This window comes from Pelodiscus sinensis, chromosome 19, assembly GCF_049634645.1.
Source record: "Pelodiscus sinensis isolate JC-2024 chromosome 19, ASM4963464v1, whole genome shotgun sequence".
Classification (NCBI taxonomy): domain Eukaryota; kingdom Metazoa; phylum Chordata; order Testudines; family Trionychidae; genus Pelodiscus; species Pelodiscus sinensis.
Genome location: NC_134729.1, coordinates 14083025 through 14225119, shown reverse-complemented (window position 1 = coordinate 14225119; position 142095 = coordinate 14083025). Strand labels below are relative to the sequence as shown.

Below are 142095 nucleotides of genomic sequence, written 5' to 3'. Positions count from 1 at the left end.
CATCCCTTTTCCAGAAAAGGGGTGCAGTGTAGACACAGCCTAACTGTAAGTATGATGGGTAAATATCTGTCGCTGGAGTTTATTGGCTTCCCAGGGTTTCCTAGCTTATTTTCCTACCTTTTGATCTTGCTAAGGGAACATCCATATCTCATCAAGTCTCCTGTCTCCTGATGACTGAAATGCTTTAGTTCAGGGTGGCCTTTGGTCTACAGGAGGTCAGATGTGGTGATCTGATGATCCCATTTAGCCTTAAGCTTTATGACACTTTATCTACGTTGTTTTACACTGTAATGTTGTCTAATTAGAACATAGGAACTTCAGTGCAGAGTGTTCCCTGACTGTGCAGAATGTTCCCTGACTGCAGCTACTGGACAGATAACATTAATTCAAGGATAATAATAAACCCCTTTGCACATGTAAGACATTGCACTGCAGGGTTGTCCCTCACTGCCTGAAAGTATGCTGATAGAAATGTAGAAAGTATGCTGTAGAAAGTATGCTCTGAGCCCTGTCAGGGATCAAAGACAAGAGTTGGGTATTGCCTACCTTTAAGAGGCTTGGCCTTCATCATGGATCCAATCCTTTTAGGTGCTTAGCACTCCTGTGAAGAAGTGTTTTGTACCCTTAGTCCACACTGGTGTCAATAGAGTTGAAAGCACTGTGCATCTCTCTGGATTGGGTCTCATGAGAGAAGGACGTGCTGCAACTATGTGCATCTAAGAACACTGAAGAAACTAGAAGAGCATCCTGCTTGTATTTAGGGAAGGTGGTGAAGGGTTTCCCTGTTTGTGGAGTTTCCCTTATTTTCCCCTAATAGGTCTGCTTTGGGGGTTATTTTCATTGCTACTGACCTCACCCTCTCTCTTATTTTACTTGTGGAAGAGAGGAGCTGTCTGGATAGTAGTGTTTCATGTTTACTAGACTCAGATATAGGCAATGAGTGTATTCTTCCCTTTTCTGCATCCTGCTACAAAGACCTTTTAAGACTTCACTTCAAAGAGAATCCTCTGAATGGTCATTCATGCTTAAATTCGACACTTTACACGCAAATTTGAATAAAGACGCTAATTATCTTACCCATTACAAAGATAGCTTTCCCAATTATCACCTCTAATATCATTAGCTCACAGACATTTACCTCCCCCCTCTCCATCCCCCTTCTGTTCTAAAATTTGATTTGTCCTTTTCATATGTGTTCATTTTTTTAAATTGTATCCTTTGGTATATATGATTGTTACAATTTTCTTCTACTATTTGATCTGAGGAAGTGGGTCTGGCCCACGAAAGCTCATCACCTATTAAACCATCTTGTTAGCCTTTAAAGTGCTACACAGTCCTGTTTTTTGTTTCAGCTTCCCTTTTCAGTAACTGTTACTGTAGGATCAGTAACACTTGTAGGGAGAAATGTGGTGCTTTGTAATGTAAGTTCTTCTTCGAGTGGTCCCCGTGGGTGCTCCACTCCAGGTGTCGGGTCCCGTCCCGGCGCCGCTGGTCGGAAAGTTTTCCATAGCCGTAGCCGGGCTGGACCGCGCATGCGCGAGCGCAGCGCGCGGCGTTCGCGCCTTTGCAACGGTCCGGCCCCCGCTTGTCAGTTCCTCTCAGCCGCCCGTGGTCGCTGGCGGAACGCCGCTTCTCTCCTCACAGGAACGTCCTAAAAAAAAAAAAAAAAGAGAAAGAAGAAGTAAACAGATAGAAATAGTTAGTCGAATTGGATAATAATACTTAAAAAAAAAAAAAAAGGATAAAAGAAGAAGAAGAAAAATTATGCCTGGGTCACCAGGTTTTAAGCGGTGTCTACACTGCAAGGAAGCCATGCCCGCATCTGACGGGCATGAAGCCTGTGTAAGATGTCTGGGAGAGGCGCATGTACCCCAAAAATGTGCTCACTGCGCAAAATTAACTCCCAGGGCGCGCAGAGAAAGGGATATGCGTTTAAAACTCCTTCTCTGCGATAAGGCACTACAGCCTTCTGAACAGCAGTTCTCAGAAGCTCCCGGAGGGCAAGGTAATAGATCAAGGTCTTCACCGGCAACGGGAACGAAAAAGAAAAGGGCTTCCCCTACGCGCTCCCTCCCGCCTCCTTCAATGTCCCGCGTTCCTCAGGGACATAAGCAAGGGGCCTCCGGGGCCGCAAGACAGCCGGAGAGGTCGCATAAGCCGCAGGCAGCAGCATCAAGCCGCACGTCATCGGCACCAGCTCTGCGCCCCGCTGACAGCGCCAATGACTCGCAGCGCGCGGCACCTCTGCAAGGGCTGGAGCCGCGGCAGTCTGCCTAGCCGCAAACCCGAGCGGCACCGCAAATGGCTGCATTAAGCCAGGGCAAGCCAGCACAGGGTCCGGCACCGGACGCAGCCCTGACAGACGGCACCGGGGAGTTTAGTGAACGGGGCCGGCAGAGCGCCCCCCCACTGTGCTGAGTCGGCACCAGCGAATCAGCCTATTGTTACAGCCGCACCGGAGGAGCAGCTGACCACGGTGCCGGGCAGAGCAGCAGAACAGCATGACGGTGCAGTCTCTCTTATTCCTCCCTCTGCCAATAATGCTTTACCAACACAAGGGAGGGAGGCTCCTCCTACCTCTGCAGTCCCCACTAAGGCTGCTAGGAAGTCATCAATGAGGCATTCAATTTCACCCTCACTTGAGCCTTCAATCTCTCCCTCTCATTCACCAGGGATTAGGCATAACCAACCAATGTCTCCGCGATGGAGATCAAGGTCTCGTTATTCTGATCATCGCGAACGGTATCATCATTATCATCGGGAATCGTCATACAGATCCCGTTCACCAAGTTTTTCCCCCCCGAGATCCTATCATAGGGGGTATGCCAGTAGATACTCCTCGCGGAGGTCATCTCCTGATCACCCTGAATATAGACGCAATCGCTCATCTTGCGAATATGAAAGACCTCACTATCGTTCTCGGCACTGCTGTTGCCATACTTCTCATGAAGCGCGACAATTGTCACCAATTCAAGACTGGAAGGGGGTGTCACCTCGACAGCAGAACCGCTCGCCTTCAGTACAACTATCTGAGCCTGAGGAAGGACAGATATCGGATACGGACGATCAACTGCGGACTGCGTCCCAAAAAGATATGTCGTCATCTTATCCTGACGATGCAGTGTTTGAAGGGGACCCATCTCCCCAGATGACACAAAGGACTTTCAAGAGCTTTTTAAGAGAGTGGCCCAGTCTCAAGATATGCAGATACTAGACACTCCAACGAAACAATTTAAGCTCTGGAGAAACTTAAACCCTAAGCAACAATCTAAAGTTGCCCTTCCTATGGACGAGGCTATTCTCCAATCAGCAGCAGTGATTTGGCATACTCCGGCTTCGACTCCACCAACTTCGAAACCGGCGGAGAAGCGCTACTTTATAGCATCTAAAGACTCAGAATTTCTGTTTACTCATCCGCAGCCAAACTCTTTGGTTGTTGACACAGCTCTCCAAAGGGCTAAGAACCCACAGCTAAAAAATGCGGGGGTTGATAAAGAGGCAAAGAAACTGGATGCCTTTGGCCGGAAGGTTTATACATCGGCCACGCTGCTCCTTCGCATAGCGAATTATACAGCTCTCCTGGCGAATCACAGCTTCGATAGTATAGCGAAGCTTACTGATCTATCCCAGAGATCATCAGAGGCGGACAGGGAACTGCTCCGATTTATCCTCAAGGAGGGCTATGCATGTTCAAAGGCTAACCTCCAGATAGCTATGGACATAGCTGATACGGCAGCGCGGGGAGTAGCAACAGCGGTGTCAATGAGGCGCTCTTCCTGGCTCGCCACGGCGGCGGTGCCTAAGGAGCTGCACTCCAAGGTAGAGGACCTTCCCTTTGATAAGGTAAAGTTGTTTGCAGAAAAAACAGACGAGGTCCTTCATACGGGGAAAGACTCAAGAACAACGCTTCGTACGCTCGGCATGTACGCACCACCATTCCGTCGCCGGCGTTATTTCCCATACCAGAGACAGTATGATTATCAGTCTCGGAGGCAGCAAAATCGCCCTTTCGATCAATCGCGATCAAGACAGCGCCCTCAACGAAGGCGTCCACCACCACCACCTAGAATGTCGGGCACGCCTGCCTCAAAACAGCAAGTTTGACTCCCTGGTCGAGGGCAAGCGCACACTACCAATCACTCTGGCAAAACCCATTTTCCACCACCGCTTACTACCTTATTATCACCAATGGGTCGAAATAACATCGGACAAATGGGTTCTGGAAGTCATAAACAGCGGTTTCACCATTCCCTTCGTCTCCATCCCCCCCACCACCCCACCCTCCCCGTCCCTTTTCAGGGACCCATCTCACGAAAATCTCTTGCAACAGGAAGCTCATCACCTCCTGGATATCGGAGCAATAGAGAAGGTCCCCGATCAGTTCAGGGGAAGAGGGTTCTATTCCAGATACTTTCTAATGGAAAAGAAAACGGGGGGTTGGAGACCCATTCTCGATTTAAGAGGTTTGAATCGTTATCTTCGCAAATAGCGTTTCAAAATGGTGACCCTGAATTCTATAATACCATCCCTCGATCCCAACGATTGGTTCGCTGCCCTCGATTTACAAGATGCGTATTTTCACATCACAATACATCCCGCTCAGACGTTTTCTGCGATTTGTGATAGGCCACGAACATTTCCAGTATCGGGTTCTACCGTTCGGGCTTGCGTCAGCTCCCGGAGCGTTTTCAAAAACCCTGGCTGTTGTAGCGGCGCATCTGCGTCGGTTACAGGTGATAATATACCCGTACCTGGACGACTGCTTGATAAAAGCTGCCACGCAGCGAGAGGCATCACAGATGGTGGCGACAGTCGAGCAAACGTTCGAATCACTCGGCCTCCTTCTCAACAAGCAAAAATCGACACTTGTCCCAACTCAATTCATAAAATTTATAGGGATAAACCTAGATTCGCGCATGGCGAGAGCTTATCTACCTCAAGAAAGGTTCCATGTAATCAAGGATCTGGTTACTATACTCACAAGGAACATGACCGTATCGGTATACAATTGCCTTCGTCTCCTGGGACATATGGCAGCAGCCACTACAGTAGTCCCTCATGCGCGCCTCCACTTGAGGAGTCTCCAACATTGGCTGTCCACGGTTTATGTCCCCGTGAGACACGACATTGAAAAACTAGTGTGGTTACCTCCGCATATTCAGAGATCGCTGCAGTGGTGGACAAAAGAGCAAAACCTCCTGCCGGGAGTTCCATTCCATCGACAACAACCAACGGTACAGATAACATCGGATGCCTCGCTCATAGGCTGGGGGGCCCACATGGACAGCGAACGAATCCAGGGCAAATGGTCGCTCAGCGAGAGGCGTCTGCACATAAATTTGTTGGAACTTCGAGCGATTTTCTACGCATGCAAACATTTTCTTCCTCAGATCAAAGGTCTCACAGTAAGGATATTGACGGACAATGTAGCTGCGATGTATTATGTCAACAGGCAGGGAGGAGCACGATCACGCTCCCTATGCGCCGAAGCAGTACGGTGTTGGAACTGGTGCATACAGAACAGCGTAACCATAACAGCATCATACTTACCTGGCACTGTCAATGTAATTGCAGACTCCCTCAGCAGGCAATTCCCCACGGACCACGAGTGGGAAGTAAGGACAGACATACTATCTGCGATATTTCGAAGATGGGGTACCCCACTGGTAGATCTATTCGCAACATACAGCAACAGGAAGTGTCGCCTATATTGCTCAAGAGCAGGACTCGGCAAAGGCTCTCTAGGTGATGCACTTCTGATCAGATGGAAGAAGGCACTTCTGTACGCGTTTCCTCCCACGCCACTTATCTCCAGGACACTGGAGAAAATCAGATTAGAGGCGGCGACGGTCATTTTGCTAGCGCCAGCATGGCCCAGACAAGCCTGGTATCCATTCTTACACAGGATGTCAATTCAGCCACCTTACCCTCTTCCTCTCCATCAAGATCTCCTTACGCAGGAACGAGGTGCGCTAGTACACCCCAGGCTGCAGCCGTTGCATCTGACGGCGTGGCTTCTCAGTGGTTGAAAGGAGACGAAAATCTGTGCTCTGAAGAGGTCAAGACAGTACTTCTTCACAGTAGGAAGGAGTCTACGCGGAATACGTACCTGGCAAAGTGGCGAAGATTTTCTGACTGGTGCACTCAGAACGACATGCACCCCCTATCATCCCCTCTACAGAATGTTTTGGACTACATCCTTTATTTACGGAACTCAGGTCTTACACTATCATCTCTAAGAGTGCACATGGCAGCCATCAGTGCATTTCACCATCCAGTAGAAGGTTCAGCGCTCTTCTCCCACGTGATTACAAAGAGGTTTTTGAAAGGACTCCAAAACTTATATCCGCCACGAAGCGCACCCTCCCCGTCTTGGAATCTCGATTTAGTGTTGGATACCATTATGTACCCACCTTTCGAACCCTTGATGTCGGTTTTGCTACATTATTTAACGATGAAAATAGTCTTCCTACTTGCGATTACATCGGCAAGACGGGTAGGGGAACTGGGGGCGCTGATGGCAAGCCCTCCCTTTACGATTTTTTCCAAAGACACAGTAACGCTCCGATTACACCCGGACTTTATTCCCAAAGTCTGTTCTTCTTTCCACATTAATGAGCCTATCGTTCTCCCGACTTTTTATCCCAAACCTCATTCCTCCAGTAGAGACGCTCTGTTCCACACACTCGACGTCCGACGTGCGCTGTCTTTCTATATAGACAGAACACGCCAATGGCGACGAACTGACAGGTTATTGGTATCCCTGGCACCTAGATCGAAAGGCAAGGCACTTTCCACTCAGCGCATTGCAAAATTAATTACGCTCTGCATTACGGAATGTCACTCAATTAGAAACAAACCTCTTCCTTCTTTGCCTCGGGCTCACTCCACACGAGCTGTAGCGACTTCCACCGCCTTCACAAGGGGAGTTCCCCTAGCGGATATCTGCCGTGCGGCTACTTGGGCTTCTAGTGTAACTTTCGCACGTCATTATGCCATAACGAAGAGATGGGCTTCAGACGCTGCGGTAACCTCGGCGGTACTGTCCACGGTAGAAAATAATTGACCCGGAGCGCGTTCTAGGTTACTGCTTTGTACTCACCTGGAGTGGAGCACCCACGGGGACCACTCGAAGAAGAAGAAGAAGTTACTCACCCTGTGTAGTAACGATGGTTCTTCGAGATGTGTCCCCGTGGGTGCTCCACGCCCCACCCTCCTCCCCGCTCCGGGTCTCTTTGTTTTGTCTTCCAGGGACCGAGCGGTGAGAGGAACTGACAAGCGGGGCCGGACCGTTGCAAAGGCGCGAACGCCGCGCGCTGCGCTCGCGCATGCGCGGTCCGGCCCGGCTACGGCTATGGAAAACTTTCCGACCAGCGGTGCCGGGACGGGACCCGACACCTGGAGTGGAGCACCCACGGGGACACATCTCGAAGAACCATCGTTACTACACAGGGTGAGTAACTTCTTCTTTGCTGGATTCTTTACTGAATCTCAGAAATCTTGCTTTGTATTGTTCTCTTCTTCCTCACTGTGCAGCTTGCCTCAGGCACCCTGGTTGACACGACCTTTTCTCTAGATTCATCTCCCCAGAAGTGCCTGAATCAGGCAGTTGCCTAATTTCAAGGCAATTTGGAGAAGGGAGAATTAAAATACATGCCCTTCGGGCCTGGCATTCTTCAAAGCTTGGAACTGAGGCTGCCTTTCACCCTCTGCTTTTGTGGGTGATGTTCACTAGCTTCACACATTCTTTTTGTTAGGGCTGTAATGTGGGTTCTGTGCCAACCTTGCCAGTTTACCTTCACCGGTGCCAGCACTAGATCAAAGCAGTCACGTATGCAATCAGCAGATCCCCAATAGGAGAAAAGCTAAAACCTAACTGCACAGAAAACTGATTAAACAGCTGAAGCGAAACTATCATCTGTCTGGCTCGTGTTTCTGTTCTCCAGATCGGCTTTTCTATATCTACACATCTGGCACGACAGGAATGCCAAAGGCTGCCATTGTGGTGCACAGCAGGTAAGAAGCTGAAAGGAAGCCTGTTAATTTAGAGATACTCAGAGCTGTGTTCATTTCCATTCCTCAACCTCCTTTGTGTTCTTACAGATACTACCGCATAGCTGCCTTTGGGTACTATGCCTACAGAATGCGCCCTGAGGACATCCTCTACAACTGCTTGCCACTCTATCACTCAGCAGGTATGCTTCCTTCTCCAAAAGCAAAGGTTCACAGTATTGTTGCCAGTCCTAGTGTCCAGATCACTTAAGGTGCTGTTGAGGACCATCAGATATAGTTGTAAATGAATTTATCCAAAGTGATTGAAGCCAGAGCCAGCAATGATATCCTGTTCCTCTTTGTCTTCCAGGTAACATCATGGGAGTTGGCCAGTGTCTAATCCATGGCCTCACTGTGGTGATCAGGAAGAAGTTCTCAGCTAGTGGCTTTTGGGATGACTGTATAAAATACAAATGCACAGTAAGCAGTGTCTGATTCTGCCACGTCTCTGCAGCCTGGAGTATAGGGATGCAAACTAATTTGGGCATTGGGGTTGTTTCTAGCTTCACCAGGGAATTTCCAGGTATCAGTTCTAACGCTTCCTTCTATCCACCTCAAATATTCAACAGCAAACCCTCGTGCTTGTCCAGGTATCTTCCCTTTCACCATCATGCATAACACATTAGGCTGTAAACCCTCCATTGCCAGATCAGTGATTCTTCCAGGTCCTAAGGACTACAGGAGACAAAGATGAGAAATGGAATCTGGATTTTCCACCTGACTGTAGAGCATGCTCACTAACCCACTTGACTGACAGCAATAATTCTAACATCCTTAGTCAGTCCATTGCTAAATGACCAAAAGAAGAATATCAGGAAATATGGTGCATAGTAATGAAGTGGTACATTCTGCCCTGCACTTCACAGTTCCAATTAGCTTAACTTGCCATGACAGCTTTGTCTACAGTCCTGTTAAAAATACAACATAGAAAAATGAATTTTGAGATTCATAATTTGCATATAGCTTTGTAATCTAGAGGCACAGAGAGGGAGAGGAAATCTACAACCTTAGCTAAGAACTGTTTGACTTTTGGCTCATGTGGCCTTTATCTCCAAGCTCTGAGTTTCAGTCCTGTTCACTAAGGCTATGTCTACACTGGCCCCTTTTCCGAAAGGGGCATGCTAATTTTACAGGTCGTAATAGGGAAATCCATGGGGGATTTAAATATCCCCCGTGGCATTTAAATAAAGATGTCCGCCACTTTTTTCCGGCTTTTAGAAAAGCCGGAAAAGAGCGTCTACACTGGCCCCGATCCTCCGGAAAAAAGCCCTTTTCCGGAGGATCTCTTATTCCTACTTTATTTAAATCCGCCGCGGGGGATATTTAAATTCCCCGCGGATTTCCCTATTACGACCTGTAAAATTAGCATGCCCCTTTCGGAAAAGGGGCCAGTGTAGACATAGCCTATCAGACCCAGATCTGTTGGTGTTACAGATATTAAAACATGAACACTCCGGGAGTCCCTTCCAGCCATAATGCCTCTGACTCTTGCGGTAATGCAGTTAAATAATACACACAGGTAGTGACTTCAGATGTTTTTGGAGATAGTCAGAGAAAGGATTGCTGGCACATCAAGAGGAGTCAGGTGGAATCTCTCAACTCTTAGAGCAGGGGTGAGCAAAAGGGCCTCCACGGGCTGAATCCAGCCCGCCAAGTGAGTTGATGCAGCCTGCAGAGGCCCTGCCATTCCTTCTGCCCCCAGGCCAATCAGCGCCTGCAAGGAGTGTGTGGTGCTTTTAAGCATTGCACACTTCTGGCAGGGCAGAAAGAGACTTCATGTGCTTCCTCCACTCCCAGGACCTGATTGGCTTGGGGGTGGGAGTGCACAAAGTTTCCTCCTGCCCTGCGAGGGGAGCAGGTGGGAGGAGACTTCATGTTCCCCCCACCCACAGGCCAATCAGGGCTTGGGGGTGGAGGGAGCATGCGAAGTCTCCTCCCACCGCCAGGGGTGTGGGTACCTAGAGGAAACCGCCAGCTGTTCAGAACAGCTGGTAGTTCTCTCTGGGGGGGGGGGGCAAAGATTTTGCATGCTCCCCCACCCCCAGACCAATCAGGGTCTATGGGCGGGGAAGCACAGAAGTGTCCTGGGCCTACTACTTCTGGGGTGGCCCGGGGCCACTTCAAAAATTTTTGAAGTGGCCCACCGGTCAAAAATTATTGCCCACCCCGTCTTAGAGGGTTTCTTATTTGATAGCCTGTTCCAGAGCTGTATATTTTGGGTGCTGTGTGGATGCTCAAGAGAAAACATGACTATCTCTCTGTCGTCCAGTAGTGGGCAGATCTGTTGCAGGAGGCTCTGCTGCTTGATATGTAGTATGACAGGCACAATACAAGAAGGACCGGTCTGATCACAAGTCTTTTTTCTCCTCCCCCATTGGCATTGATGTTCTGTGTCTCAGAGGCTAGTATTGAAATATCTGTATATACTGTCCATGGCTCCAGAGGCTTGTTCTGAATCACTTTTAACTGCATTTCAAAAAGCAGCATTTCCATGAGCCCCTGTTCTTAATAGGACCTTATGATTAGGAGCAGCCCATTTTTGGACTGGCATGAGCTTTGCTGGAGTTCAGAGTAACAATAGGTATGTAAAGGGTTAACTGGTTACTTGGTAAGCATTTGCTTTACCAGCATGCTTACTTGGGTAACAGGTTAACTAGCACCTGGCCCGACTGGAGCAACCCCTACCTGCGGCGTAGTGAGGTGGGCACTGGCCGGAGCAACCTGCGGTGTGGCAGGCCCAGCTGGGTTGGAGCAGTCCTCTGCTAATGATGCAGTGTGGTGGACTCGGCCTGGCCTGGCCAGAGTAGCCCACAGTGGGAGCAGCCCATGGCCAGAGCAAACTACTCCTCAGCCCACTGTGCCATGTTGCAAATGAGGGGCTGTCCCATGGCCCTCTGCCTGCAGTGAAATGCAGTGGGCTGGTTAACCAGTTAAACATACACTTCAACCCACCGTTTCTTAAACTTTTTAAGACCGAGGAACACCAAACAATAGGTTTGTTTTTTTTTTTTATATCAGGAACACCAAGGATTTTTTGTTGAGCAAAACAAAACAAAAAAAAAAAAGGTTGGGGGAAAAGGGTCAAGGGGAAGTTATTGGGGGTAGGGGAAGGTTGCCTGCCCCTTTAAGGGCAGCCATTTTGAATTCTGTTCTTCACGGCACACCTCTGACTGCCTCGTGGCACACCGGTGTGCCATGGAACACAGTTTCATAGAATCATAGAATCATAGGACTGGAAGGGACCTCGAGAGGTCATCGAGTCCAGCCCCCCGCCCTCAAGGCAGGACCAAGCTCCGTCTACACCAGGGGTGTCCAAACTTTTTTCAAAGAGGGCCAGATTTGAAGAAGTGAACATGCGTGAGGGCCGTCCCCGCACTCTCAGCCCCAAGGCGGAGGGCCCGCGGGGTCGGAGGCAGGCGGAGAGCGCAGGGCACGCCGGCCTCACGGCGGCCCAGGAGCAGGGCGAACCCGCAGCCGAGCGGGGGAGCGGGGCTGCGGATGTGCCCTACAGGGCAGGCTCTAGGACCGCGGCGGCGCGGCCGGAAGCGGAGCGCTGGGCGCGCCAGTTCAAAAGAGCGCCGGGGAGCCAGGAGAGGGGGAGGAAGCGGGGGCCGTATTAAACCGGAACAGGGGCCGCAATTGGCCCGCGGGCCGGACTTGGGACATGCCTGGTCTACACCATTCCTGACAGATGTCTATCTAACCTGTTCTTAAATATCTCCAGAGAGGGAGATTCCACCACCTCCCTTGGCAATTTATTCCAATATTTGACCACCCTGACAGTTAGGAAATTTTTCCTAATGTCCAATCTAAACCTCCCCTGCTGCACTTTAAGCCCATTACTCCTTGTCCTGTCCTCAGAAACCAAGAGGAACAAATTTTCTCCTTCCTCCTTGTGACACCCTTTTAGATATTTGAAAACCGCTATCATGTCCCCCCTTAATCTTCTTTTTTCCAAACTAAACAAGCCCAGTTCATGAAGCCTGGCTTCATAGGTCATGTTCTCTAAACCTTTAATCATTCTTGTCGCTCTTCTCTGTACCCTTTCCAATTTCTCCACATCTTTCTTGAAATGTGGCGCCCAGAACTGGACACAGTACTCCAGCTGAGGCCTAACTAGTGCAGAGTAGAGCGGCAGAATGACTTCACGAGTTTTGCTTACAACACAGCTGTTGATACAACCTAGAATCATATTTGCTTTTTTTGCAACAGCATCACACTGTTGACTCATATTCAACTTGTGGTCCACTATGACCCCTAGATCCCTTTCCACCATGCTCCTTCCTAGACAGTCGCTTCCCATCTTGTATGTATGGAACTGATTGTTCCTTCCTAACTGGAGCACTTTGCATTTCTCTTTATTAAACCTCATCCTGTTTACCTCTGACCATTTCTCTAACTTGCTAAGGTCATTTTGAATTATGTCCCTATCCTCCAAAGAAGTCGCAACCCCACCCAGTTTGGTATCATCTGCAAACTTAATAAGCGTACTCTCTATCCCAATATCTACATCATTGATGAAGATATTGAACAGTACGGGTCCCAAAACAGACCCTTGCGGAACTCCACTTGCTATCCGTTTCCAGCAGGATTTAGAACCGTTAACAACAACTCTCTGACTACGGTTATCCAGCCAATTATGCACCCACCTTATCGTGGCCCTATCTAAGTTATATTTGCCTAGTTTATCAATAAGAATATCGTGCGAGACCGTATCAAATGCCTTACTAAAGTCTAGGTATATGACATCCACCGCTTCTCCCTTATCCACAAGGCTCGTTATCTTATCAAAGAAAGCTATCAGATTAGTTTGGCATGACTTGTTCTTCACAAATCCATGCTGGCTATTCCCTATCACTTTATTACCTTCCAAGTGTTTGCATATGATTTCCTTAATTACCTGCTCCATTATCTTCCCTGGGACAGACCTTAAACTGACCGGTCTGTAGTTTCCTGGGTTGTTCTTATTCCCCTTTTTATAGATGGGCACAATATTTGCCCTTTTCCAGTCTTCTGGAATCTCCCCTGTCTGCCATGATTTTTCAAAGATCATAGCTAAAGGCTCAGATACCTCCTCTATCAGCTCCTTGAGTATCCTGGGATGCATTTCATCAGGACCTGGTGACTTGCTGACATCTAACTTTCCTAAGTGATTTTTAACTTGTTCTTTGTGTATCCTATCTTCTAAACTTACCCTCTCTCTGCTTGTATTCACTACGTTAGGCACACCTCCAGACTTCTCGGTGAAGACCGAAACAAAGAAGTCATTGAGCATCTCCGCCATTTCCAAGTTCCCTGTTACTGCTTCTCCCTCCTCACTAAGCAGTGGGCCTACCCTGTCCGTGGTCTTCCTCTTCCTTTTAATGTATTTATAAAAGGTCTTCTTGTTTCCCTTTATGCCTGTAGCTAGTTTGATCTCATTTTGTGCCTTTGCCTTTCTAATCTTGCCCCTGCATTCCCGTGTTGCTTGCCTATATTCATCCTTTGTTAGTTGTCCTAGTTTCCATTTTTTATATGACTCCTTTTTATTTTGAGATCATGCAAGATCTCCTTGTTAAGCCAAGCTGGTCTTTTGCCATATTTTCTATCTTTCCTACACAGCGGAATTGTTTGCTTTTGGGCCCTTAACAATGTCCCTTTGAAATACTTCCAACTCTCCTCAGTTGTTTTTCCCTTCAGTCTTGCTTCCCATGGGACCTTACCTACAAGTTCTCTGAGCTTATCAAAATCTGCCTTCCTGAAATCCATTACCTCAATTGTGCTGGTCTCCCTTCTACCTTTCCTTAAGATCATGAACTCTATTATTTCGTGATCACTGTCCCCTATAAAGCAGTTTAAGGAACACTGCTTTAACCTCTTAACATTTTAATTGGGATTTTATATCCCTAAACTATAGGGGAGGAGCAGAGCCGGTTCCTTCAGGGGTGAGGCAAGGGGCTAATCTGAGTTCCTCTCATACAGACTATGGCTAGGGGAAGCAAAACAGGAGCATCTGGGATGGGGCCAGCCAGGACTGCTCAGCTACAGCTGTAAGATGGGTTGGGGGGTGGGGTTGGAATGGGACACCAATCATGTCAGCACACTCCACTTTATTTGAACACAGAGTGTTATTTCCCCTCTGCTAAGTGGTTGTTGGCCTAACCTCCATTCCAGAGGTGGGCAATAATTTTGATAGGGGGCCACTCTAAGATTTTGGAAAGTGGTCAAGGGCCGCACTCATGGTATTAATGGGTGAGATGTGGGGTCTGGGATGGAGGTTGGGTACAGAGGGGAGCTTGGGAGACTGAAGTCTGGGAAGGGAGCTTGGGTGAAGGAGGCCGTTGTGACCTAGGACAGGGAACTGGGGTGCAAGTTTTGGGATGTGACCTAGGGTAGGAGGTAGGGTTTCCAGGTGTCCGGTTCTCTACCGGACAGTCCGGTATTTGCACCGTCTGTCCGGTAGAAAAATTCAGAAAATACCGGACATGCGCAATGTGCAGTGTCCGGTATTTTCTGAATTTCCAGCTGGGTGCCGGACCAAAGCCTGGCGGGGGCAGGGAAGCAACTGGGAGGCGGGGCACGATTGGCGCTGGGAGCCTGTGGTCGCATGCAAAAGCCGGGTGGGGCGGGGACTGGGACTCCCAGCCACTCCGCCCACCCACCTTCTGCTCGCAACTAAAGGGAGCGCCTGCTGGGGGCGCTGCACACACACCCCCGGCCAGGTCTGCTTCCCACCCCCCCCTCCTCCTGGCCAGCGCCGCGGCCCTTGATCTCCCTCAGTTCTGCTCCCCCCCCTTTTCTCTTGGCCAGCCCTGTGCCCCCTGATCCCCCCAGCTCTGCTTCCCACCTCCCATTCTCCCCCCTTCCTCCCGGCTGGCCTCCAGACCCCGCCTCTGCCAGCTCTGCTTTCTGCCCCGCCCCGCCCTCCCCCGCTCAAGTGTGTCCGTTTTTTTGGCAGAGTCTACCTGATAACCCTAGTAGGGAGGGGATTGTGATCTCGGGCAGGAGATTGGAGTGCCAGATCTGGGAGATGGTATGGATACATGAGGAGTAGCAGGGCAGGAGTGGGGAGCAGAGGATTGGGGAAGAGAGGCGCTGGAGTGCCAGAGGTAGGTTCTGGCCAGGAGACTTACCAGTTAGCAGCCAAACCAGCCTGCTTGCAGAGCTTAAAATGTTTCTACCTGCTCGGCCATGTGCCTGAGCAAGTGAGCAGGAAGGTGGCTGCCTGTTATTCAAACAGGCAGCTCCTATTGGCCAGTTTCTGTCCAGTAACTGGCCAATAGGATTGTACTGGGGGTGGGAGCAGCATCTTAATCTTCCCCTCTCTCCTCTGGACTGGAAGAGAAAGTGCCCTGCAGCTGCATTTCTGAGTGGCATGTGGGGGCAAGCAGAGGAGCCTGCCTGGGATTCCCCCAGAGGTGTAGCGAAGCGGGGGAAAGAAAGGGGTAGTTGCCTCTGGGCGCCATGCTAGGGGGGCGCCGGGCTGGGCTGGCAGCGAAGCGCACTGTGCTCTGGCTCACGTGATGCTTTTGAACAGAGACCGGGAATTGGCTAAGTGCTCCCGGCTCTCTACATGCTGCGAGCTGAGGCAGCAGGGCTGGGTGGCAGCAGCAGCCACTTTAAAGGTTAGATTCCCTTATCCGGCCATTCCGTTCCTCTGGTGCCTGGCTCTGAGGAGGGGGAGAGGAAATGGCCCTTGGGTGCCACACTAGTGAGATGCTAGTATAGTCCCCTTACAATCCCCCTGTCATCCCTCTGCTCCTCCTCTGCCCACTGCCACCGCTTGGAGCTACCTCCTCCCAGCCTCTCTGCCCCCAGCCTGACACCCTCCACCTCTGACAAAGGGTTAGTGCATGCGGGACCCAGCCCCAAACTGGAGGGGGTTGGGTAAGACACGGTACAAGCTCTCCCCACTCCTCCCAGGGTCAGGCTCAGCTGTGCGCGAGGTTCAGAGCCCCACCCTTTGGCGGTGGGGGGTGCCAATTTTGCCTTCGCCCCTGGGCGCATATCACCCTTGCTGCGCCTCTGGGCTCCCCACTGCCTCTGTGGGACAGATCCGAGGGCTTGGTGGGCCGAATGCAGCCCGTGGGCCATATTTTGCCCAGACCTGCTTGATTCCCTACCCCTAGCAGTCCCTCTATTGCCAGGCTTGCTACTTCCTCACCCTCTGTGCTCTTCTCCATTGTTCCCTCCCTGCTACACTTTATCCCCTTTCTTCTATCTTGGCGTGGCTTTAGTCAATGTTCCCTCTAACTTTTTCCATGTGTGTGCAGGATAAATGTTGTTATATGCACTAAGGCATGTATGGATGTGCACCACCCATAGAAAACACATGCTGCTGGCTGTGGGCAACTGTGGGTGCTCTCCTAATTAGCTAGGCAATACCTGAATCTCTCCTGGGTGGCTGCCCAAGCACTCAGCTTACAGGGAACACAGGCCTTAGTCATATTAACTCCTAGTCCATCATCAATATTAAAAAGCTGGCACTAGCATTGTGCCCCCATCTCTCTAGTCGTTTTGCTTGCGTGCAGTAATCCTCTCCTCACCCCACATTGTCTTCTGTCTGTTTAGAGCAGCAGTTCCCAACCTTTTCCAGATGGGGACCCATTTTGACAATTCACGGAGACTTGGTGACCCGAGGCAATTCAAAAACGGGGGGAGTAGGGGGGACAGAGCCACCTGGGGAGACACTTGGCAACCCGTTTGAAATGTAATGGCGACCCATATTTGGGTCGTGACCCATAGGTTGGGAAACCCTGGTTTAGAGTGTAAGGTCCTTGGGGCAAGGACTCTTAATTTATATTTGTGCAGTACCCAGCAGAGGGAGACCCCAGCTGTGATTAAAGCTTCTGGGCATTACTACAATAAATGTAGGTGCATTATTTATGGGATTACCTTTCTACAGCCACGTTTCAGCTTTTCCCAGGGCATCATGAGGTCTCCTGGGGTACGTCTAGACTACAGATACTGTTGACAAAGCTTCTGTTGACAAAGAGCATCTAGACTACAGCCAGTTCTGTCAACAAAGCAAGCTGCTTTTTTGACAGAGAGTCTAGACGCTCTCTTTTGAAAAAGCACAGTGTGGATGCAGTAGCGCCTTTTGTCGACAGAACGCTTTTGACAAAAGGCATTATTCCTCGTAAAATGAGGTTTACAACCATCGACAAAACTGCCGTGTTCTGTCAACTTATTGTTGACAGAACTTGGCAGTAGTGTAGATGCAGGTATAGTTTTGTCGACAAAAGTCCACTTTTGTCCACAAAACCCTGTAGTCTAGACACGCCCCTGGAGACTGATCTTTATTGGTGTTTGCTTCCTCAGATTATTCAGTATATTGGGGAGATTTGTCGGTATCTTCTGAACCAGCCAGTACGAGAGGCAGAAGCACAACATCAAGTGCGACTAGCAGTGGGAAATGGATTAAGACCCACCATATGGGAAGATTTTACCAGGCGTTTCCGAATTAAACAGATTGGGGAGTTCTACGGAGCCACAGAGTGTAATTGCAGCATTGCTAACTTGGATGGAAAGGTGAGTTGCTGTAGTGCAAGAGGAAAAATACATACTAAGAGGAATAAGGTACAGAGGGAGATAACCTTTCTTTTTCTTGGATGCTCTGAATAGTGTCTTTTGGGACTCTATCACTGGGGTGCAGAAAGCTGAATTGTAGAATCATAGGACTGAAAGGGCCCTTGAGAGGTCATCAAGTCCAGTTCCCTGCACTTATGACAGACTCAAGCACCATCTAGATTAGTGGTAACCAACCACTAGATTGGGATCTACTGGTAGTTCTTTTAGCCTCTGACAGGTGATCCTGACTGGTTTGGCCAGGAAGCTATCAAGCGCCCGCACTTCAGTGGCCCCTCCACCCACTGGGAGGGAGATGAAGAGGGGCACTGATGTCAGGGTAGCCTTCCTCCCCCCACTTCTGTACCCTATCTCCACACAGAGAGAAAGGGATGGAGGGAGCTTGGCAATGCAAATCTCCCACTCTCACATATTGTGTGTCTCTGTCATTGTCCCAAACACACATTGCCCTTCACTCGCGTTTCCTAACACATACATGGAGGGTCGTTGTTACTTCTTTTGCTGCTTGCAAAGTGTGTTATTTTTGGTTTTTGGCTGGTCTGGGCATTTCATAATTTTCATTTATCTCTTATGCTTAAATTTTATTCTTTGAGTAGTGAGTTCTAAAATGCTTAAGCTGTCATGGCTGGAGTAATTATCCCTATGGTAATTGCTTCTCCTAAAAGTGACTGACATGTCCCTGCAGCCCTTGAGAAAGACAGAGCAGGGGGTCTCCACATGCTTTCCTTGCCTGCAGACACCACTCCTGCAGCTCCCATTGATAAATAACAGGAAACTGTGGCCAGTAGAAGCTGTGGGCTCAGCGCCTGTAGATGAGGGGTAGCACATGGCACCATTGAAGTACATGCCAGCTGCTTTCAGGAGTGGTACTAGGCTGGGGCAGGAGTGAGCCTGCCTTACCTCCATTGCTCCACCACCCAGAAGTCATTTCAGTTAAACGGTGCCCAGCCAGAGCCTGCTTCCTGAATTCCTGTCCCAGCCCTGAAACTCTTCCTACATCCAAACTCCTGCCCCAGATGTGAGTCCCATAGCACCCAAACTCCTTCCCAGAGCTTGCACCCTGAAACCCCTCCTGGACCCCAATTCCCCACCCTGGGCTAAGCCCGGAGCCCCTCTCACACTCCAAACTCCTTGGCCCAAGACCAGAGTCTGCACCCCAACCCTCTACCCCAGCCTGGTGAAAGTGAGTGAGGATAGAGAGGAAAGGGGATGGAGTGAGCAGGGTGAGGCCTTGGAGAAAGGGTGGAACAGGGGCAGGACCTCAAAGAAGGGGCAGGAAGGAAATGGGGCAAGGGTATTTGGGTTTGAGGTAGATCTTACATTGCACTTAAATTGAAAAAGTGATCTTGTGGTTAAAAAGGTTGGAGACCACTGGTCTAGATCATCCCTGACAGGAGTTTGTCTAACCTGCCTTTAAAAATCTCCAATGATGGAGATTCTACAGCCTCCTTAGACAATTTATTCCAGTGGTTAATGTCCAATCTAAACCTCCCTTGCTGCAATTTAAGACTCTTGCTTCTTGTCCTATCATCAGAGATTAAAGAGAATAATTTTTCTTGTTCCTCCTTTTAATAGTTATATTGGTACTTGAAAACTGTCAAGTCCCCTCTTCAGTCTTTTGTTGCTGTTCTCTGGACTTTTTCCAGGTTAGCCACATCTTTCCTGAAATGTGGTGCCTGGAACTGGACAGAATACTCATTTGAAGATTAGTCAGCCCAGAGTGGAGCAGAAGAATTACTTCTTGTTTCTTACTTACATCACTCCTGCTAATACATCTCAGAATGTTTGCTTTTTTTGCAGCAGTATCACACTGTTGCCTCATACTTTGTTTGTGGTTAATGTTCTGTGATTGTTTTTGGGTGTCTCGCTTTTACAGGACAAATTCTCCTCTTGGTGGTGGAGATGATTTCCTTATCAATAGGGAATGAATAGTCGTGGTGAAGCACTGAAGTTACCTAGGAAGGTGGTAGAATCTCCATCCCTAAGGGTTTTTGAGTCCTGGTTTGACAAAGTCTGTCTCTTGATAGGTTGGTGCCTGTGGTTTCAATAGCCGGATTTTGCCCAATATTTATCCCATTTGCTTGGTGAAGGTAAATGAAGACACGATGGAGCTGTTCCGTGACTCCAATGGGCTCTGTGTCCCCTGCTGCCCAGGTAAATGTTGTGTACACCAAGTGCTCAAAGGTTTCACTGTTCCACAAGAATACCAAATGGGCACTAGCTGGCTCAAGAAACTAGCAGTGGAGAGTGAAGCCTTTCACCTCCAGGTCTCTGTTTCAGAAATAGTCCCTCTCAACGAAATACATCATACAGCAATTTGGTAACCTGCATTAAGTGTGTCTGTGTTGCAAAAACTGCCAGCACAATGGCCAACCTTGTTAGCAGTTGTGGTCTCATATGATCTTGTCCTGTTTTTTTCTAGGGGAGCCAGGTCTTCTTGTTGGTAGAATAAACCAGCAGGACCCCTTACGCAGGTTCGATGGCTATGTCAACAAGAGTGCCACCAATAAGAAGATAGCATGCAATGTGTTCCAAAGAGGGGACCAGGCATATCTTTCCGGTACTGTTGGACCAAGTGCTGGCTTCACCAGTGACTGACACAAATATCTTTCAATCATTGGGCAGGGGAAATGGCTCTTCGAGTTCCCAGGGTTTAATCAGCTTTTTGGAGAGGCTGACAAGAAATCTTATCTTAGGGTTTTGTTCTTCTGCCAACTGTGCAGTGTTCTAGATTCCATATAGAATGTATGGACGACAAGCAGAAACTCACAGGGACTGATTCGCTCTACCGCACCTCTTAGTGTTTTAGTGTTTCTCTCTTGTTTCTTTTCCCTCCTCCAGTTCCTGCGTAAGATCCTGTGAGCATTGGGGAAATGGCTATTGATTTAACTCCACCCTCAGTGTACCACCCAGGAAGATTGGAATAGTCTTCTCTTTAACTGCATGTGCTGGACCTCGATGGTATATTTGGGTGCTGAAATGCAGGGTTTCTTGATGCTAAGCCAGGTATTGAGATTGTTTGTGGCTTCTCTCCCCCTCAGGAGACGTCTTAGTGATGGATGAACTTGGTTACATGTATTTCAAAGACCGCAGTGGGGACACATTCCGGTGGCGAGGGGAAAATGTCTCCACCACAGAAGTAGAGGGGATCCTGAGTCACATCCTCAATCAAACAGATGTTGCAGTGTATGGAGTGGAAGTACCAGGTAACTGGAGACCCAGAATTCGTAAGCCTCAAAGGGGAGACAAGTCATGCAGATATACAAATTTGTTTCTCATTCCCTAGGACAATTTGAAATGACCATCTCTGCTGGAGTAGGGTGCCCCAAAATGGGCAGAGGTAGGTGGGGTAGCAGAGGGGTGCTGATTGGGCCAGCACTCAGCCTGAGCAGAGAAGTGAAGGCCCCAGGAATAATTCACAAATGAGTATGTGTAAATTATAGGACTGTCAATTAACATGTGTTAATGCCTGCGATTAATGCAGAGCACAATTAATGTATTCATTTTTTTAACGCATTAATCACGGTTGTTTCTGCAATGCTGCCCTTTTGAAATGCTGCCAGGGCATTTCAAAGGGGCAGCACAGTAGGAGCCTGGGATCAGCTGGAGCCCCAAGCTGACTCTGTGTAGCGCTGCCCCTTTGAAACACCGCTGCTGCATTTCAAAGGGGCAGCACCTGGGGTCAGCTGTGCAGCACTGCCTCTTTGAAGCACTGCCCTGTTGTTTCAAAGGGGCAGTGAAACTCAGCCTAGGATGAGCTGGGGACTCGAGCTGATCCCGGGCTCCTGCGGTGCTGTCCCTGAGGTGGTGTTTCAAAAAGGCAGCTGCACTGAGCCTGGAGTCAGCGTTTCAAAAGGGCCGTGCATGCAATTAATTGTGCGATTGTGATTAAATGTTTTAATCGCTTGATAGCTCTAGTAAATTATGCTGTTGGTGAGATCCATACATGTAGGGAAAGACGTGATTGTTAGTGGTTGAATCTAATGAAGAAGCAATCTTTCTGGGTGCCCAGAGATCTCTGATCTGAATATAATCCAGCGCAGTGCTCAGCATTTAGTATGTGCTTTCCACCTTGGTTTATAATGACTTACTCATTTAAAAAAAGGGCTTATTTGAGGAGATACAAATGTTTGATGTCTTAGCTTGTTTATAGTTTGCATTCAGGAGAAATCTTGATGAAAATTATCTTCAGGATTTCATGGAGACTCCTGTTTGACTGGAACAGGCATTTTGGGATAATCCCAGAGCAATAGGAATAGGATTGGAGAGATACTAGTTACTGTGTTCACTTTGGGAGCTGCCACTCAAATGCCAAAAGATTTGTCTCCTGTCCCTCTCAGTAGTTCTCAGTCATGAAGGTCTCTGGTGTGGGGAATTTATACAGAACAAAATGAGCCTTTATAAAAAATGGCTCTTAAATTCTCTGGGCACAAACCAAGGGTATGGAGATAGCTACGCTGAGCAAAAGGAAAAGTCTCTTTATGAAAAGGGAAACTGTTTCAAGCAAGTGTCTAGTTGGAAAAGTTCCCATTAAATGCCTGTTCAGTCTCCTTTGTTTTATTGCAAACTGAGTCTGGGTGGAGGAGATGCTTGATAAGATAGAGTTGGATTAGCTTTCTGAGATGAGGACATTGTGACCTTTCCTTTGACTGAGGAAGACTGGAAATGGTTAAGTGGTTTCCTTCAGAGTCCATTAGAATTCAAGGAATATCCTACCGCAGCAGTGAAAGCATGGTGTCTCTGCCAGGCTAGCCTCACTTGCAGCTAGAGGGAGCAAAGGCTGAGGTGCAGGAGGCGATCTGTATTTACACTGTACCCAGTGTCAAGCCCCATTCTCGCTGTCCTGTACACTCTGAGTTCTGTTGTTTTATTTCAGGAGTTGAAGGGAAAGCTGGAATGGCAGCAATAGCTGATCCAAAAGCTAACCTGAGTCCTAATGCTTTGTATCAGAATCTACAGACGGTGCTTCCTCCCTATGCACGGCCCATCTTTCTTCGTCTCCTGCCTCAAGTTGACACTACAGGTACTGATGGGTGACTTGCAAGTTCTTTTCTTATGAGCAGTGAATGCGTCAGTAGCTTTCAGAACTCAGCTCAAACTTGGAAGGTGTCAAAGTTGCCTCTCACTTAATTGTGCTGTTGTTACCTGCACAAAATACTCTGTTTAAACACACGGTATGCACCTATCCTTACCTGTTCCTGGAGCTCAGCTGTAGTCTTACACTCTGCAGGTTTGTGGGCCCTTTTACAAGTGAAAGGGCCTTACACAATAATGTCCTACTTAACATCTATTTATTATCAAGCACCAAAACCAGAATGCACACACTAACAGTGCTCACCATGACCAATAAGACAGATGAAATTTTCTTGATTGGCAGTCAGGATCAGGGCCATCTGGGGGACTCCACATATTGTCGCTGGCAGAGTGTTAAGGTCTGGCAGCTCTGATCTTGGAGCTTTGTCCTGGATTTGGTTCCCAAAGAACTTCTGTTTGGACTTTACTATAAGTGAAATAATGTCTGTAGTTTAGTGTTATACAGGAGAATATTTGGAACAAGGAGAGACTCTTGCATAGAGGAAAATACTTCTGTGCTTTCTGATACTTGTTCCGAGTTCAGTGCTGTGGTGTAAGCTAGCTCTATATATTGGTCTGTGGGAACCTTTTGCCAACAGTACTGTGCTTGGAATATACAGCCGCTCCCCGAGTTACGACCACCTCCACTTACGACCATCCGCACTTATGACCAAAGCAGTCGTAAATGCAGATCCAAGTTACGAATGGCGATCGGCGCTTACTAACAGTGCGGTCGCCATGTAACTCTATGGGATCCAAGTTACGAACACTTCGAGTTACGGACCAGGTGTTGGTCTGTAACTTGTTCGTAACTCGGAGAGCGGCTGTAAATATAACTATCTATGAAACAGACTAGAGCAGTGGTTCCCAACCTTTTTGATACCAGGAACTGGCAAACCCATTCACAAACTTTTGGAGGACTGACAATATTTCATTTGTATATTTGCATTTTCATTATGCAGTTAACAAATATGCGAATAAAATGTAGCTGGTCTGCCAAAAACCCTGGTCTCCAGAATCCCCAAGTGCCAGCCCTAATCCCTAGAGCTACCCACCCCTCCACTACCCCCCAGCACTAACCATTGACCCCAGACTCCCCTGCACCCATCCCTCCAGGGCCAGCCTTACACCCTCAGCCTCCCAGTGCCAGCTCTCTACCCCCTTAGAGCTCCCCCCATGCCAGCCTCCTGTTTCCAGAACCCCACTGCACCCAACCCCCCCAGAACCTTCCCCAGTGCCAGCCCACAGTCCCCAATATGAATCCTGTCCCAGAGCCCCAACATGCCAGCCCTATCTCCACAGCCCCCTATTACTAGTCCCACCCACAGAGCTCCCCACGATAGCCCTGCTCTTGGAGCCTGCAGTGCCTGCCCTGCCCTGCCTCCCGGCTGAGCGCTGCTGCCCAGGTTGCTGCTGCTCTAAGGCTACCGTACTGGATTTGACAGACCGGGCCAGGTCTGGGCACAGCTGAGGGCGTCTGCTTAGGGAGAATTGCTCAAACTTGGGGCTCCTTACAGTCCCAGACTGGAGACCTTCCCAAATAGGCCACAAACCAGTCCCACAGAGCGCTTCAGCTGCCAGCCTGGCCAGCCAGAAGCCTCACAAGCAAACCCCTCTGACATCCCAGCTCTCTCCGTGCCCCAAACAGCCCCAGGCCTAACACACAGGTGAGGGGTTTTAGAACCCAGTTTCATCTTCCCCGAACAGGTTCTGTCCGGTCCCAAGAAACCAGCCACAGGTCCCAATCAATTTACACTCTGAATCTTACCCACAAATCGTGCTGAGCCAATCCTTTAGAATCTAAAACCTAAAGGTTTATTACTAAAAGAAAGAAAAGCATGAGAGTAAGGTTATTAAAGTATCATACATTACATGCATCGAATCTCGATGCAGGCTTGCAGCAGAGATGTTATAACTGCTGGCTTACAAGTCCTTGGGGTACATCCTATGTCAGGATGGGTCCACAGTTCTTTCCGGTTCGTGGTTCCTTGCAAAGCTGCCTCTAGGATCAAGAGCTGAGCTGAAGATGAAAATGGAGGATGCCACATGGCATAGTTATATTCCTTCCTGGTCTCTTCCAAGCTGGAGACAGTCACATGGTCAGTGGCCAGGCACCTAGATTCCTTCCCAGGTAGGTCTCTGGTACTTAGGAGACCTATTGTCCCTGGAGCCTTGCTAATTAGCATGTCCATAGGCTGAGCCCATTGCTCAACCACATATAGAGAAACTTCCAGTATTCATACAGAGTACATGTTTATAGCTCCACACACAGATATTATACAATTACATGAATAGAATATACAGACTCAGTAGAAGGTAAGCTTTTGTTTGATACTTCACATGGCCCCCTTTGTACCCACTTTTGGGGCAAACACCCTCGCCCCCCCCCCCCCCCCATGGGTGCAGCAGTGATCTGGCTGCTTCCCTTAAAATCTGGTAACGTGACACTGGGCTCCATGTGACCCTCCCACCACGCAACAAAGCACTCTTCCAAGGCCAGGAAGTGACCCCACCACTGCCCTGCCAGACCTGGCAACAGCCAAACCCCCACCACATGCACAGGATCAGCGGTGTCTGCGGCACAAGCAGCGGGTGGGTGCACGTTTTTGGTGACTCGAGAGTTCCTCCCCAGTCTGTTAACAGTCAGGGTCTAGAGGCACCCATGCGCATCTTGGGCTTGCAGCACCCACCTGACAGCTGGGGGATACTAGCCACCCTGACAGCTGCTGGCTTGAGTCCAAGAGCCCAGCTTCCTCTGCACAATTCCAACCAGTGCTGCCAGCTGCAGCGCCCTGGAACATTGGGAAATGGCCAAACGTGGTGCAGGCTGGTGCCGGCAGGAGAGATCCCACAGGGGAAGCCGGGCCTTGCCAGAGAAGAGGCAGAAATCATGGATACCCAGGGTGGCTCCTCGAGGCCACTAACCTGATCCTCTTTGATAATATCGATAAAGGCCGGGATGCTCATGGCAGAAGTCTCCACTCCCTGATCCTGAACATGCTGCCCGCAATAGAAAGGACATATGGCAGCTGCTCGCCACACAGCCCTGCCGGATGGGCTGCATGGCTGCCTGCCAGAGCTACAATCAGGGCCGTGGTGAGGCTGTTCCAGTAGGGACAGCCTCACCAAGGCCCGGCTCCAGCCACAGCACACTGGGGCAGTCCACAGCACCACGCACTGTGGGTGGGTGGGAATAGACTTTTTAGTGCACATGCAGGCATGCACCTGATAGGGAACAGTGCTCCCCAGCGGTGCTGTGGCCCAGCAGGCAGAGGTTTGTGGTCCACCATCAATCTGTGGACCGGTGGTTGGGAACTGCTAGTCTAAGGGATCCTTGTAATCTGTTGAAGAAATTTTAAACATACATGAATGGGGGCTCTCTCAATCTCCTCGCTTACTGATGCTCAGACTGCGGCTCATTAGCTGCAAATGGCTCTTTAAAGTGTCTGCTGCACTCTTTGCAGCACGTGCTATTAAAACACTGTGTGATTTAATTACTAACCAATCTAAGTTATTAACTAGCCAGGATGCTTTTAACATGTTATTAACCCATAAAGTTATCAATTTAAGTTATTAACCTATTTACTGTTAGAATAACAAATATACGTGCACACCATGAAAAAACTTAAAAACAATGAATAGTCTTGTAGCACCTTAAAGACTAACAAAACATAGATGGTACCATGAGCTTTCGTGGGCAAAACCCACTTCCTCAGATGATGAAGTCGGTTTTGCCCATGAAAGCTCACGATACCATCTACATGTTTTGTTAATCTGTAACTGGAAAAACTTAAAAAACAACAAATAGTCTAGTAGCACCTTAAAGACTAACTCGACTATCCCTCTGCAGCTTTTGAACACACACCATGGATGGCCAAACTTCATCAGAAGTTTGAGAGCTGGGCTTCGTCCCTATAGGGCGAACCTGCCAGGGCTAAGGGCTTCAGCTTAATAGGGTGTGCCTGCAAGGGCTCAGGGCAGGGGTGGGCAAACATTTTTGAGGGGGGGGGCACTTCACAAATTTCAGAAGTGGCTGCAGGCCAACCCAGAAGGGGCAGGCCCTTGGGCAAAAGGGGTGGGGTCAAGAGATATACTACTGGGAGCTTTGCTTGGCCTGGGCTCCCTGCCCCCTGACTTCTAGCCAGTGGAAAGGACCTGGAGCAGAGGGGAGGGTGCCGGGGCTAGTCTCCTCCCAGATTTGTCTGGGGGGGAGGCTTAGATTTCATATCACAGGGCTCGCAGCTTCTGGCCCCCACTGCTAACCTGTAGCCTGGCAGATACAAGCCCTTTGAATAGAAGCAGTTGAAAGGGCTTACGCCTCCAGGTAGCTCCCAGGCAACAGCCCAGTGGGGCAGAGCTGTGAGCTCTTTTCACGTGCTTCTGTTTAAAGGGCTTGTGCCTGCCAGGTGGCTGCCAAGCAATGCAGCCACCTAAGCAGGTGAGCTCTTTAAATAGAAGCAGTTGAAAGGGCTCGCATCTCTGGCTCCCTAGCAACGTGCTAGAGGCGCCAGGAGCTGTGAGCCCTTTTAAGTGCTTCTATTTAAAGGACTGGCACCTTCCCTGTGCCTGTCAGCCAACATGTTGCCTAACAGCCACGGGGAACTTGAGAGCCCTTTTAATAGAAACAGCTGAAAGGGCTAGCAGCTCCCCGCATCTCTAGTACATTGCATCTCTAGTACATTGCCGGAGACCACAATCCCTTTCAGCTGTTTCTATTTAAAGGGCTATTGTTTTCCCTGCTGCTGCTAGGCAGTGCTGCTTGACAGGCACAGGAAAGACAATAGAAGCACTTAAAAGGGCTCACAGCTCCCCGCACCTCTAGCACATTCCTAGGGAGAAAGAGATGGGAGCTTTTTTAAGTGCTTCTATTTAAAGGGCTCGTGCCTTCCCCGTGCCTGTCAGGCAGTGTTGCCTAGCAGCCACGTGGAAAATGAGAGCCCTTTAAATAGAAACAGCTGAAAGGGATTGTGCGTCTCCAGCAACACACTAGAGGCACAGGGAACTGCTAGCTCTTTCAGCTGTTTCTATTTAAAGGGCTCGCGTGTTCCCTACAGCTGCTAGGCAATGCGTTGCCTGACAGGCACAGAGAAGGTGCCAGCCCTTTAAATAGAAGCACTTAAAAGGGTTCACAGTACCCCACATCTCTAGCGAGTTGCTAGGAAGCCAGAGACGCAAGCCCTTTCAACTGTTTCTATTTAAAGGGCTGGCGCCTTCCCTGGGGCTGCTAGACAAGATGCGGGGAAGACGTGAGCCCTTTAAATAGAAGCAGTTAGAAGGGCTGTGCCCCTCTCCCACTGCAAGGCAACATGCTAGTGGGAGGGGCCTGGAACTGCCTCGTGGGCCAGATCAAAGCCCTAGGAGGGCTTTGATCTGGCCTGCTGAGAGGCTTTTGCCCACCCCTGGCTTAGGGCTTCAGCCCTGTGCCTGTTGAAACTCCGAGCCCCACCCTAACCCTAACCCTGGGGAGCACCATGAGGCTCTGCCCCACCTCACTCTGGTAGTTGGAGAATGGAAGGAGGGCATAGGGGGCTCCACGAGCTGCACTGTAAAAGAGCTGCATGAGGCTCCCAAGTTGAAGTTTGGCCACCCCTGATATCTACACAAAATAATTCCCGTTATACTGTTTAAATATGGCTAACAAATGAAACCATGAATTTACACCACTGTGCTTCTTATGGGTAATGTTGATCACTAATTTGCTTCCTGAACCACTGAAGTCTGAGTATCAGAGGGGTAGCCGTGTTAGTCTGAATCTGCAAAAGCGACGAGGAGTCCTGTGGCACCTTATAGACTAACCGAAGTGTAGGAGCATAAGCTTTCGTGGGCAAAGACCCACTTCGTCAGATGCATGTCATCATCGACATGCATCTGACGAAGTGGGTCTTTGCCCACGAAAGCTTATGCTCCTACACTTTGGTTAGTCTATAAGGTGCCACAGGACTCCTCGTCGCTTTTGAAGTCTGAGTGTCGTTGCCCTAGTGCCGTGGTTCTCAACTGATGGTTGATGGTGACTTTTTCGGTGATCCATAGGAACATTGTCCAAAGTCACACGGCATGAGCAGGCGCCGCTGCTAGGCTGTTTCACGCCGTGTTCATAAGGATGTGGTGCGTCATCCATAGTGTCAGTTAGGACGCAACTGCGTTGTGTTGCCAGTAACTTCCGTCTGAGGCTCTGAGCATCAGTGTAGCTGCCACCGTCGTGCTGAGCGGTTGCTGTGTCGTTCATCCTGTTCTACATGAGCTGTTTTACAGGTGTGGTGTAGTTTGTTTATAATGGCAACGACAGGAAGAAATGTCAAGCGCAAGTATTCGGAGGACTACATCAAATTCGGCTTCACTTGTCAAGAAAAAGAAGGTGCGGATTTGCCACGATGTATTATTTGTTTCAAAGTCTTGGGGAATGACTCAATGAAGCCAGCTAAGCTGAAACTTCATCTAGAAAAGTGTCACTCCAACTTGTTGCAAAAGGATGAAGATTATTTTGAGCGGTGGTTATCAGGTCTGAGGCAGTGCCTCGAGGCAGTGCCTCGACTCAACAAGTGCATTCTACAATAAGACAAGCAATGCAGTGCGCCCTTCCTACATTGTTGCATACAAACTTGCACAGGCCAAGAAGCCTCATACCATTGTAGAGCAACTTGTGATCCCCTGTGCAAAAGAGATGGTGCGGCTTGTTCTTGGTGAGGAAGCAGCAAGGAAGCTGAATGATATATCTGTCTCTAACGACACAGTATCGAGATGGACAAATGAAATATCACAGAACGTCAGTGAACAAGTTGTGGATGAAATAAAGAAGTCTCCATTGTTTGCCATACAATTGGATGAATCGACCGATGTCACATTGTGCTCTCAGCTATTGGTGTTCGCATGATACATGGTTGAGGGAGACTTCAAAGACAAGTTTCTTTTTTGTAAGACTCTTGATACCACCACAAAGGCTCAGGATGTGAATGAAATTGGCTCAGGATGTGAATGAAATTGTTAACAATTTCTTTTAAGTACATGGTCTGGATTGTGGGTGTCACCACTGATGGTGCACCTGCCATGCTGGGCTCAAGATCGGGCTTCCAAACGCTGGTGAAACAGCGCGCTCCAATAGTAACCGGAGTTCATTGCTTCCTTCATAGGGAAGCTTTGGCGTCAAAAAAATTACCTGATCAACTGAACACAGTTTTCAAAGGGTTGATGAAAGTGGTGAATCACATCAAATCATCGGCTCTGTACACTAGGCTGTTCAGTATCAGAGGGGTAGCCGTGTTAGTCTGAATCTGCAGAAGCGATGAGGAGTCCTGTGGCACCTTATAGACTAACTGAAGTGTAGGAGCATAAGCTTTCGTGGGCAAAGACCCACTTCGTCAGATGCATGTAGTGGAAATTTCCAGAGGCAGGAATAAATATGCAGGCCAGGATCAGGCTGGAGATGACCAGGTGGATCCAATCAAGGAGGATGAGGCCCACTTCTAGCAGCTGATCTGGAGGTGTGAATTCCAAGAGAATAGAAGCTGCTTTTGTAGTTAGCAAGCCATTCACAGTCTTTGTTTAATCCAGAGTTGATTGTGTCAAACTTAAAGATGAACTGTAGCTCAGCAGTTTCTCTTTGAAGTCTGGTCCTGAAGTTTTTTTGCAAAAAAACTTCAGGACCAGACTTCAAAGAGAAACTGCTGAGCTACAGTTCATCTTTAAGTTTGACACAATCAACTCTGGATTAAACAAAGACTGTGAATGGCTTGCTAACTACAAAAGCAGCTTCTATTCTCTTGGAATTCACACCTCCAGATCAGCTGCTAGAAGTGGGCCTCATCCTCCTTGATTGGATCCACCTGGTCATCTCCAGCCTGATCCTGGCCTGCATATTTATTCCTGCCTCTGGAAATTTCCACTACATGCATCTGACGAAGTGGGTCTTTGCCCACGAAAGCTTATGCTCCTACACTTCAGTTAGTCTATAAGGTGCCACAGGACTCCTCATCGCTTAGGCTGTTCAAAAGATTTTGCCTGGACATGGGTTCTGACTTAGATGTGTTGCTGTTCTACACTTCTGTACGGTGGTTGTCAGCAAGGAAAGTACTCAATAGAGTATTTCAATTGAGAGAGGAGTTGGATTTATTTCTCCAGGCTCAAGGGAAAGAAGAATTCTAAAATGTGCTGACGCAGTCAAATTTAGAACTTGCGTATCTTGTTGATATTTTTGGAATTTTGAACAAACTGAATCTTCAGCTGCAAGGGAAAGGTGCAAATCTGTTCTCTCACCAAAGCATCATCAAGGCTTTTCTTGACAAATTGGAACTCTGGATCATAAGAGTCGATGGCAATAATTTGGTTCAATTTCCATATGTGGATGCCATGCTGGGGGAAAAGGAAGCCATTCGGACGCAAATTCTCGATCATTTATGGAAGCTATGAGATGAATTCCAACAATACTTTCCGGGGGTGGACAGGACAAGGGATGGATTATCTTTAATCAGGAATCCATTTACAACAGATGTTAATAGTGTTCCAGAGGATCTGCAGGAGGAATTCTTGGATCTGAAAAATGATTTTGCGGCTCAAGACGTGAACCAGCAGTCTACCATAGAGAAATTTTGGGCCAGCGTGACCAGGAGTTACCCAAATCTGTCAGCACATGCAGTCAGATTTATTTTGCCATTTGCATCAACTTATATGTGTGAGACTGGATTTTCGTGTTTGTTGCACATTAAGTCCAAACAGAGGAATCGGCTTGCAGTGGAAAGTGATATTCGTTGTGCATGATCAAGTACCACTCCAAACTTTGAAAAGCTTGTCAGTGAGAAGAGAATCCAAAAATCTGTCAGTAAGAAATAAATTTCAAATCAAAATGTTCTTTGTCTGCTCTTTTTTATCATGTCTCAAAAAGGAGGTGGTCCACAAAATTTTTTTGATTGGCCTGGTGGTCCGTGGACTGAAATGAGTTGAGAACCACTGCCCTAGTGACTCCATCTTGCACATACTATTTACTGTTTAATAATTTGTCCTCATTCATGCTGGAGATTTGCAATCATTCACAATCTCATACTGTGATTAACTGTCTGGTAAGCTAATTAAACAGCTTTAGAGGTGGCTGTTGTTTCGTTTCCAGGCAGATTCTTTTGGAGAAGTAGAAACAAGAAAGTACAAAGCTCACACATAGTAAATTTAAGCCACCTCTAGTTGGCAGAAATGACAGACTAGTATCACACAAGATCTGTAATTGAGACTGGGAAATAGTTACAACTCTGAACAAGAGCCTTTATTAAGTAGTAGACAAAATGTCTGAAACGGCAGACATTAAATGACAGATATTTCACCACTGTGCAGCAACTACCAGTGGCATCAAAAGGCTGATCTTCCTGTTGCCTTAGAATAAAGCTGAGATGCAACGGCTGGATGGATTTTCAACGTGACAGCTAATTAAAGCATCAGTTTCCATCTCCACTCTTTCCACATACCATAATCTGTAATACAGCAAATTGGTTTAACTGAGCCACTGAACTCCTCAAACATTGCCAGTTGGATTCAGTGCTACAGATATCACGTTATTACAACATCTACAATATATTGCACCTTGAAGTCTTTGTACAAAAATGAACTATGCCTCAGTGCACCTGTAATGAAGGTTTGGCCTGTAGCGGTGGTCCCCAAACTGCTCAGGAGAGCTGTCTGGCCCAGAGCAGGAAAACAAGATGGCGGACAGCCACGGGCAACCTGTTAGGGCCAAAAAGCCTCAAAAGCATTTTTTTTAAAGAGGCCACACTGTTTTTTTTTTTTTTAATTATTTATTTATTTGTTTATTTATTTGCTTAACTCTTGGGGTCCTTTTTTTTTTCTTTTTTTTCTCAATAACTTTGGTCTCCCCCTTTTTTTTCTCAACAGAATTTTTTCCCCACTGTTTTTTTTTGGGGGGGGGGAGCAGGGTGTTTGGTATTTTTGGTTAAACCATCTGGCAACCCTATGGCTGGGAGTCATGACTGGACCTACAGCTGGAGCTGGAGCAGGGCCAGTATGGAGCTAGGTGCAGAGCAGAGCTGGGAGACACTCCATTCCCTGGCCCAGGATCCATGCTGCATCCCCAGAAATTCCTCTCCTTCCCTCCCTCCTCCTGCCCCCCAAGGGGCATGCCTCAGTGTTTGGGGCCAACTGGCTTAGATCAAAAATACAATGCACGACTGAAATTACAGAGATCCTGTACTGTCAGAGATTGGTGGAGAAAGGAGAAATAAAACCTGTGGTGTCTGTAGCGCACATACCATAAATTGATTGTCATTTGTCTTTTTACTGATCCCAAGTGACCTAGAGCCTGATCTATCCCATCTCACATCAGCCAGTGGAATTAATTCTGATGTGTGGTGGTAAGAAATGTCTGGTTTCTAGGTTTAACACCAATAACAAGTAGTATGTAGGTTCACATTTATCTTCCTAGCTTTATGTCCATGTTACCAGCTCTGAACATTTTCATGTAAATATTTTCTCTTTTTCAAGGCACATTCAAAATCCAGAAAACCCGTTTACAGAGAGAAGGATTTGACCCTCATCAAACATCAGACCGATTATATTTTCTTGATCTGAAGTTGGGAAAATACGTTCCCTTGGATGAGTGCCTCTTTGAGAAGATCTGTGCCAGAAAGGTCGCTCTGTGATCTTGTCTGGTATGTGCCTTTTGCAGGAAACACTGCTAATGGGTTTAAGAAAGGCCCTGTCTGTGGAACCAAGAGATTCCTGCTAGATAAAGAGTACAAGGTCCCCATGCAGTGCATCAGCAACCATGACAAATTCACTGGGGCATAGGATGTTTTTCTCACATGTGTTAAGTACTTTAATTTGTGACCTGTTCCTATCCTAGGCTTAGATATGCCATTTCTCTAGATATCTCTGTATCTAGAGATATTTTTTCTTTTTATAACCACTATAATCTGAGGGGTTCTGCAATATGAGAGGTGTTTATGGTCTGAATTATTTATTGGAACATCTTGAGGATGTAACTGAGTAGAAATGCATGTGTCCTGAGCAGGTGTTCTGCTTTCTCTCTCTATTTTATGTTGCTCTCTTGCTTCAGGTAGAGCCTTTGATCACCCCACCTCACATTTCTTTCTTGATTGCACATCTAAGATTCACTGTAGTGGGAAATCTTGCTCTGAAGGGTCTATCATATGTTTACCTACGGTATTCTGTTTGCACAATACTTAGCACAATAAGGTTTGCATTACAATAATAAATAATAATAGTACTGAGAATTAATCAGTTTGTTGACCCACTGGGGTGCAGCCTCTGTGAATCTTTACAAACTGTGATCTGCAGAACAAATAGGTTAATTCACGGAAGGGAGTAGATTGTGTGTAAATGGTTAAAAAGCATAATTAGGGGCATAGGACAACTGCCTAGGACAATACGCCAGTAAATAAACAATGTATTTAAATTTGTTACTGGGCTAGGTGATGAGGTAAATGGCAAGTCTTGCCAGAGGAGTCATATGGTAATGTTACACCTTTTAATGCTAAGTTGAGGTTTTAGGAAATATTAATTTTAATACTGCTGTGTAATTTTTTTAAAATTTTATATTTACCGATAGTTCTATCTTCAAATTGTGTTGCCATCTGCAAAAAATGAGTGGCAATTGTTGAACACCAATGTGTAGGCCACATATGACAAGACAAATCGGAACAGAATAAATTTAATGTCTACTCCAACCTCAGTAAGAATTTTATATTCCATTTAATGTGGGCAAGTTTATTAACAGACATTTCTGGATGTATTTGTTTTTCTGGTGCTTTTGCCATAATTAGAACTAAATGTAATTCTTAAAACTGGAAAATTAAAGGGATTGACTTTCACTGGTGTATGTATGCAGTGGTTCCACTTGTCCTAACAAAGGATTATTTTCTCATTTTAATTGCACCATCCTGAGCAGCTTTTGGAGACATTTGAACTTGCCATATCCACTAATGGTGGCTACTGCTGGTGTACCCAGTCTTGTGATGCCTTAAGGAATTTTCAGTGGACTCATACTATTTAAAGCAATTTATACTCCTTAAACTCTGTTCTGTGGCACCCTGTGCTGTTCTAATTATTTTAATATGACATGCAGTGTAAGTAAGGAAAAAATCATTCTGCCCTTTCTCTGATGGAGTTAGTGTTTCATCTAAAATATTTTTATAAAGAGTTTTGCAGATGCTTTTGAAACAGTTTTAATGTTCAATGCACTGTAGAAACTGGACATTGTAAATAGTTTAAATACTAATTTTTTTATGTGGAATGTGCCTTTTATCAGGACAGACAGTAAGCGGAAATTAATTCATGATAAAAATGACCCAAGTTAACTTGAACTATAATATGCTCAGAAGCAAAGTGTGGGAGTCTGCAGCTTGGGAACTAAGTGCATGAGCTAGGAATCGGGATAGCGCTTGAAATATCCTAAAGTTTCTTGTAGTTTGAAGAATCTCATGAATTGACTAATTGAACTTTTAAAACAAAATTGTCTTTCAAACTGATCACTATATTGTCTAACTGTATTTCTTTTATCAAGCTCAGAAATAAAAACAAATTAATTTAAATGAAACAGTGTAGCTTTCATTCATTTCCACGTGGTGAGATAAGCTCTTGTGTACCAGAAACTTCACTGTTTATAAAGGAAGAAGGCAGAGTGGAGGTGAGAAGTAGGAATGTAAACTGGTAACCAGCTACCTGGTAAGCATCACCCTGAGCCTCACTGCTTGATGCTTGCTAGCTGGGCCAGAGCGGCCCTTGCCTGTGGTGCAGTGGGCCGGTTAACTGGTTACGCGTATTCCATATAGTTGAACTGGTTACACCCAGATACGTGACTTTTGACCGCGGTACTCGCGGTAGAGCCAGGGGAGGAGACGACCAGGGAGGTGGGGGACGATCTGTGGCACGAGATGGACCGGGGGGGGGGGGGGGGGGGTTGTTACAGGCCTGGATGGCGAGCCGGAGCATTGAGCCCGCATCCCCCCAGCCTGCTCCTGGGCGGGGCCGGGATTACTCGTAGCGCCGGGGGCTGCCTGGCCCCCCCGGGCCTCCACGAGACAGGCGGGCACGTCTGGGAAACTCGGCCTGTTTTCACACATCACTTCCGGTGTTGGAGACCCACTCTCTCTAGACACGCCCCTTCCGGCTGTACGCGCGCCCCCGTGCTGCGTCCAGCTTCCGGCTGTCTCTCGGTAACGGCGCAAACTTCCGCCCCTGCCCCGCCATGCCCGGCCTCGCGCCCCGCCACATCTCCGTCTTCCCCTCCCCGCAGGAGCTGGGCGCGTCGCTGGCGCAGCTGGTGGCGCAGCGCGCGGCCGAGGCGGGCGGCCGCTTCTCGCTGGGGCTGTCGGGCGGGAGCCTGGTGCGGATCCTGGCCCAGGAGCTGCCCGCGGCCGTCGCCCCCGCCGGCCCCGCCGCGCCCGCCCACTGGCTCGTGGCCTTCTGCGACGAGCGGCTGGTGCCGGTGGGACACGCGGACAGCACCTTCGGCGCCTACCAGGTGAGGGGCGGCTCCGTCTGCCTCGGGTGTAGCCGCGCTCCCTGCCGCCTCAGTGCCTCGGGCTCCGCGAGTCTACACGGGCCCGTCAGTCGCTCAGTCATGGCGCTGCGGGTTGTGCGTTTGCCACTAGCTGGCGATGTCTACACTCCTGCCAGTAATATGCAAACTAGCCTAAGCGTGGAATATCGCCAAGCCTCATTTGCATACCTAATGAGCTGCCATTTTTGCAGAAGAGGCTCTTGCACTGTCTACACTGCCCCTTCTTGCGCAACAAAACCCTCTTGTGCAATGCCGTTACGCTGATTATTTTCCAGGAAGAACGGAATTGCGCAAGAGGGTTTTGTTGCACAATAAGGGGCAGTGTAGACGGTGCAAGAGCCTCGTCTGCAAAAATGGTGGCTCATTAGGTATGTAAATGAGGCTTGACAATATTCCACGTTTAGTCTCATTTACATATTTCTGTTGCAAGAAGCCACGAGTGTAGACATAGCCTAAGTGTAAATGAGACCTTAGGATCAGGGTCTTCTGAGTACTGTTAACCTGATGCCCCTATGCCCAGTGCCAGCTACAGGTAGCCTTTTTAGATATGATTTTTATAATTTTCAGTATAGCACTAATGAAATATTGTAAAGGAAACCTTAAGGTCCTATAGATACAGAAACTGACAGTATTTACCTGGGGTTGTCAAATGTCTGTTAAAGGGCTTCATTACCACATGAATGGCTCTTTCACAGGTTCCATGTTCTGCTCATAGCTCTGGCAGGCTTTTCCACTGTTAACCAGATCCTCTTGGGAGGAAGCCCAGCCACTAGGAAGAGGAAGGTAGGTGGACATTAAGACCCAGTGGTATCCCAAATTTTTGGATGCTTTATGCAGCTGTGTATTCTGCATATGGGTAAGGAGGGCCCTGCTGACCCTGTCAGACTAGCTTTTAAGTGTAGATGAGGCCTTAGGATCTCTATATTTTTGTTGATATTCCCATTCACTGGCAGATGCTGTTGTCTCCAAAAGCTATGAAAGTAAATTTACTCTGATTTTGTTATTGGTTGTAGAGAAATAGCCCAGTACGTAAAACCATGTAGTTCAACTTCTTGGTTGGAATTCTGAGGGTCATCTTTATTTTTTTCAGGCTCATCTTCTCTCCAAGCTCTCCATACCAGAAAGTCAAGTGGTTGTCATTAACTCCTCCTTAACTGTAGAAGAGGCTGCTTCAGACTATGCTGAGAAGTTAAAAGAGGTACTGGAGAAGTTTTGTTTTGCATACCAAACTTCTTCAAATAAAAGTGAAACTTACTGTTTTATTAAATATGTTTGCTATCTGTGTCACCGACAATACTTGCCGGTATTTTAAAATTTTTAAACACTTAATATTTCTCTTACTGCTAATGTTACTTGTTTTCTTACTAGTTTGCTTGGGAAACTAATTCAGGCTATAGTTTTTTTCTGACAATGCTATAGGTATAGTGATCGTATTTTTCTGAACCAAAAATAGGGAAACTTTGGCCACACCCCCTGAAACCACTGGCGACGCCCCTGGTTCCTTATGCCCTGCCCACCTGCCTCAGGAAGTCCCACCCCTGGGGTAGTACTTCTGGGGTCAAGATAAACAGTGACAAGAAGTAAAGGGTGTCATGTGATCCTCTAAGAACTCCTCCCTACCATAGAGATGGGTTAGGGCCCCATAGAAGCCCCCCATGCAACTATACTGCAATTGCATTAACCCAGGGTCCAGACCAAGGGTCCCATGACACTGCTGTACTAGGGGATTAAAACTGCGATTCAAGATTAGATCCAGGATCTAAGACCTGTTACTTTGCAGTGGAGATGTAGTCCCATTTGACTCTGAGCCTGGGAGTCATCCAGAACTATCCCACAATTTCATGAGACAACTTCCATAGTCCTCTTAATGGATGGTGCTTACTGGTTCCAATTAACTGGTAATCAGAAGGGGCTGGAGCACCTCCCCACCTGCTTCAGGAAGGGGGCTGCCCCGGGTCTGCAGGGGGCCTGCTGCAGACAGGGGTTGCTCTCATTCAGATCAGCCCCTATTTCTGGGGAACTCGGGGGCCCCACAGGCAGGGATTGCTCCTGTGTCCAGAGCAGCCTCTCTCTGTGCAGGAGTCCAGTTTGCTATGGACAAGGGCTGCTCCGGAATGGGCTGGGAGCCAGCAGCAGCCCCAGTATAACCTAACATTAACTGGTTAACTGATGAATTGGAATTTACATCCCTAATGAGAGGTACTGGAACTGCATTTTTCAAAGTTACTGCAAAATTATCAAGTGTCCTCTGTTTCCACAAACCAGAATGACAATACTGAACTAACCATGACAATTACAGGGTGGAGAAGACCATATCACTAACCCTTGAAAGGTACATTGCTCATGGAGATCAGTGGGGCTGGGCTATTTTATATGTAAAGCTACTGAGATATGTATATGTCAGTACCATGATGGCAATGCCTTTATGTAAATAATACCTAATAATAACTGCCAAATAAGACCACTTCCCAACCTGCTTACAAAGCGCCTGTGTAGTTATTCAGGAGGGAGGTTGGGATTTACTGCCGAGGTGTCCTCACAGGTCTCTGGCTCCACTGATGATGATAACCAGAAGGCTGCTTGCATGTGTGCTCAGTGATGTGTACCGTGTCGACTTGCGCACTTAGTCTCCACAGCAGACCCCAAAAGATCTCCCAAAGACCACAAACCAGATAAGGATCGAAGGGGCCAGGTTTATTGCTAAGTGAAGTACAGTAATAGTTGTTAGTAGACTCTACTGAACCTCTATGCATATTTACCCCGTAGCAATGGAATGACTCAATCAGTGGGAAATTTCCACTGCCCCCTAGGTCATCCAAAGACGGTCTCCCCTCCTTCTTCCCCCCCGACACCACTTTATATACAGGTACAACAAGTCACACCTCACTGCTGATGTTGTCAGGTGACCACCCTCTGATGCTTCTTAGATAGCACCCATCTCCCGGTACCTCATGGTTTGATTAGATCATCTCTATCCATCATGCTGTCATTTTAGACCCTTTCCTGAACCTGAGTCTGTATCTGTGAGGCATGGGTACAAACATCTTTTTATATGAGCTAATGATACCATGTGCTTTCCACTTATGACCAGTACCAATTATTGTTCTGCAGTCGGTACCTAGTACCAATTAGTGTTTTGCGCTCTCAGCCCTATTCATGCCAAGTTCTGCAAGCTGGGGCCTGCCTTTTAGTCACAGCTTAGTTTAGCTTTATGCTAGTCAAGTTTTGTCCATTGTTAGGTAGGCCTCAGACCAGGCCATTGCTGCACTGGCTTATGTTTTAGGCCTTCATCTTACTACAGCCTGATCCAATTTAATTTTAAGCTAGGATTGGGCCCAAAGCAATCTGTTGATATTACTCAAGAAGATCCAGGTAATATTTAGTCATCCTTCAAAAATATAAGGGATCAGTCAGTCAAAGCCCCACTGCCTGGTAGAGGCGATCTTTGAAGAAATATGGAGAAACTTTGAATTTACTTTGGACAGCAGAGCTTTCTTTCTCTGGATGTGGGATTGTTAGCATAGATTTCACTTTGTGTCAGAATAACTCGGAAATGTGTTGTCACACCTAACTCCATTCGAGTGTAGGCAATGTGCAGCCCAAAGACAGAACAATTCCTTTGAAGCTGTAAGTCAAAACATCTCAATGAGCTCACAAGGGCTTGTTCACCATGACACAATCCTTTCTGCCTCTCTGTGGATGCACCAAGTGTTTTCACTTGGCATCTTAACACATTGTTTAAATCATCAACTGCTTGGATGAGGAAAAATTCATAAGGAGTCTGTCCATTATCCACATCAGAGTGACAGTGTGATTTCACCACTGTGGTAACAGACCCGAAATCTCTGTGAGCAATTCTGGAGCAAGAGGAAGCCTGGGGAGGTTTCTCGGGGGGAGAGGCCAAAGGTACCTCTATTTCAGTGATTCTCAACCTTGTTGAGCCAGGAGGTCCACAGACCAATGTAAACCTTTCCATGGACCACCAGTTGCTAATGGAAACTCACTGTTAATTACATCATTACACCTGAGCCATTTTTCTAATGTTGCAACTAGGGAGAATGGTTTAATTTAAATTATTTAACAGATTAAGCATTTTAACTTTCTCATGTTAATTTATCAAACTTCATCTTATAAATATTTCTGAAAGTTTGTTTGTTTGTTCTGAAAGATCTCAGAAATGATAAGAGCTAGAAGCACCACATTTTGAACGGATACTACTGATTTCCTAACTTAAATAACTGGATTGATTATATCTTGAAATCAGTTCTCCCAGAGCCCCAATTGGACCCACTGATAATTAGCTTTTAGTAGCACCTGATCATAGAAACACAAAATTTTTCATGGGTATTACTGATTTCCTAACTTCAATTACTGGATTGGTTAATCTCAAAATCGGTGCCCCCAGAGCCCCAATTGGGCCACTAATTAGCTTTTAGTAGCGCCTGATCATAGGCATTTGCTGGACTCTTCTGTTAAGTGTGTGACATAAACTGCAACTATGAGATCCTTTCCCTATGATATAAGAAAAAGTATTTCCAATAAAATATGCTATGTTAACGTCATTGACGTAGTTCATTCATCACCCCTTTCACTGTATTTTCCCCGGGCGATGCCGGATATTTCTGCTAGTTTTAAGTAAAATAAAAAAAGATTGTTAATCATAGATTCTGGAAAGCCTTTTTTTTTTTTTTCAAGTGCAAATCCTAAATTCAGTCCTTTTCTCCTAAACTATTTCTCTGTAATAATCCTTGTGTTCCAAAATGATGGACTGCTAATAATCTTCTCAAAAGACTTTTGGAGCAAACCAATTTACCAAAACCACTTTTGAGCTGGCCAAGATATTGAATTCCCAAAAGAAACTGGAAAGACCATCTGGGGAACCCAGAATTGGGTGCACTTGCACAGACAGGAGAGCTGATAAGATTAATGAAATTTAAGTTATTCATTGCAATGTCCTATGTGATATTTTTTTATAAAAATATTTGTGGACAAGATGATGTGTTTATTGGGGTATATATGTGGTGTTTGTACTCAGGGAGGTGAAGATGGTGTCTGTTAGTGGGAAGGCTTTCTAGTGGAATGAGTGTGTTGTTTTTTAAACTAACGATAATGTGTTTGAGTGATGGTTAAACCAAAAGCGTATAACCTAATGATGAAGTTCTGCTATTGTAACCTAGATGCAGTCTCTGACGGTACAGGAATATAATAGTATAGTCGATTAACCAGTAAGCAAAAGCTTATAGGTTAATGCTATAGACTACATGCATTTCCCTCTCCCCGTTTCCCTGCCAGTAAAATTTTTTAGCAGGCTGGCCAGAGCCTGGCTCAGTCCTGGCTCATGTTGGGTACAGGACCTATCTGCGTTTCAGCTCTGCATTTCAAGTGTATTAAGAGCCAGGCTGGCAGGCAGCCCGGCTCAGTTCTGGCTTGTGCTGGGTCTAGGAGCTCAGACCGCCCCCTAGACAGGGACTGCTGCCACCCCACACTGCTGCCTCTTTCTCAGAAGCAGCAGAACAGGGTGACAGGTAGCTGGTCCCACCTGGCACCCCGCACTGCTGCCTCTGGTACAGTGGCTGCTGGCACTGCCCCTGGGAACTATAGACTAGTCAACTAACCGATAAAATTTCATGAGGTTACTCGACTATTCACTTAACCAGTGGTCCCCAACGTTGTGCCCGTGGGCGCCATGGCGCCCACCGGGGCATTTATGTGCACCTGCCTAGTGACCAGGGCCAGCCTGAGCCATTCTTGCGCCCCAGGCGCACGGCGCATGTACGGCCCCGGCCCCGGGCACCCAGCAACCCCAAAAGGTTGGGGACCACTGAAATTTAACCGATATTAAACGTCCCTGTGATAGTAAGGATGTAACCATATAACTGTTTAAATGGTTAACTGATAAGCATGAGCTTATTGGATACCATAATGATGACATGCATGCTCCCAGCTCTGCTTCCTGGGAGCAGGGCTGGGGGACAGGCTCCTGGTACACACTGGCTTCACAGAGCCAGCTGCTGCAAGCTCTGCAATATAAACTTTATACTGCAGATCCTGCAGCATGTAACTGCTGAGGTTTTCAGGGGTTACACAGTTACCTAATTAACCACGTTTTAATCTCCCTATCTGACTGTGTGTTCAATTGTGAGATGCCAGAACACTGAATATGTAATGGAAATTCATTGTCATGAGCATCCTTTGTTATACAGCCTTATTCTTGGGGTGATAGCTCCTTTTTCTGTTTAGTGCCCTCATTTGTGCTCTACTCTCTAATCTCTCTGGGTTTTTGTTCCTTCTTGCAGGCCTTTCAGGGTGAGAACATGCCTGTCTTTGATCTGCTGATTTTGGGAATAGGGCCAGATGGTCACACCTGCTCCCTGTTTCCAGACCATCCACTTCTGCAGGTGATCTTACAGAGCCAGGGAGGGGATATTTGATAATGGGATAAGAATGTGCATTTTGTTCATGACAGTGATAAGACGTTTTCTCCATTATAGTTTGTCCGTAGGTGGTAAGTTTGAATGCATGCATGTGTGTGGATTTTTTTTAAAGAGTTTGATGAACGATTCTGAGGTATGGCATTAGAACTTGGCAGCTGCCAGTATTTGGAATGTGATTTAAAAAAAAAAAAAAAGGAAAATGGGAACAAGAGGAAAAGTGGCTGGAATTTGACTTTCCTCTCTACTTAGCCCTGATTCATATGGGTATAATTCTCTGCCCATGTGGAACCCTGTTGACTTCAGTCAAACTGTACATGAATGCATGAGTCTGCCTAGAATAATTTAGAGTTGGTTAATGCTGAACAGAACCTGAAGTCTGATAATGATCTTTGGTTTCCTTTTACTGGCTGTTTAGTCAGTCAAATAGCACAAGCTTGAGTTTGGTGAGGCTACCTACCCTTTGCTTTGACTCTTGTGTCTACAATGTTCTGATCAGTTTTCACACTTTGGGCTTTGTTTTTCATGACAGGAAAAAGAGAAGATAGTTGCTTCTATTAGTAATTCTCCAAAGCCGCCAGCTGAACGGATAACTCTAACGTTGCCTGTTTTGAATGCAGCACGGACTGTTGTATTTGTTGCTACAGGGGAAAGTAAAGCTGCCATCTTAAAGGTACGGTTTAAAAATGAAGAAAATTGTTGATTGATGAAAACCCAACATTTAACAGTTTTTCTGCCAAAGCATCAATTTAGTTAAATACATTTTCCACAGAAAAAAACATTTTGATGGAAACAATTTTGGCCAGCTGTAGAAAGTATAGGATTGGTGAACACTTCCATGCCTATCTCATTGCTCTATGGGTCCCTGGATTAATGGGACTGGCAGTGCTAATGCTCTGTTTCTTTGGACAGCGCATTTTGGAAGGCGATGAGGAGAACCCTCTCCCTGCTGCTCTTGTCCAGCCTCATACTGGGAAGTTGCACTGGTTTCTGGATGAGTCTGCGGCCAAAGAGCTGACTGTTCCCTTTGAGAAGCATTCTATCTTGTAGAACCAAACACCTGGCTGGGTTTCAGGATGGTGATTCAGGAGGACTGGCTGCAGTTCCTGCATAGAGCCGGCTCTACAACATTCCGGATTGAGGACTCTGGTCATAGTACTTGAGTGTGGCACTAAACTAACACTGTCTATTTCTCTTTTTTTAATCAAGTGGTACTTTGTGGATCACTGTAATAACCTATGGTTGGGGAGGGGAGATATAAGACTCCCAAATCTGATCTCTAGCTGCAAATGGGAATGCTGGTCATGCCGTCTGTCTTGTGAGCGGTTAATGTGGTGTGATGTGAATGCACAATATTAAAGATGTATGTTTCAGGTTTTCGGCTCTTGTTTATTTTATCTTCAGATATTACTTGTTGCTTAAATATCAGCTAAGGTTTTGATCTTCATCCCTTTATCCTTGTGAGGAAAGCTATAAGAGTATGTATACTCCTTTAAGGAGAAGCAGTGCAGATGAAGAGGTGAAGTCCGAGGCCTATTCACAAATATTTGTTTGGAAATGTCCCAAACAACTTTGGAGTTAGGATAACTTTTAGTTTTGAGAGTTTTATGGAGCCTTTTTGGGCTCTTGTTCCGGCTCCACTGTTACCCTTTCATTGTACAATGCACTAGGATGCTGGCTGCTGTGCCGCTGGCTGCCAGGCCACAGTGACTTTGTGGGCTTGAGCAGGGGTGCACTGCCCAGCACCTCCTCTCCCGCTGGGGCTGTTGGGAGAGGTCTGTCCTGTCTTGCCTCTCAGCCAACCAGCGCTGGGCAGGGGCAGGGTCTCTTTCTGGATGTGGAGGAGTACTTCACTGTGCGGCGGGAGGGTCGTGTGGAGCCTGGCAAAGCAGCCTTAGAGCAGCCGTGACCCAGGCAGCAGTACACAGCAGGGAGGCATTTTCAGGGTAGGGGAGGGGTGGGGCAGGCAGACACTGGAAGTTCCAGGGGTGGGGCTAGTGCTGGGGGCTCCAGCCATGGGGGTCTCTAAGAGGCATGGGCTGGCACTGGGAGGCTCTGGGGGTGAAGCTAATACTGGGGAGCTCTGGGGTGCAGGGCTAGTACCAGGGACCTCTAAGGGATGTGAGTCTCTAAGAGGTGGGGGACTGACACTGGGGCATCTGGGGTGGGGAGCTGGCACTGGGGGGCTCTGGTGTGGAGCTAGTAGTGGGGAGGGCTGTGGGGGCAGGGCTGGCACTGGGGAGTTCTGGGAATGGGGCTAATATTGGGGATGGGGGGGCTTGGCACTGGGGAGGGCTCTGGGGGGGTTGGGTGTAGTGGGTCTGGAAACAGGAGGCTGGTACTGATGGAGGCTGGCACGGGGGGTTCTGAGGGTGGGAGGATGGCATGGGGGGGTTGGGTGCAGGGGACTCTGGGATCAGTGGGTGCTGCTGGGGGTAGTGAAGAGGTGGGGGCTCTAGGTGTTAGAGCTGGCATTGGGGGTACTGGGGCTTTTGGTGGAGTGGTAACATTTGCTTATTTGCATAATATGCAAATAAAATGTTACCAGTTTGCCAAAAAATTGTGAATGGGTTTGTTGGTCCATCCATCAAACATGGATATCAGTAGTACTTGCATGTTTTGGCAATTGGTTACTTTGTTTGTGAATGTACTCTGTGGTGAGATTCTCTCAGATTTCTAGAACATAGTGTACGTTGGCTATTGACCAGAGTTACCCTCTTTGATTGTTGTGTTGTTCATAAATATGGATGCTGCAGAGCCATACATTTCAAAAATCCTCATAAGTGCACTTTGTATTACTGAGATATGAGAGAAACTTAATCTTTAGTTTCTTGTCATCTTGCATTTCAGACAGTCATGGCCTTGTGCCCTTCTGTTCATCCGTGACTGTTTCCACTGATGTCACCATTAAGTTATCAAGAATATGTTCCTGTGGCTACAGTCAGTCCCAGAAGAGGAAGATTCTGCCAAAGTGTTAGATTGGCTTGAGAGCTACAAGTCCAGGTTTTTGATCTTTGGAAACAAGGCAAGAAGCTGATGGTAATAATACTACTGCTTCATACTCAGAGCACTCAAGAGTCTCCAAGTGCTTTACAATGGGGAATAAATAATATTATTGTTGCTATTATCAGTTGAAAAAACGGAGGCAACGAGGATAAGTGACTTGCCCTAGGTCTACAGCAAAACTGGCAGAGTAGGGACTAGAACACAGGAGTCAGGACTTCGAAACTGTAGATCTTATATGTTATGTAAATGTGATATGTGGATGCTGACAGAACTTTTTCCACAAAGAATTGAAGCCAGTATTATGATCCAGAATACCTGTCTCCTCTCCTTCCATGGATGTATTCCTTTCAGAGAGTGAGCAAGCACTTCCAAGGTATTAGGATGACAAGTATATATACAGTAAAACTCCAATTGTCTGGCATCCAGTGGTCCGGCACTCCTGATAGGCACCAACTGGAACCCGGAAGTGCTCCGGCCAGCTGGACAATTGGAGCTGCCCAGAGGCAGCGGCAGAGAGTGGACGAAAGACAGGCAGCTGTTTAGGGCAGGCGGGGGAGAGGTGTCGGCAGGGAACAGTGAGGTGAGGGGTGAACCCTCTGCTGTGTTGCGGAGAGGCAGTGAAAGCCCCGCGCAGCCAGCTTGCAAGCAGGGAAACTCAGGCGCCAGCTTGTAAGCGGCAGCGGCAGAGAGGGGGCAAGAGGCAGGCAGCATTCCCTGCCAACCCCCACTCCCACCCCTGCCCGCCCGCCTTAAACAGCTGCCTGCCTCTTGCCCCCTCTCTGCCGCTTACAAGCCGGTGGCTGAGTTTCCCCGCTTGCAGGCTGGCTGCACAGGGCTTAGACCCCCTCCCCGCAACATGACAGAGGGTTCGCCCCTCTCCGTGCCGTTCCCCGCCGACCCCCCCATGCCGTGCGGGTCCCAGCAGACCTCCCAGCACCCCACCGGAGTATCGGGAGATACTCCGGCATATCTGATAATCCTGCACACCCTGGGTCCCAAGGATGCCGGATTATTGGAAGTCTACCGTACCTCCATTAATGGATCAAACCCAATAGTTAACTTTTCCTTCTCATCAACCAGTCCTGTATAAACATGCCAGCTTTTTCCCAAAAGACCTGTATGGTTCTGGGAGTGTCTGTTGCACAATTTCCTGTTTTAGGGCATGAATTCCAGTAGGCTGGGCAGTGTGTAAGACTTGTTAATGAGCTGTGCTCTCTTCCTTACCTTAGGTTGTTAAAGTTAGTTGTACAGAGATATAGATAGATTTTAACACACTGAATACAAAATATTCACATCTTGGGTTCTTACTGCTCTTTGACTCAGACTCTCCTGTCTGAAGGCAGCTGCAGTGCACAAACTGGTACAGGAAACAGATTTACTAGGTCTTGCAAGGAGGAAACGCACCTGCACTTTCCTGCCTTATCTGACTCTGACAGCTGGCTTGGAAGTTTGGAAGCTTTTTTTTTTTTAAAGCCTTTAATATCAATCCTCTTGCTTTATTTCTGCTTTCATCTTTCTCCCACTCAGGCAGTGGGGTCGTTTCATGTTTCTCTCTGTCCCCGTATCTATCAAATGCCTGCCAATTGTTATCATAGAAACATAGAATAATAGGACTGGAAGGGACCTCGAGAGGTCATCGAGTCCAGCCCCCCGCCCTCAAGGCAGGATCAAGCTCCGTCTACACCATCCCTGACAGATGTCTATCTAACCTGTTCTTAAATATCTCCAGAGAGGGAGATTCCACCACCTCCCTTGGCAATTTATTCCAATATTTGACCACCCTGACAGTTAGGAATTTTTTCCTAATGTCCAATCTAAACCTCCCCTGCTGCACTTTAAGCCCATTACTCCTCGTCCTGTCCTCAGAAACCAAGAGGAACAAATTTTCTCCTTCCTCCTTGTGACACCCTTTTAGATATTTGAAAACCGCTATCATGTCCCCCCTTAATCTTCTTTTTTTCAAACTAAACAAGCCCAGTTCATGAAGCCTGGCTTCATAGGTCATGTTCTCTAAACCTTTAATCATTCTTGTCGCTCTTCTCTGTACCCTTTCCAATTTCTCCACATCTTTCTTGAAATGTGGCGCCCAGAACTGGACACAGTACTCAAGCTGAGGCCTAACTAGTGCAGTGTAGAGCGGCAGAATGACTTCACGAGTTTTGCTTACAACACAGCTGTTGATACAACCTAGAATCATATTTGCTTTTTTTGCAACAGCATCACACTGTTGACTCATATTCAACTTGTGGTCCACTATGACCCCTAGATCCCTTTCCGCCATGCTCCTTCCTAGACAGTCGCTTCCCATCTTGTATGTATGGAACTGATTGTTCCTTCCTAACTGGAACACTTTGCATTTCTCTTTATTAAACGTCATCCTGTTTACCTCTGACCATTTCTCTAACTTGCTAAGGTCATTTTGAATTATGTCCCTATCCTCCAAAGAAGTCGCAACCCCACCCAGTTTGGTATCATCTGCAAACTTAATAAGCGTACTCTCTATCCCAATATCTACATCATTGATGAAGATATTGAACAGTACGGGTCCCAAAACAGACCCTTGAGGAACTCCACTTGTTATCCCTTTCCAGCAGGATTTAGAACCGTTAACAACAACTCTCTGACTACGGTTATCCAGCCAATTATGCACCCACCTTATCGTGGCCCTATCTAAGTTATATTTGCCTAGTTTATCAATAAGAATATCATGCGAGACCGTATCAAATGCCTTACTAAAGTCTAGGTATATGACATCCACCGCTTTTCCCTTATCCACAAGGCTCGTTATCCTATCAAAGAAAGCTATCAGATTAGTTTGGCATGACTTGTTCTTCACAAACCCATGCTGGCTATTCCCTATCACTTTATTACCTTCCAAGTGTTTGCATATTATTTCCTTAATTACCTGCTCCATTATCTTCCCTGGGACAGACGTTAAACTGACCGGTCTGTAGTTTCCTGGGTCGTTCTTATTCCCCTTTTTATAGATGGGCACAATATTTGCCCTTTTCCAGTCTTCTGGAATCTCCCCTGTCTGCCATGATTTTTCAGAGATCATAGCTAAAGGCTCAGATACCTCCTCTATCAGCTCCTTGAGTATCCTGGGATGCATTTCATCAGGACCTGGTGACTTGCTGACATCTAACTTTCCTAAGTGATTTTTAACTTGTTCTTTGTGTATCCTATCTTCTAAACTTACCCTCTCTCTGCTTGTATTCACTACGTTAGGCACACCTCCAGACTTCTCGGTGAAGACCGAAACAAAGAAGTCATTGAGCATCTCCGCCATTTCCAAGTTCCCTGTTACTGCTTCTCCCTCCTCACTAAGCAGTGGGCCTACCCTGTCCTTGGTCTTCCTTTTGCTTTTAATGTATTTATAAAAGGTCTTCTTGTTTCCCTTTATGCCTGTAGCTAGTTTGATCTCATTTTGTGCCTTTGCCTTTCTAATCTTGCCCCTGCATTCCCGTGTTGCTTGCCTATATTCATCCTTTGTTAGTTGTCCTAGTTTCCATTTTTTTATATGACTCCTTTTTTATTTTGAGATCATGCAAGATCTCCTTGTTAAGCCAAGCTGGTCTTTTGCCATATTTTCTATCTTTCCTACACAGCGGAATTGTTTGCTTTTGGGCCCTTAACAACGTCCCTTTGAAATTCTTCCAACTCTCCTCAGTTGTTTTTCCCTTCAGTCTTGCTTCCTCTGGGACCTTACCTACAAGTTCTCTGAGCTTATCAAAATCTGCCTTCCTGAAATCCATTACCTCAATTGTGCTGGTCTCCGTTCTACCTTTCCTTAAGATCATGAACTCTATTATTTCGTGGTCACTGTCCCCTATACTGTCTTCCACTTTCAAGTTCTCAACTAGTTCCTCCCTATTTGTTAAAACCAAATCCAGAACAGCTTCTCCTCTGGTAGCTTTTTCAACCTTCTGAAACAGAAAGTTGTCTCCAATGCAGTCCAGAAACTTATTGGATAGCCTGTGTCTCGCTGTGTTAGTTTCCCAACATATGTCTGGATAGTTGAAGTCCCCCATCACCACCAAATCTTGGGCTTTGGATAGTTTTGTTAATTGTTTAAAAAAGGCCTCATCCACCTCTTCCACCTGGCTAGGTGGCCTGTAGTAGACTCCTAGCATGATATCACCCTCGTTTTTTACCCCTTTTAGCTTAATCCAGAGACTCTCTACACAGTTATATCCTACGTTCATCTCCACTTCAGTCCAAGTGTGTACATTTTTAATATACAAGGCAACCCCTCCTCCCTTTTTTCCCTGTCTGTCCTTCCTGAGCAAGCCGTACCCTTCCATACCAATATTCCAATCATGCGTCCCATCCCACCAGGTTTCTGTAATACCAATGATATCATAGTTGTATTTATTGGTTAGCAATTCCAGTTCTTCCTGCTTATTACCCATACTTCTCGCATTTGTATATAGGCATCTAAGATACTGATTTGATCTTGCCTCCCTGTTGTGCCCTGACCCTCCTTTCTCCTTGCCATTATAGGCTGTAGTCCCCCCCCATTTCCAACCCATCTCCCAGTCCCGCACATTCAGCACTTACCTGTGGGCTTTGCTCACCTGCCCCCGACAAACCTAGTTTAAAGCCCTCCTCACAAGGTTAGCCAGTCTGTGTCCAAACAAGGCCTTCCTGCTCCTGGAAAGGTGAACTCCATCTCCGCCAAGCAGTCCTTCCTGGAAGAGCACCCCGTGATCAAGGAAGCCGAATCCCTCCTGGTGACACCATCGTCGCAGCCAGGCATTCACCTCCAGGATGCACCTCTCTCTGCCCGGGCCCCTACCTTTGACAGGAAGGATAGAAGAGAATACCACCTGCGCTCCAAACTCCTTCACCAGTACTCCCAAAGCCCTGTAGTCACACTTGATCCGCTCAGTGTCACACCTGGCAGTATCATTTGTGCCCACGTGGATGAGTAGCATGGGGTAGTAGTCAGAGGGCCGGATAATCCTCGACAATGCCTCCGTAACATCTCGGATACGGGGCCCTGGCAGACAGCATACCTCTCGAGATGAGCTGTCAGGGCGACAGATGGGTGCCTCCGTTCCCCTCAGAAGAGAGTCTCCAACAACCACTACCCTACGTTTCCTCCTCGCAGTGGTGGCAGGAGACTGCTCAACCTTGGTGGTGCAAGGCCTGGTCTCCTCCACTGTGGGGGGTGACTCCTTGTCTCCTGCTGAAAGTAAAGTGTAACGGTTATGTAACAACACAGTGGGAGGGTTAGGAGCAGGGGTGGAACACTGCCTGCTGCCAGAAGTAACCAGCTGCCAGTGCTCACCCTGCACCACTGCCTCCTCCATAAGTGGCTGGTCAACAGTCCCACATCCTAGGACAGTGACCTCCGTGGACTCCACAGGAATACTGTCCAGGAATTCCTCATGGCTTCGAATGCTCCTCAGCCTGGCCACCTCCTCCTGTAGCTCTGCCACCTGCTGCCTGAGAGATTCCACCAGCAGGCACCTTTCACAATGGTTGTCTCCCCCAGCCTGGAGATCACTCAGTGGGACTTGCAAGCCACAAATACAGCAAGACCACACCAGGACCTGGGTAGAGGCATCCATGCTCAGGTTCTCTGTCTGGATACAGGCACAGGTGGAGGAGACAGGAGAAGTACTGGCACAAGCGCTTCGGGGCTTCATCACCATCAGTCACTCCCTCTTCAACTCCCCTGTCTGCAGTCCCCTGTCCGCTTCGCTCCCCTGGTCGCACTGCTCTGGCTTTTTAAAGCCTGCTTGCCTAGGTCAGGCCTGCCCCCTTCTGAGTCACACAGGGGAAGGCTGAGCCTGAGGCTAATCAGAGGCAATCAAGGGAACAATGGCAGGCTCTCAGTCCCAACTGCCACAGAAGCTGAAACTGAAACTGCTAGCACTCACCTGGAATCAGACTCTCAATTCACACTTCAAACTGTAAAATTCAAACAGTCAGGCACAGGCACACACTCACACCACAGCTTGTACTCTCACCGGGTAGCCTCTTCGGCGGTGGGGTCGCTTTGCTCTCCCTCTTCAACTCCCCTATCTGCAGTCCCCTGTCCGCTTCTGTGCTAGATGTTATGCTCTTTTAATTTGTGAAGCATTGAATGCCATTGACTTTTGTTGGACTGAAAAGCACACAGCACCTTCCAGGATTAGGCACGTCAGACAACTGTATTTGTAAAGCACGTGGTTTCTTTAAGCAGCTGTGTAAGTCACTTTTCCAACTCCTTTAATGCTTCACAGAAAATATGCACCCTACCTATTTCAACAAGGATTTATTTAAGCTGCATGATAAAGTGAGGCTCTCCTTGGGATGTGGAGCTGGTTCAATGACTAAAAAAGAGGTGAAGTCATATTTGTGCTTTTCTGATTCTGGAGGAAGTTTGGAAATAAATATACAGCGCATGTGCTGAAGGGGATTTTAAAGCATCTAGGATCTTGGTTCTTGGTAACACAGAGCTTTTTAGACATGAAATGCACATGTCCTCACTCAGGGTTCTTACAAGCTAGATAAAGCAATTTTTTAGTTACTTGAATCCTAAGAAAGTGTCTGAAAACAATTCCTCTAATGGAATGAAGCAACAAGTTTTTCATCTTATCCTCCAATGTTGTGTGTGATGTTTTTATAGAACGTTGGAAGCATGTCTCTCCTGCACACTTGCTGTGTGGTCCTGGATTGCTTTTTTGGTGATTCTCTAGTCTTTTATATTTATTTAATTATCCCTACTTTTGTGCCATGTTTCAAGCACATCTAGCACAGAAGTTAACATAAGTGCTGAATGTTTCAGCTTAAAGAGGGTGGAGAATTTCCTGTTTCTACATATCCTGGAGGAGGCCACTGAAAATTGGTTGCCACATAATGTTAAAAATTGAAGGTTACTGTGTTTATCTTAATCTGGAGAAACAAACTACAGAAAGGAACTGAGAATCGAGAGCAGGTGCTGAGCACTGATCTGTGGCATTTCCATGTGAAATCAGTCTTTAAATAGATGCTGTTTTCAGTTTCAGAAATACTTTAGAAAAGTCTCTGAGGAATTTCTAAATTCAGTCACTACTGCCTAGTTTGCAGATGAACTATCTCTGTTTTTTGGGGCAGCTGGAGGAAGCCCCTGACTTACTGAAATGCTCTGTGTGGATGGTGTACAGAAGGGTATAGAGTGAGAGAACGCCCTAAGTGAGCGTTTGGCATCTGTGGATAAATCACTTTGTCATAGCCTGTTATAGCACATGGCTCTTCAGCATCTGAATTCTGGTGCAATACAACGCTCAGAATTTTTTTTTTGTTTCCTTTGCACAGCATTACTTCATAGTAAGTGGAGACAAAGTGAGGGAGGTGTTTTTTTTTTTTTTTTTGTATAGAACCAACTTCTGATGGTGAAAGAATCAAGCTTACACACAGCTCTTATTCAGGTTTGTAAGCAGAGGTTTTGGTAGGACAGGAATTGCAATTTGTACTTGGTAGTTTATTGACTCAATCTTGGATTTTCATTCTTCATTTATAACAAGGTTCCATCTGGGGATCTTACTGTGTGTTTGTGTACACGATTAACCCATAAGACTGGGGCTCATCAGTTAACCCACATGGTTACATGCACCTTCCCCTACTGCCTTTGTATCAGAGGCAGTGTGGGGGTGGTGGCAGGAGTTGGTACATGTGGGGTGCTGGCTCCCATAAGATAACGAGCCTTGTGGATAAGGGAGAAGCGGTGGATGTCATATACCTAGACTTTAGTAAGGCATTTGATACGGTCTCGCATGATATTCTTATTGATAAACTAGGCAAATATAACTTAGATAGGGCCACGATAAGGTGGGTGCATAATTGGCTGGATAACTGTAGTCAGAGAGTTGTTGTTAACAGTTCTAAATCCTGCTGGAAAGGGATAACAAGTGGAGTTCCTCAAGGGTCTGTTTTGGGACCCGTACTGTTCAATATCTTCATCAATGATGTAGATATTGGGATAGAGAGTACACTTATTAAGTTTGCAGATGATACCAAACTGGGTGGGGTTGCGACTTCTTTGGAGGATAGGGACATAATTCAAAATGACCTTAGCAAGTTAGAGAAATGGTCAGAGGTAAACAGGATGACGTTTAATAAAGAGAAATGCAAAGTGTTCCAGTTAGGAAGGAACAATCAGTTCCATACATACAAGATGGGAAGCGACTGTCTAGGAAGGAGCATGGCGGAAAGGGATCTAGGGGTCATAGTGGACCACAAGTTGAATATGAGTCAACAGAGTGACGCTGTTGCAAAAAAAGCAAATATGATTCTAGGTTGTATCAACAGATGTGTTGGTAAGCAAAACTCGTGAAGTCATTCTGCCGCTCTACTCTGCACTAGTTAGGCCTCAGCTGGAGTACTGTGTCCAGTTCTGGGCGCCACATTTCAAGAAAGTTGTGGAGAAATTGGAAAGGGTACAGAGAAGAGCGACAAGAATGATTAAAGGTCTAGAGAACATGACCTATGAAGCCAGGCTTCATGAACTGGGCTTGTTTAGTTTGGAAAAAAGAAGATTAAGGGGGGACATGATAGCGGTTTTCAAATATCTAAAAGGGTGTCACAAGGAGGAAGGCGAAAATTTGTTCCTCTTGGTTTCTGAGGACAGGACAAGGAGTAATGGGCTTAAAGTGCAGCAGGGGAGGTTTAGATTGGACATTAGGAAAAAATTCCTAACTGTCAGGGTGGTCAAATATTGGAATAAATTGCCAAGGGAGGTGGTGGAATCTCCCTCTCTGGAGATATTTAAGAACAGGTTAGATAGACATCGGTCAGGGATGGTGTAGATGGAGCTTGGTCCTGCCTTGAGGGCGGGGGGCTGGACTCGATGACCTCTCGAGGTCCCTTCCAGTCCTATGATTCTATGGAGCTGCCTGCCCCTCAGTGCTGCCTCTCACAGAGGCGCAGTGGGGTGGGGATGGGGGAGCAGCTGGGAGAGCACCAGCTCCTGCCTGCTCCCTGTGTGTAACCGTTGAAAATTCTGTGGTTACACATTTACAAAAATAAATGTTAATATCTCTAGTTCCATAATGTCCATGTTCTGTGAGCTTGTTCCACTCTTACAAGAGGGAGGCTATATGAGCTTGTCTATATGAGCTTGGGGTTTATCAAGCACAGACACAAAAGACACGAGGTTTACAAAAATAGACCCTTCAAACATCCATAATCCTTTTAACATTAAAAGCTTAGTGATATTTTGAGGCTGTTTCCATGTCAGAATATGGGCAGTGCTGCTTCCCCTTTAAGGCCTGTTTGTGTATAAGGGTGTGGGTGCAGGGACTGCTCTGAGACAGAAACATTATTTGAATATTTATGAGCTGATGATCTGGAGGCGAATGTGACATAAAAGACAATCTTTGCTCCTTTTGGAGCTTAAAAAAATCAGTTTACAATCTCCTCTCTGCCCCGGACTGTGAAAGGAAGCATTGGAAACGGGCAAGATATTAAAGCAGAAGATGGGAGGAAGGTATTCCAGTCCACTGGATGGAAGACAGCGTAGGTACCTGAGAGGTAAGGAAATGCTTTAATTACCATTTCCAGAGTGGTGGTTCCTTTTAAAAATAAAACTATTCAATTATTTCATTGTATAAACTTAATCTAGGTGTCTGCAGGTTGCTTGACATGGGTTATAGTAGATGATAATAAATCTGTCCCGGTATAGGGATGCTGTACAAAGAGGATGGGAGAAGGTGGGTCAAATTGCATCAAGTGAACAACAGCCAGCTGAAACATACATATCCCAAACAAGTTACTGTATGTTATGCATCTTTTGAATATAGTGGTTACTCCTGACTCTGACTTCTGTGAAGGAAAGCTTAGAAAGAATGCTTCCCATCTATTCTCAGAAATGCAACCACAAGAAAGAAAAAAAAAGTCCGAGAGCCATGTTGGGAGTGGTAGTTATAACAGCCTTCCAAAGTGTCTGAACTGATGCCTGCTTGATCAAGACCTTAAGTCTGGAAAGAAATATGGTTTTACAATGTTCTACACAATGGTCAAATCTCACGTAAACCATAGCAGCAAGGAATTCAAAAGTTGGAGTGTGGCCATCAATAAGATAGCAATACTCACATTTATGCCAAGCTATAATATGTGGTGCTGAGAATCCATGCTTGCCAGCAGACCCAATGAGCATTTTATGAACACTGGCACCAATAAAGGTATCACCTCTGACAACATTGCTCCAACTGTACATCACAACTCGGCATCATATGTGAGTATCTACTAAGGTTCCCATCCTGGTATCAGTTTGGCTTCTGTCTGCTTATGAGGACAGCAGGAGAATTTGTGAAAATAGCTTAATCGCAATCTGAGCCAACAGCTTGTTGTGTTTTCAGGACCTTTCTACACTACAAAACTACCATGTCTGAGAATCTGGTTACAGTTCAACTAAGACAAGCTTTCTTTTATAGTGTAGACAGTAACAGGAACCACATTTTTAATAATGCAGTAACTGCTGCAGCTCTATTCTGCCCAAGGTTATTTCTCTAATGCTGGAGACGATCTCGCTCAGGTGTTTGTTTTACAAACTGCGTATAGATAAATCTTTTACCAGTGGACCAGAACAAGCACCTAGGGCTGAAGCAAAGCAAGACTGTGATGATACTTGGCTCTAAAAGTACAGTATTTTGTAAGCATTCATTAAGCCTTGGTAGGCTTGTACAAGTCCCATAATTCCCTTGAAAGGTTGGTATTCTTAATACTAAGGAATTACTTTTATTATTTTACAGATGGGGAAACTGACAATCAGAGTTTAACAGGGCACAGAACCATTAACCACAGTAATGTAGGATAGGAAGAGACGAACTGGCAGGCACCTTAGGGTTTTTGGTTCCCTCTGAAAAGGAGCATCTGTTAGGCCCAGATGGGAGTATCCCATGTGATTGCCTGATTGTAGCAGGGTAGGTGTTGGAGGCTGTTCTTATTTTATATTTGTGACCCTGCCTGAGCGAGTTTGAGCAGACAGGGTGTCATGGTCTAAGCTGCATTTTGGTCAGGACTCTATTGTTAATACCTGGACTCATGCAAACCGCACACAGGACCTCTAGTGACCATACCTGGACAGCACTTTCATTTTTGGTGTCTAATCCAAATGACTGCTAGTTCACTGATTACTTTTAAAAACTTCTGTCTGCTTGTGGAGGGTGAATGAAGTAAACAGCGAGAAAGAGAAAGCTGAAGTGACCAGGGTGATGTTGACCATAATGATTATTTACCTAATGTATAAACATAGATGTTGGAATGTTCCTCAAACATCAAGGGGCAAGATATATCTTTAATGCAATTCCATTAACTCCTTCCTAGATATGCAAGGGGTACCTATAGTTAGTTTGTCTGTCTTGTGGGAGTTATTCTTTCTCTGACATAGGTTTAGCCTCTGTTATTTTAAACATAGTGATCTCCATAAGGGAGGTGATGGAGGAATTGTCTTCCACAGTGGATCACTTTCCCATCTAAGCAATAGCCACCTGTGAGGCTGACAGCAGAATTCCACTGCAGATTAGCTAGCTGAAGTTTCTGTCTTAGGTTCGCCTGTCATAGGGTATGTCCACACTACAGCGTTATTTCAAAATATCTTATTTCAAAATAGTTAATTCACACACAAAATGCATTTCTAAATAGCATTTTGCTATTTTGAAATAGCGCGTCTACACTGAGTGGATGCTGAATCTCATTTAAGGCTGGCAGGTCATCAGGTCAGGAGTTACTTTGTGTGGCTGCTGCCTGAGGCTATCTGAGGCCTGTGCTTAAAGGGACCTCCCCGGACAGCCAGTTCTCAGCTTTCTCTGCTTGCTTGCCTACTTCGATGAGGGACCGCAAAGCATTTTGTCTCTGCATGCTCTGATTGCCCTCACTCGGGATACCATAGTACTCTGCAACATGGAGCCAGAGATGCCCCTGAGCACTGTGGTGCTTCTTGTGGACGTTTTGCCGTGAGCCAGGCTGCCATCCGGGAGGTCCATCAGGGCTGTCAGTATCCAGGAGGCCCTGTGGGAGAGCTTCCACGCTGAGGAGCACTAAGAGCCTCCCTGGTCTGCCCCACTGGGGGCTTGTGCCTCATTCCTCCCTCACATCCTTCCACTTACCCCTTCCTAACCCCGCTTCCTGATGTCAAATAAAATACATGTATTTTCATGAACACAAACTCTCTTTAACAAAACTGGGAGGGCGGGGAATGAAACTCTGGTGAGACTGGTGAAAGGAGGCGGGAGAGGGGAGAAGAGAGGGTGGGTGAGGGGAGGGGGAAACTTGGGAGGAGGGAGCTGGAAGGGGGAAGCAAGGGAAAGAAGAGGGAGGGGAAGCTTAGGGTTGGGGAGTCTCGCCAGACCAACTTGATTTTCATGTGAACCTGTTCCTGGGTTTGCATGTGGTTTTTGGTGGCCAGGCTGGCAGCTATCCTGCCATAGATGGCCATATTCCTCCGTCTAGTGCGGAGATCGTGGATGTTGGGGGCATCCCCCCCAAACCTGAATAAGGTTCATGATCTCCACCCTGGACTGGGAAGGTGCCCGCCTTCTCCGGGCCCTGGCAGGCTCCTAGGAGCTAGCAGACTGCTCCTGGGGAGCAGTGGAGGGGTGGCTGCCGGTGGCTTGCTGGCTCATGTTTTGGGGCCATTGGGTCGGGGCAGTGACTGCTGGTTCTGGGCTGGCAGGCTTAGAGCTGGCACAGGCACTGTGGCCAGAGTCAACCCCTTTAAGGGCTTTGGGGAGGAGGGAGGAAGAGGTATTCTTGGTTGAGAGTTCTTGGTTGAGTGGCCACCAGGGCACCCTGGGAAGGCTAGAGGCCTCCTATTTCGATGTGTCTACACAGCACTTATTTTGAAATAGCTATTTCGAATTTGGTGTTATTCCTCGTGGAATGAGGTTTACCAGACTCAGAATAAGCGCTCTATTTTGATTTAATTTTGAAATAGTGGTTTGGCTGTGTAAACGCTGGTAAAGTTATTTCGAAATAATTTTGCTGTGTAGACATACCCATAGAGTCCTGACTCCTGTTTTTCTGTCAAGCCAGCAACCCTGGTTAGCATGGACTGTAGACTGTATACTTTGCTGCCCTCTCAGTGACTGATTTCCAGTGGAGCTGCAAGTAGCTACAATCTCTGTTCAGAAGCCATTGAGGACATCTAAAACAAAGTACAGGACTATGTAGCACTTTAAAGACTAACCAGATGGTTTATTAGATGATGAGCTTTCGTGGGCCAGACCCACTTCCTCAGATCAAATAGTGGAAGAAAATAGTCACAACCACTATTTCTTCCACTATTTGATCTGAGGAAGTGGGTCTGGCCCATGAAAGCTCATCATCTAAAAACCATCTGGTTAGTCTTTAAAGTGCTACATAGTCCTGTATTTTGTTTCAGCTACACCAGACTAACACGGCTACATTTCTATCACTATGAGGACATCTAAGTTATTTTATTTTGCTGGGAGGTGCTGAGTACCTGCCTTCCCTTTCGGAGCCTTTATCTGGTTTCTTCTGAAATTAGTTAGTTATAGTTTACTTCACAATATTAACCATAATCACAATCAACCTTGTAATAATGATGGAACCACAGGGAAAACAAAATGTAGGTTACTGTATGGCTCAGAGCCATCTTTCAGGGATCTTACAAGGGTTAGAGATCCTAATTCGAACTACCTACTCCGTGCCGCATGTAGCCGCGGGCACGGAGTTCGGACTAAGGGGGATTTAAAAATGGCGGCGCCCGGGAAAATGCAAATGAAGCCCGGGATATTTAAATCCCGGGCTTCATTTGCAACTCCGGTTGCCCTCATTTGCCTACCTAGCTCGAACTAACGAGTTAGTGTAGACATACCCTAAGGTATTATGGTTTCGCTAAACACTAGCACATCATAGATGTGTAGACTGTAATGCCATTATGATAATCTGCCCCCTTCTCTCCTTCCCCCTATAACACAGAGCATAGAACTTCCTCAAAATAATTCTTGGAGTAGATCTCTTAGAAAAAAAATTCTGACCTTGATTTACATATTGTCAGTAGGGAGACTCTACCACAATGTTAGTAAATTGTTCCAATGGTTAATTACTCTCACTGTTAGTTTTGTGCCGTATTTCATAGAATCATAGAATACTAGGACTGGAAGGGACCTTGAGAGGTCATCGAGTCCAGTCCCCTGTCATCATGGCAGGACCCAGTACTGTCTAGACCATCCCTGATAGACATTTATCTAACCTACTCTTAAATATCTCCAGAGATGGAGATTCCACAACCTCCCTAGGCAATTTTTTCCAGTGTTTAGCCACCCTGACAGTTAGGAACTTTTTCCTAATGTCCAACCTAAACCTCCCTTGCTGCAGTTTAAGCCCATTGCTTCTTGTCCTATCCTTGCAGGCCAGGAAGAATATTTTTTCTCCTTCCTCCTTGTGACACCTTTTTAGATTACCTGAAAACTGTTATCATGTTCCCCCTCAATCTTCTCTTTTCCAAACTAAACAGGCCCAATTCTTTCCGTCTTCCTTCACAGGTCTTGTTCTCTAGACCTTTCATCATTCTTGTTGCTCTCCTCTGGACCTTCTCCAATTTCTCCACATCTTTCTTGAAATGTGGTGCCCGGAACTGGACACAATACTCCAACTGAGGCCTAATCAGTGTAGAGTAGAGCGGAAAATGATTTCTTGTGTCTTGCTCACAACTCACCTGTTAATACATGGAACCACAGGGAAAACAAAATGTAGATTACTGTATGGCTCAGAGCCATCTTTCAGGGACCATACAAAGGGAGAAACACCCAGCATAGGCAGGGTATTCAAACAGGAGATGCATTCCAGCCAGAATGTGTTTATCTTCAGCCTCCTACTATTGGATCATGTTGGACTTTTCTTTACTAGACTGAAGAGCCCATTATTAACTATTTGTTCCCCATATTGATGCTTTTAGACTGTGATCATGTCACTACTTAATTTCTAAGTTAAGATAAACAGAGCCCTGCAAATTCATGGATATCTGCTTTATATCAGCAGGTATCAGCATGATATAACATGGATGTGGATATGTATGGCTCATTTTTCGCAGATAGGGATGCACATACAAAATCTGTATCTTGAACCTTGCAAATCTGTGGCTGTCCATGGGATCATTTTTGCAGATACAGATACCCATTTTGTATCCCTGCAGGGGTCTAAAGATAGTGTAGTTTGAGTCTGTCACTGTAAGGCATTTTTTTAATCCTTTAATCATTATCATAACTCTTCTCTGAACTTTGTCCATTATCAATGAGTCACTTTGTTAGAGAGTTCTCAGATAAGTCCTTCTAATGACTGAGACTTCTCCTGTTGCATCATCTCATTGGGTAGGGTGAATGAGACCACAGGAAATTTAAAAAATGAGAAATCCTCCCATAAAATGTTGGAGTTGGGGAGAACTCAATCATAGAATACTAGAACTGGAAAGGACCTCTAGAGGTCATTGGGTCCACTCCCCTGTACTCGTGGCAGGATCAAGCATCATCTAGAAGATTCCTGACAGATGTTTGTCTAACCTTAAAAATCACTAATGGAGATTCCACAACCTCCCTAGGCAATTTATTCCAGTGTTTAACCACCATGACAGGAAGTAATTCCTAACCATTTTTGTTGATATTCTCTGGACCTTCTCTAATTTGTCCACATCTTTCCTGAGATGTGGTGCCCCCTAAACTGGATTTAGTACTTCAGTTGAGGCCTAATCAGTATAGAGTAGAAGAATTACTTATTGTATCTTGCTTACAACACTCCTGTTAATACATCCCAGAATTATGTTTGCTGCCTTTTTGAAACAGGTATTTAGCTTGTGTTCCACTATGACCTCAGATCCCTTTCTGCAATACTCCTTCCTTGACAGTCTCTTCACATTTTGTGTGTGCGCAACTGATTGTTCCTTCCTAAGTGGAGTATTTTACGTTTCTCCTTGCTAAATTTCATCCCGTTGACCTCAGACCAGTGGTGAGCAACTTGCTGCACAAGGGCCGCATGCAGCTCTCCAGCATTCTATGTAGAATGCAGACGACATTTTGTTTACCATTGCCTATGCATAGGGTTGCTAGATTCTACTGGTTTTCATCTGCATAGTTTTTTTTAACTGATATTATAAATGTGACATCCATGTAAAGCAAGAGCACATAAAGTGAGGTACTTGCTGATTACACATGCTATTGTGAGAGCCATGCGCTCACCCTGCATCCAATCAAAGCATTGCAGTTGTTCAATCAGCACCCCCTGCAAATTCTAGGAATATAAGCACAATTGCAAAACTACCCTATCCTGGGAGACCATCTTGATTACAATAATCTTGCGGCCCACTGAGATTCAGAAGAGCCACTCATGCAGCCCACTCACTAGCCTGGGTTGCTTCTCTCTGCCTCAGATCACTTCTCCAGTCTGTCCAGACAATTTTGAATTATAACCCTGTCTTCCAAAAACACTTGCAACCCTTCCCAGCTTGGTGTCATCCTCAAACTTTATGCTGTATGCCCTTATCTAAATCTCAGCTTCTACTTAACTGTGCAATTTGCTGTAATGGTTTGACCTGCTGGAAGTGGTTGCACTATCAAGAGCACCTTCATGAGGCCCATTTTCCTGGCCTCAATGGTTTCAAGTGCTTTCCCTCTGATTTAATGTGCTCACTTTTGTTACACCTTGGTTTGGTGATGTGGTGGGAGCCTCAAGGGTTAAAGCCAACTACCCAGTGAAAACTACTGGAGGATGGTGAAACAAATGATGTTTTTATTAAATGGAATGATTCTTTTATCAAAACCAAATAATTTTCAAATGATTTTAAAAAACAAGCAATTACCTAATGCTTATACAGGGTGGAAAAACCTAAACTTAGCTATACTTAACTAATTACAAACTTCTTTGATTACAATTTAACTATACCAAATGACTGTTTCTAATTCTCTTAAGGCAGCGCAGCATACAAGCAAAAAATACAAAAACAAAGCCAATATAATGATGATAAAAACTTCGTCCACAGCCAGCCCCTCTACGGTTATTTTAGGCAGCTGGTGGAGTTAGTTATTAATCTACCTCTACAACTTAACAACTCCTGGGTTACTATTTTTAACACTTATACTTAGCCTAAATACACCACCACTACCCAACACAAGATTATACAATTTACACAGTATGGTTAATAGAACTCAGTTACACTTTACAGAATTACACAATGAAGTTAACATGATTCAACTGTTAACTAAACCAGTAACTAATATATTTAAGCAATACTTACAAATCCAGCAACGATAACAACATGAAGACACACCAAAAACTCAGGACTCGCGCACCCCTATCTTTGACTCGAAGGGTGAGGAGGCAGCCTCAGGGTGATCAATCCTTCAGCCGGGCAAAAAAAAGACATGTGCCCTCAACACTCGGAACCTCGCTGAACAAGGGGTTGAGGGTCTTTTATAACATAACCTGATATCCGGTACCTTATTAGGATTTGTTCCCTGGCTGGGCCTGATAGGCTGGTAATGTGAAATATTGCCCTATAGGATTTTTCATGATGCCCACCTGACGGCCCCGTGGACAGTGCTGGCTGTGGGCATGGTCAGTGTGCATGGCAGTTGCATCTTATCTCCCTATGCCTTCCTCCGTACCTTCAAGGACCAGTCAAGAGAGTCTTATTTATCTCTTGCAGCTGTGTTCTATCTTTTCATGCTCACCTCCCTATTTTTCAGAGCCTGTAAGTCCCAGGATGCCTGTAAGGTTAAATTCCATTTACAGAAAGCTGCATTGTGCTGCCCATGCTCCTCTGAGTATCTCACGGTCTGGTTTTTCTGTGAGGGGCCTTGTGTGGCAGGATGGGCTATACACGAAGGCCATGATCAGAAAAAACCTGCTTTACAACAACTTTCTAATATTTTTGCGTTTGACTTTGGGATTGGAAGGAGGTGGCTCTGTTTAACCTACGTCAGTTGCATCTGTTGGACCTGATAACTTGTCATTACACCCAGGCAAAATAGTTGTAAAATGCTGCTATTCTGTTTTGGTAGCAGTCTGCATTCATTTTGCAGAGGTGCGTATGACAACACATATGGTGACGGAAAAGAAGGTTCATTAGTTGTCAGCTGTGCTGGATCACAGATGAGATTACTCTAACTAAAGCTGTTTGTGTTGATTTGGCACAGCTACTGTACCAAAGGGGATTTGAAATCTTCACTGCAGTCATTGGCTGTCCTGGATATTCCACTATCAGGTCCATTTAAGCAGCCTTAGTGATACCATCAAATTCAAGGTCTCCATAAAAGCAGTAGTGTAGTTGTCTTCCCCCACCCCCACCCTCCAGCAGCTGGCAAGCTTATTATGAACTTTTGGAAAACTGCTAGTGCTGACTGGGTGCTCACTGAGGTCACGTTTAGGTGGTGGGGGAGACAATCTAATTTAGGATTTGATTACTTTTCTTTTCCATAGTAAATCCATTAGAATATGCAAACACCAAATTAGTCTGACAAGTGAGAATGGCCTCCAAGTACCTTCCTCTGGGCTCCTATATAAATGGTCCCATGTGTGAGAGAGGGTGGGAAAAGTCTTGTTTTTATGCTGTTTTCATTCTTTCCCCTGCTCGCTGCATGAACCACAATTTTCTCTTTGCCTCTTGATGAGTCTCCAGGCTGAAAGGAGTGGGCTGGGGAGTGTACCACAGGAAATCTGCAGAAATTCATACTGTGGCAGCATTGTCAGCTTTGCCTGAGGTCACAATAGAATGCAGCTGTGACCTTTTAACAGCTTCTCAGTTGTTAAGAAATTTGTTCTTATGATTTAATCTCCCCTTCTAGACTGGAGAGAATCCTTTTAGAGAAGCAGTAGTATATATGCAATTAAAAGATAAGATTCCTTAGACCGTCTGAACATTCAGAAGTCATCTTCCTAACACTTCACTGTGTGCCATTTTCATAGGAGGCTTTGGTTCCCTTCTGCTTCCCACAGAAGCAGAGCAGTTCAGGAGTGTGATCCAGTGATTAGAGCAGGGGTGGGCAATAACTTTTGCTCAAGGACCACTTCAAAAACGTTTGAAGTAGCCCTGGGCCACCCCAGAAGGGGCGGAGCCTAAATAGGAAGGGGCGGAGCCTAAACAGGAAGGGGCAGGGCTACCCCACCCCCAGACCATTATTGGTCTGGGGGTGGGGGAACTGCCTTGCCCCCCCCCTCCCACTAGGCACGCATGCCCTGGAAAAGGCTTGGTACACTCCCCCACCCCCAGGCTAATCAGGGCCTGGGGGAGGGGCACAGGAAGCCTCCTCCCACCTTGCAAGGTGCCATGGGAAGGAAGCTTCATGCAGCTCCCCTGTCCCCAGGCCCTGATTGGTCTGGGAGCGGGGGAGCGTGCAAAGCCTCCTCTGCTCTGCCCCCACCTTGCAAGCAGCACGTGGTGCTTTGAAGTGCCACACGCTGCTAGCAGGGCAGACACAGAGCGGAGAAGGCTTCGGGTGCTCCCCAGGCCCTAATTGGGGGAGCAGCAGGATCTCTGCAGGCCAGATCCACCTGCTTGGCAAGCCGGATCCAGCCCGCAGAGGCCCTTTTGCCCATCCCTGGGTTAGAGGGTCCTGGCAGTGGGGAAACCTCGGTTCTCTGAACTGTGGGTGATCATGGAAAGGTTTCTTCACATTTCTCTGCTTCAGTTTCCCCACTGCAAGATTACACTAAGCTACATCACAGGGTGGTATGAAGCTAAACTTCTTGGCAACCTTATTATGATCCTTTGATGAAACAACACTGAAGATGGAAAGAACCTAGTGAGGAAGGCTTTAAACTAGGTTCATTGGGTTTGGTGACCTAAGCTCTGAGGTAAGTGGGGAAGTGGGATACTGGGAAGAAACACAAGGAGGAAGGAACAACAAAGGAGGACCCCTGATTCAAATGGAGAAGGTAGGGAAATCTGCTAGTTATCTAAGGTGTTTGTACATGAATGCAAGAAGTCTGGGAAACAAACAGGAAGAATTAGAAGCCCTGGCCCAGTCAAAGAACTAAGATTTGATTGGAATAACGTAGACATGGTGGGATGACTCTCATGATTGGAGCACTGTCATGGAAGGGTTTAAACTGTTCAGAAAGAACAGATGGGAGAAAAGGAGGAGGAGTAGCACCGTACATAAGAGAGCAGTATGATTGCTCAGAGCTCCAGTGTATGGAGGGAGAAAAGCCTCTTGAGTCTATGGGTTGAGTTTAGAGGTGGAAGCATCAGGGATGTTGTGGTTGGTGTCTGCTATAGACTACCAGATCAAGTGGATGAGGAAGACGAGGCTTTCTTTAGACACCTAAGAGAAGCTTCCAGATCACAGGCCCTGGTTCTCATGGGGAACTTTAATCACCCTGACTTCTGTTAGGAGACCAATACAGCAGTACACAGACAATCCAGGAAGTTTTTGGAGTATGTTGGGGATAACTTCCTGGTACCAGTGCTGAAGGAACCGACCAGGGGCCATGATCAGCTTGACCTGCTACTCACGAACAGGGAGAAACTAGTAGGGGATGTAGATGTGGGTGGCAACCTGGGAAGCAGTGATCATGAGATGGTAGATTTCAGGGTCCTGACCAAAGGAAGAAAGGAGAGCAGCAAAATACACACCCTCGACTTCAGAAAAGCAGACTTTTGACTCCCTCGGAGAACTGATGGGCAGGATCCCCTGGGATGCTTACATGAAGGGGAAAAAAGTCCAGGAGAGCTGGCTGTATTTTAAAGAAGCCTTATTGAAGGCACAGGAACAAACCATCCCGGTGCGCAGTCAGAAAAGCAAATCTGGTAGGCGACCAGATTGGCTTACTGAGGAAATCCTTGGTGAGCTTAAATACAAAAAGGAAGCTTATAAGAAGTGGAAACTTGGGTAGATGACTAGGGAGGGGGTCTAAATATATTACTCAAGAATGCAGGGGAGGAGTAATCAGGAAGGTGAAAGCACAACTGGAATTGAAGCTAGCAAGGGTTGTGAAGGGTAACAAGAAAGGTAGCTACAGGCATGTTAGCAATAAGAGGGTGATCAGAGAGGGTGTTGGGCCCTTACTGGATGACGGAGGTAACGTAGTGACAGATGATGTGGGAAAAGCTGAAGTACTCAATGCTTTTTTTGCCTCTGTCTTCACAGACAAGATCAGTTCCCGGATTACTGCACTAGGCAATTCTGTAAGGGAAGGGAGGTGGATAGTCCTCAGTGGAAAAAAACAGGTTAAGAACTATTTAGAAAAGCTAGACATACACAAATCCATGGGTCCGAATTTAATGCATCCGAGGGCACTGAGGGAGTTGGCAAATGTTATTGCAGAGCCTTTGGCCATTATCTTTGAAAACTCGTGGAGATCAGGAGAGGTCCTGGATGATTGGAAAAAGGCAAATGTAGTGCCCATCTTTAAAAAAGGAAAGCAGGACAATCCAGGGAACTACAGACCAGTCAGCCTTACCTCAATCCCTGGAAAAATCATGGAGGGGATCCTTAAGGAATCCACTCTGAAGCACTTGGAAGAGGGGAATGTGATCAAGAATAGTCAATATGGATTCACCAAGGGCAAGTCATGCCTGACAAATCTGATTAGCTTCTATGATGAGGTAACTGGCACTGTGAACATTGGGGAAGTCAGTGGATGTGATATTCCTTGACTTTAGCAAAGCTTTTGATACAGTCTCCCACAATATTCTTGCAAGCAAGTTAAGGAAATATGAACTGGATAAATGGACCGTAAGGTGGCTAGATTGTCGGGTCTAACAGGTCCTGACATCAATGGCTCGATGTCTGGTTGGCAGTTGATTTCAAGTGGAGTGCCCCAAGGATCAGTTCTAGGGCCGGTTTTATTCAACATCTTCATTAATGACCTGGATGAGGGGATGGATTGCACCCTCAGCAAGTTTGCGGATGACATTAAGCCAGGGGGAAAGGTGGATACATTGGAGGGCAGGGATAGGGTCCAAAGTGACTTAGACAGATTAGAGGATTGGGCCAAAAGAAATCTGATGAGGTTCAACAAGAGCAAGTGCAGAATCCTGCACTTGGGATGGAAGAATCCAAAATGTTGTTACAGGCTGGTGACCGACGGGGTATGTTATGCTTAAACGAAGCGCACAAGATCTTTTATAGAGGAAAAGGCAGTATGCTGCATTTATTGAGAATACAACAGTAGCATATGCTTTTCATGCACTCACACACACAAACACCATACAGACAGTCCCGCCAGATGATGTTATAGTTACCAGTCCAGAGTCTGGATCAGTCTAGTGGCCAGCTAGATCAATCAGAGGGGAAGCAGGGCCCTTGTCGGTCGCCATCCAATGCTCTCCTGGAGTTGGTGGTAAGACGAACCCAAAGTTCCATGGCAAAGCACTCTGCTTTTATAATCCCTTTTCTCTGTTGAAGGCTATGGATTCTGCAGTGTCAGTCTTTGACCGGTGTGTTATCTTTTGATGTCAGTTATTCCCAAAACTTCTCCAAGAGGCTCATCCTGTAATCAATCGTCTCTCAGGGGTGCCAGCTTCACTTTAGGGTCATCAGTCTGCCAATTTGACCAGGTCTTGACCATGGGCACACACTGATGGTCCCTCTGACGCCGATAAGTCTGTCTTCACCCACGCTTCACCCCTCTTTTCTTGGCCATCTGGCTCTGAGGATAACCTTCACACCTTTATCTTGACACAGGAAAGAGACTGAAATCCAGGACATCTATGGTGGCATTCTTGGAAATGCTTCTAGTTCCACGCGCAGGGCCAGGTAGACAGGCAGAGCTTCAGAGTCTCAATGCATGGATGAGACGATGGTGTAGGGAAGAGGAGTTTAGATTTATTAGGGACTGGGGACACTTTTGGGAGAGGTGGAGCCTATATAGGAAGGATGGGCTCCACCTAAACCAGGGTGGAACTAGACTGCTGGCACTAAACATTAAAAAGGCCGTAGAGCAGTTTTTAAACTAAGAGATGGGGAAAGCCGATTGGTGTGGAGAAGCACATAAATCAGATGGAGACTTCTCTTAGAGGAGAATCCATTGATAGAGATTCTCTAAGCTGTAGTCAGAAAGAGAGGAGGGGAGAGGACAATCCATGGGCCAGAGCAGACAAACAACCACATATAAAGGAATCCAATGCATCAGGGAAAGGCAGACAAATAGTGGTAAATTTTTAAAGTGCTTCTACACAAATGCTAGGAGTCTGACTAATAAGATGGGTGAACTAGAGTACCTCGTATTAAAGGAGGAGATTGACATAATAGGCATCATTGAAACCTGGTGGAATGAGGAAAATCTGTGGGACACAATCATACTGGGATATAAAATATATCGGAAGGGTAGAGCAGGCCGTATGGGTGGCGGAGTATGTGAAAGATAATGTAGAATCAAATTAAATAAAAATATTAAATGAATCAACATGTTCAATAGAATCGCTATGGATAGTAATTACATGCTCCAATAATAATCATTTAGCAGTAGGGATATATTATCGACCACCTGACCAGGACAGCGATACTGACATTGAAATGCTGAGGGAGATTAGAGAGGCTACCAACATAAAGAACTCTGTATAACGGGGGATTTTAATTATCCCCATATTGACTGGATACATGTCACCTCAGGAAGAGAAGCAGAGAGAAAATTTCTCAATGGCTTAAATGACTGCTTCTTGCAGCAGCTGGTACAGGAACCCATAAGGGGAGAGGCAATTCTCGATTTAGTCCTGAGTGGAGCGCAGGATCAGGTCCAGGAGATAACCATTACAGGACCACTTGGGAAGAGTGACCATAATATAATATTTAACATTCCTGTGGTGGGAAGAACACCTCAGAAGTCCAGCACTCTGGCATTTAATTTCAAAAAGGGGAATTACACACAAATGAGGAGGTTAGCTAAACAGAAATTAAAAGGCACAGTGACTAGAGCCAAATCCCTGCAAGCTGCATGGAAACTTTTTAAAGACACTATAATAGAGGCCCAACTTAAATGTATACCCCAAATTAAAAAACATAGTAAGAGACCTAAAAAAGAGTCATCATAATGGCTTATCCACCATGTAAAAGAAGAGGTGAGGGACAAAAAGGCATCTTTCAAGAAGTGGAAGTCCAATCCTAGTGAGATAAATAGAAAGGAACATAAACACTGTCAAATTGTAAGGCAGAACTGATATATTCATGAAAAATGTAAACAATATGAATTGATTGAATGCAAATGGAAAACACCTACTATGAGTTTACCCTGTGAATATCTGTACAATGTTTATATATACATCATAGGACTGATGTTATCAATGTTTATTCACTCATTGAAACGCAAATAAATCTAAATATAGGCAAAGTACTGTCATCTCAAAATGGAGTCTAAAACTCCATTTTGAGACAAGAGAATTTTCTCTGGTCATCCATTTCAGATATGGGTTATGTCTCGTCCACAGGTAGCCGTTGAGATTTAGAAATAATAACTAACTTGCCTGTTGCAATTTGAATAAAACATGAATATTCATGAGCCATGTGTCAACCAATGGTTTTGAACCATGCTCAAAGAGCATTTTCCATGAGCCAATCATTTTGAAACGGAACACTCATGCATATGTATGAACCTAGGCTATTTAAGCCTTATTTCTGCAGCAGTTCGTTCTGGTCCCTGGGCTTAACCTTGGGGCTAGCTGCGTCGGGTTCTTTGTTCCGTCGGTATAGGCTTTAGGTTTAGAGAGTGAGTGAGCATATGCAAAAGGTCTTGTAAAGCTTTATCTGGAGAAGCTAGCGGAAGGCTATGTTCCCTCCAGTCTATATAATCTAGTATTTTTCTGTGAGTTAGGCTGACGGAAGGTCAGACCTTCTCACTTAGGTTAGGATTAGTTAGTTTAGTAGTTAGCTAGGTTAGCTCTCGTCGTCGAGTTTGTACGGCAGGTTGTGTCGGTCAACGCGTGTCGGCAGTCATCGTGCTTGTCTGTCGGGCTCGTCACGTTTTAGAATAGGGTTTTATTTTAGGTTAAGGTTAGGATAGGGTTAGGATAGAGTCTAGCTTCCATCGCCTGATCCTGTCACTCCGAAGCGCGAGGAAGAGGATCCGGAGACCAGAGGCTTCACGGAAGGTGAACCGACCATCACCGAACTCAACCTGTACTTCGAGGGATCACCTTGGTTGTTCCTCTCCTGCGGCTTCCAATTAGCCAAAGGATTGTAGGTCGCCAAGTGCCAGGATCATCTGACAAGGGACGCCTGGTAGTTCCTCCCTGAAGGCTTTCAATTAGCCCGAGGGTCGTAGGTCGCCAGCATCACATCAATCGCCCCTACTCGCCACAGACTCTGTAAAGTAGGTATAGGGACCTGGAGGGACTGCCCTTCCTGGTCTATGTAGAATAAGTGGGGACTGCCCCCTTCTATGTTCATTAGAGGTATTGTTGTTAAAATTTCTGTTAAACAATATAGTCCTGTGGTTTTCAGTTTAAATCCATGTCTTAAGTTTTTATTTCACGCGTCCTATTAATCTAAGTTCTGATACTCACCAGTGATCAGATACGGCTGAGGGTCACGCACCTGAAATACCATCCCTAGTGGATGAGCTCAGTTACAAATTAACTGTCGGGAGTAGTGTCCTTAAAGACCTTCTCCATTCTGTTCAAAGAGATACAGCTAACAGAATCAAGTGTAAAAATGTAATAAGAAAAGCAAAAAAAGATTTTGAGGAACAGCTAGCCAAAAACTCAAAAAGAAATAGCAAAATGTTTTTTAAGTACATTAGAAGCAGGAAATCTGCTAAAAAAACAGTGGGCTCCTTAGACAATCGAGATATAAAAGGAGCAATCAAGGACGATAAAGCCATTGCAGAGAAACTAAATGATTTCTTTGCTTCAGTCTTCACGGCTGAGGATGTTAGGGAAATTCCCGAATCTGCACCGTCCTTTGTGGGTGATGAATCTGAGGAGCTGTCCTGGATTGAAGTGTCATTAGAGGAGGTCTTGGAACAAATAGAAAAACTTAATGTTAACAAATCACCGAGACCAGATGGCATTCATTCAAGCATTCTAAAAGAACTCAAATGGGAAATTGCTGAACTATTATCTATGGTTTGTAACCTATCCTTTAAATCGGCTTCCGTACCTAATGACTGGAAAATAGCTAACATGACACCAATATTTAAAAAGGACTCTAGAGGCAATTCTGGCAATTACAGATCAGTAAGTCTAACTTTAGTACCAGGCAAATTAATCGAAACAATAGTAAAGAATAAAATTGTCAGGCACGTATAAGAACATAATTTGTTGGACAAAAGTCAACATGGTTTCTGTAAAGGGAAATCATGTCTTACTAATCTATTGAGTTCTTTGAAGGGGTTAACAAACATGCAGACAAGGTAGATCCAGTAGACATAGTATACTTAGATTTTCAGAAAGCCTTTGACAAGGTCCCTCACCAAAGGCTCTTGTGTAAATTACATGGCCATGGTATAAGAGGGGAGGTCCTTTCATTGATTGAGAACTGGTTAAAAGACAGGAAACAAAGGGTAGGAATAAATGGTAAATTTTCAGAATGGAGAGGGGTAACTAGTGGTGTCCTCCAAGGATCAGTCCTGGGACCAATCCTGTTCAACTAATTCATAAATGATCTGGAGAAAGGGGTAAGCAGTGAAGTGGTAAAGTTTGCGGATGATACTAAATTGTTTAAGATAGTCAAGAAAGAAGCAGATGGTGAAGAATTTCAAAAAGATCTCACCAAACTGAGTGATTGGGCAACAAAATGGCAAATGAAATGTAATGTGGATAAGTGTAAAGTAATGCACATTGGAAAAAATAACCCCAACTATAGGTACAGTATGATGGGGGCTAATTTGGCTATGACAAATCAGGAAAGAGATCTTGGAGTTATTGTGGGTAGTTCTCTGAAAACTTCCACACAGTGTGCAGTGGCAGTCAAAAAGGCAAATAGGATGTTAGGAATTATTAAGAAAGGGATAGAAAATAAGACACAGAATATCTTACTGCTCTTTATAAAACTATGGTACGCCCACATCTTGAATACTATGTACAGATGTGGTCTCCTCACCTCAAAAGAGCTATTTTGGCCTTAGAAAGGGTTCAGAAAAGGGCAACTAAAATGATTAGGGGTTTGGAACGGGTCCCATATGAAGAGAGGTTAAAGCGACTGGGACTTTTCAGTTTAGAAAAGGGGAGACTAAGGGGGAATATGATAGAGGTATTTAAAATCATGAGTGGTGTGGAGAGGGTGAATAAAGAAAAGTTATTTATTAGTTCCCATAATAGAAGAACTAGAGGACACCAAATGAAATTAATGGGTAGCAGGTTTAAACCTAATAAAAGAAAGTTCTTCACACAGCGTGTGGTCAACCTGTGGAACTCCTTGCCAGAGGAGGCTGTAAAGGCTAGGACTATAACAGAGTTTAAAGAGAAGCTAGATAATTTCATGGAGGTTAGGTCCATAAAAGGCTATTAGCCAGGGGATAGAAATGGTGTCCTTGGCCTCTGTTTGTCAGAGGCTGGAGAAGGATGGCAGGAGACAAATTGCTTGATCATTGTCTTCGGTCCACCCCCTCTGGGACACCTGTGCTGGCCACTGTCGGCAGACAGGCTACTGGGCTAGATGGACCTTTGGTCTGACCCAGGATGGCCGTTCTTATGTTCACGTACATACCACTTTCACACACAAACAATCTCTACAAGGACTTTCAAAGAAAATCATAATACAACAGTATCTCATATTGGGCAAAGCAAAAGGCATTGTAAATCAAACAATTAAGACTTCAGCCTTCAACATTCTTCTAGTCTCATTAATATAGACAGAATACCAAACTCTATTTCTTTACTTACTAAACTGACTAAACTTTAAAACAAAGAAATGTATACTTAACAAAAGGGTTTAGTTTAATACAATGCGTATTAAATATGTGGTAGTATGTTACCTTACATTGCTACATTATTAAACATAAAATACAAATATAAAAAGAATAAAACTTTCAACTCCAACAGCTAGGTAGCAGTTCAGCAGAAAAGGACCTGGGGATTACAGTGTATGAGAAGCTGGATATGAGTCAACAGGGTGCCCTTGTAGCCAAGAAGCTAATGGCATATTAGGGTGCATTAGGAGGAGCATTGCCAGCAGATCTAGAGAAGTGATTATTCCCCTTTATTCAGTATTAGCCAATTAGCCCGTCATAAGACAGGATTTTCAGGTCTCTCCTCCATGTTGGTCTTCTCTCCTGAGCCTCCAGTCTCTCACTCCATGTCTCTCTCTCTCTCAGCTCTCCTCCACCTCCTGCCTCTCTCTCTGTCTCTTCTCCTCCCCCTTCCACCTCTCACATGGGGGACCGCGGAGCCCAAACGGTCGCTTGCGCCATTTGCTCCCACACGGCAGCCTGGCTGAGCGGCCCAGAAGTCAGCTGAGCACCATGGCGGGAGGTGAAGGTGGGCGGGGCGGTGACGTACACAGGGCTAGGCCCCGCCTCCGGCTGTGTACATCACCGCCCCGCCCCCCTTCCCCTCTCGCTGTGGCACTCGGCTGAGTTCTGCGCCACTCAGCCAGGCCGCCATGGGGGAGCAAGTGGTGCAAGTGGCTGTTTGGGCCCCACGCTCCCCATGCAGCACCCAAATGGCCGCTTGCTCCCCCGCAACGGCCCAGCTGAGTGTCACAGAAGTCAGCCGAGTGCCATGGCAGGAGGCGAAGGACATGACTCAGGCAACTGCACCGCCCAGAGGGAACAGCCAGGAAGGCAACAATGCCGCCCAGAGGGAACAGCCAGCATTTCAGCGTTAGAGTCACAGACATTGGGCTACTATATACGTGACTAGTGAGGGTACATCTGGAATATTGTGTCCAATACTGGGCCCCCCATCCCCCACTACAGAAAGGATGTGGACACATTGGAGAGGGTCCAGCAGAGGGCAACCAAAATGCTTAGAATCATAGAGCTGGAAGAGATCTCAGGAGGTCAAGTCCAGCCCTCTACCCAAGGCAGGACCAATCCCAACTAAATCAACCCAGCCAGGGCTTTGTCAAGCCAAGACTTAAAAACCTCTAGGGATGGAGATTCCACCACCTCCCTAAGTAACCCATTTCAGTACTTCACCACCCTCCTAGGGAAATAGTTTTTCCTAATATCCAACCTAGACCTCCCCCACTGTAACTTGAGACCATTGCTCCTTGTTCTGCCATCCGTCACTGCTGAGAACAGCCTTTCTCCAGCTTCTTTGGAACCTCCCTTCAGGGAGTTGAAGGCTGCTATCAAATCATCCCTCACACTTCTCATCTGCAGACTAAATAAGCCCAAATCCCTCAGCCTCTCCTCATAGGTCATGTGCTCCAGCCCCCTAATCATTTTGGTTGCCCTCCACTGGACCCTCTCCAATGTGTCCACATCCTTTCTATAGTGGGGGTCCCAGAACTGGATGCAACACTCCAGGTGTGGCCTCCCCAGTGCAGAATAAAGGGGAATAATCACTTCTCTAGATCTGCTGGCAATGTTTCTCCTCATTAGGGGGCTGGAGCTCTTGACCTATGGGGAGAGGCTGAGGGATCTGGGTTTATTTAATCTGCAGAAGAGAAGGGGAAGGAAGGAAAAATCAGTTTCATACATACAGGCTACGTCTAGACTGGCATGATTTTCCGGAAATGCTTTTAATGGAAAAGTTTTCCGTTAAAACATTTTCGGAAAAGAGCGTCTATATCGGCATGGACGCTTTTCCGCAAAAGCACTTCTTGTGGAAAAGCGTCCGTGGCCAATCTAGACACCCTTTCCGCAAAAAAGCCCCGATCGCCATTTTTGCAAACGGGGCTTTTTTTGCGCAAAATAAATCTCAGCTGTCTACACTGGTCCTTTTGTGCAAAAGTTTTGCGCAAAAAGGACTTTTGCCCGAACAGGAGCAGCATAATATTTCCGCAAAAAGCACTGATTTCTTACAGTAGGAAGTCAGTACTTTTGCAGAAATTCAAGCGGCCAGTGTAGACAGCTGGCAAGTTTTTCCGGAAAAGTGGCTGATTTTCCAGAAAAACTGGCCAGTCTAGACACAGCCACAGAATGGGAAGTGATTGTCTAGGAAGGAGTATTGCAGAAAGGGTTTTAGGGGATCATAGTGGACCACAATCTAAATATGAATCAACTGTGTCATACTGTTGCAAAAAAAGCAAACAGGATTCTGGGATGCATTAATAGAGTTGTGAGCAAGACACAAAAACTCATTCTTCACTCTGCTCTGCACTGATAAGGCCTCGGAATATTGTGTCCCGTTCTGAGCACCACATTTCAAGAAAGATGTGGAGAAATTGGAGAGGGCCCAGAGAAGAGCAACAAGAATGATTAAAGGCCTAGAAAACGTGAGCTATGAGGGAAGGCTGAAGGAATTGGGCTTGCTTAGTTTGGACAGGAGAAGACCGAGAGGGGACATGATAGCAGTTGTCAGGTATCTAAAAGGGTGCCATACAGAGGAGGGGGGGAAATTGTTCTCCATAGCTTGTGAAGATAGGACAAGAAGCAATGGCCTTAAACTGCAGCAAAGGAGTTTTAGGTTGGACATTAGAAAAAACTTCCTGACTTGTCAGGGAAGTTAAACACTGGAATAAATTGCCTAGGGAGATTGTGGAATCTCCATCTCTGGAAAAAAACAGCAAGCAAATGGTCTGGTAGTACTTTATAGACTAACAAAACATGAGCAGGCTAGACATACATCTATCAGGGATGATCTGGATGGTGCTTGGTCCTGCCTTGAGGGCAGGGGACTGGACTTGATGATCTCTTGAGGTCCCTTCCAGTTCTAGTAGTCTATGATTGTATGATTCTATTAGCAATGAGAGGGCCATAAAGGCCTTTAGTGTGCACCGCCCAGGCACTTCTTTAGTCAAAGAGTTCAGCAGCATTGGTTCTCTGCATGTTGTTTATTCTGACTCCTCTTCCAATGAGCATTAATTGCTGTCAGAATCTGGCTGTCCTGAGAGTCTGGAACATGTGTAGCAACTGCCCAGAGTAGAACTTCCACATCGCGATACTTATGCACTTTGGAGAGGTTTGGATCTGGATCTGATCCAGTTGGTGATTTCATCCTTGGGGGCCCACACTAGTAATTCACAAGCTATTGGGTATGAGAACAATGCCTGTTAGATACGGAAGCCTGTATCTCCTCCCTTGAGAGAGCACTGAGACACCATGATCCTCTCTGATCTCACTCCTCAGGTCGTACGGATGCCACAGTGAAGAATTTCATGCCCTATTTTCAGCGGCAACTTGCAACCACCTTTCTGAGACGGATCTCGAAGGAGCTGGACGCACAAGGCAAACCTGCTCTACAGCTGCTGCAGAGCAAAGTAAGTATGATATCTCCGGTATATAACATGCTCCTCCCACTACAAAAACCTAATCCCAAGGGCATCAGTGTCCTTTTCACAGCTCCATTTCCCTAGAAACAACTATTCTCTTAGTGGTTGTTGTAATTTGGGGTGTGTCTAAACTACATGGCTCCATCGATGAAGCCATGTAGATTAGGCTGATCGGCAAAGGGAAATGAAGTCACGATTTAAATAATTGCGGCTTCATTTAAATTTAAATGGCTGCCGCGCTGAGCCGACAAACAGCTGCTCAGCTGTTTGTCGGCTCAGCGCGCTAGTCTGGATGCTCCCGCGCCGACCTGAAAGCCCTCTATCAACCTCCCCGTTATGTCTCGTAGGATGAGGTTTATCTGGGAGGTCGATAAAGGGCTTTCATGTCGGCAGGGGAACGTCCAGACTAGTGCGCTGAGCCAACAAACAGCTGATCAGCTGTTTGTCGGCTCAGCACGGCAGCCATTTAAATTAAATCGCGGCTTCATTTCCCTTTGCCGAACAAACAAATCAACATGGCTCCCTCGACGGCGCCATGTAGTTTAGACGTACCCATGGAGTCTACAGCTCGTTCCTAAGAGGGAAGGTCCTTTCTTGGATTGAGAACTGGTTAAAAGACAGGAAACAAAGGGTAGGAATAAATGGTAAATTTTCAGAATGGAGAGGGGTAACTAGTGGGTGTCCGCTAAGGGTCAGTCCTGGAAACAATCCTTTTCAACTTATTCATAAATGATCTGGAGAAAGGGGTAAGCAGTAAGGTGGTAAAGTTTGCGGATGATACCAAACTGTTTAGGATAGTCAAGACAGAAACAGACTGTGAGGGACTCCAAAAAGATCTCACCAAACTAAGTGATTGGGCAACAAAACGGCAAATGAAATCTAATATGGATAAGTGTAAAGTAATGCACATCGGGAAAAATAACCCCAACTATAGGTACAGTATGATGGGGGCTAATTTGGCTACGACAAATCAGGAAAGAGATCTTGGAGTTATTGTGGGTAGTTCTCTGAAAACTTCCACACAGTGAGCAGCGGCTGTCAAAAAGGCAAATAGGATGTTAGGAATTATTAAGAAAGGGATCGAAAATAAGACACAGAATATCTTACTGCCCCTGTATAAAACTATGGTACACCCACATCTTGAATACTGTGTATAGATGTGGTCTCCTCACCTCAAAAAAGATATTTTGGCCTTAGAAAGGGTTCAGAAAAGGGCAACTAAAATGATTAGGGGTTTGGAACGGGTCCCATATGAGGAGTGGTTAAAGCGAGTGGGACTCTTCAGTTTAGAAAAGAGGAGACTGAGGGGGGATATGATAGAGGTATATAAAATCATGAGTGGTGTGGAGAGGGCGGATAAAGAAAAGTTATTTATTAGTTCCCATAATAGAAGAACTAGAGGACACCAAATGAAATTAATGGGTAGCAGGTTTAAACCTAATAAAAGAAAGTTCTTCTTCACACAGCGTGTAGTCAACCTGTGGAACTCCTTGCCAGAGGAGGCTGTGAAGGCTAGGACTATAACAGAGTTTAAAGAGAAGCTAGATAATTTCATGGAGGTTAGGTCCATAAAAGGCTATTAGCCAGGGGATAGAATTGGTGTCCCTGGCCTCTGTTTGTCAGAGGCTGGAGAAGGATGGCAGGAGACAAATTGCTTGATCATTGTCTTTGATCCATCCTCTCAGGGGCACCTGGTGCTGGCCACTGTCGGCAGACAGGCTACTGGGCTAGATGGACCTTTGGTCTGACCCAGTATGGCCGTTCTTATGTTCTAAGCTCTAGCAGTCTCATGTGTAGCCTTGTATTTAAAGTAAATTTTGCTGTGAAACCACCATGGAGTCAGGTCTGATAGCTACAGTTTCAGCCTTAACAGAGTGAAAGATCTCCCATTAATTGCTTCACATTTAGAGTTTCTAGGAACACATAAAAACCAAAGGTGGAGACCACTTATACATTCACCAGTACAAAGTCTAGTCTGTTAGGTTTTATTAGTGTGACACGGGTATGATTACCCAATCATATAGAAATTCCATACAGACCTATGCACAAGTTACAAATATACTCACATCTTTGACAACAGTGTTAGGGTTGGACGAGACCCCAATTTTCTGTAGGCTGGGTAAGTTCTCTTTATTCTCATTAGCACAACCAGTATCCTATATTTAAAACACGTCTGAGACAGATACACCTTTACAGTATGTTTAGCATCTTTTTGGGGCATAGGGTTATTTTTCCTGTCACTCATGTCATGATTTCTTGTCTCAAAGGCCTAAAATAGCTAAGCCAAAGTCCTGAAGGCATCAGCCTACGGGTTCTTGCATTTCAGCTTCTCTGACTCATGTTTAGTGCATAGCTCGGTATTTAGAGGAGCTATCTTTTATACTTTTAGCACCCTACAAATAAACTCTAACATACAACTATATATAACATAATCTTAACATCACCCAATAACTGAATAATCTTCTTATAAATATTTCTGAATGTTTGTTTGTTTGTCCCAAAAGATGTCCGAAATGGTAAGAGCTAGAAACACCAAATTTTGCATGGATACTACAGATTTCCTAACTTCAATAACTGGATTGATTATTTCTCAAAATTGGGTCCCCAACAGCCCCAACTGGGCCACTAATTAGCTTTTAGTAGTGCCTGATCATAGGCTTGTCGAAGCAAAAAAAATGCTCCTCTCTGTTTAAGCAGCTAACAAACAGCTTTATTAATTAATAAAGCACAGCATGAGCCAAACGTGGTCCCAGCAAAGCCAGGCTCAGTAAGGCTGGCTAATACAATCAATCTTAGTATCTTTATACCCTTAGCCAAACAGTCCGACGTCAGGGCATCCAATTACAGAAATCCTCAATTAAACTTGGAAAAACAAAGCTTTATCAGCAAGATGGCGGACAGGAACGAGGGAGTACATCTCCTGACCCAACCAGCCCAATTAACACATACCAATAGCCCATCCTGTAGGCCTCTTCTCACGGGGTGACAGAAAGTTCACTCTGGTCTACGTGCTTGAGAGAAAAGCTGAAATGGTTTCTGTTATACAAAATGGCTTCTAGCTAAATATGAAATGGTTTCTACAGCTTCTACAGGCATTTGCTGGGAAACTCCAAATTTTGAACAGATACTACTGATTTCCTAACTTAAATAACTGGATTGGTTATATCTAGAAATCGGTTCCTCCAGAGCCCCAATTGGGCCCACTGATAATTAGCTTTTAGTAGCACCTGATCATAGAAACACAAAATTTTGCACAGATACTACTGATTTCCTAACTTCAATAACTGGGTTGGTTATATCTTGAAATTGGTTCCCACAGAGCCCCAATTGGGCTACTAATTAGCTTTTAGTAGCGCCTGATCATAGGCATTTGCTGGGAAACACCTAATTTTGAATGGATTCTACTGATTTCCTAACTTAAATAACTAGATTGGTTATATCTGGAAATCGGTTCCTCCAGAGCCCCAATTGGGCCCACTGATAATTAGCTTAGATCTCTGAAACGGTAACAGCTAGAAACACCAAATTTTGAATGGATACTACTGATTTCCTAACTTCAATAACTGGATTGATTATATCTCAAAATTGGGTCCCCCAGAGCCCCAACGGGGCCACTAATTAGCTTTTCGTAGTGCCTCATCATAGGCATTTGCTGGACTCTTCTGTTAAGTGTATCACATAAACTGCAACTACGAGATCCTTTCCCTATGATATAAGAAAAAGTATTTCCAATAAAATACATTATGTTAACGTCATTTACATAGTTCATTCACCACACCTTTTGTTATCAACAAATGAGTTAAATGTAAATGCGTTTTGTAAGCACATCACTAGCTATGTAAATTTCTTAAAGTAATATATGAGAGAAAAGTATTTCCAGTAAAATATACTATGTTCATGTCATTGACATAGTTCATTTATCACACCTTTTACTATACTTTCCCCGGGCGACGCTGGGTATTTTTGCTAGTAACTAATATTGTTGGCTACACATGTAAGTAATTGCTAGCATGTGAATCACTGACCTAACAGTAGGGGCTTTGGCTGCTCATGCCCTGGACATAGTTTTTTAGGAACATATTTAAAAATACAAAAGCAGTTCCTGATTCATACCTCTGTGTGTGTTTGGGGTTTAGGGCAGTTTCTGCATGCTGGAGGCCAGTGATGGCACTACTAAGTTCACATTTCAAATACTGACTAAAGTTTCAGAGAATTCAAAAGGCCACATTTTCATAGAATCATAGAATACTAGGACTGGAAGGGACCTCGAGAGGTCATCAAGTCCAGTCCCCTGCCCTCATGGCAGGACCAAATACTGTCTAGACCATCCCTGGTTTTCTTGCACACCATCCCTCCTTTCCTTCTCCTTCCCTCTCTGATCCTTGCTAACTAATGTAGGAGCTGTGAAAGTGCAATGTATGGCTGTTATTAGTGTTCTAGGAGAGCTTTTTCTTTTTCCCCAAACATCTTGAGCTGCTGCCTTCTCCCTGATCAGAAAACAACTTTGCCTTCATCCTCCATTCTCTCTAGCATCTTGAGATCCTTTAGGGCTCTAGTATGATTAATCTCTGACACACAGTTCTGTGTTGCTGAATGGATCAAGCATGAGGATGTGTATACTCTGGTGGCTTAAGCATGGGAATAGGAGCTGGCAACTCCCAAGTGCTAATCTTCAATGCAGCCCTGCTGCTAGTAGGAAGTTTAAAAACCTGCCATTCACTGTTACTTGCTCATACTTTCATTCACCTGCTTCAATTTGCAAAGAGAGAAACTCACACAGAGTTCTGCTTCAGGTCTGGGAAAGGTACTCAGAGCATCATGAATAAATACAAGGTGTAAGAAATTGTTAAGCATAAGGAGTTAATACATGTTGCAAGAGACCATTCATGGTCTGATGGACTATTAACACTTCTGCCTGTCTCTAATATCCTGGTACAAACACAGCTATATCACTGCAGTTCTATAGTACATGCAGTTTTATAATTTTTTTATATACTGATGGAGCTGATAAATTGTTACCTGTCCTCTGGATTAGATTGAAAGACTTTGTAACCCCCCCCTTAAGAGCTATTTTGACTGAAATTACAGGGGGAGGGAGAGAAATAGAAGTTAATGTAGGTGTTTTATTTGCTGCCAGTGGCCACTAGATGTCGTCATTCACTTGTCTCATTATTTAGACATCTTTATAAAAGGCTATTAGCTAGGGGATAAAATGGTGTCCCTGGCCTCTGTTTGTCCGAGGCTGGAGATGGATGGCACAAGACAAATCGTTTGATCATTGTCTTCGGTCCACCCCCTCTGGGGCACCTGGTGCTGGCCACTGTCGGCAGACAGGCTACTGGGCTAGATGGACCTTTGGTCTGAGCCAGTATGGCCATTCTTATGTTCTTATTATTTATATTGTTTTAGAGTAACAGCCAAAGGCCTGGGTCAGGGTTAGACACAGAAGATGACATGGTCTCTGCTCCAAAGAGTTTACAGTTGCATCTGCACTGTCACTGGGACTTAGGGTTAGCCCTATCCTGTCCTCCTTTATCCATTCACAGCTCCAGATACCACCTGTTGCTCTTCTGCATGAAGGAGTCCTGACACAGTATAATGGGGACACCTGCAAGTGGAAAAAGAGTTATTTCATTTTGCTGGGAAACTGCACCCTGGAGTGGTTTGATAGTAAAGAGGTATATGTGCTGCTTCAGTTGCTTTTATCCCCACTTCCTGGGTTATAAAGTGTATATAGATCTTGCATATTATCACCCCATTCAGATGAGTCTCCTGTAAATACTTGTATGCCCAGACGTCTGAACATGGGTTTGCCTTCTTAAAGGACAATTAGCCGCACAGTTCCGGAAAATTATGTTCTGCCTCCCTAAAATTCCTCCTTCTGGCTTATAGGACTAAATTCTCCTCCTTTGTTTCCTCTCCAAAATGGATGTGTAGAGTTTGTTAAACAGCTACTAAATTCCACACTCAAAAATGGCCGTTACTGTCAATGAGTGACATTTAGAGAGAGCGAGAGAGACTTGATGTCAGTCACTTCAGACCCTAAATCCTAGCAGCCAGGTTTGTGTGAGGAATTCTGCCCTTAAGCCCTCCTGAAGATAGTTCTGTTTGGATTTCTTTTCCAGGCCCAGGGGAAAGACAATAAACCCAGAGGATCCACTAGTTTATCCGGATACTTGCTGGTGACCTCGCTGAGTAAATACACAAGACTGATCAATAGTCTCTGCCAGGGATTAGTATGTAAGTCTGTGATGTGCCCTGTTTGAGAAATGTGTCAGGAAATAGAAAGGGCAAAGAGTCTTACTGCCCCCTCATAGCATTATTCAGGACAGCAACTTCAAGAACTCCTCAGCAACACCAGCTCTAAATAGAAAGAGCTCCATTTCTGAATTCTAAACTTTCTATTTTTTGTTATGTGATGGACTTTGCCATCCTTATAGAAGAACATTGATTATACATATGCAGAGGCCCCATTGCTCAAGGGACTACTGCACTGTTCAAAGCTAGAGATCACAAAATAAACCAAACATACTGATGTGCTTTTTAGGACCTCATGCTGTTTAAACCTGTTTCCTTTTTACCATGCTCTTCTGTCCCCCCTTTTCTCTCTTTAGAATAAATACAGTTAGTACTGTTAGTGGGTTACAGGGTTTTATTCAGCCAGATGAAGAACCCAGGTTTCATGGTGAAGTGACATGAAATTAGAAGCAGATGCAGCAAGATGTTGCCAATCCCTGCACTCCATTTGAGACAGCTGTTCTGTTCTCTTTCTCCACTTGCCAGGTCTGTATAGAAACTGGCAATGTGCCTTAAAAGTTCCATCTAGTTATCATAATATGTAAATAGCTGATCATTTTATTTTATTCAATCCACATTAAAATTGCTAATGAAGCAGGAATCTTTCCTATCTGCTGAAATAGTCCATGAGAAAGGAAGTGAGGCTTCAGCAATCACTTTCTGAACAGATTTTGTTAACGGTGGAATAGGAACATCTTTAGTGTGCTGATTTGACACAATATTTTCTAGTAAATATGAACCAGTAAAATGAAAATACCTTAAAGTGACCGTGCAGGTGTTCAGCCTCACTCAGTGCATTTAGATGTCTCCAATTATAGGCTGAATCTTGGCAAGTACTGATAATATGTAGTTCCCTCTGCTGCCTTAGCTGTAGATAGGCATTCCTTCTGGCAGTAAAATGGCAGCTGTCCTCTGGGTTGGGCACCAGGGAGAGACACCAGGATCATTAAGAGCTGTGGAGACATAACACATTATTTCAAGAAACATTTGATTCTAACAGTCACTGTTGGAAACATGTTCTGTGCTTTCCTTTTCAAGTTGACTACCCACATTGGGACCAAGACCCCTTAAATGAGCCTCCGGAAGAGTTTCTGCTGTTCCTTTACCATCCATTCCGAAAGTCCTTCTGTTTCTGCACAAACTCTGTAGAATCCCAGCACACCTGGAAATCCATGTTTCGAGATGGGATCCGATATTGTAGCACAGGTAACATCTGGAAGTTCCTGCATTATTAGACATGAGGCAACATCTGCATATGAGGCTGAGAGTAGGAGTTCGCTATGACCTGTGTGCATGGTTAACTGATAATCCTGGGTTTATCGGTTAACCAGCACTGTTAAACATACCCTCCCCTCTGCTGCCTCTGTATTAGAGGCAGCAGGGATGGGAGGCGAGAGCCAGTATACGCAGGAAATCAGCTATCAAGCCAGCTCCCTCCAACACTGCTGTCTCTATATCAGAGGAGGCAGCAGCACAGGGGACAGGCTGGAGCTGGTGCTCCAGGGGAGCCTATTTAAAAGCCAGCTTCCCGTGAGTACCAGCTTCTGTGGAGCCATCTGCACCTCCCACGCTGCTGTCTCTGATAGCGAGGCAGCAGCGCAGGAGGGAGGGGGAGAAAGCAGGAGCTGGTACTCATGAGGGCTTGACTTTTAAACTGGCTCTCCCAGAGCACCGGCTCCTGCCTCCCCCTTGCACTGCTGCCTCTGATACAGAGGCAGCAGTGGTGGGGGGAGCAGTCTGCGTGAATTGTAAACCAGTGTTAATTAAGCTAATTAAGTCAGGCTGGATGTGTCTGTTCAGAGCATGTGATGTGAAAATGGGACTATCAAAGGTGGAGAAACTGCCTTTGTAGTGCATTAACCACTTAAGATCTTTATTCAAGCCTAAGTTGATAGTGATGAACTTGTAAATGAACTCCAGTTCAGATGTCTCTCTCTGTAATTAGGGGATAAAATTCTTTTGTAGAAGAATAGTCACTTTTACACCCATTATTGAATGTCCAGGGAGGTTAAATATTCCCCTAGAAGTTTGTGTGTTACCATTCCTGATGTCTGATTTGTGTCCATTTATCCTTTGGCACAGACACTATTATGTTTGGCCAGTATACATGGCAGAGGGTCATCGCTGGCACTTGATAGCATATATTACATCTGGGACACCCGTGAGTATAGGCCAACTCGCCGTTGCCTAGGGCGCCACCTTCAACGGGGCGCCCAATGATGACATCACGCCATTGAGGGCCATGCAGGTGGGGGCACCAATTGCGCATTCCGCCTGGGGCGCCAGCTACCGCAGCCCGCCTTAGGCCACTCCTGTATCACATTGGTGGATGTGCAAGTGTATGAGCCCCTGATGGTGTGACTTATGCACTTAGGTCTTATGCTGGTGTTGCTTGTATAGCTATGTGGATAGAGTTGGCAGGGTTTGTTGCAGAGGTAAGTTCCTGGGTAAGTGTGACTCTGGTGTGGTATGTGATGGCTGATAATAGGTTGTAGATTGTCAGTGATGCACTGGAGGTTTAAGTTCTTGATACCAACAAATGTATTAGCTCTAAGATACCACAGGACTGCTCGTTGTTTTTAAAGTTATAGGCTAACATGGCTACCCCTCTGAGATGTGGTATTGATGTAAGTCCAAAGAAAGTGAATGTTTCCTACGTCCTGGGATTAAAATTATGGTTTTAAATTTGAGCCACTTCAGGTAGTTTGGGTTTCATTTCTTTAAAGGGAGAGGCAGGTGCACTCAGAGCCACAGAGATTTTCAGAGACTCCTACACCACCCTTGTTGGTCGCATAATGTTATTCTCTCTCATAGGTTTTATAGCACTTATCGTTGTGTCATTTAAGCAATGCTCGTCACCAGCAAGCTGTTCTATGCAGCCAGATTTGACTTTGCTGAGAGTGGATCAGGCTTTTCTGATTAACCTCAGTTAAATGTTGCTGGGACTAACTAACTGGTATTTCAATTCAGTTTTACACAGACAGGATTCCTTTGAAGTAGAGGCGTTTTTGGAAGCTGTGCGGTTTTACAGGCAAGAGAAGGGTAGTTACGGAGCAGGGGATTTCTTCCTGGGAACAGAACCTGAGGTTTGTAAAGTGCCAAGCATTCCCAAGCTGTAGTATTTAATGCATGGTCTGTGTTGTTAACTTAGTGAAGATGGTCTTTTTCTTTGGGTTTAGATTCTTAGTAATGTGCTGATGGAGGATTTGCTTCCAGTGCTGCAGTCTCAGATCTCCCCAAATCTCAAAGGATCAGAAAGCAGGAAGAAACAGTCCTGGTGCCAGGTAAGTCCACAGAACAATGCTTACACCTGAAATCCCAAAAGTGATGTTTCAGGAACTAACAAGCAAGATTCAGCTAACTTTTTAGACTATGCATGGGGAGAGCATGTTAGGAATTTGTACTTTATTTGACGTGGTGCAAAGAACATCTCTGCTAGCTATTGCTCTCAATATCCAGCTCACAGACTCTTCATTTCATGTGTCCTATGAAACTGCTGCCTGTTATGCAGTGTGTTGTATAAATTTTTAAACATGGTATTTCTGGGGAGTAAATCGTGTCTGCATGTAGCTGCTAAATGATGCCCGAGGGGTGATTGGATTGGCATTTGTGTTGGGTCACATGGCTCCAGATGAGTCAAGATAGGTTAGTGCGTTTGTATCTGGTTAGTGCACTAACGAGGACTGTACATTCAGCAGCATCACCAGAAACTTCTGGTCTCTGCATATAGCCTGTATGATGCCTTTATTTTCCCCCTGTTTTCTCTTTCCCTTATGCTGATCTGGGCCCTGCTGTGGCTGGTCAGTTCCTGGAGGAGGTTTATACATTGGTCCTCAGCCAGGTCTCCAACGAATTCCTGAATTTTCAGAGGGAAAATGAGAAACTCCATTTGCAGTTGGAAAAGAAGATTCGCCCTGATCTGGATCAGATGCTGACTTTAAAGGATCAGATATCTAGAAAACTCCAAGGTTGAAGGGGGGTGGTATATGGTTTTCTTCTATTAATCCATGGGATTTACTTTGCTTTGGCATTCTAACTCTCTCTGTTGTATTTGAAATTCTGAGATTGTGTGTGCAGCATTAGCTTCCCCTGGAGAGGTTGGGTTGGTAACAAGTTCATTTTCTTACTGTTTTAGATAATGCTGTGTGAACTTTGATTACTGTATTTATGATGAGAAGCTATTGTGATGGGTACCCTAGATAGACAGAAATTGAGGGGATGGGCACATCCGAAATAAAGGATCGGTGGATGGATGAGCATTTCATATTCCAAAACCCTGCAGTCTTCTACTTAAGTCTAATTAGTCCAGGGCAACCTGAGTTCCACTGTGACTCTGTTAGGCTAATTGAGGAGTTTCCATCTTGGCAGTGGTGGTCCAGAGCCCAGCAGAATCCTGCTGTCGCCAAGGAATAGAGCCTCACCTGGACTGTGTGATGGAGGAACTCATACACCCCATCAGCTTAGGGTTTGACATGGTGCATTCACTCTTCACAGACAAAATTGATGAGATAATTAGAAATGTGCAGAGTTTGCCGATCACCAACTTGCAGGAAGAGGTAAGACATAACATTGATAGAGGGACCATTTTATTGTTCCCCTGGAAAACACCTTACATCCCGCTTTCAATATTGAGGATGGCAACTTAATTCCATTTGTCCCCTAGACCCAGGGAACACTAGTGATTCACCTGCTTCAGTACTCTGTAGAACACTTATAATCACCTCCTCATTGCAAAATGCATCTAAATTGTGCAGAACTGCATAATGGGGGAAAACGGCTCCCTGATCCCCAACTAGAAAGGAGATAATTGTGAGGATGGTGAGCTCTTGCAACTTTCACCTCCCACAAGGCAGTTCATTCAGATCAGTGCCATATGCTGTTTGGAGTCTGACTTCACCACAGAGGCAGCTTGATAAAGGGAGGCCACTTTGTTAAATGAGAATATAGTGTCAGCACTTGACTCAGTCTGCTCGGGTATTCTACTGCATGTTCATGAATCACCCATAAACAGGTATTGTGGGATAAACATGGCTCCAAAAACAAGTAGTCAATGTTCTTCTGCAAGGAGATGCCTTCTTTTCAGTTTTACGTTGCTTGGGATGGAGACCCCTTTGCATGTAATATTTATTCTTAGCATTTAGGCAGGCTTTCATTGCCTCTAGGTGCTGTGCAGACTTTCACTAGCTAACTGCTGGTCTGACACAGGTTCTCTCACTTGGGAAAATGCCCTGGAAACCTGGACTCATGGAGCGATGTTACAAGAAGGCTAATCTCTACAAGAACAGTCTGCAAGGACTGAAGGAGAGATTTGGCTTTCATGGTGTGGCATGTTTAATCCTTGAAGCACAAAATCTCATGCAGCAGGTAAGTGGTGATACTTTGAGAAAACAGTCTGGGTGGAGGCAACCTGTTAGTGAAGGTAGAGAGAAGGGACAGTGCATTCATTCCCTATGTGTTCCGCTCTGAGCTGATCTTTTTTTGTCTTTTATAGCTAATGCAGAATTCGGTTCATACATTCCAGCAGCTTTCAGAGCAACATCTGAGCTTGGCCACCAACCACAGCCAAATCACCCAGACTCTGAAAAAAATCAAGGATCGTGTGCTGAAGGTGACGCTCTTAACTTCTGTTTGTGTAAAATCCTGTTTCTGTGGATCTTACTCTGTCTGCACTTGTTGGCGCTCGTGCTCTGCACGCTGCCTTGAAAACTTTGTTCCTCGTGTTTCCCAGTCCCTAACTGCTGTAGATAGATAGATGCCGAAGAGGTCGTGGGGAAGTTTCCTGACTGTTCTGCTGTTTCCTTTTGAAATTTGGTTGTGGTTGGTTTTCAGAAATTGGACTATGACAGCAGTTCCATCCAGAAGCAGTTTGCACAAGAGTGGTTGGTTCAGATCTTCCTTCCTTTTCTGCTGAAGAATCTGGAGCCCATATGTAAACTGGTGAGGTCTGATTCTGAATGATGAAGGGACCCAAACCTCATGTGTGAACTGATGCTCTTCCAAGCTGATTTTATTTTATCAAACTAATACCTTTTATTTTTCAGAAATGCTTTGCTAGCCCAGTCAACTTCAGCGGACTAATGGGAGAATCCTCTTTCCCCTTAATGTCTTTTATAGAATTTAAGACCAGAAGGGGTGATTATATCATTTAGTCTGACCCTTTGTTATAGGTTTCCAGTATGGCAAGATTGAGACTCTGAAGAGAGGAGAGGCCTTAGGCAGTATTACAGGTTCTTCAGTGCCACCAAAATGTAGGGCACTCTTAACAAGCAGTCAGTTTAACTCCCTCCAGAGGCTAATGAATCGACTTCTATTTCACTTTATGACTCTTCCAGCCATGTAAATGATTCCCCAAAATCTCCTCTTCCATTTTGTTGTTTTTCTGCGCTGCTACCAGCCTAACTCAGTACCTTGTACCAGATAATGGTTAAGTTTGACTCCCTTTGAAGGCAGTCCTGGTACATGTCAGTGGTCTGGTGATAGAAGGCACTGTGTCCTGAAGAGATTTAAATTTGGTCTTTAGTCATCAGAAGTCTGGGAAACTTGATCCTGAACTTCATTAATTTTCCCCCAGATTTCTGGGGAGCTTGAACTAATTCCAGTGAATACTTCCCCTTCTGGCTGTTTAACCATAAGAATGGCTGGACTGAGACAAACCAAAGGTCCATCTAACTCAGTATCCTATCTTCTGACAGTGGCTAATGCCACATGCCCTGGAGGGAATAAACAAAACAGACAATCATCAAGCTGTCCATTTCCTGTCACTCATTCCCAGCTTCAGGCAAACAGGGTTTAAACACACCAGCCCTGTGGCTCCACTTTCCTTCTGAACCTATAAATACACACACTACATTGTGCAGGGCCAGCCACTAATGGGTGCTATTGGAATTTCAGATGACCATTTGTTCCAAGATGGAGCAGAACTCCGAATTTTGGTTCACTTTGGTTGCTATGTAATCCAAGGCTGGCCCTGCTTATCTATGTGTGTGAGGTGTATCTATAACTGGTATTGGCTGATTTCCCCTCTCTTTTACCACCTTTGGCAGAAGCTGTCCAAATATGAAAATTATGTGTTTGCCGACTTCAGTGGCATCATCAATGTTGAAAATATTTATGAAGAAATGGTTCTGGCTGTTTTGCAGGAAGCAGTCAGCAAAGGTGAGTAGAAACTGGGTTCCATCCTAAAACAGACCAAAGTCTGCACTGTTTGGTATTTATCCTCTGCTAAAGAGAGGACAGGTTATCCTGGCCAAAAATGTTTACAGTTACCAGGCCTGTAACATTCCTTCTGACTGTTGTCAGGGTTTTTTTTAAAGCATTTTGTGATGTTTTTGTTAGAGAAGAAACAGGCGACCCAGGAGTGGATGGGGGTAAACAGACCTTTTTATTGCAGATACTTGGGCTTTTTTTGGACTCCCCCCCCCCCCATATAATGTTTTGAGTGAGCAATAATTTGGCACTATATATTAAAAAAATGCCTGCTTTGGACAGACCCCATCTATCTACTCTGTATCTATCTTTTCAAACAGAAAAACAAAAAGAATAAACAATTCCTGCTTTGGCTGGACCCCTTACCGCTAATGTATAGCCATTCCAGACCCCTATTAATTTGTACATATCCCAACAATTTTGGTGTTCAGTTCACACCAGTAGGGGGTTATTACCACCTGCCTTCCAACTTTGAGTGCTTTAAATGCTGGGGAGCTGTGGTTCATACCCCTGACACCAACAGCTGGTTTGACAAGCATTTAGGCCATACCTTGCTTGCACCAGCCCGTTAAGAGTTTGTAAAATGATCCCAACATTCCCCCCAGGCCTGAATTTCCCCCAAACAGTCTCCCTGCAATGTCCATCCCCCACATGGACCACTCAGGACTCCTTGAAAGAAACAGACCCAAAAGCTGGTAATCTTGACAATCATTTCAGCCTCAGCACTGGGTTTGGTAAAAAGTGAAGTAAGTGTATTCCATCAAAAAAGAGGTTTTAAGAGGGTTCAGTTACAGGGAAAAAGACAATTACAAACAAATGCAAGACAACTATGCTTTCTAATGACTAAGATCTACCTAAGTGGTCCCCAATGCGGTGCCCCCCGGAGCACAGTGCATGCATGGCCCCATCCCCGGGCACCCGGTGCATGCATGGCCCTGCCCCCGGGCGTGCAGCACCCCCCCCCCGGAGAGCCCGACAGTCACACGCGGCGCCCGCCACCCAAAAAGGTTGGGGACCACTGATCTACCTTAACAAGCTACATTCTTTGTTCAAGGTAGTTTCCTCATCAGTCTTCCTTTTCCTGCAACAGCTGACTAGCTTAGTCAGGATCCCTACAGAGTGCAAAGTGTTGCTTTTCCTTGTCTCCTCAGGGGAAGAATAACTTATGGTTTCTATTCCCCTTGCTGTATAGTCTTGTAAACCTTTGAAAAGTCTCTCTCAAAGTTAATTGTCCCTGCTTCAGGAGGCAGAAAGTCTTTGTGGGGGTGCTGTCTCTAGACCCTGTTGAAATTAAGTGATCATTTTCCCAACTTGTTCTCCTGATGGCTATTTGTCTAGCATACAGATGTGCTTTTCTTTGCTCATACTTTGCTTAATTTACATGGGAGATGCATTCATACAGGTGGAACTGCATTTCTTTGGGGGGAGGAGGGGGGAATTGTTTTTCATCTTCCCAGCTCTGGCACGATAAATGCAGAAGTGGGGGCCAGCAAATGCACCACAAAACCTTATCTACCAGGCTTTGGTATAAAACTTCCCCCCAAAATCTTAAAACCCTAGATTTTGGGGACAGAATCTCCACTGCCACCACCCAAATTAATAGAAGAAACCAGGGGAGAGACCATTTAGGAAAATCTCACCCCTAAAGTAAAAAGCAGGTCACCACCATTAACCAATACCAGGTTAATAATAGGAAAAGAGAAAACTTTTATTATCACCACAATCTTCCTGTTGCAAGCATAATAGCTAGATGGAAAAGTAACCAATAATATACTCATGGAAGAACTCCATAGTCTAGAACTTAGTTATAAAGAAAAGCCAAAACATCTTTTAAAAAGTGCACAGACAGCAGATCCCATACCCAAACCATAAAACAATGAAACCTGATGGATTTATCTAAACTTTACCCTACTTACAGAAAGTGAAGAAACAGTCTTTTCGGAGGGAGACATAGTGTCTGTCCCCCTCAATAGATGGGAGAGAACGGTCCAGAACAAAGGAGGGAAAAACCAAAAATTCCTTTGTCCCAGTTTGAAATTCCTACCTACATTCCTATTGGCCACTCCACCTGGCTAGGTAAGGGACATAGTTAACCTCTTAGTCCCCAGGCTGCTGGCTAACCCTCATGATCATGACACAACCCAACACATTTTAGTCATAATTCCAGCAGCACTGTGGGTTGCCCTTATAAACATCATGCCTATGACATGACACCTTTTAGATACAGATTATAGCAATAGAGTTGGAGCACACCTGAGCTGGTCAGGCCAGCTGAAACTCACTGCTAGATACCAGGAAACCAATTGCTTTCTGGCATGGGAATGCTCTGACAGTCAGACATCTATAGACAGCTTTGTGGTTTCCTATTTTAAAGGACTTTCCATATGTTGTTTGTGGTAAGATCCAGTATTCCAGTGTTGAAATACCTTACTTCTGCCAGTTTCCATCTTTTTTTTCTTCCCACTCTGACTGCTGTCCAAACATTTCCCACGGGATAGTGTGGAGGAAATGCATTTTACAGCCATGTTGTCATTGAAGGGCTGCATAGTGCTGGTTGCTTTTCAAGTGTAAAAAAACAAGAGAGCTTTTATGCTCTGGCTAAATTGTAAATGTGATCATTTGAAAGCCAGGCATCCTGCCCATCTGCTTGCTTGCATAAGCTCCTCTGATCAAACCAATCCCAAAGCCCACTTTTAATTCTCCAAATATGTTTTTGGTGGGGGACAAGCCAGATAAAGCATGTGCCAGTGGAGTTTTCAAAGTCTCAAGAGCAGTCACTACGACTTAACCCTGGCTACCACGCTAGAGCTGGGGGATAACCTGGCTTCCCCTGGGGACACAAAAATATCAAGAAGAGCTCATAAGAATTATGACATGGGACAGATGGAATATTAATGTAGGAGGTGTGTGCTGTGCAGGCACGTGACTATGAATAAGCACAATATGGAAGCAGCAGGGATAGAGAGCAGAATAAGATTTGGTATTTCTTTCTCTCACTTGCTGTTCTTTGTTTCAGCCCTGAAAGAAGCTTCAACTCAGAAGAGATATAATTTTTATAGTGACAGCTTCTCTTGTGGTCTGGATAATGTGGACAACTTACTGCAGCAGGGCAGAGCCCAGGGACACTCTGAAATAAGGACAGGCACTTTAGATGGTAATGCCACATCTGACACCATGAATCTCATCCCGTCACGTGAGCGAGACCACTTCAGACAAGAAAGCATGGAAATATAAAGGAAGTTCAGCTGCAAACACCCCAAAGATAAAGACCAAATCTACCCAGTAATTTCCCATTGCCATAGAGAAGCAGAAAAACCTTTGAGGGTGTTGCTTGATGGTTGTAATTGAAGATACAAGGTGGCCTTGGAACCAGACATGCAAAGTAGCTGTATTAGTGAGCCTACAGATGTGTTGTAGAGAAGACCGCAATTGAGCCTGAAACTGAAAACAATATGTGGGCAGGAGACCTGAATAAAAAAAAAGATAATGACAAGTCATGGAGCTCTTGTGCAAGGAGTAAAGATCCACATGAGCCACAGAACATAATAAATGAACATTCTGCAGATCAAGTTCCTGCTGCGAAGAAACAGCAGGAATGTGGGAGGGCGATGTTGGAGAAAGGTGATGAAGAATTAGAGTTTAATCCATCTTGGATTAAAGGAGCAGGCCAGAATGATGAGAATAAACAAAAATACAGAAAGTTATTCCAGGATCAAGAGGGTCCATGTGAGGAATGTGGTTAATGTTACATCCTATTGCCAGGCTCTGACTCAGGCCCCTCCAGTCTTGGCTAGTGTTGGTATACCTACAGACCCATCACAGCATCAACATGGTGATGATGCTTCCTCTCCACATGATCTAGATACTTGGATTCGAGATGTAATAATGTCAATTAACCGATAAGCAAAATCTTATAGATTAATGCCATACATTACGGCTACATCTACACTGGCATGATTTTCCGGAAATGCTTAAAACGGAACAGTTTTCCATTATAAGTATTTCCGGAAAAAGCGCGTCTACATTGGCAGGATGCTTTTCCGGAAAAGCGTCTGTGTCAATGTAGACGCGCTTTTCCGCAAAAAAGCCCCGATCGTCATTTTCGCGATCGGGGCTTTTTGGCGGAAAAGAAATCTGTGTTGTCTACACTGGCCCTTTTCCAGAACAGTTTTCCAGAAAAGGACTTTTGCCCAAACGGGAGCAACATAGTTTTTCCGGAAAAGCACTGATGATTTTACAGTAGATCGTCAGTGCTTTTCCAGAAATTCAAGGGGCCAGTGTAGACAGCTGGCAAGTTATTCCGGAAAAGCGGCTGATTTTCTGGAATAAGTGGCCAGTGTAGACACAGCCTACATGTATTTCCTCCCCCCCCCCCCCCACACACACTTGCCCAAGAAGAATTTTTAGCAGGCTGGCCAGCAACTTGGTTCAGTCCTGGTTTGTGATGAGTCCGGGACCTACCCCTGCTGCAGCTCTGTATTTAAAGTGTATTAGGAGCATAGGTGTGCGCAGCACATTTCATTAGGGTGTGCACCCAGGAATTTTTTTTTTTTTAAGGTGAACATTAATACTCAATCAAAGGACATTATTTTTATTAATCAAACAAACTAAAGAAACTAAAACTTAACTAAACTTATTTTTTTTTAAATTAACAACTAAACTTTACTTAAAAAATACAAACTTAAGTATGGGACATTGTACTACTTAGTTTGCTTTTTACATGTGCAATTTGGCGCTTATTGCATAATACAGAAATCCATACTTTAAAACTAAAAGAGCGTATCATGCAATTAAATTAAAATGCAAAGCTACTTTTTTTGGAGACATTATAGGGTTACCAGGTAGTCTTAAAAAAATACCAGACACACTTCATGGGACGGGGAGGAGGGAGGGACTGGCCGGGAGGGAAGCGGGGCTGGCCAGGGGAGGGGTGGCCGACAGGAAGCAGAGCTGGTCGGTGGGGGGAGGGCGGAGCAGGGCTGGCCGGGGGAGATCGGGAGGAAAGGGGGGCAGCCAGCGGGAGCAGGGCTGGCTGGGGGAGCTCAGGAGGAGGAGGGGAGAACTGGCCACTGGAAGCAGCACTGGCGGGGGCGTGCAGTGGGGCTGGCCGGGGAAGATCAGGAGAGGAGGGGAGAACTGGCTGCCGGAAGCAGGGCTGGCGGCGGGTGCAGCAGGGCTGGCCAGGGAAGATTGGGAGGAGAAGTTGGGGAGAACCAACCGGCTGGCCAGGAGGGGATGGGGAGGGAGGAGCATATCAGCCAGCGGGGAGTGGGACTGACCCAGGCAGTGAAGATCCCAGGGCATTCCCGCCCCCCACATGGTCCAGGTGAAGTGCGAGTCAGTCCAGCTGCGGCTCCACCATGCGCTTGACCAGCACGCAGGAGCACGGACCGGGTTGCCCCTCCTCCTCACATGCCAACCAGGGCTCCCAGCACCAATGGCCCTCCACCTCCCAGCTACTCCCCCCACCAGGCTTCCGGGTGCCCAGTCGGAAAACCAGAAAATACCGGACATTGCACATGTCTGGTATTTTCTGGATTTTTTTAAAGGACAGAGCCCCAAAAAACCGTACTGTCTGATAGGGTTGCCAGGTGTCTGGTTTTCTAAGACACTAGGGTGTGCCTGGGCACATCCAGCACACCTTGTACGCACACAAGTGATTAGGAGCGAGGCTGGCAGGCAGCCCAGCTCAGTTCTGGCTCACACCGGGTCTGGGAGCACAGACCACTCTCCCCTGGATCAGGGCTGCTGCTGCCTCTGTATCCGAGGCAGCAGCATGGGGCGACAGGCAGCCACAGTCGGTGAGGGGTGCTGGTTTTTAAACTGGCTCCCCTCGCAGACCAGCTCCTGCTGGGCACCCCACGCTGCTGCTTTCATTGGAGGCAGCAGCAAGGAGTGGCAAGGGGCCCCAGGCACTATAGTGGTTGACTAACCAATGGGTTATTCCGCTGTTCGGCTAAGGGGTGAGAACTGGCCTGCAGGCAGCGCGGGGCCGGAGTCCCCCCCAGCCCACGCTCCGTCTCCCCACAGCGGTGCTGTGCACGGCAGAGGCGCTGCCCGGGACGGCGGAGCAGTTTTCCAGGAGCCCGTTCCTGCAGGGAGCAGGCCTAGACCCAGCACCCGGGGCTGCTCCTCCCAGCGGCCGGTCCCACGGGCGCATTTCCTTACGCCTGGGCAGAGCGCGCCGCTGCTGGCCGGCCTGGGGGTAACGCAGCGCCCAGGCCGGGCTGGGACCCAGCACTCGCACGCCGGCTCCGGTGCCCACGGCAACGGCTGGGCGGGACACCTACAGGGGCGGGGATGGCCACGTCCCTTTAAGACTCGGCTCGGACGTGTCTGGAACTTTTCCGGTCGGCGTGTAAGAACGGCCATTAAAGGGGAGGTGCCGCGGGCAGGGACTGCGGCTCGTGCCAGCTCGTCTCCTTTAAGCGCCGTTTCCGTCGGAGGGGCCGTGTACAGAGCGCCCACCCGCGCCATGGCGCCGGCTGCCGGGCTCGCGCTGCTGCTGCTGCTGCTGCTGGGCCCGGGCGGCGCCTACTTCCCCGAGGAGCGCTGGAGCCCGGAGTCGCCGCTGCAGGCGCCGCGGGTGCTGGTGGCGCTGCTGGCCCGCAACGCGGCGCACTCGCTGCCCGCGGCGCTGGGGGCGCTGGAGCGGCTGCGGCACCCGAAGGAGCGGACGGCGCTGTGGTGAGAGCCCCGCAGCGGCCCTCGGGTCTGCCTGGCTCCTCTTTGCACGTGCTTGGCCCCGGCCCGGGCCCTGCCCCCCCGGGACCTGCCTGGCTCCTCCCTGCCCCGCCCCCCCGGGGCCTGCCTGGCTCCTCTTTGCACGTGCTTGGCCCCGGCCCCGCCCCCCGGGGCCTGCCTGGCTCCTCCCTGCCCCGCCCCCCCAGGGCCTGTCTGGCTCCTCCCCCTCCTACCTGTCCCCTTGCTTCTCCATGCCCCACCCTTTACCTAGGGCTTGCCTGGCTTCTCCTCCATCTACTTGTCCCCTGCCCTGCTCCTGGGGCCTGCCTGGCTCCTCCCTATCCTTTCCTGCCCCACCCTGTCTGAGCCCTGTCTGGTTCCTCCCTCTCCTGCTCCTGGGGCCTGCCTGGCTCCTCCCCGCCCATACCTGTCCCTTGCCTCGCCCCATCCATGGGGCCTGGCTGGCTCCTTCCTGCCTCTCCTTGTCCCCTGCTCAGGCAGCAGCAGTAGGTTGGCATAAATTAGCATGCCCCGATCCTGGGTCCTTCCCCCTCCCAAATTCCTTGTCCCCCCCACCTGCTTAAGTCTCTGGAAGGGAGCTTGGGTGGGAGGCAGGAGGGGTTAGACCAGGGTTTCCCAATCTATGGGTCAGGACCCAAATATGGGTCGCCATTACATTTAAAAAGGGTTGCCAAGTGTCTTCCCAGGTGGCTCTGCCCTCTCTTTTCTCCCCATTTTTTAATTGCTTTGGGTCACCAAGTCTTCCTGAATTGTAAAAATGAGTACCCATTTGGAAAAGGTTGGGAACTGACTCTGAGGGAATGTGGGTGAAGAAGGGCAGCTGGGGTTCAGGCTCTGGGTGGGACAGAGGATTGGCATTCAGAAAGAAGCGAAGACTCTGGGAGGACGTTTGGGTGCAGGAGGGGGCAAAGGTTGTAGGCTCTGGGAATTTGGGGCCAGAAGAAGTGTGGGGGGAGAGTGTAAACTCTGGGAGGGAGTAGAGAATACATTAGGATGGGCTGTGTATCTGAGACATTCTCTCTGGCAGTCACTCGTGAGGGGTTGGGCTCTCTACTCTGCTGCCCTGCAAGTTCCCCCTTCTTCCCTATGTCTCTACAGCCTGCCTGCTGCTCCTGAGTGATTTAGATTTACCTGGGGGACCCCCGCCATCACCACTACCACTACCATTGGCAGCACAGTGAGGCTAGAGCAGTTTCCTGCCTGCTCACTCTACACAGCTGCTGGCACTTACAGCTCTTGGGATAGGGCGATGTCGCTGCATGCGGGCAGCAGGCAAGTCTAGGGATGTGTGCAGGCTGGCAGACTGGACTGGGGAAGAGACCCAGACTCAAATGTTGGTGGATCAGGGGCCCTGGGCCAGGGCTATTCCTGGTGTCTGGGCACCATGGTCTCATGTAACTCAATGCCTATGGCTGGCGTGGCTTGGGTCCACCTTGGATTTTCTCCCCTTGCTGCACTAGGGGCCCTGCAGTGACTTTGGGAGCTGGTGAGACGCAAGTGACTATCTTCACCTGCTTTCACTTGCACTTTGCTGGGGCCTGTCTTGAGAACAGGCAGAAGTCCAGCGAGACCCCAGGCTGTTTCCTGTTCAACCACTATCATACTATTATGTTCTTATGATGGTTCAGTTACCTTTTCTAGGCTGCCAGTTAGCACTTTAAATCCACTTTGGCCCCTGTGAAACACTTGCCACCATAGTGTCTGGGCTTTAACGGTTTCATGTGCGTCTAGCCAGGGCTCAGTGCCACTAGACATGAGTAGAACATGGCTGTTACATGGATGAGCTGGGCAGGTGGTGTTGCCAGCAGGGAAGGTACCTGCTCTGAAATTCCCACTGGTGTTTGCCTTACAACAGAAGGAAACAAAAGGGGTGCATCTAGACTGGCAAGATTTTGCGCAAAAACTTGCCAGCTGTCTACACTGGCCACTTGAATTTGCGCAAGAGCACTGACTTTGTAATGTACAAAATCAGTGCTTCTTGCGCAAATACTTTGATGCTCCCGCTCAGGGATAAGCCCTCTTGTGCAAGAATACTTGTGCAAGAGGGCCAGTGTAGACAGGCACCTTAATTTTTTGCGCAAGAAAGCCCGATGGCTAAAATGGCCATCGGAGCTTTCTTGCGCAAAAGCGCATCTATACTGGGCACGGATGCTTTTGCGCAAAGGCACTTTTTGCGCAAAAGCATCCGTGCCAATCTAGACACTCTTTTGCAGAAATACTTTTAACGGAAAAGTTTTTCCGTTAAAAGTATTTCCGCAAAATCATGCCAGTCTAGACGCAGCCAAGGAGTTACTGCAAACTAGGGATTCTATCTACTACATGATTAGTTGATAACAGAGGAAGCTTCAGTCACAGCTTGCACCAAGCTACTGCCCGCTGTTGCTCTGCAGCTTAAATATAGTAAGAGCTGGGCAGGCAGACAGCCCGGCTCCTACTACACTTAAACTTCAGAGTCATAGTGGGAAAAGGTCCTGGACCTGGCATGAGCCAAACTGAGTCCAGCAGCCCTTGTTCCCTGCTGTGATCCCCCACAGAGGGGTGCTATTGGAGCAGCCTTTGTTTGTGGCTAGCCCCAGTCATCATGGGCAGGGCTGCTGAACCCAGGGTTATGAGTTCAATCCTTGCAGGGGCCATTTAGGGATTTGGGGCAAAAATTCATCAGGGATGGTACTTGGTCCTGCTGAGAAGGCAGGGGACTGGACTCAATGACCTTTCAAGGTCCCTTCCAGTTCTAGGAGATAGGTAATCTCCATTATTTTTTTTTTTAAAAGGAATAGGGATGTTAAGTTGGTTAATTGACTAACCTCATGAAATTTCATCAGTTAGTCAAGTATTTTATAGTCCCTGGGGGCAGGGGCAGCAGCCGGGGTATCCGAGGCAGTAGTTCGGGGTGCCAGGCAGGAGCTGGTCTGCGAGGGGAGCCAATTTAAAAACCAGCTCCCCAAGCGGACTGGCTGCCTGTTGCCCTGTGCTGCTGCCTCTGAGAAGGTTGCAGTAGTCCCTGTCTGGGGGCGTCGGAGCTCCTGGACACAGTGTGAGCCAGGCTGCCTGACCTCCCAGCTCCTAATACACTTTAAATGCAGAGCAGCAGCAAGGGTAGGTCCCGAGCCTGTCACAAGCCGGGACTGAGCCAGGCTGCTGGCCAGCCTACTAAAAAATTTACTGGCAGGAAGAGGGGGAGAGAGGAATGTGTGTAGTCTATAGCATGAACCTATAAGCTTTAATCTGATGAGGTTCAACAAGGACAAGTGCAGAGTCCTGCACTTGGGACGGAAGAATCCCAAGCATTGTTACAGGCTGGGGACCAACCAGCTAAGTAGTAGTTCTGCAGAAAAGGACCTGGGGATTATAGTGGATGAGAAGCTGGATATGAGTCAACAGTGCGCCCTTGTAGCCAAGAAGGCTAATGGCATATTAGGTTGCATTAAGAGGAGCATTGCCAGCAGATCCAGAGATGTCATTATTCCCCTTTATTCGGCTCTGGTGAGGCCACATCTGGAGTATTGTGTCCAGTTCTGGGCCCCCCACTACGAAAAGGATGTGGACGCATTGGAGAGGGTCCAGCGGAGGGCAACCAAAATGATTAGGGGGCTGGAGCATATGACCTATGAGGAGAGGCTGAGGGAGTTGGGTCTATTTAGTATGCAGAAGTGAAGAGTGAGGGGAGATTTGACAGCAGCTTTCAGCTTCCTGAAGGGAGGTTCCAAAGATGCTGGAGAAAGGCTGTTTTCAGTGGTGGGCAGAACAAGGAGCAATGGTCTCAAGTTACAGTGGGGGAGGTCTAGGTTGGATATTAGGAAAAACTGTTTCACTAGGAGAGTGGTGAAGCACTGGAATGGGCTACCTAGGGAAGTAGTGGAGTCTCCATCCCTAGAGATTAAGTCTTGGATTGACAAAGCCCTGGCTGGGTTGATTTAGTTGGGCTTGGTCCTGCCTAGAGCAGGGGGCTGGACTTGATGACCTTCTGAGGACTTTTCCAGTTCTATGATTCTAATCAACTACACTATTACATCCCTACATTGCTCCAGTTTCCCTTGCAGGGCATGGGGGAAAGGGCCAGAATGCCCCTACTTAGTGTCACTGTTGGGGGGTTTTTTCAGGGTGGCAACAGACCACAATGTTGACAACACGACAGCTGTGCTACGAGAGTGGCTGATAAATGTGCAGACCTTCTATCACTCTGTGGAATGGAGGCCCATGGAGGAGCCCAGGTGAGACCCTGCTTGAGAGACTGTTACCGGCACCTGGCTAACTTTACCTGCTGATGAATCTGCATTCACTGGGAAGAGAGACAGCTGCTCAAGTTTATTTATTTCCTCAGCAGAAGGGTAAATTAAAAGGTTGGCTTCTTGGTTAAAGGAGGGGAGATGCTGGAAAGGACCTAGCCTGGGTCTGTGAAAGGCTGGCCCTAGACCAGAAAGAAGATAGAGTTTGTTGATAATCCTTGTTTCTTTGAGGCATATGACTATTTTTGTTAAGTTTCATCTTGGCCTCACTGGACTCTATGGCTACATTTACACTTCAGGCTTCATGCACAAGAACTGTTTTGCGCAAGAGTTCTTGCGCAACAGTGTATCCACACAGCCAGGTGCTTTTGCGCAAGAGATGTGCTTTTGCGTAAGAGCGTCCATGGCAGTGTAGACATTCTCTTGCGCAAGAAAGCTCTGATGGCCATTTTGCCCGTCCACACTGCCTTCTTGCGCAAGAGCTCTTATTCCTTGTGGGAAGAGGAATAACTCTTGCACAAGAAGCTCTCTGTTCTGATGCCATACTGTACATTTACTTGCTCAAGAATGCGCATGCAGTGTAGACATAGCCTAAGTGGGGATGAGAGAATGACTGAGCCACCTTTGTCCTCATGAAATGCCCTGACTCCCTCTCCACCAGTGGCCTCCCTTGGTCTCTCGGACATGCTCTCTGATGGGGGAATGGTTGGCAGGGATGGGAAGATAGTTAATGCAACATTTGCTCCAATTAGGAAAGTCAAGCTGCTCTGCTTTGTAACTATTAGAGGCCCATCGCGGTCATACAGCCTTGCAGACCCGTCTGTAAATTACTGAACAGATCGAGTCTCCAAATGCTTTTGAGGCCCATATAAATTCTTCACTGTTCTTATTTATTTAATATATATGGAAAAAAATCAGTTTGCCCTTTTCAAAACCTGCAGGCCCTGAGGAGACAGCATTAAATGCTTCCTTATCTGATCTGTCTTGTGGTAAAAGATTCAGGGTCCTTGTCACTTGGGATCAGTGTGCTGGAGAGCAGGTCAGGGCTCTGATATGAATCACTGTTTGTGGTGGATTTGATTGGCTGCTGTTTGATATTGGATTGTTCAGAGATGCTCATAAACTGGTGGGTGAGAACAATCGACTGCTATATCAGTCGCTTACAGAATATCCTCTATGTGCAGTGTTAGCCCAGGCATTGAATTGGGTCCATGCAGACCAATAAAATACGTCTATCGAATACCTTCCCTTTTCTTAGAGTCTTAAGGGCCTCCATGACATTACTGAGCAGAAATCTTGCTGTTGTCTATGGAGAAGACTCCCTAACCAAATAGGAAGTCTATTAGGGTATGTCTACACTAGCTCGTTAATTCGAGCTAGGTAGGCAACTCCGGTTGCCTGATTTGCCTACCCAGCTCGAATTAACGAGCTAGTATAGACATACCCTTAGTTCTTTGATAGAAGGCGGCTTGGGCTGCATTGTGCCTAAAAGAGGGCAAGGTGGTTTCTGCAGTTAGCTTGCCTTTCACCTCTCAATTATGACACTTGTGCTCAGTTCATTCCAGCTATCCTTTTAGTTCCGCATATCCATGTCATGTAACTTGTAGGGAAGGTGGAATGCAGCTACAACTTTAATTATGGCTTAATTCCTGGCAGGTCCTATCCGGATGAGGAAGGACCAAAGCACTGGTCAAATTCTCGCTATGAGCATGTGATGAAGCTCAGACAAGCAGCCTTGAAATCTGCCAGGGACATGTGGGCTGACTACATCTTGGTAAGAAAATCTCCCTGCCTTATGAGACCCTTTGGTACTGTGGTCCAGTGATTTTCAGTTTTCAAATCAAGTGCACTCTGAAAACGAGTAGTCCTGTGGCACCTTAGAGGAGGATTGGGGAACCTTTTTGAGTCAGGGGCCACTGACCCACAGAAAAATCAGTCAGGGGCAACACACAAGTGAGAAGCAAAAACACCCCCAAACAAACCCTCATTGTCATGTTCCCCGACTGAGAAGCAGAAAGACATTCTCCACATTCCCCTCATACACCAGAGCCTAGGAAGGCCCAGGCTAGTAAATTTTGTGTGCTTCAGGCCTTCTGAGGGGCAGTAGAGGGGCTGAAGTGCTGGGGAAGAGCTCTGAGCCTTGGGGGCCGGTTCCAGGGAAGCTGGGGGCTGCATCTGGGCCTTAGGTTCCCCCCCGCCCCCCACCCTGCTGCCTTAGAGACTAACAAATATATAGAGGTTGGATCTCCCTGATCTGGCAATATTGGGACCAGAATGGTCCTGAATAAGAGAATTTTCCAGACCAGGGGAGGTGTCCCCTGCCACTGGCCCCATGCCTCTGGCTCCCTCTATGCCTCCCCAGCCAGGCTGCCCAGCCTGCTGCTGCTGGCTCCCAGCCCTGGGTTGTCATGGATGTCCTGGGCTTCTCCAGTCCCTAGCCCTGCGCTGCCAGAGGTTGCCGGGGATTAACCAGCCCCTGGCCCTGTGCTGCCATAGGTTGCTGGGGTTCTCGGATCTCCAACCATGTGCTGCTGCAGGCAGCTAAGATTCTCCAGCATTCGCTTTGCACTGCTGCGGTCAGCCAGGCTTCTTCAGCCTCCAGCCCCATGCTGCTGCAGGCTGCTGGGGTTGACTGGCGTCTGCACTTTTGTGGGGCTCTGGCCCCGCTGCCCCTGGCTGGGCTGTTGGTCCTCCTACCGTTAGGCTCGTGGGCTCTTTGGTCTAGGAGCATTCATGGTCCAGCCATATCCTGAGCGTCTCACATCCTCAGTCTTCTGCTACAACACTGCTGCACAATCCACACACTGCAAATCTGCGTCCTGAGCCCATCATACTCCCAACACCCCTGCCCTGAACTGCACCCTCACATCCACAAACCTGTTTGCTCAGCACCCCAACAGCCCCTTCCCTGAGCCAGAAGCCTCTTCTCCGCTTCTTCCTGCACCCAGAGCTTGCACCTTTCACCCCTTCCCACACCCAAATCCTCATTCCCACCTCAGAGCCTGCTCATTCCATCTCAACCCAGTGAGAGTGAGTAAGGGCTGGGGACAGCAAATGATGGAGAGGAGGGAAAGGGAGAGGGTGGGGCCTCTAGAAAGGGGTGGGATCTTCGGGCTTGCCCTGACATTTAAAAAGTGATCTTGGGTATAAAAAGATTGAAGACACTACCATAAAAAAAATTTAATTTTCAAATTTCATGTGAAATGTAAAAATATATATTTGCCTTTTGACGTGTAGGGGTACTGGTTTGGTTGGTGGGGAAGCCAAAGAACAATGTAGACAGCATAGCTGAGTGGAAGAATGACTTCTCATATTTTGATCACAACTTGTTAATGCATCCCAGAATCATGTTGGCTTTTTTTGCAACAGTGTCACTCTGTTGACTTATATTTAGCTTGTGGTCCACTATGACCCCTAGATCCCTTTCTGTAGTACTCCTTCCTAGACAGTCGCTTCCCATTCTGTATGTGTGAAACTGATGGTTCCTTCTTAAGTGGAGGACTTTGCATTTGTCCTTATTAAACTGCATTCTATTTACCTCAGACCATTTCTCCAGTTTGTCCAGATCATTTTGAATTATGACCCTATCCTCCAAAGCAATTGCAACCCCTCCCAGCTTCGTATAATCTGCAAACTTAATAAGCGTCTTCTTTATGCCAATATCTAAATCGTTGATGAAGACACTGAACAGAACCGGTCCCAAAACAGACCCCTGCGGAACCCTGCTTGTTATGCCTTTCCAGCAGTTAACTATTCTCAGAGAGTAGTTATTATCTAGCCAGTTACACATCCACCTTATAGTAGCCCCATCTAAGTTGTATTTGCCGAGTTTATAGATAAGAATTATTATTGTGAGACCATATCAAATGCCTTACTAAAGTCTAGGTATACCACGTTTACCACTTGTCCCTTATCCATAGGACTCATTTTCTTGTCAGAGTGGTTTGACATGATTCGTTCTTTACAAATCCATGCTGGCTGTTACCAATCATCTTATTAACATCCAGGTGTCTGCAGATTAATTCTTTAATTAATTACTTGTTCCATTATCTTTTCTGGCACAGAAATTAAACTGACTGGTCTGTAGTTTCCTGGGTTGTTCTTATTTTCCTTTTTATAGATGGGCACTATATTTTCCCTTTTCCAATATTCTGGAATCTCTCCTGTCTTTCATGACTTTTCAAAGATGCTAGCTAAAGGCTCAGATACTTCCTCTATCAGCTCCTTGAGTATTGTAGGATGCATTTCATCAGGCCCTGGTGATTTGCAGACATCTAACTTTCTAAGTGATTTTTAACTTGTTCTTTTTAAAAAAAATTTATCTTCTTAACCTACCCCCTTCCCACTAGTGTTCACTGTGTTAGGCATTCCTTCATCAGACTTCTTGATGAAGACTGAAACAAAGAAGTCATTAAACATCTCTGCCATTTCCAAGTTTCCTGTTACTGTTTCTCCTTCCTCACTGAGAAGTGGGCCTACCCTGTCCTTGGTCTTCCTCTTGCTTCTAATATATTTATAGAATGTCGTCTTGTTTCCCTTTATGTCTGTAGCTAGTTTGAGCTTGTTTTGTGCCTTTGCCTTTCTAATCTTGCCCTTGCATACTGTATTGTTTACTTGTTGTGAAGTAGTGGAGGCGTGCTGTCTGCTCTATAACCCAGTGTGGTATGGTGGTGCCTTGCTGGTTGCTGGGTTTGGGCAGTAGGTGACCTCCACTGGCGGCTGTTTGTAGCACGGCCCAACAGGACAGCGGATGAGTCACTAGGCAAGGGTCTCACAACCTGTCCGACAGGTTGCCTCCCAGGGAGAGAGACAAAGGGAGAAAGGCGGAGACCAGCTCCTGTCTGGGGGAGCAGGGCTAGAAGAGAGTCAGTTTCTGTCTGGAATCATGGAGGAAGCAGCCTAAACAAGGGGGCCTGGGATTTAGGGGCCCAGTCTTCCCCCCCATCTCAAGGGGGGCTGAGGCATCCTAGGCCTGGCCCTGTAACTAGATTACATCTGTGCTGTGCTGCATCCTTGGAGAAGCAATAAACTCCCTCAATCCTACTGGCTGGTGGAGTCTGTTCGTGCCACTGCGAGGGTGCAGGAGTCGGGGGAACCCCGACGCGTCATCAAACTTGTATTCATCCTTTGTAATTCGTCCTAGTTTCCACTTTTTATATGACTCCTTTTTTATTTTTAGATCATGCAAGGTCTCCTGGTTAAGCCAAGGTGGTCTTCTGCCATATTTCCTACATAGTAGAATAGCTTGCTTTTGGGCCCTTAATAATGTCCCTTTGAAAAACTGCCAACTCTCTTCATTTGTTTTTCCCCTTAATCTTGCTTCCCATGGGACCTTACCTACCAGCTCTCTGAGCTTACCAAAATCTGTCTTCCTGAAATCCATTGTCTCTATTTTGCTGTTCACCCTCCTACCGTTCCGTAGAGTCATGAACTCTGATTTCATGATCACTTTCACCCAAGCTGCCTTCCACTTTCAATTTCTCAACTAGTTCCTCCCTATTTGTTAAAATCAAATCTAGAACAGCTTCCTCCCAGTTGCTTTTTCAACCTTCTGAAATAAAAAGTCTTCAGTGCAGTCCAAGAACTTATTGGATAGTCTGTGCCCTGCCGTATTAGTTTCTCAACATATGTCTGGATAGTTGAAGTCCCCCATCACCACCACCTGCGCTTTGGATGATATTTAGTTTTTTTTTTTTTTTTTTTTTTTTAAAGCCTCTTCCACTGGGATAGGTGGCCTGTAGTAGACCCCTAGCATGACATCACCTTTGTTTTTTAGCCTAACCCAGAGACTCTCAACACATCAGTCTCCTACATCCATCTCCACCTCGGTCCAGGTGTATACATTTTTAATATATAAGGCAATATCTCCTCCCTTTTTTCCCCTGCCTATCCTTCCTGAGTAAGCTGTACCCTTCTATACCAATATTCCAATTGTCAGGGCTCGATCGTGGTGAAAACCACTCGCCAGCCCTGCACTGCGCATGTGTGAGATCTGAACTGCACTGCACTCAACATGCACGAACCGCCGGTGAATGGGGCGACTGGCTGCAACTACTCGCCATGGGCGAGTAGATAAGCGGATTTGTCAAGCCCTGTCAATCGTGTATTATCCCGCCAAGTCTCTGTGATACCAACAATTTCATAGTTGTATTTATTTATTAGCACTTCCAGTTCTTCCTGCTTATTACCCATACTTCTTGCATTCGTATATAGGCATCCTAGATACGGATTTGATCTTGCCTCCCAGTTCTGCCTTGTCACTCCTTTTTCTCTGCTATTATAGCCCACACTCCCTTCCATTTCCGACTTATCTCCCAGGTCTCCATGTTCTTCACTTACCTGTGGGCTTTAGTCACCTGTCCCCGTCGAACCTAGTTTAAAGCCCTCTTCACTAGGTTAGCCAGTCTGTATCCAAATACAGTCTTCCCCTTCCTCGAAAGGTGAACCCTATCCCTACTTAGCAGTCCTTCCTGGAATAGCATCCCATGGTCAAGGAAGCCAAAACCCTCCTGGTGACACCATCTTCGCAGCCAGGCATTCACCTCCAGCATGCACGTGTCTCTGCCAGGGCCCCTGCCTTTGACAGGAAGGACCGAAGAGAATACCACCTGCGCTCTGAACTCCTTTACCCATACTCCCAGAACCCTGTAGTCACTCTTGATCCTCTCACTGTCACACCTTGCAGTATCCTTAGTGCCCACATGGATGAGTAGCATGGAGTAGTAGTCAGAGGGCCGGATAATCCGTGACAATACCGCCGTAATGTCTCAGATATGGGCACCCGGCAGGCAGCATACCTTCCAAGATGACATGTCAGGGTGACAGATGGGTGCCTCCGTCCCCATCAGAAGAGAGTCTCTGACCACCACTACCCTACGTTTCTTCCTCTCAGTGGTGGCAGCAGGTCTCCCAGCCTTGGGGGTACGAGGCTTCTCCTCCTCTGCTGTAGGGGGTGTATCCTTATCTCCTGTATCAAGAAGAGCATAACAGTTTCCTAGTACCATGGTGAGAGGGATGGGAGCAGGGGTGGAGCATTGCCTGTTGTCAGAAGTAACCCGCTGCCAGTGTCCACCTTTAGTCATCTCCTCCTCCACCAGTGGTGTCAGCAGTCTTGTGTCCTGGGACAGCTACCTCAGCTGTCACCACATGAATACTATCCAGGAATTGCTTGTGGGTTCAGTTGCGCCTCAATCTAGCCACCTTCTGTAGCTCTTCCACCAGCTGCCTGAGAGTTTCCACCAGCGGGCACCTTTCACACTGGATGGTCCCCCTAGCCTGGATATCAGTAAGTGGGAATTGCAAGCCACAGTCCCTGCAAAACCACACCAGGATCTGGGTAGAGACATCCATGGTCAGGTGGCCTGTCTGGCTACAAGTGCATATGGAGGAGACAGAAGCAGTGCTGGCACCAGTGTTGCGGGTCTTCTTGACCGTAGTAGGCCTCCATCTTTCAAACGCCCCTGTCTGCTTCGCTCCCCTGGTTGCTCTGCCTCTGGCTTTTAAAGCCTGCTTGCTGAGGTCAGGCCTACCCCCTCCTTTTTGGATATCTGATTAGTGTCCATCAATTCTTTCCCATAGATACTGTCTAGTTTGGCCAATGTACGTGGCAGAGGGACATTGCTGGCATTTGATAGCGTAGATCACATTAGTGGATATGCAGTTAAATGAGCCCCTGATGTAGTGGCTGATGAGCTTGGGTCCAGTGATTATATTGCTTGTGTAGATGTTGTTGCACTTCCTTAGACCTGCTGAGGAACAAACCCAGACGGAGGGTGGGCTGAAGCAGTATTGTTTTTGGTGGTGTTTATCGGTACAGATCCTTAAGAGTAAGGTGATTCTCATACGCCCACACAATACATTCAGGCTGGTAGTTTGGAGGCAGGCTGCAAGTGCAGTGTAGATTACTTCTGATTTAGCTGGTGGTTGGAGTGCTGATCAGGCATCAGCTTCCCAGAGACTCAACCGTAATGTCCCTTCAGATCTGCAGGAGGCTTTACTTTCTCTGGGCCGGTCTCAGGTTTCTGCTGTGATGTTACATCTTGTCCAAGAGAGAGAGCGAGCTCTACTGGCCTCTTCTCAGTTAATTTATTTGCTTTCAGGGTTGTTGTTGGCCTTAAAAGTCAGAGATCCTAAACTGCCTTGGATTGGTTATTTCTCACTCACACCTCACATGTATTCCACAGGTTATATACATATTCATAATCAGAAAGGGTGGGAAGGAAGTGGGGCAAGAAAATTTGGATTTGAGGTGATCTTACCTTGCACTTAAATTGGAAAAGTGAACTTGTGCTTAAAAAGGTTGAAGGCCACTGCCATAGAGACTGTCCAGTTTGGCCAATATACATGGCAGAGGGCCATTGCTGGCATTTGACAGACATATATCCACCAACTTATACCAGAAATCTACCAACCACTACACTTACCTTCATGACTCCAGCTTCCATCCAAGTCACATTTCTCAGTTTGTTTATAGCCAAACCCTAAGATACAGCCTGATTTGCTCCAGTCCCATAGACAGACAGACACCTACAGGATCTATATAGAGCATTATTAAAACTGAAATACCCACGCGGAGAAGTGAAAACACAGATCAACAGAACCAGAAGAGTACCCAGACGCGAACTCTTTCAATACCGGCCAAGAAGAAAAAACAGAATTCCACTTGTCATCACCTAGGATGTGTCTAGATTACACGGTTTTGTCGACAAAAGTATACCTGTATCTACACTACCGCCGAGTTCTGTCAACATAACATCTGTATCTGTCGACAAAGCCTCTGTCGACAAAAACCTGTAGTCTAGATGTACCCCTACAGCCCACAACTTAAGCCCCTCTAATGCATTCTCAACAATCTACAACCTGTCCTGGAAAATGGCCCCTCGCTTGCACAGGCCTTGGGGGGAAAGGCCAGTCCTTGCCTACAGGCAACCCTCTAAGCTCAAACAAATTATTTCCAGTAACTGCGTAGCACACTTCCATCATAATAATCTGGGAACCTATCCCTGCAAACAGCCCTGGTACCTCTGCTTCACTCCTTCTCTGAAGCCTCACCCTGCTCGCTCCATCTCCCTTCATTTCCCATCCTCACTCACTTTCACCAGGCTGGATTAGGGGGTTGGGGTGGGGGGACTGGGGTTGGGCCAAGGGGTTTGGCGTGTGAGAGGGGCTCCAGGCTTATCTCAGGGTGGAGGATTGGGGTCTAGGAAGGGTTTCAGGGTGCAAGCTCTGGAAAGGAGTTTGGGTGCAGTGGGTCTCACATCTGGGGTGGGAGGTTGGGTATAGGAGGAAGTTCAGGGCTGGGACGGGTTCAGGGAGCAGGCTGTATTTGGGCATCATTTAACTGAGATGGCTCATTCCTGCCCTTGCCCTGCACCACTCCTAAATGCAGCTGGCATGTACAGCAATGGCTCCATGGTGCCATGTGCCGCCCCCCATCTACAGGCACTGAGCCCACAGCTTCCACTGGCCTCAGTTCCCCATTATTTATCAATGAGAGCAATAGGAGTGGTGTCTGCAGGCAAAGACAGCATGTGAAGAACCCCTGCTCTGCCTCTCTCGGGCTGCAGGGACATGCCAGCCATTTCCAGGAGCAGCAGTTACCATAGGGACAATTACTCCAGCCATGACAGATTAGGCATTTTAGAACTCACTACTCAAATAATTAAATTTAAGCGTAAGAGAGAAATGAAAGTTATGAAATGCACAGACCAGTCAAAAACCAAAATTACTTTTTTTACTACTTACAAAGTGTTAACACCACCACCCACTCCACACGCACATGTGTTGGGTCAGGACATGAGTGTGTACTACAGACACACACACTGGCTACGTCTACACCGGCCCCTTTTCCGAAAGGGGCATGCTAATTTTAAACTTCGTAATAGGGAAATCCGCGGGGGATTTAAATATCCCCCGCGGGATTTAAATAAAGATGTCCGCCGCTTTTTTCCGGCTTGTAGAAAAGCCGGAAAAGAGCATCTAGACTGGCCCGATCCTCCGGAATAAAGCCCTATTCCGGAGGATCTCTTATTCCTAAGTACCTTCCACATCCTAAAGACTTAGCCAACCAAACAGTGGGTACTTAGAAAAGGTGTAAATTGTTCTTATTGTAACATGAACACTCTAATTCGCTATTTTTTCCTCCTTTCTTCCCCCCCCCCCCCCCCATCTCCTATTTATTTTGGAACTGGACTTTTAATACTCCATTCATATGAAGAAGTGAGTTGTACCCATGAAAGCTCATGGTACCATAAACATGTTTTGTTAGTCTTAAGGAGCTCCTAGACTATTCATTTTTAAAATTTTTCCAGTTACAGACTAACTTGGCTTACCCCTCTGAAGGATTTATACAGCAACAGCTTGAGGTAGAGAGCACCTGGCTGGTATCGGGACTGGATTGTCTGTATTAGAATTGACTCTGCTTGTTGTCTCTCTTTCCTGTTTGCAGTTTGTGGATGCAGATAATCTCCTGACAAACCCAGACACTCTGGGTCTGCTGATGGCAGAAAACAAAACTGTTGTGGCACCCATGTTGGACTCTCGTGCTGCCTATTCTAACTTCTGGTGTGGAATGACCTCACAGGTAGGAGGAAGCCTGAGCTTTTGACCTGTGTTCCTTTCCCAAGCCCTATGTACAGCAGGACTTTGCCCACAGGATCCATTGCATGCATAAGCAGCTCCCTGCTGCCCCCTCTCATAAGGACTCCTGCAAGAATCTCTTTTTCTCCTTTGTAGGGTTATTACAAACGCACTCCTGCCTACATTCCCATTCGAAAACGAGAGCGCCGTGGATGCTTTGCTGTCCCCATGGTGCACTCCACTTTCCTGATTGACCTGCGGAAAGAGGCCTCCCGGGACCTTGCCTTCTACCCACCACACCCAGACTACACCTGGTCTTTTGATGACATCATTGTCTTTGCATTTTCCTGCAAGCAGGCAGGTGAGTTAATGGATATTGCTGCTCATGGGCTTCTTGCTAGCATACTCTGGGTGAGTAGCTCTGCTGTGGATTGACATATGCGAAGCCTTCAGTCATTGTTTTCTGCAGCGGGATGAGGTTGTCTGCTGTGTTGGTGAGGATTAGTCAAAAGGATGGTATTGAATGATAGTGGGGTAGTGAGAGAAAAGAAAACATTAATGTAGATTAGTGGTGGGTAACCTGTGGCCCAACAGGAAAATCTGCTAGTGGATCACAGGACAGTTTGCTTACATTGACCATCTGTGGACATGGTCTCCTGCATTTCCCACTGACCGTGTTTGCTTTTCCTGGCCAATGGGAACTGTAGGGAGTAGCAGATCATAGGGACATGCTGGGTGCTGCTTCCCGCAGATCATATTGTCCAGGAATGGCAGCCACTAGGTGATGTGGGGTGGTGCCTGCACGTGCTCAATGTAAACTGTTTTGTGGCCCATGAGAGAAGTCTGCTGGTGCAGGCTGCCTACCACTGGTTTAGATCAGGAATGGGGAATTTCAGGCCTGGGGGCCAAATGCGGCTCATGGCTTGCCTGGATCTGGCCCCAGAGGCTGGAGCACACACATTCTACTTGGCTGCCCCCCTCCCCCCAGCTCTGCTGTGTAAGGGGAATATGGAGAGTGTCTTTCTCCTAATTTAGGGGCCACATCAATGAGGAGTTGGTTGGTTGGTTTTTTTGCTTCTCATTGGTGTGCAGCCCTGGATTGATTTTTTTTTTTCTGTGGATCAGCGTCCCCTGACCCAAAAAAGGTTCCCCACCCCTGGTTTAGATGCTCTGGATGCACCTTTGAAAGTAGTATTTCTTTTAACACCAAACAAGACAAATGCATACAAATGGGGAGGGAGAGAGAGAGAGAGAGAGAGAGAGAGAGAAAATGTAGTCTCTGTCTCTTCTAGGCTTATGGAGGATTTTGTTTCTGGTTTTCAAACTTGCTGCTGGGAAATCTGGCAAACTTTTACTAGTGTTGGTCTATTTAAAGAATTGCTTTTAGTTGCTTCTCTGGTCACACCAATGTAATGCAAAAGTGGGTTTTGAGCAGTGATCTACTAGTATCTGTTCACTGTGTGTTTTAACTTCAGAAATCCAGATGTTTGTATGCAACAAAGAGATTTATGGCTTCTTGCCAGTGCCACTGAGAGCCCACAGCACCATGCGGGATGAGGTGGAAAGCTTCATGCACGTGCAGCTGGAGATCATGGGTAAGGGCTGAATTCCAGCAGAAGCCAGAATATGCATAAGCTTGGATGGTTTTCCTTATTCCCTCTTACTTCTGACTGTTTGAATTTGGGACCTGCCTCTGTCCTGGGGATTCAGCAACAGTTTCCCCAAACCTGCTGGCTGGACAGAAGGAGGAAAAGATGGTGAAGAACTGTTAAAGCAGAATGTCTAGAATGGTAGTTTCTATGGAAGCTCTACCTCAAGTGATTCCACAACACCCTTGGTCATGCTTGGAGCAGCTCATGTCTGCTACAGGCAATGGGAGAGCAGCATGGTGTCTTGCCTGTTGACATTTGGGTAACTTGTTCAGCTCCTGTGGTTGCTGTCTGCCTACTTAAAAACAGAGAGTGTTTCTTTCTGACTTCACTCTGTAGCTTTTTCCATTAACCTCTGAGGCCTCTCGTCTCCTGTCATTGCAGCTTGCCACATAGGCGCCTATTTCAATTTCTCCCCCCCTACCCGCCCTCCTTGGCCTCTGGTGTCTGCAGGATCTGTATGGCAGTGCTCAGTGCTTTCTTTGTAATGGTACTGCCCGGTATTCAGTACCGGCACCTCCAGACGCAGTACCAACACCTTCAGAGTTCAACAACTTTCCCTTGGAGTAACCAGATTTTTTTTTTTTAACAAAAGAAGCACTGGCAGTGCTCACCTACACAGTTGTGTGTGAAGTGCTCTGAACTGTGCTGTTTACAGTAATAGGAAGAGTGCTGGACTCCATACTTTCTCCCCTGGGTACATTCCTAGGTAGACTCACAGTATCTCTTTGTATCAGTCTTGGCTGCACAAAGATTCTTTTACTAAAGGGAAAAGTCACATACTTCACTATCAGCACATGGGGGCTGATTCCTGGCCATTTTAATATTATACCTTTGAGTAATGCAAGAGGGGTTGCCCAGGTCACAAGATAACTGTTTTTTAAAATAGCTTTTACAAATCTGAGAATTTGGTGCCAAAGGTTTATTTCTCTGGTTCCCCTCCCGCTTGGCTGCACACAGCTATCTTCAGCTGCACAAACTGGTATTCTCCTTACCTTTAGAGACAGAATATTTCTGTAAAGACAGCAGTTTCCTATTCAAATCTGCCTGCAAACATTCTGTAATTGCCTGAATGCTTTTAACTCACTCTTTAACTTTTCCTTTTGGGGAACCTCTTCCTACAAGATGAAAAGCCTAAAGAAAATAATAAATAAGACAGTGGAGCATGTCAGTCAACAGGACTGATAAGCATAAGCATCCATGCTGGGCGCTGGTGGAAGACTAGTAGCAAGAAGGGATGTAGGAGATCAGTTGTGGAATAGAAAATTAGAGGATCCTTTTGTTTCTCAAGTCCCAGTAGATTGTTGGTAACTGGCTACTTTGTGGTAATTTTGTTTGGAGGTCTGTTCCCAGTGCACTAGCTGTGCCCCCATTTGGAGTAATGTGCACTAGGAGAGGTTCTTTCTGCTTTGAGTCTGGACAACAATATCTTACAGAAACCCATTTACATTCATCATCTCGGTTTTCCCTTAGTGAAGAACTCCCCAGTAGAATCTTCACAATACCTGTCCATCCTGCCCAAGATCCCTGACAAGATGGGCTTTGATGAGGTGAGTCAGAACTCTGCTCCATGCGGGCATGTTACTGAGATGAGATGTCGTTTAGTTTGCACAAGCTGAGCTTGCAGACTCTAATGCCTGAGCTGCAGTGCTGAAGGGTATCTCTTCCCTTGTATTCAGTGCAGGATGCACCAAGGTTGCAGTTGAATTCTTGCCTGCCAGGGTTTGGTAGAAACATTCCTGCAGATTCATTGCCATGGGTTTTATTTCCTCAGGTTTTCATGATTAACTTAAAGCACAGGGCTGATCGACGAGAGAGAATGCTGCGGACGCTGTATGAGCAGCAGATTGACTGCAAAATCATTGAGGCTGTAGATGGAAAGTGAGTGCACCCAGATAACACACATGTCCAGTCCAACACCTGATAATAAGGATCTAGGATATGCCAATGGGGATTCTTGGAGGCGGACTTATAGAGGAGGCGCTAATGCTGTCTCTCGGAAATGAGGGGGAAGCAGAGCTTGGTGAAGAGGAGGAGGAGCTAGATGCTGTGGGTGTCAGTGTTTCCTAGTCACTTAATGCAAAGTCCTCTATCGTATGAAGGCCCTTGTGGATGGTATGGCTTTGCCTCCCTTTATCCCACCCTGTGAATGGACAAAGAGGCTGTTGAGTAAATAACCTATATAGTTCATCTAGTAATATCTTCTGTGCCTATGCACACAAGCCACATCAGGGTGAGGAAACAAGATAATAATTGTGTAGTGCCCTGAGCTGGTACCAGAACAGCTGTTGTAATGACCTGCATGTCTCTATTCTTTGTAAACTGGCTATGAGAATGAGCATCTTCTGTTTCCCATCATCAGTTCTGCAAAGAGAGAGGCCTACAATAAAGTGGCCTGGAGATGATTCCTTGAGGAGGGAAGCTGCATTTGTGAGCATTAGCAGAGCAAAGCCAGGTGCTGCTTCATGCTGACAAGGAGGCATTAGCTGCACTGTGTTTGTCTGCAGAGCCATGAACAGCAGTCAGGTGGAAGCCATGGGGATTCAGATGCTGCCAGGATATAAGGACCCATATCATGGCCGTCCACTTACCAAAGGGGAGCTGGGCTGCTTCCTTAGTCACTACAAGATCTGGAAGGAGGTAAGTCTATACTCTCAGGAGAGTTCCTAGGATCTTGGTGCCTCTGACCCCTTCAGGGCACTTCTTTTCTTTGGATGCAATAGCCAGGCCAGGAACTTTTGGATTTCTGTTCCAGCTATGATACTCCCATTGCCAGAATTCCCGCTGCTCAGCAGGGTTTTCTGTAGTATGAAGGATAAGTAGAGACATAGAGTCGTGGGGGCAGGAGGTGGGGATGGCTGATGCTTAGGGCCGTCCAAGGACTCTCATCATCCCTGCAGGGAGCAGGAACTCATTTGCTGATACTGTTATTTCAGCTGGGTGAGAGAAGTTTAGAGGTAGTGCCTTGTGCTGGCGTTTGGGTTACTGTGTGAGCCACAGTAGGGATATTTGTACTCTACATGTTGAGAAAAGTCTTGCAGTTCTCATTCATTGTTATGGATAAGATTATATCATGGAGTAAAGGTGATGGGGCGGTGTGTGTGTGATCCCTTGTGCCCCCTTCTGCCCCCCACACAATACCGTGGACGGGAAGGGCTGGCCAGCAGCTGGATGGAGGAATAATGCAGAGGGAAGAGGAGACTAGCATCTGCAGCATAGGTCTAGCTCCATACACTCACCAGCAGTAGTGGGGGAAGTGGAGCAAGGCAAACCAGCTCGCTCTGCTCTTCCGGTGCACCACTCCAGGAGATGGGGCAGGACGCCCTTGCATCCACCAGCAGGAAGTGGAGTGATGCAGCTGGAGCTGCATTGCTCTGCTTCCTCCCACCACTGCCAGTGAGTGCAGGGAGAGGGAGCAAACCCCTGTTGCAGGTTTCAGATCCCCATCCGTCCTAGTCTCCTGAGTAGTCTCTATTGGGGAAAAGGTATGGAAAGGGAATGGGGCAGGGGGCAGAGTAGGGGTGGAGAGTTGAGGCCTGGAGTGGAGGGTTTTTTTCAGCCCTTCCTTAGACCAGAGGGAGTAGTTACATGGCTGGGGGTCTCTGAGCTTCCCCTCACCAGTTGTTTCTGTCATGGAGGTCTCAGTTTCCATGACTTTCAGAGACCTCCATGATGTTTTCCTCTTCAGCCACAGTGGAGAGGCCCACAGTTCTCAGCCTATACAGGTGGCAGGGGATGCTGCATCAGAGCTCGGGTGCTCTCCCTTCCCAGCTTGGGCTTCAGTTGTCCCTCCCCTGCAAGCAGGCCTCCCCCCATTATTTTTAGCAAAAGCTGCAAACAGGCAATAGACTTCCATGAATTTGTTAATTATCCACAACCTGTCCATGACTTACTAAAAATAACAAAAAATCTGAATCTTACTCATGAATGATGGCTAGGTATGCCTAGAGGTGGTAAAAGAGAATATATTTGAAGAGGTTGGGAGGCAAGAGAGAGCTAATTCCTCAGCACTAGAAGTCAATAGATACCTGTGCTGTAAAAGGAGGTGATAAATTACATGTCATGGGGAGTGGGGTGAAGGAGAACAGGAGTTTATGGTTCTCTGATTTGGCTGTGGCAATTCTGTTCTGCCAAATTGCTAGATTGTGGAGCGAGGATTGGAGAAATCAATTGTGTTTGAGGATGACCTGCGGTTTGAAATATTCTTTAAACGACGGCTGATGAATCTGATGTATGACCTGGAAGAAGAAGGTCTGGATTGGGACCTGATGTAAGTGCAGAAGATTAAAATACTATATAGATGTTCTACAAGGCATCCCTGAGCTCTTTATGTTGTACAATACATAAATCCTGCCCCGAAGAGCTTGCAATCCAAAAGAGAGAAGAGTAAAGGGGGACCCTAACCCTGGGAATTCCACAGTGGGAGGGAATATGCCCTTTTGATTATTATTAACTTGCCTAATGTAAGCATTAGGAAGAAATGACTTTGGAAAGAGCATTGAATAAAGAAAGGTTGAAACAGTGATAGCTGGGAATAGAGATCACTGATTTCCCTATTACAACTCTCAGGCTCAGCCTGGGTGCTGCTGAGAATGCTGAGCTGTGCTCTGTTCAGATCATAGGCGCACCCGCTGATTACTACATAAGATTTCCTGTGCCACAAGCACAGCATCAGCAAGGATCACATGCCATGTTAACCAGGAAGTGGCTTTATTTTTATGCTGGAAGTGGCTTCCCTGTGCTACAAGGGCATTTGCCACTTCTGCTCTCCACCTGTGGTCACTGATTCCATGCATGAGGAGTTGATAGATATTTTTAAGGCCAGCAGGGACTCTGACGATCATCTAATCTGACTTCCAGCAAAACAGTCAAGGGGAATTCCACCCATCTTTTCCTGCATGAGGCTCTATCTCCTGCTTTAGCTAGAGCATAACTTTTCAAAAGACTCATCCTTGTGCTGCTGTCTATCTTCCCCCAGTTACATTGGAAGGAAACGAATGCAGGTGGAGCATCCAGAGAAGTCTGTGCCTCATGTGCGGAATCTGGTGGAGGCAGATTATTCCTACTGGACTCTAGCCTATGTGATTTCACTACAGGGTGCCCAGAAGCTGCTGGCAGCTGAGCCACTCTCCAAGATGTTGCCTGTGGATGAATTCCTTCCGGTCATGTTTGATAAACACCCTGTGTGAGTCTGCAGTGCATCCTGGGGCCTAGTGCTGGGGGAAGAAGCGTGTATCAACCTATAGGATGGGCAGTGTGTGAAGGGGCTCCTGGAGCACCATATTCTGAATTGAGAAGCCTGTTGAAAACAGAACTTTGAACAAACACACTCTTTGCTGCTGTTTCAGCATTAGTTGTAGATCGCGCTTACCAGAGAAAACCCCCTGTGTTCTGAACTAGGGATGTTAAAATGCATATAATTATAATCATGTAACTGCTGAAATTTTCAGCGGTTACATGCTGGGAAGGGCAGGTGGGATCCAGTCTGTGCAGGGAACTGTCTTAAAACCAGCTTCCCACATGCACTGGCTCCCACCTCCGCTACTCCTGCATGTAACCATGCACATTAACCAATGAGCCAAGGCTCATGAGTTAACTGTGTAAATGGTTAAATTTTCACATCCCTATTCTGGACTTGACAATGAAGCCGTGCATATCCCAGTAGTAGCGTATGGAGTGCACTTGAGAATACAGCATTTATCCTGTTTGTTCCTGGAAGCAGCATGAGAACTTGTTGCAGGAAGTTTGTAACTAGAACTGGTTTCAAAATAGTTATTGTTCCCATGAAAAATTAGAATGATAACTAGTATTTTTCTTGATATTTTTCTTAAAGTTCTTTGGGTATTTTTGAACTATCGGAACTCCTTGTCTTCGTCACGATCGTTTTTTTGATGAATACCTGAGAAACTTGTGTAAAAAGAAGACACTTCCTGCAGTGTTTTATATATTTGACAAAAAATCCATTTGTTTAAATGCCAGAAACTTTGGTTGGCTCTAGGATGGGCTATTGGAGTTCCTGAGACTGCTTGAATGGATCTCTCACTCACTCATAGGCAGTAAGGACTCAAGTGTGCTGAAGCCTATTGTTAGTTGGCTGGCTTGATCACCTTACTGTGATTTCTGGGGCACCTGGCACTGGCTCCTGTCTCAGAAGATAGATTACAGGGCTAGATGGATCTTTAGTCTAATCCAGTATGACTGTTCTTGTATGAAGGGACTGATGATCAAGTGGGCCACCCAGCCCTGTCAGTGAGAGCTGACTTCACACCTTAAGAGCGTCTTGCTCAATGCTGCCTCGTCCAAGCAGTGTGTTTCCCTGACTGCCCTAGGCTTGTTCCCACATGGCAGAGTCTGTGTTCTGCAGCCTGACTATGCCCCAGGAGGCTGGAGCTACTTAGAGGTTTGCAGAGGGCTCTAAAATACTTATTTAGTAGGAATTGTAAGATCTGCCATGTGTTCCACAGCTGCTGTCCTTTTAGGGAAAGACAAAAGTTCTTGAAAGATGAATGTCCCTTTCTTTGGAGAGGGCTGGAGGGATTGTGGGGGAGAAGTTTCAGTAAGCTGGTATGTGGTTTGAATGCTACAGTGAGCGGTAGGAGGATGAGGGGTATCTGGAGCAAAACAGGGTACTTAGAGGGATTAATGCACTGTGGTGGGAGGCTGAAGATGAATTGTAGGGTAAGCATAGAAGACATGACCATCCCCCCCCCTTTTTTTTCTAAATAGCTCTGAATACATGGAACACTTTGAAAATCGGAATTTGCTGGCCTTTTCGGTGGAACCACTGCTGGTTTATCCAACACATTACACTGGCGATGATGGCTACATCAGTGACACTGAGACCTCTGTGGTTTGGAATAATGAGAGAGTAAAAACTGACTGGGACCGTGCCAAATCCCAGAAAATGAAAGAACAGCAGGAACTCAGCAAGGAAGCCAAGAACTCAGACGTGCTCCAGTCACCTCTTGACAGTACAGCCCGGGATGAGCTATGACCAGATCAGGCCCTTTCTAGTGAATGGATGAAGGGACTGATGGTGATCAGGAAACGTATGTGTTGGGGCAGGGATACAAAGCAGGAAAAAAGGTATAGCAACGTCCTTCCATAGAGATTACTGAGGCTTCATTCTATGTCCAAAAATATAATGAGAAAGTCACTTAGATGACAAAAGCCAGTGAGGGTTATGGCTGAAGTTCTGCTGGCCTCTGCTATTGCAAAACTCTGTGAGGGGATGCTGATGAAAGTCAGGTTTGCTCTGTCCATCAAATCAGCCACTACTCCGGTACAGCATAGATCCTTACACAGTGGCTCGTTGTAATGGGGTTTTATTCTTTGGTTTAGGAAATTGGTATTTGATAAGACATTGGTCTTCCTGCCTCTGTTGCCATGTGTGTCTGCAGTAGTAAGGGGTATCATGAGCAGGGATCTTAGTTTTCTATGTTGTTTTTTTAAACACAAAATTCTCGAATAAATTGCGGGGGGAGGCTTAGATTTTTAAAATAGATGCTGAACTTTAGCTTCCCTAGCCACAATATAGATATCAGTTGAACACAATGTTTATTGATATATGTATAGTTGTAAAATGTTTTACTGTTGTCAATCGCTCTGCTGTTTCAGCTTTCTTCATTTCTTTTGATTCAGTTTAAAGTTTACTCTGTTCTACAATTGTCTGCTTTAGAACATCTTCTGCATTGTTGCTGCATACAATACAGAGCAGAATGTTGTCCTTAACATTCAGTTTGTCCTTATCAAACTCAGTGAGATGGTATTTAAGGGAGATTTGACTTTTAAAGTTTTCAACATATTTGCATAAATTATGGGTACAGGGTAATGTGAAATTGGAAATGCATTGAAACATGACCCCGCTATACACTGAGTAATCTCTGTATGCTACAAGCAGTTTATTGCAGTATGTTTTAGCTATGTGAATGTCAAGTGCATTCAAAACTCAACCACAGGAGGGGGAAGTTGTGCATATGGAAAAAATGAGAGTTGTACTTCCATTAAAATTTAGGTTTTTATCTCAAAATGTAAAAACACAAATTCCACATTCTCCCTCAGCAGATGGATTTCTGGGATCCCTGTTTTATGACCCTTAAATAGTCCCTTGCATTTATGCAGGGAGAAAGAGTGAGATGGTGCCAGGTCCTACTCTGATAAAAACTTCAACTATCTCCTTCACAAACAGTCCAGAATGTAAGGGAAGGAGCAGAGCAAGAGCTTCCCTCCTGTGAACACAAACTTGTATTTTTATCTCTGGCTGGCTTTATAGTCCTAGAACATGAAATCTTCTATTGATTAATTAGGCAGCAGTGGTACAAGCTTCCTTGGGCTGTGTAACCCATGACTGGGAGGAGCCCTAGAAATTAGAAGAGCCTGGTCTCTGTGGTCCTGTCACTTCATGGTTTGTGCTGAGGGAGGTCTGGTACTGACCATTCTGAGTCCCTGTCCTAGGAGCTGACATGAGAACACTGACTTTCCATAGACTATTAAAGGTATAGCCATTGCTGGGGTGGGTGCATTCGTAGCTGTGACCAGAAGAGAGGCTATGAATCCTCAACCCGTGCTTGGTGTTTCCAGTCAGATTCATCCTGAAGTAGCATTAGATCTACTTCTAGCAAAGTGCTTCCAGTTTCCAGTGCAGCTTCCACAATGTTGGCTTGAGGGATCCTCTAGGAAAGAAGCTGTGTTGTCTTGCAGGAAGACAGAGTGACTGCCTGCTTTCACCTGTATCTATTTTTCTCCTTCAGGGGGAGACTTTCAGTGAGTAATTTATTGTGTCTGGCCCTCTAATCCCTGTTTCATCTGCGTGATTACGGCTGAGGGTTAGACTGATGAAATGCCAACAGGACCAAAGTCTATATTCTGCATAGCCAAAACAGGGTTTCTCGCAACACATTTTTTGGTGGCCAGTTGCATCCACTAACTTTTGCTAATGTCAGCTCTGATAATTTTTCCTAAAGTTAATTAACTATGCATATGTACATGTTCAAATCATTGTACCATTATTTATGTAAGGTTTCTTTGCAGATGCAATAATAAAAAGAATGTACAGTTGTGTCTATTCCTTACTGGAACAAAACAGAATAGAAACACAAGGTGCTCTGTGTCTTGTCTTGTATGCTTTGGTTTTGTAATTGACTTGTTAGCAATTAAATCTGTTACTGTGGAAAATGTTAAATCTACTGTGAAAATTGGTATTTATGCAACCCTGGCAAGCTGTGGGACAAATGGAGCTCTGGAGGCAGGGAACAGGGGCTAGAGTACTGGGGTGGTATAGGGATGCCTGACCCCTGATCCCGCTCTAACCTGTCAACCCTGTATTGTTCATCATTAAGGAGATGAGGGCACTAGAGCTTGAGAGAAGGCACTTTCTTTGCACACAGGATTGAAGCTAGAATGTCAGTCCTGGTGCTAGGCCAGGAATAGAGGGAATAAGCTGCTCCCACTATGCTCCTGACAGCCCTGGCATTGCTAGCAGGGCATTTGTATTCTGCGTGAGCTTGGCAGCCCTTACTCTGCTGCATGGAACATACATACAGGGGAAGGTTTAAGCATAGTTACTGTGGGACTTTCCCTAGGGACCTGGCTCTGGAATTGCTTGATTAGAACAGCCCTTCAGGCTTCATCAAATATCAACAGCCACAACGTAACCTTCTAGCCCATATGATGGAAGAATTTGAAAATGTGATGTTACCATAACTCAATACGGTGATTGCAGGGGGTAGCCGAGTTAGTCTGACCAGGATAAACTTAAAAAACAACAAAAGGTCTGTGTGAGCAGTGGGAGTCCTGTCCACTTACTGGTTGCTATGCTTGGGCTGTGGGTGACCCCTACTGGCCTGCATCTGTGTGCACTGCCCAACAGGGGGTCACCCATGGCCCAACCGGGTTCTTAGCTGTCCAGGGAAGGGGTCTGAACAAAGGAAGGGTGTGGCTTGGAGAAGGGGCAGTCTTGGCTGGGAAAACATGAAGAGAACAGACTAAGCAGAGTGCTGGGAGTTCAGGGGCTTGTGCACCCCTACCCCAGGGGGTCTAAGACTGGCAGCCCCTGACTTATTTCCACATCGCATATATGCTGTGTTATATCCTGGAGAAGCAATAAACCCTCTCTATTCTACTGGCTGGCGGAGTCTCATCTTGCTGTGAACGGGGTGCTGTACCCAATGCGCCACCACAGTCTGGTAGCACTTCATAGACTAACAACATCTAGATGGTGGTATGAATTTTTGTGGGCAGAGCCCACTTCTTCAGATGACTGGAGTTATGAGTTTAGGATGTGCAGACCTAAAATAAATAGGGGAGAGGGGAGAAGGAAAAAAGAGAAAGGGGTGGGAAACAAGGAGCAGAAGGAATGAAAATATCAAAGGGAAAAATAAGTAGGCAGAACTGGTGCCTATATGTGCCCAAGTCTGCAAAGAGCCGGAGAACCATGGCTCAGAAAGGAAAGAACTACTCCATGCATATCAGTGGGGTGTTTGCACTAAGAACTACAGCTCTGGGGTCCTCATCTACCTCTTCCAAATTGGAAGCTGTGTTTGTGGCAAGCTGGGAAGAAGACGGGGAGCTGAACTCACAGTCCCAGGAAAATATATGATACGCAAATCTGTGCTGGCAATTTATGGGTAACGAAGGCACTGTCCCAAAGCACTTGCAGTTTGAAAGATGAATAGACATGAATTTCCATTCCCCTCCCCCAAGCAAGCATTTGTATGTGTACTTTAGCTCCTTTTCATACTTTGAACACCTGCTGAATTTTCTGCTGTACTCATATTGCACTTACCCAAAATCTTTAAAAGCCGTGTGATAGAGGCAGATAGTACTATTACGACCCATCAAAAAAATCTGGTTTCTACCTGGGGCCAAGTTTGACTCCATGTTTGTTAATTACTCAGGTTCAATGGCTACACAATTGTCCCTCAACCCTAACCCTGAAAGCTTTTCTCCATGTATATGCTTATGGCATTCTTTGGTACTGGATACTAAGCAAATACTGAGTCCATGCCAGAAAGGGAAATGCACTGTTTCGTTTCAGCTTGGGCAATAATTCTGGGCTCTGGAAAGTGACACTGTCCAGAGGGAGCCATGGCCCCCGAAAACTCTGAAGATTAGGGTTAATGATAGAGTAATACTATCACGCTTTAGAAACAGCTAAACATATGAGTTTAGAGCAGGGGTGGGCAAAAGGGCCTCCGTGGCCTGGATCTGGCCCGTGGAGGCCCTGCTGCTTCCCTGCCCCCAGGCCAATTAAGGCCTGGGGGGCAGGGGAGTTGTGTGAAGCTTCCTTCACCCTGCCCTGTGAGGAGCCCATGGCACTTCAAAGTGCCACGTGCTCCTCACAGGGCAGGAGGAGGCTTCCTGCGCTCCCCTGCCCCCAGACTCTGATTGGAGCGTGCCTAGTGGGAAGAGGGGGGCAAAGGGGCTCCCCCACCGCCAGACCAATCATGGTCTGAGGTGAGATGCCCTGCCCCTTCCTGTTTAGGCTGTGGCCCAGGGCTACTTAAAAAATTTTTGAAGTGGCCCCCGGGCAAAAATTATTGCCCACCCCTGGTTTAGAGGCACTGGACAGAGCAGAACGGGATAGAGTGTGAGGAATACTGGAAGTCTCTGAAACAGTTCTATGAAGAGAATCAAACTTCTACTTGTTTACTTTACCATCTGTCAGGGACTCAAAAAGGGCTCAGTCTGTGGGATCCATAGCAGAGGCTGCCTAGGAGTGCAAGGAAGGGAACCGAATGACTTTAGATTTTGGATAACTTAATGAATTATTAATTGTAGTAATAACTTTGGATTTTAAAGTACAGAAGAATTTCATAGCAAGTTGCTCATCCTGGCTATTGTTGTAAGTGTGTCACTGAGCTCTGTAAAGTTTTCATTGTATGAAATATGCAGCATGAAGACTTTAAAGTTGTGCAGTGGAAGAAACAGTTCTCTGAGAAGTTAAATTCTTTTCCTACTTCAGGGTCATTTGAACAAGGGGGTTCCATGGCTACAAAGTGCTGCATTATTCAGCTCTGTAAAGCAGTGGTGGGAAACCTTTACTAGGTTGGGGGCCATAGGCCCACAGAAAAATCATCTGGCAGCTGCACACAACTGAGAAGCAAAAAAAAAAAAAAAACCAAAACAAATCCTCACTCATGGGGCCCCTGCCTGAGAAGGAAAAAGACACTTCCCACTTTCCCCTCATATATCAGACCTTAGTGTGGCCCAGGCTAGCAGATTTTTGTGTGCTCCAGCCCTGCGGGGCGGCAGCAGGGGGGCTGAAGTGCCAGCATGGGCTCTCCAATGCAGGGGAGAGGGACCCTCAGCCTGGGCGGGGGGAGCTGAATCCAGCCCCCAGGCCTTAGGTTCCCCACCTCTGCTGTAAAGCTTTCACAGCCTTATGCTATGATGCTATGACAAATTAATGATATGGCAGTGTGGCAAGAAAGGAACAAAAAGGGAGCGAGAATTTAAAGATGGATGATGTGGAAGAATTGTTGTCTGAGAAAATCTTATGTCCAAATACATCTGTTAGTCTTTAAGGTGCCACAGGATTCCTTGTTATTTTTTTGCAGATATGGACTATAATACGGACACCCCTGTGATACTTGTAATAATGCAGAAAGCTCTGTTTTTCTATTTGTACTGTCTCAAACTTTTTTTTAAAATATCGCAGACTACTAAACAAGTAGGAAGAAGCCTTTTCCTTCACTGGAAAGCATATGTACCCTGCTTAAGGGCAGATATCCTTTTCCTCCATCTCTGTAGAGATCTTACAGCAGGATCCAGGAACTAAGGACACTTAGCAGGTGTTAGATCAAGGAGAAAAAGTGGAAGAGTGAGAAATGTAGGGGAACAGCCTTCACTGCTTAGGGCAGTGAGGTTCCGCGAGACATCGCCAGGGCTCCGCGAGGTTGACAAACTGGAAACATCGCTAGGTACAACACATACAATCAGTGGACCTCTGGGGCGCCACATACGTACAACACATACAATCAGTTGGGGGGGTAGAGTTAGGGTTTAGGGGTTAGGTTTAGGGGTAGGGGGTAGGTTTAGGACCGGGATTAGGGTTCAGGGGTAGGGGTAGAGTTAGGGGTTTTAAGTGTAGGTTTAGGGTTGGGGGGGGTAGGGTTAGGGCTAAGGGTTAGGGTTTACGGTTAGGGTTAGTGTTTAGAGAGCGTTTTAGGGTTAGCATTAGGGTTAATGGTTAAGGATTAGGAGTTTAGGCGTAAGGGGTTGGACTAGGGCTTAGGTTTAGGGTTAGGGGTTGAGGTTAGGGTTGGCTTTAGAGTTAGGGTGAGGGTTAGGGTTGGCTTTAGGGTTAAGGGTTAGGATTAGGGGTAAGGATTAAAGTTAGGGTTGGGTTTGGGGTTGTGGGTTAGGGTTAAGGGTTAGGGTTTAGGGTATAGGAGTTAAGGGTAGGGTTTATGATTAGATTTAGGGGTAGGGTTAAGGGTTGGGGTTAGGTTTAGGGTTAGAGGTTAGGGGTAGGGTTTAAGGGTTAGGGTTAAGGCATTAGGGTTGCGGTTAGGGGTTAGGAGTTAGGGGTGGGGTTAGGGGTTAGGGTTAGGGCCAGGACCGGGGGTTAGGGTTTAGGGATAAGGGTTTAGGGTGAGGGTTTAGGGTTAGGGTTTAGAGTAAGGATTAGGGTTTAGGGTTAAGAGGTTAGGGGTAGGGTTTGGGGGTTAGGGTTGGGGTTAAGGGTTTAGGGTTAGGGTTTAGGGTTGGGGTTGGAGTTGGGGTTAGGGTTTAGGGTTAGGGTTGGGGTTGGGTTTAGGGTTGGGGTTAAGGGTTTAGGGTTAGGGGTTGGGGTTAAGGGTTTGGGGTTAAGGGTTAGGGGTAAGGGGTAGGGTTAAGGTGTTAGGGTTGAAGGTTTAGGGTTGGGGTTTAGGGGGTTGGGTTTGGGTTTAGGGGTTAGGGTTATTGTTTAGGGTTAGGGTTGGGTTTAGGGTTCAGGGTTTAGGGTTAGGGTTAAGGGTTGGGGTAGGTTTAGGGTTAAGGGGTTGGGGTTGGAGTTTAGGGGTTAGAGTTTAGGGTTTGAGGTTTGGGATTAGGTTTAGGGGTTAGGGTTTAGGGGTAGGGTTTGGGGTTGGGGTAAGGGGTTAGGGTTAACTGGTTAAGGGGTTTAGGGTTAGGCATCAGGGGTAGCGTTTAGGGTTAGGGCCAGGATTAGGGTTTAGGTTTAGGGTTAGGGCCAGGGTTAGGGCTAAAGCCAGGGATTAGGGTGTTAGGATATGTCTACATTACCCCGCTAGTTCGAACTAGCGGGGTAATGTAGGCATACCGCACTTGCAAATGAAGTCCGGGATTTGAATTTCCCGGGCTTCATTTGCATAAGCGGGGCTCCGCCATTTTTAAATCCCCGCTTGTTCGAACCCTGTGCCGCGCGGCTACACGCGGCACGAACTAGGTAGTTCAAACTAGGCTTCCTAGTTCGAACTACCGTTACTCCTCGTGGAATGAGGAGTAACGGTAGTTTGAACTAGGAAGCCTAGTTCGAACTACCTAGTTCGTGCCGCGTGTAGCCGCGCGGCACAGGGTTCGAAGAAGCAGGGATTTAAAAATGGCGGAGCCCCGCTTATGCAAATGAAGCCTGGGAAATTCAAATCCCGGGCTTCATTTGCAAGTGCGGTATGCCTACATTACCCTCCAAGTTCGAACTAGGAGGGTAGTGTAGACATACCCTTAGGGTTTAGGGGTTAGGGTTTAGGGTTGGGTTTAGGGTTAGGGTTGGGGTTAAGGTTTTAGGGTTAGGGTTTAGGGGTTGGGGTTAGGGGTAGGGTTTAGGGTTTAGGGTTAAGGGTTAGGGTTAGGGGTTGGGATTAGGGATTAGGGGTAGGGTTTAGGGTTAAGGGTTAAGGGTTTAGGGTTAAGGGGTTAGGGGTTGTAGTTAGGGTTAAGGGTAGGGTTAGGGGTGGGGTTGCGGTTGTGGTTTAGGGTTGAGGGTGAGGGTTAAGGGCCTAGGGCCAAGGGTTAGGGGTTAGGGTTTTAAGCTTAAGCAATGGAGGGGAAGAAGCACACATAGGCTACGTCTACACTGGCCCCTTTTCCGGAAGGGGCATGTAAATTTCAGCAGTCGTCGTAGGGAAATCCGCGGGGGATTTAAATATCCCCCGCGGCATTTAAATAAAAATGTCCGCCGCTTTTTTCCGGCTTTTAAAAAAGCCGGAAAAGAGCGTCTAGACTGGCCCCGATCCTCCGGAAAAAGTGCCCTTTTCCGGAGGCTCTTATTCCTACTTCAAAGTAAGAATAAGAGCCTCCGGAAAAGGGCACTTTTTCCGGAGGATCGGGGCCAGTCTAGACGCTCTTTTCCGGCTTTTTTAAAAGCCGGAAAAAAGCGGCGGACATTTTTATTTAAATGCCGCGGGGGATATTTAAATCCCCCGCGGATGTCCCTACGACGACTGCTGAAATTTACATGCCCCTTCCGGAAAAGGGGCCAGTGTAGACGTAGCCTTAGTTTTTACTACAGGGAGGGGACAGGGGGTGCTTGGCACTGGGGTGGCAGCAGGGAGGTGTAGGGACCGAGGGGTGCTTGGCACTGACAGGGCGGGGGGGAGGGGCCAAGGGGTGCTTGGCACTGACAGGGAGGAGGGGGGTGAGGGCCGGGGGTGCTTGGCACAGACGGTGCAGGAGGGGGAGGGGCTAGGGGTGCTTGGCACTGACAGGGCAGGAGGGGGAGAGGGGCTGGGGGGTGCTTGGGACTGACAGGGCAGGAGGGGGAGGTGCCAGGGGGTTGCTTGGCACTGGGGGGGCAGCTGGGAGGGGGAGAGGCTGGGGGGTGGTTAGCACTGACAGGGCAGGAGGGGTAGGGGCCAGGGGGTTGCTTGGCACTGGGGGGGCAGCTGGGAGGGGGAGAAGCTGGGGGGTGGTTAGCACTGACAGGGCAGGAGGGGGAGGGGCCGGGGGCGCTTGGCACTAGGGGGCAGCAGGGAGGGGGAGGGGCCGGGGGTGATTGGCACTGGGAGGGAGGGGGAGGGGCCAGCGCGCGGGAGAACGCAGGGGCGGGCGGCGCTGAGGGGCGGAGCCTGGGGGGGCGGGGCAAGAGCTGGCAGTGACGTGTAGCCCCCTCCCGCCCAGCGTCGCCGCCGCCGCCGCCTGCTTCTCTTCGGGCCCCAGGCTGGACATCGGCGGGGCGGCCGGGGGGGGGGCGATTTTTGCCCCCCCCCCCGGCGCTGCAGCCTCCCCAGGGAGCAGCGCCCCTGTAATCCCCCCTCCCCGGCCGCGTGTCGCCCCCCCCACGTGGTGCCGGGGGAACGGGGCTGTGGCCCCCCCTTTGGGGCGCGGGAGCTGACCCGGGCTCCAGTCACGTGGGTGTCTGGCGGGGTGCAGGCCAGCGGGGCGCGGGAGAGTCCGCCGGGGAGCCGCGCGCCCTCGGGGGGTGGTTCCCACGGGCGGGGCACGCACACGGGGGGGCGGGGCGGCCTGAGCCCTGCTCCCCGCGGGGCGGGGCCGGGTGCCCGCTGAATCTCCCCCTGTGTCCGGGGGCTCGGGCGTGTCTCCCGGGGGCGGAGGGCAGTTCGGCGGGGAGCGCTGTGGGGGGGGGATGCTCCTGGCTCTGGCTGCCCGCAGTGCTGCCCAGTGCCCGGCTGTGCCTCCTGCAGAGGCCGAGAGCATCGTGGGTGGGGGGCGTGTGGGGAGAGGGGGGTGGAGTGGCTGAGAATTCACGGGAGGATCTTTGGGGAGTCAGGGGCCAAAATCAGTTGGGGGGGGCAAACAAGTGAGAGACAAAACCCTGCTTGGCCCCCAGCTGAGCGGAGAAACATTCCCCTGGCCGGCCAGAGCATTGCAGGGCCCAGACCAGTCGATTTGTGCGCTCCAGCCCCGCGGGGTGGGGAGGGGAGCAACAGTGGACGGAACCCCAAGCACCCAGGCCTTAGGTTCCCCACCCACCTTCTAAGTAATGAGCTTTTCCTGACTCGGCGCCCAGCAGAAATAAGCCGGAGGTGGGGAGATTGGCTGACTAATTAAAGGGGTCACAACTGGATTTTGCTCAACAAAAATGTTCCTGGTGGGTTTTTTTTGTTTGGTTGGTTGGTTGGTTTTTTTTCCTCAACAAAAATTTTCCTGGTGCTTTTTTTTTTTTTGCTGAAACCATCTGACCACCCTACTAGTGTGTGCCTCTCCCCCTCCCCGAATAAGGTTCCCCACCCCGTCTGAAAGTGAGAGTTTGGAGAACAGGTTGCCTTGGGTTTCTGTGTCCTTATAAGGAAGTTGAAGGCTACTATCAAATTCCCCCTCATGGTCTCTTCTTCAGACTGAAGAAACCTAAATCCCTCAGCCTCTCTTCATAGATCAATTGCTCCAGCCCCCTAATCATTTTGGTTGTCCTCTGCTGGACCCTCTCCAATGTGTCCACATTCCTTCTGTAGTGGGGGGCCCAGAACTGGACACACTAGTACTCCAGATGTGGCCTCACCAAAGGGGAATAATGACATCTCTGGATCTACTGGCAATGCTCCTCTTAATGCAACCTAATATGCCATTAGCCTTCTTGGCTACAAGGGCACACTGTTGACTCATATCCAGCTTCTCATCCACTGTAACCCCCAGGTCCCTTTCTGCAGAACTACTACTTAACTGGTTGGTCCCCAGCTTGTAACTATGCTTGGGATTCTTCCGTCCCAAGTGCAGGACTCTACACTTGTCCTTGTTGAACCTCATCAGATTTCTTGTGGCCCAATCCTCCAATTTGTCTAAGTCATTCTGGACCCTATCTCTGCCTTTAGGCATCTTTTAGCCTTTTTGTTCTATTATTTGTTTCTATTTGGTACTAGAAAATCAAACTTTCCTCCTGCTGGACCTCAAGTTTCACTCCAGCAGCCCTTCCACAAGTAGAATCGTCTGCAAAATAAAATGTCAGGGCTACCGTCATTAAGGTGCTTGTCCCTGTAGGACATGTGACTGAACTGGTTGTTCAGAAGGTTTCTGGTGAATTGGTTTATGCACAGGTATGCCTCCCATTCTTCTTTAACCACCGCAGTCTCTTGTTTTTGTCCGGAAGCAAATTCTCTTCCAAGCCACCTTTTTTCCCTTTCATGTAATTGTCCGCTCTTTCGTTCGGTGTGGTAGACTTGTTTTAGTGTGGCATTAGACAACCGAGACACAGAAAAGTCTGCCTTGGTACCACTGAGTACCTGCCCAGACCAAAGTAGCTTTCAGATACCTTAAGAGCGTCTTGATTTGCAATTCTCCCCTTTCTTCTCCTTGGATTTCCAACTAGGAAAGTGTGCTAATCTTGTTCCTCCTCTCCTCTATCGAACTACAACTATAGCGCAATCGAACACTAGGGAATAGCTGCTAAAAGGAAATTAGGAATCTTAGTTCCTAAGAATGACCAAAACCCTGTATCTAGTGGTCATGTGAGCTAAGATCAGCTCGTGTGGCTGGAGTCTGCAAACATACAGTTTTTCAAGACAATCCTGAGGAGACAACATTGATATGTGTATGTTAAAGGAGGAAAGTTTATATACCCAGTATCTTGTGAAGAACTTGTCACCTCAGCACAGGGTCCCAGGGCGGGTTTTACCATAAGGGACCCGGAGAGATCATCTAGGCCAGCTGGAGGAGGGAGGGGAGGGGAGAGGAAGTTGGCCACTGAAAATGTTGCAGTATTAATTTTCCTTTTATTTGACTTCATATCAAACAAATATTTACAGTCACGCACCTTGTTAATTCTCACTTGTGTTAGTACTCTTTCTTCCAGAACGTTTTAAAAACACAGACAAGACATGTCTTCGCGTGGGTGGCAGGCATCCGAAGAAGGGCACGTGACCTCGATCTTGGAGCATGAGACACAATTCACTCCGCTCCTGGAGAGGAAATTTTAGAGGGAACACTGGGCTCCAGCGAGCAGCAGCCAGGTGACGCATGTGTCTGTCCTTTCCACACACCTGAGGTGGCCTAAGCGAGACCGAAAGGAGCCATCCCCCGAGACCCTGTCAGCAGATGGAAACCAGACAGGGATCTGTGGAAGCAGAGCAAATAACAATTGGCTCAAGGTAAGTATCAAGGGAGGGCCACACAGACGTTTGCAAGCGTGGCATGGGTCCCTGAGAAAAGGCCCTCTGGCTTGTGATGGAAGAACTTGAAAATATGAACTACCAAAGTTGCAGAAACAGAACACCTAATTTTGTAGTTTTAAAAATGTCGTTATTCCCCCCCCCCTTCCCTCCCCCAGTCTCCTGGCTGGCGATACTTAGTTTTCCATATGAACCTAGACCCATTAAGTGAGTAGGCTGCTAATTGACCCAGCGTTACGCATGCTGAGAGTTGTCAAAACTGGGATTGAAATAAAGACTTTGTCTTGCAGCTGCACAGAGAAGTGCCTTATGGGAATGGTTCTCTTCTAATTGATCTAATCTTTGGCTTTTGAGTTTGAAATTGTTGCGTCTTTCTAGGCTACTGTTACTTGACTTGCATGCTCACGTGCATATGTTTGAGTGCGAGTGTGTGTGTCCCTGGATGTCTACGTACATGCACACATGTGCTAGTGTCCAGTTGCACGTGTGCGTGCGTGCATGCCTGGCTGCAGGCACATTGTGCAGACGCATGTGTGTGCATCTGAGCAAGTGCATGAGTATCCACACATGTGTTTGTGCACGCATGAGTGGGCTCTCAGGCATGTTAACCTGTTAATTCCTGTTTGTGCGTGTGCACGCATCCCTGCGTGTGAGCTTTTGGTGGGGCGTGTGACTGTTGCATGGGCATGTGCGTCTGACGTGTTTCATTTCAACAGGGCAATCAAGGAAAGGGGACAGCTCAAAAGGCATTTTTTTCTTACAAGATCTATATAAATACAAAGTTATAGGAGAAATGTTACAGAGATTCTATAAGAACACTTAAAGATATATCTAAAAGGACAAGATCTTAATACAAAGTATAATATCACATAGTGATAGAGATGTAGCCGTGTTAGTCTGGTGTAGCTGAAACAAAATACAGGACTATGTAGCACTTTAAAGACTAACAAGATGGTTTATTAGATGATGAGCTTTTGTGGGCCAGACCCACTCCCCAGGGATTTCTCCACACAGATTTAGTGGTTTTCTCTAGGAATGTCAATGTACAGACGACTACACAATTAACCAATAAGCCTAAAGTTATTGGTTAATCCTGTCGATTATACGCATTCTCCCCTCTCATCCGCTGCCAGGGGGCGTGAGCTGATGCCTGTGGGGAGCCAGCTTTTAAATCAGCTTGTCACAAGAGGGCACGGTTGTACAGTTGATCATGCCACACTACAAGGCGCATTGGGTCAGCTTCACAGAAGAAAAAATCCACAGTAGCTCAAATATACCTTTAAAAGTTTTATTGCAAGCAATTCAGGAGCAGTTATAAAAGTGATATATCTGTCTAGAATTATAGAATAATAGGACTGGAAGGGACCTCGAGAGGTCATCGAGTCCAGCCCCCCGCCCTCAAGGCAGGATCAAGCTCCGTCTACACCATCCCTGACAGATGTCTATCTAACCTGTTCTTAAATATCTCCAGAGAGGGAGATTCCACCACCTTCCTTGGCAATTTATTCCAATATTTGACCACCCTGACAGTTAGGAATTTTTTCCTAATGTCCAATCTAAACCTCCCCTGCTGCACTTTAAGCCCATTACACCTCGTCCTGTCCTCAGAAACCAAGAGGAACAAATTTTCTCCTTCCTCCTTGTGACACCCTTTTAGATATTTGAAAACCGCTATCATGTCCCCCCTTAATCTTCTTTTTTCCAAACTAAACAAGCCCAGTTCATGAAGCCTGGCTTCATAGGTCATGTTCTCTAAACCTTTAATCATTCTTGTCGCTCTTCTCTGTACCCTTTCCAATTTCTCCACATCTTTCGTGAAATGTGGCGCCCAGAACTGGACACAGTACTCCAGCTGAGGCCTAACTAGTGCAGAGTAGAGCGGCAGAATGACTTCACGAGTTTTGCTTACAACACACCTGTTGATACAACCTAGAATCATATTTGCTTTTTTTGCAACAGCATCACAGTAATTGCTAGTACTTAGCAATTAAAAGGCAGGTTAAAAACAATGTTTAATTTGAATAGTTAACAGTCTAAAATCTAATCTCTAACCCAATTTAGCAGCCTTGAGGTGCCCTGCTTGCATCACCCAATTCTGTTTGCCTCACCACAAGTGACAAACAAGAGAATGTCCTTGACTAGGTCTCTCCTTTGTGTCTCCTTCTTTTCTGGGAACATTGCCTCCTCCTATACTGTTTTGTCTCCTCGGCGCACACAGTCTTTTCTTTCACACAGTGCTTTCTCCCAAAGTTGTAAACAAGACCATAATCCTCCAGGGCACTGACTCGAACCTTAGTATGGCCTCTCTTCAGCTCACTTACTGTTAATTCAGTCATGCCAATCATTCACACTAGCCATGATTCGTGACATGTGCCCCACAAGTATTGGATTGGCCTGCTCCCCCACCTCTGTGCTGCTGCCTCTGATACAGAGGAAGTGGTATGGTGGGAGGAGGCAGGTGGGAGCTGATATGCATGAGCACTGTGTGTGGTGGCTTCATGGATCCACCTGTCTTCTAGAGGCAAGAGGGGGCAGGAGGTGGTGCTGGCTTCGCAGAGCTGCCTGCCCATGCTGCTGCCTGTATCAGAGGCGGGGGCAAGCTGCTCCACATTCCATGGAGCCCAAGCGGCAGCAGCTTATGTCCACAGGGGGGCCAAGCTCCCTGTGGGCAGAGGCTGATCTGGCAAGCAGCCTCTGTCTACCAGCCGTTTGGATGCCTGGTGGACAGGAACTGCTGCCATCCTGTGCTGTTACCTTTGTATCAGAGGCAGCCATGTGGGGCTACAGGCAGCTGGTTTGCATAGGAAGCTGGTTTTGAAACTAGCTGCCCTTGTGGACCAACCCCGCCTGCCATCCCACAGTGAGGCAGCAGCAATGGCCAGGGGGCTCCCTGGAATGGAGCCAGAGTGCACTGGCTGCCGCCCCTGCCCTCGGGGACTATTTAATAGTTGTGTAACTGCTAACAGTCGCTGTGGTTACATGAGTATTCAATTACCCAATATCTAACATCCCTAAAAAAAAGAGAAGTCCTGTGGCACCTTATGATTTATTGGAACATCAGCTTTCCTGGGCAAAGACCCACTTCGTCAGAGGCATGTAGTGGAAACTCCAGGGGCTCGTCTACACTGGCCCCTTTTCCGAAAGGGGCATGCTAATTTCACAGGTCGTAATAGGGAAATCCGCAGGGGATTTAAATATCCCCCGTGGCATTTAAATAAAAATGTCCGCCGCTTTTTTCCGGCTTTTAGAAAAGCCGGAAAAGAACGTCTACACTGGCCCCGATCCTCCGGAAAAAAGCCCTTTTCCGGAGGATCTCTTATTCCTACTTCAAAGTAGGACCTGTGAAATTAGCATGCCCCTTTCGGAAAAGGGGCCAGTGTAGACGTAGCCCAGAGGACTCTGCCATTTGGAAGTACTCCTTCCCTCTCTCCCCCCCCCCCCCCTTTGCTGCTGGGAGATATGAGAGAGCCTCCTCCTGCCACTGCGGCCTCGTGGCACCATAGGAGCGGTAGCGGCTTTTGGACTGTGCAACCCGGCCCCAAGGGAGTGGCAGCGGGAGGTGGCAGCGAGGTCAGAGCATGATGCTGCCCCGCCCGGATCTCAGCCCTTGGGCACCAGAGTGTGCACCCCGCCCGGCCGGGCCGGGCCGCTCCCCTGTAGCTCCGCCCCCAGCGCTGCGCCCGCTGCTTCGTGGCCCGGCTTGGTGCGAAGACGCCGCTGCCACCTACGAACAGCAGCGCACTGCTAGTGACGTCATTGCTTTGGTGTGGTGCATGCAAATGATGGAACGCGGGGCACATCCTATCGGCTCCCGTCAGGCTGGCGCACTGAATGGTCCAGCGAGTGACACGTGGGTTTGTGTCGCACACAAACGGGTCCCAGGCAGGGGCGGGGCCTGGTCTGCGGGCGGGGCCACTGACCGGCAGGAACTCAGCTGGGACACAGAAGTGAGCGGCAGGAAACTCCTCGGGGTCTCCGGAAAACCCTCGCGCGGCCCCTCTGGGCTTGTGAACGGGACGCAGCAGAGCCAGCCCCCCCCCAACGCGCCTCACGCTCCCCGCTGCACTTTCGAAGGCAACAGCAGCATCAGCCTGTCCCGCTGCCCGTCCCCGCACAAGCCGGCTGGGAAATTTGGTGGTGGGGGGAGCAGACTGCATGGGGCGGAGAGGAGTTTGGTGGGGGAGAGCAGACTGCATGGGGCGGAGAGGAGTTTGGTGGGGGGGAGCAGACTGCAATGTGTGGAGAGGAGTATGGTGGAGGGGGGGAGCACACTGCATGGGGCGGGGAGGAGCTTGGTCGGGAGAGGGGAGCAGACTGCACGGGGCGGAGAGGAGTTTGGTGGGGGAGAGCAGACTGCACGGGGCGGGGAGGAGTTTGGGGGAGGGATGGTTTGCCGCGGGGTCTCCTCTCCCGAGTGGGGGCGGGGCATCACCGGCGGACGCTGGAGTCTCTGAGGCAGGAGCCCCGCCCAGCAATGGGGAGGGGCGGGATGAGGGGGAGTAGGGAAAGTATCCGCAGTGGCTTGTGGGAAACTGAGTGCCCCAGTCCGCAGCTCCCATCGGCCATTGCAGGGCCAGCGCAGGCTCGGCGCTGTTCGGTTGGGCGGGTGCAGCGGAAGTGACATCACAACGGGGCATTGACGAGGGAGCGACGCGGTTGGTCCCGCGTTCGTGTCACCACGTGTCAGCGATGCATCCTGGGACTTGTAGTTCTCATAGTGCGGCCTCCCGGGGCATGTCGCCGTCCGCCCCGCCCCTATCATAGCCCCGCCCCCCGGCATAGCCCCGCCCAGCCTGTTCCAGCTTCTCTCCGCCCCCACCTGCATCTCAGGACGTCCCCGCAGCGCTACTCAGGCCCTGCTCACGTCTGCCCGCCCCACCCCCCGCCCGACCTGCACCCCCTTCTCCCACCTCAGTGCATTCCACACCCCCAGCCCAACCTGCACCCCCTTCCCCACCCCCAGTCCATTATGCACCCCCTGCACAATCTGCACCCCCTTTCCCCACCGCCCAGTCCATTCTGCACCCCCCGCCCGACCTGCACCCCTTCTCCCATCTCAGTGCATTCCTCACTCCCAGCCCAACCTGCACCCCCTTCCCCACCTCCCAGTCCATTCTGCACCCCCTGCCCAACCTGCACCCCCTTCCCCACCCCCAGTCCATTATGCACCCCTGCACAATCTGCACCCCTTTCCCCACCGCCCAGTCCATTCTGCACCCCCCGCCTGACCTGCACCCCTTCTCCCACCTCAGTGCATTCCTCACTCCCAGCCCAACCTGCACTCCCTTCCCCACCTCCCAGTCCATTCTGCACCCCCTGCCCAATCTGCAACCCTCTTCCCCCACCCCCAGTCCATTCTGCACCCCTTTTCCCACCCCCAGTCCATTCTGCACCCCCCGCCCGACCTGCACCCCCTTCTCCCACCTCAGTGCATTCCACACTCCCAGCCCAACCTGCACCCCCTTCCCCACCCCAGTCCATTCTGCACCCCCTGCCCAATCTGCACCCCTTTCCCCACCCCCCAGTCCATTCTACACCCCCTGCCCAATCTGCAACCCTCTTCCCCCACCCCCAGTCCATTCTGCACCCCCCGCCCGACCTGCACCCCCTTCTCCCACCTCAGTGCATTCCACACTCCCAGCCCAACCTGCACCCCCTTCCCCACCCCCAGTCCATTCTGCACCCCCTGCCCAATCTGCACCCCTTTCCCCACCCCCCCAGTCCATTCTACACCCCCTGCCCAATCTGCAACCCTCTTCCCCCACCCCCAGTCCATTCTGCACCCCCCGCCTGACCTGCACCCCTTCTCCCACCTCAGTGCATTCCTCACTCCCAGCCCAACCTGCACTCCCTTCCCCACCTCCCAGTCCATTCTGCACCCCCTGCCCAATCTGCAACCCTCTTCCCCCACCCCCAGTCCATTCTGCACCCCTTTTCCCACCCCCAGTCCATTCTGCACCCCCCGCCCGACCTGCACCCCCTTCTCCCACCTCAGTGCATTCCACACTCCCAGCCCAACCTGCACCCCCTTCCCCACCCCAGTCCATTCTGCACCCCCTGCCCAATCTGCACCCCTTTCCCCACCCCCCAGTCCATTCTACACCCCCTGCCCAATCTGCAACCCTCTTCCCCCACCCCTCCAGTCCATACAACACCCCCTGCCCAATCTGCACTCCCTTCCCCACCCCCAGTCCATTCTACACCCCCTGCCCAACCTGCAACCCTCTTCCCCCACCCCCCAGTCCATACAACACCCCCTGCCCAATCTGCACTACCTTCCCCTCCCACCGGCCATTGTACACCCTCTGCCCAACCTGCAACCCTCTTCTCCCACCCCCAGTCCATACAACAGCCCCTGCCTAACCTGCACTCCCTTTCCCACCCCCAGTCCATTCAACACCCCTTCCTCAACCTGCACCCCCTTCCCTGACCACCAAGTGTATTCAACCCCTCCCCTCCCACGCAAACTGCCTCTCATGTGTTTCTCTCTTGTTGCTCTCTCGTATTGGCCAGTACGTTCTGTCTGTCTGTGTCTTTGTCCTTGCTCTGCTTCTGCCGTGTCCTTGTACAGGACACGTACAGGCATTCCAGGTGAGCATCTCCACGGGTTAAGGGCCCAGGAGCTAAGGGGAATTGTGCAGGTACTCCAGTCGCGCAAGGGAGAGCACGGGAGACCAGTGGTGCGTCATGGCAGACTGACTCAGTATTGTTGTAATGGACCCGATACAGAGGGGCGGAGGGGGGGGGGGTCTAAAGCAGTGGTCTCCAACCTTTTTACACCCAAGATCACTTTTAAATGACAGAGCAAGCCAAGATTTAATGCCCTGCCCCTTCCTTGAAGCCCCGCTCTCTCTATTCTCCTCCTCTCCATCACTTGCTGTCCCCAATCCTTATACTGCTACTTTTCTTTAAAAAAACAATTCTTCTGTAGAATGAGCTTTTTCCAACATTTGGCCTGTCTCGACTGGACCAAATGTCAGAAAAAAAAACCCTTCTTCTGGAAGCCACCTTATTCCTTGGGGAAAGAGGAATATAGGGGTGACCGAAAGAGCCTGATTGCTCTTCCACTAAAAAAGCGGAAGAACAAACGCAACCCTGGATGCAGAAGAGTTTTTCTGAGATATCTCCAGAATCCTGAAAAACTCCTGCAGTCTAGCCGTACCCCCGCTGGGTTGAGACAGGATGTGTAGTCTCTGCGGTGGGAATGAGGGATTTGGGTGTGGGAAGGGGTAAGAGGTGCAAGCTCTGGGAGGAAATCTGGATGGAGGAGGAGGTGGAGAAGGGGACACTGGCTCGGGGAGGGGGCTCCAGGCTGGGCGGTGTTGGGATACTAAGCAAGTCACAGGCTTGTGGATGTGAGGGTGCAGGAATTTGGGTTGGGGTATGTGAAGGGCTCAGGGCAGGGGGTTCCAGTGTTTCATAGGCTCAGATCTAGGGTCTGGGGAAGGGGGAGTGCAGGAGTGTTTGTGGCCAGATGGGGGCTTGGCTCCAATTGGGGGTTTGTTGGCCAAGCTCCATTTTTTAAATAAAATACTATGTTAAGCACAAAAAGTTTCTGCATTGTCTTTATTTATGAGAATGGCAGGGAACCTGCCTTGAGTCAGGGGTCACTGACCCATAGAAAAGTCCTTTGGGAGCAGGGGACAATACTGGGGAGGGGTGCTAGTGGGTTCTGGGACAGGGAACAAGGTGCCAGTGGGGGCAGGGGAGAGGGGGCAGGGTGCCAGGACAGGTTTCTGCAGCAGGGGACAGGGTGCTGGGGGGGGACAGGTTTCTGTAGTGGGGAAGGCAGGGGGACAGGTTTCTGCAGTAGGAGACAGGGTGCTGGGGGGGACAGGTTTCTGTAGTGGGGAAGGCGGGGGACAGGTTTCTGCAGTAGGAGACAGGGTGCCAGAGGGAACCGTTTCCTGCAGGGGGGGCAGGATGCCGTGGGACAAGTTTCTGCAGAGTGGGGAAGGGTTAGACAGCGGCGTGGGGGGGGGGGCAAGGGAGAGGGAACGGGGCCAGGAGGGCGGGGGACAGGTTTGGGGCAGAGGAGAGGAAACAAGGTTGGTGGCAGGTAGTTCCCTACACCAGCCACGGAGGGAAGCCTCCGACCCGCGCTCCCTCCGGACTGACCGCAGGGCAGCCAGGCTGGAGTGAAGAGAAGCGGCTGCCCAGAGAGCTGGTCATGGCGCTCAGCCAGGGTGCACCAAGCCCCACGTGGGCAGGGGCAGAGGAGAAGCCGCCGATCAGCTGGAGCGCGGGGCAGCCTCTTTCTGCTGAAAGCCACAGTCAGCTGGCTGGGGTGTTTCAGCCCTCCAGACCTCCCAGCTCCCACCATTCCTTGCAGCTACTCACCTGTGTTGTTGCTCGGTGAGTAGCTGCTCCTCAAATGAGGAAATCTAATGTAAATGTACTGCGCACGCACGCAATTCAGAGAGGGCTGAAGAGCTACTCTTACAGCCTCAACATCTACCGGTAGATCGTGATCTATTGGTTGGTGACCATGGGGCTAAAGGCAAGAATTCCCGCAGCCACAGAACTTAGTGAGTGAGAGCTCATGCTGAGCTTTTTCTGCCGCCCATGCAGAGGAATCAGTGCGGGCGCCGTGGGCTGAGAAGATACCGTCCGAGATGGACTTGAGCTGCCTGGACGTGATTCTCGGAACACGTGAAGGGTCCTTAGCGTTCAGCCTTCCCATGGCTCTGTGTGAGTCAGAGGTGCGTGCTTTGAAATCTTCCAGCGTCCTGGCAGCATGTTTCTTCTGAGGCAGAAAGCTTCCTGCTGGGGCACGGAGCCTGGTGGCTTGGGGATTGGTGAAGGGGCAGTAGGCTGTTCAACTGAGCGTAGATAGAGATTCAAGGCCTCCTTTCACTCCCCGTTCCTGTAGCGGCAACGGGAGGTGGTGGCCGATGGTGGGAGGCTGTGGTGCGATGGTGGGAGGAGAAGCGATGCCGCGTCCTTGCGGACTAAAAAGCTAAGTTGTTTGTTTGTTTTTTCCCCTCTGCTGTGTTCGGTAGCGAGCGATAAGAAGTCAACCCTCCCAGTGTCCTCCCGTCTGGGGATGGAACGGAAACGAGAACAGCGAGCTCGGGAGCTTGGTCGAAGCGAGGCGAGAACCGTCCGGCTGGGAGCAGAGCAGCCATCGCTGACCGGGAGATAAGTGTCGGGTCTGGAAATCCCTCAACTTACGGCTCACTCGAGTCTAGGGAGGGAAGTCACGTTTGCTTAGACAGCGAGTCCGAGCGGAGGTTCCCGAGGTGCTTCTTTGGTAGTGGGAGAAACAGGGCTCCCGTTTGTCAGGGGTGCTGGTTTCTCTGGAACACGGTGTCCTTCTCAGCAGACGCTTGGCTCGAGGAGGAAGACGCAAGGTGGTAAGGTTTCTGGCTGCCTCTCGTGTTTCTCTCTTGTTGCTCTCTCGTATTGGCCAATACGTTCTGTCTGTCTGTTTCTGTCTGTGTCTTTGTCCTTGCTCTACTTCTGCCCTGTCCTTGTACAGCACACTTGCAGGCATTCCAGGTGATCATCTCCAAGGGTTAAGGGTTCAGGAGCCAACGGGAATTCT

General features: G+C 47.4%; 4 protein-coding genes and 1 long non-coding RNA gene across 10 annotated transcripts in view; 4 read left to right on the top strand and 1 right to left on the bottom strand.

Annotated features, from left to right (window-relative positions):
* The window catches only part of SLC27A1 (solute carrier family 27 member 1), a 64029-nt gene extending 28770 nt beyond the window's left edge, over positions 1 to 35259 (top strand). For 4 of the 5 annotated variants that reach the window (XM_075902457.1, XM_075902460.1, XM_075902459.1 and 1 more), the window contains 9 exons: positions 7947 to 8016; positions 8104 to 8195; positions 8363 to 8472; positions 17353 to 17562; positions 19647 to 19773; positions 20042 to 20179; positions 20661 to 20825; positions 22496 to 22642; positions 33169 to 35259. In XM_075902457.1, the coding sequence (XP_075758572.1) occupies positions 7947 to 8016; positions 8104 to 8195; positions 8363 to 8472; positions 17353 to 17562; positions 19647 to 19773; positions 20042 to 20179; positions 20661 to 20825; positions 22496 to 22642; positions 33169 to 33326 (1217 nt within the window). In that variant the 3' untranslated portion in view covers positions 33327 to 35259. The remainder of the gene's footprint in view (positions 1 to 7946; positions 8017 to 8103; positions 8196 to 8362; positions 8473 to 17352; positions 17563 to 19646; positions 19774 to 20041; positions 20180 to 20660; positions 20826 to 22495; positions 22643 to 33168) is intronic. The other variant, XM_075902458.1, reaches the window with a different exon arrangement.
* A 550-nt stretch (positions 35260 to 35809) lies between these two features.
* PGLS (6-phosphogluconolactonase) lies at positions 35810 to 44014 on the top strand. Its single transcript, XM_075902462.1, has 5 exons — positions 35810 to 36169; positions 37299 to 37406; positions 42505 to 42606; positions 43172 to 43312; positions 43552 to 44014. The coding sequence occupies exons 1-5, from the start codon at positions 35894 to 35896 to the stop codon at positions 43687 to 43689; spliced, it is 765 nt and encodes a 254-aa protein (XP_075758577.1). The 5' UTR covers positions 35810 to 35893; the 3' UTR covers positions 43690 to 44014.
* A 10568-nt stretch (positions 44015 to 54582) lies between these two features.
* NIBAN3 (niban apoptosis regulator 3) lies at positions 54583 to 95196 on the top strand. The gene is given in 17 exon segments (XM_014578201.3): positions 54583 to 55146; positions 76741 to 76871; positions 82430 to 82561; positions 83009 to 83123; positions 84219 to 84386; positions 86151 to 86266; positions 86360 to 86464; positions 86986 to 87148; positions 87549 to 87736; positions 88386 to 88544; positions 88672 to 88788; positions 89010 to 89117; positions 90224 to 90335; positions 93403 to 93580; positions 93582 to 93637; positions 93640 to 93792; positions 93795 to 95196. Coding segments are annotated over 17 exon segments (2391 nt in total). The 5' UTR covers positions 54583 to 55091; the 3' UTR covers positions 94130 to 95196.
* LOC112547350 (uncharacterized) lies at positions 66489 to 96555 on the bottom strand. 2 transcript variants are annotated; one of them, XR_012896666.1, is made up of 3 exons: positions 96320 to 96555; positions 83938 to 84133; positions 66489 to 71520 (listed from the first exon to the last, which is right to left on the bottom strand). It is a non-coding gene; the product is annotated as an uncharacterized LOC112547350 (long non-coding RNA). The 2 variants fall into 2 exon arrangements; XR_012896667.1 differs by lacking the exon at positions 66489 to 71520 and adding an exon at positions 78570 to 82491.
* Positions 96556 to 96716: 161 nt separating this feature from the next.
* COLGALT1 (collagen beta(1-O)galactosyltransferase 1) lies at positions 96717 to 122725 on the top strand. Its single transcript, XM_075902456.1, has 12 exons — positions 96717 to 97073; positions 101192 to 101302; positions 102974 to 103091; positions 111765 to 111899; positions 112052 to 112256; positions 113371 to 113490; positions 115018 to 115094; positions 115319 to 115425; positions 116052 to 116184; positions 117687 to 117814; positions 118523 to 118729; positions 120271 to 122725. Exons 1-12 carry the CDS (start codon positions 96862 to 96864, stop codon positions 120536 to 120538), a joined length of 1821 nt encoding a protein of 606 aa, XP_075758571.1. The 5' UTR covers positions 96717 to 96861; the 3' UTR covers positions 120539 to 122725.
* The last annotated feature ends 19370 nt before the right edge of the window (positions 122726 to 142095 follow it).

Excerpts from the sequence above, each read along its gene's own strand:
- PGLS (XM_075902462.1), top strand. The coding sequence starts at position 35,894 with ATGCCCGGCCTCGCGCCCCGCCACATCTCCGTCTTCCCCTCCCCGCAG. Across the intron at positions 42,607-43,171 it reads CAGACCATCCACTTCTGCAG|GAAAAAGAGAAGATAGTTGC; the intron begins GTGATCTTACAG and ends TTTTCATGACAG. Across the intron at positions 43,313-43,551 it reads GTAAAGCTGCCATCTTAAAG|CGCATTTTGGAAGGCGATGA; the intron begins GTACGGTTTAAA and ends TTCTTTGGACAG.
- COLGALT1 (XM_075902456.1), top strand. The coding sequence starts at position 96,862 with ATGGCGCCGGCTGCCGGGCTCGCGCTGCTGCTGCTGCTGCTGCTGGGC. Across the intron at positions 115,095-115,318 it reads ACAAGATGGGCTTTGATGAG|GTTTTCATGATTAACTTAAA; the intron begins GTGAGTCAGAAC and ends TTATTTCCTCAG. Across the intron at positions 117,815-118,522 it reads GGTCTGGATTGGGACCTGAT|TTACATTGGAAGGAAACGAA; the intron begins GTAAGTGCAGAA and ends ATCTTCCCCCAG.